The sequence below is a fragment of the Onthophagus taurus genome, chromosome 1 (assembly GCF_036711975.1).
Source record: "Onthophagus taurus isolate NC chromosome 1, IU_Otau_3.0, whole genome shotgun sequence".
Lineage (NCBI taxonomy): Eukaryota > Metazoa > Arthropoda > Insecta > Coleoptera > Scarabaeidae > Onthophagus > Onthophagus taurus.
The window spans coordinates 12,697,771-12,841,949 of NC_091966.1; the positions used below are offsets into that span (position 1 = coordinate 12,697,771).

Sequence of the window (144,179 nt, forward strand, 5' to 3'; positions counted from 1 at the left end):
GCACCCCATACCATAATGCTCGGTTGTCGGTGGATAGGGCGTTCTTGCACATACTGCTCGAGTAGACGATCACCACGGCTCCGACGAACTAAAATTCGCGCATCACCGGTGCTCAATTCGAATCTTGATTCGTCGGAAAACAAAATGTCCCTCTACTCGGCAACCTACTAATGCCTAGCGTCGACCCACTCGTGACGTATGCTGCGGTGCTCGGGTGTTACTGGAATCCGCTGTATCGCACGACGCGCTCGCAGTCCACTATCTACCAAACTACGCGAACTGTACGCCGGGCAGTCCGCGTAGTGAGTGCTCCTTCCCATGCCGGTGGCAAAACAGCTCCAAGTTGTCTTGAGGAGGACACACACGATGCTAAAGCGCTAAGCACAAGAGCGCGATCCTCGTGTGCTGGGGACGCGCAGGGCCGTCCCGGCCGCGGCTGAAGGTACCTATGTCCTACCTCAGACCATTCTCGCCATGCCCGTTGCAATGCCGATAACGATCGCTCGAGACGACGCGCAATTTCACAGAACGATACACCCTCAATGTGCATACCCACAAACATTCCTCGCTCAAACTCGCTTAAGTAACGCGATCGCCCATCCATTGCGCACAGAGTACGATAACAATGTGGTTCCTCACACCACACTAAAAACGACCGGTATTTCCATCCACTTCGGTTTCCATAGCGACGGAATGTTCCACTTGGAAGGGTGGCTCAGACAACAATGCCGCGACGGAACAACTCGAAACTCCCTGAATAAACTCGTCTACAGTAAACCTTTGTGCTCCGCAAATATTATGGACTTATCTTCACGCGTTCAGATTATACAGGGTGTGCTCGTGAATTATTTCCAACAGTGTATTTTTAGCAGTAGGTACTTCGCATAGTACAGTATAGAGAGCTGTGCATGAGCAACTACTTTACCCTACGTACAGGAAGTGCAGGGTCTTTGTGAAGCTGATTTTAGACCACGAATGCTATTTTGTAATTGATTTCTACAGCAGTGTATCATTCTGAACTTGCAATCCGTTGTGATTTTTACGCATAAAGCAAAATTTACCGTGGATGCAATTTTTAATTTTCTGCCAATCCTCACACGATTAGATAATCAAGACATCATTAAACTATTTTATGTAACATCTGGGCTGGTATTGACCAAACAGATTAATTGGGCAAAATTACAGAATCTTTTTGGAAAATTATCACCTACCTTACTACATGCGTGCCGGTGCCCCCCCAAATTTTAGCCTTATAGTTAAGAAATACTTAACTACTACTTTTTTGAATCGTTGGATTGGCAGTGGTGAGCCAGTTGCGTGGCCACCACGTTCTCCAAATTGCAATTCATAAATTTTTTTTAGGGGGCCACCTAAAAGAACTTGAGCAATCAATGGTTCGACGATGTATTACAAACATGTATTGTTGCCGAAGAAGAACATTTAGAGCACTTACTATAACATCTAACCATTGCAAAATCCTAAATAAACGATGTAAATTTTGTTCTTGTTGTTTCAATAAAAATTGTTACTTATTTATCACAATTTTGAAAATCGTGCGTAACTTTATACGGAAGCATTTCTAGACAAATGTTTATAAGAACTTTTTTACAGTTTTGTTTCATACATTACGTTGGTGAAGTTTGGCCAAGCAATTTAGATACACCCTGTATATTCCCTAATTGTGTAGTAACGCGGAAGAGTAAAATATTAGTACTACATAGTACACTATAATATCACATGGAATAAGTTCCAGCTCATTAATAACATCAATAACCGATAATTACTTGATGAAGATCTCTACACGCAACCAACTCTGTATTCCTTACCATTTGATTAAATTATGATTCATGTCTGTTCAATAGAATTATTGGACTTGAATCGATCTTATTGTTGTAATAAAATACCACATTTTTAATTACTTCTAGATTTAGTAAAGATTTAGATACAATATACTTAGATCTAGTAAAGTTGTGAATAATAAACATGTTTGGATAAACATCATGAATAAAGTGTTAAATTTAAAGTTAAAGATAGATATGGTGCATTTAAGTTAACACCATATTCAACATCGGGTACACTAAAGTGTTGTCTAGATTTATTGTTATAGCCAAGCATCTCCGCGTAACCGTCCATAAAATCGAATGGGCCAGCGCTAGCGTTAATCTATCACTTCCAGTAACCTACGATTACGTATTTCATTAATAAGCAATAACTTCGACACACGGCCAATAAATCATCTCTTCCAGATACGGGCCCGGCCTCTCGGTATGAATAATTCACACATTACGGCAACAATAATTATACAACGTTCTGCGAGCACCGCGCGATAACTAGATATTCGCGTGTTGGATATCTAAGGACGTGTCCCGTTAAAATTAGAGGCGGTCGAGGTTGAGATGAAGAACATGTTCCGACACGAAATTACCGACGCCGCCTTCTCAGATTAAATTCGGCCCCCAACGTTCATGGGTTACGCGTGAAGCCGCAGGAAAGCGGAAAACTGGGCAATAAATTAACGGGAATTTAATCATTTTCGCGGCGCGGTTTTAACCGAGCGCCCACTAAATTTTTCCCCGCTGCCACGACTTTACTGCACATGTAAGTGAAACGAGAGATTACTGAAATAAATTACTTTTAGTAATTCCTTAATAAATATTTATAGAGATATTAAATTTTATAATCTCATTTTTTTTAACGAATTGAATACAAAAATATTTACAATTTCCAAGAATCATAGAATATTTTAATTTTAATAACCCGTTGTAATATAAACAGCAGTGTCGCACTTATATTTAAAAATAAGTCTGGAAGTGGACAAAAAAGCCAAAAAAAAAATCGAAATATGCAAAAACTTTAGTTGAAACATATAAAACTAGTTAGTAAAATACAACAAATCGATCATACTTGATCAAAAGAATTTGCCCGATTATTAAATTCGGTAATTAATAGGGTGCGGTATTTAAACGATTCTGCGATTCTACCGACTGAAAGTACAGCACCCAATTACAAAAAACTAAAAGAATTATATTGGTTATGTTGATGGAATTAATAATGCTGTTAATAACAATGATAATGAAGTAGTACACGCTTAAAATTTGTATTTTGGGAAATTATTAATTAATAATTTATTTTGATTATAGTACCAATTAATTTAGCTGAATTTCACGATTCATGCACGAAAATATATGATTTTTTTCTACCATTAATGTAATTTGTTGATGTTTTTTCTTTTCTAGTATCTCTTCTTTTTTCAAATTTCTTATATCTTGCTGTATACAAAGTGTATAGACCTTGATAATATAGTAGATGATTTACGAATTATAACCACTTAAGGAATGTTAATTTTACGTTATCTTTGTGTATCTTCTCACTATTTTGGTGTTTTAGTGGAATTCGAAAGAGATTTTGAATCGTGTGAGACGTTGTTCATCGACATTGGTTAAGAAGTTCTACTTTCTTATACTTTGTAACTTATACTTTGCATGTAAAACTTTATCGGCATAAGTGTTTCTTTATTTTCCAGGCGCTGTAAGTTGAGAAAACGGTATCTTATCGATGACTCTATGCACAACAGTAAACACGCTTTAGTGATGTAAACAGAGTCCCATTGATCTATGTTTCAGGTCAAAAAGTGTGGTGAGCAACCTAAAAGCAGATGAGTTCTCATGAACAGATCGTGCTAAAGTTTTTGCAGGAATCAGCAGATCGTACTTCATTTGGGTTGACCAGATATATGATGGAACCATGTCTCAAGAAAATACTTAGACTACTGTGGAATAAATATACGTTCAGAAATGTGTATTGCCCTCTCAAAGTTAGGTATGCATTAGAATTTGATGGTAGCGACATTAGAATTCTTGTTAGTCTTTACAGTGTTAAGGTTTGTTACGATGTGCCGTTTAAAGACACATCTTAATACATTGCATTTATGATACAGCAGAAGATATTCTGTATATCCTTTTGTTGTGATCCTCGGATATCACGGTGAATTTTGATAGCATGGAGTACGATATAATTGTTGAACTAGAACTAACAGTGTTTGTGATAGTGGTTACTAGAACCAACACTAAACCTAGAACTGGAATTTTTCGGGTTAAGCCGTGCATCTTTTTAAAAGTGTTTGACGTTTCGGATGCTATGTTGCAACCTTTTTCAAAAAGAGGTTCAAAATGAGTCACTGGTTTTTATTTGTACATCAACACTCTCAATAGCAAGTAATGTTTTTGTTGCTGAATTTAGTGCTATTTTTTTTAATCAAGTAATCTATCAATTTAGTTGAGTTGGTTGTTTTACCAGTACAGAAATTTTATTTTTAGTTGATTTTATTTCAGTTATCTTGATTTTTTAATTTTAGGTGGAACTTTATTAGGTTCTTTATGGATAAATGGCATATTTTAACGGTATATGTTGTTTTGCACCTAGGACATTTCAAAAACAGATTAGATTTTTATTAGGCAATTTTGATGTCCTAACCTAAAGATATAAATAAATAATTTCTTTGCGATATTTGAGATTAACAAACAGTTGATGACACGAACATATAATTTTATAACTTTAGAAATATCAAGATCACGATTTGAACCGTAGATGATATGGATATAGAGATGACATAACAAAAGAAATATTAGAAACAATTTGTCTTATGATAGGAGTTTCCAGAAAGAGTTCCAAATCCATTTATTACTAAATAAATGCTGGAACTGAGAATTACAAGGAATTCTATAGCAATGTGAAATCAAGAACTAGTGAAAATTTTGTTTTTTTTGTTTTTTTATCAATTAGATGTAAAAATATACAGGTGTATCAGGTATGAGTAGAAAAAATTTGGGTTATAGGTTCCTTCTGAATAAAAAATTTTTATAACACAATGTCCCATTCTTTACCATTCTGAAGATATGATACGACAAAGTTAAGGGTTTGAAAGTTTAAGTACCGCTGTATAAAGAATTATACTAAGCAGGCTTTGCTTATGTATATAACTTGAGGTAACGAGGTTGTTACACTCTTCAATGTGAAAATTTACAAAAATATAGGTTTTAATAAATAAACTTGCTTATTGTATTAAAAACAGCAAAATTACAAAACTAGAAATAAAATGCAAAGCAAAGCCGGCTTAGTATAATTCATTAACCAGTAGTACTCAAACTTGAAAACCCTTAACTTTACCGTATCATATCTTAAGAAGGACAAAGAATGGGACATTGTTATAAGAATTTTTTATTCAGAAAGAGGAGACCTATAACCCCTCAAATTTTTTTTTACTCATACCTGATACACCCTGTATACTTTGTACATTTCTCAATAAAATTATTACTGGAAAACAGAGACATTTACGCGTTAACTTAGTGGTTTACATTTATTTTTTCTGATTTCGTCATTTGTGTAAATTCTATGAATATTGTTCTGCGAGAGTTTAATAAGCCTTTGCATTCTTAACTCCTTTGCAACTTGCTACAAAGTTGCAGTCAGCAAATACCACTTTTCAGTATTCTTTGTATGCATGCCTAAATGATATTCAATGCTTATAAAAATATCTATCGTATGTTATGGTATTATTGGTTTCTAGGAAACTAATTCTTCTACTAATTTGCTAGTAGAATCATCAAAATAATCCATCAGCAATGAAATGAGCATCAAAAATTCAACGAGTAACTGTGTCATTTGATAAAGGTTTAGTTTTTACAATTTCAATTATAGTTGGCAAAAGAAGTTCGCGGCTAATGCTTCTTACACATGACTGTTTTGTATGAAGAATCTTTGTTAGGGACAATTAAAGCTTTTTCACTTATAGATGAAGTATTTTATAGTAAAAGAAAGTGGTGAAATTTATTGTAATCACTGTACGTAACATGAAAACCCTTTCTATGAAGTAATTTTTCTTTAAGCAATTTTAAGTCAAAGAAAAAAGTTTAATTTCAAAGTAACGTTCAATTTAATCCCATACCCACATATAGACGATCGATGATAACCCATATGCGAGACAATTTATGTAACTTTTTCAATACACTTTGGTTTCAACTTCATACAATTGTTCAATTATCCAATGGGATGATTTAACTTTTTGCCTGTGGTGTATATCCGATAGGAATATCTGATACTGGAAACTTGAAATGACTTCACATCATTAAAGCCCTCGTCCTTCTTTTTTAGAAGTGATCAATTTACGTAATCATACAAGCAATAAATTACAATAGGTTTCTAAGTAGGACGAACCTTTATGCATTTCGAGTAAGTACGCTACTTTTGAAATAATGTATTTGGACAATTATTATTTTTCGAGTCAAATTCGCATTTTTGGCTGTACACGCTTTTTACAAATAAAAGAGAAATGTAATTAAACGGAAGCAATAAAGGCTAATTGTTAAGGTATTAACCGCTTAGAGAAAATAAACCGCAATAGTCTGAAATCCTAGACTTTAAACATTTAGATTTCAAATGATTAGGTGTTGTTACATTTTCGGACTACACGAGTTCGGGTTCCGTGTAAATCTAATGGGGCATTAACTTGCGGAACGGCAATTACTTAAGAATTAACGACAATAAAACATATTTACGGCGGCATTATAATTCCACGGTTTGAAGAGTAATAACCGTCGGGCCGCACTCATTACGGGGCGGTTCTTCTGAGCCCCGAGCAACGTTATAATTACTCGCCATCTGCCCCGGGACAATACCTACCAAGTGCTCTCATCTACTACCGCCGTTCTACTCTCTCGCATTTGTTACACAGAACAGGCAAGAGAATATTATGTCTGGCTTGTCGGATGGGGGCAGGACCGGCGTTGCAAATCGACCGCCTCCAGCTGCATTGATTATAAACTGTGCGTACATGGTATTTCTATAACTTTTTTTGTTTCTAGTATTTTTTTTATAATTTCATGTTAATCTATCTGAGTAAAATGCGAAAACCATTAATAAGAAATATTGTGGTTTATGATAAATAACTATAATAGAAGTTGAGTCACATATGTGAATTGATTGGTATCTTATGGAGGCGTGAGAAAACTTTTCATTTCGTTCTATATTTGGATAAGTGAGAGTTACCACGTTATTACCTATTTAATAAATGTAACCGCGTGCTGTGTAGGAAAAGCTTAAGATTTACAACGTGAAAGTTCTTCAGTTTTCAAAATCATGTTTATGATGCATCTTAACTTTTAAATCATACAGATTTTTTTCAGCTTCACTAACAACTTTTGTTTATGATTGATTAATAAACTCACTATCGATTTGAGTTCGATAAACTAAGTTAGTAATCCGATATCAGATATTTTCGCACGTTAATTGACGGAAATAATTGTTTCTTGCGTCAATAGATTACATCTCTCTATCGTGTATATGTGTGAGTGTGTATGTCAAGTCCAGCCGACAATACAGACCGCCGGATTTACTTTGACGGCCACTACTTTCGGTCGAACAATTTTCTGGTATTGAAGTGGTCTGATTAATAATGAAGCGTACTAAATCATAAACGAAACGAACGAACTAAAATGCTTTGGCGTAATAAAAGAACCGAGCAACACAATAAGTCGAGATAAAATCTTTAAGTACATGCTTTATAAATGTTGTTGAAGCGAACAGGGTCGCTTGTTTTAATAAAAATAAATTAATGCGCTTATACTGATTGCCTCACTATTATCGTTCTGAAAATATATTTTTATAAGTATAGTTTAATTTCTTAATATAAATAACTATGTATAAGTTAATAAATTTTGGATTTTCATATCTACTGGGTATCTACAAAAGTTTACTTCCTCAGTTATATAGTTATGATATTATCAGATCCATTAATATAGTAATATAGTAACATCACACTTCAATGAAAGAATGATGGTCGTTAGATTCGAATCCCACGAGGATCGTTAATTTTTCGATTTTCTTGTTTAAATAAATCGTTAATTGGTCTCATTACAATCATTACGCCCTTTTTTTGAGAGTCTCATTGTGTAATTATGGAACTTATCTCTTGATTACACGTAACAAGTACAAGTGGTGAGACAGCAAAATCTCACTAGCCCCACAATAAACCAAGTGGAGTGGCCCAACAAGTGTTTATTTGTATTTTTTTTTTCGACCTTTTCGGCAAGGCAGTATAGTTTTTTATTACTTCCGCATCGGAACATAGACGGGAAACATATATTACAAAATAAATGAATTATTGCGTGAAAAAGATAAATGTCTTTGAACAAGGTAATAGATTTAAACAAGATCAGATCGTGTTGCTACAAACACACTTTTAAGCGAATTGTAATCAGAAGATTTGGATTATGAAGCGCTTATGGAGATTGATGTAGAACGTTACACTAGAATGATATAAAGAAAAGATATTGTCATGTGAAAAGCTATATCTACATAGATCAAAGTACAAGTAGCTTCAAGTTATTTGGCAAAAGGGCTCATCGAACGGTAGCTGATGAACAGTTGATGGATCACTTATACAATATTGAATCACTCATACGATGCTTTGGTCGCAAACCTCGACTTATCTTAGAATATAAATTGAGTGATGATATTGGATTACATCGAGTAACATGATAGATCTTGCATAGAAGCACGAGACAAATAGTAAAGGTATCTCAATAAGGTATTTTCATTCCAGTATCTTAATATATTTTTTAGTCATTTTAGTCATATGGATATTAACTGGCATGCACGTGATATGGATGATGATATCCGATATGGACAAGGCGCGTCAATGAACATCAGCACTAAGTAAAGTGCATAGGGTATAAAATAGCCTAATGAACAACTACACATTTTTTTGATAATTCCTTTTCTATCTTGCCACTATTAGTTTCTATCCAATAATAATTTGAGAAGCACTGGTATGGTACCTGTCCATTCGCGAAAACCGCATATCAGTAAATCTTATAATGGATTTGATAAAATTAAGAAAGAGCCAAGGAGATGGTACGGTTACTAAAAACTGTATGGCGAAAATATAAGCCAATGCTTATATTTGAAATTATGGTTGAATGTGAAATGGTATGACAATAGTGTTGTAACGTCGTATTCATATTTAACAGGTGTAAATATAGTTTATTCTGCGAAAAGATTTTCTTGAAAAAAAAAAAAAATTCAGATAACTCAACCTCATACAAGTCTTAAAAATATTACGAATAAGATCACACCAAAATTGAAGTCGATTTAATAAAATTATAAATGCCGGATTATAAATGTGGTCACAAATTACATGGATGTTTATTATTAAGACCGAAAATGCCACTACCTTATCAGTCAAAATATTTAGACGGCTATTCCCAATTTTCGAATCTGTTAAAGAAAAAATTTAAATTATCAAAAATCTTTTAATTTGAGTAGAACTTTCAGAGAGATTTAGACGGCCGTCTTATGAAATGGAAAGTCTCTTGGAAATAACGGCACTTTGCTGGTATCATACTAAATGTAACGGTGCGTTACGCGACGGTGCACTAGCTTGGTCGCGGAAGTCATACTGTAGCCGACATACTTGTGCATACCACTATGAATGTCGTACAATAAAACGTATGATTATAACAATACATGATACATTATTTAATATAATATAGACGTTATATGGCCAAATAATACAGGGCAAGAAATAGAAAAATGTTATGAAGTCATTGCTAATTGTTGAGCTAAATCACATTTAATTTTACTAAATAACAGCTAAATTGTGGTTTGTAGAGCAATCAATTTGTTTCTATTATATTTGTACAAATTAGGTGCAATTTTCAGGCAAAAAACAGTTGCCATAAAGCAACTAAACAACTTATTTGTATTTTAAATGCCTTCGATGGAGTACGTCTACAAGATACGTAGATTGCAAAGATAGCTCTTTAAATTCTACCAAGTGAGCCAACAACTGAACATGACTATATCTATTGATAAAACAAAAATTATTGCAATGAATCAATTAGATGTTGGAATCAAAGTTGTGGTGAAAAACAATCCATCGAATGTCTAGCAGTTTAAAGAAACCAGATCAACAAAGCGACATCCCAATCACGATGTTTAACAGAGATCGTTTGGTCAACTCAATACTTGCGAATGGGCAGCAAGATAAGAATATATGAAACTTGCAGATGGCCCGTCATGGTATACGGAATAAAGAAGAGCATGCTAAGAGTTCCCGAAATCCAAAAGTTGCGAATTTCTCAAACATCAGCAAGACCACTCAAAAGTTGGAAAGACAACTGCAAATCCACATCACAAGACACACTTCAACTAGTCCAACTAGTCCTTCTGTTGTAGAACAGTGTAATATCAAGGAAACATTATCAAATATTAGGGCAGATCAGGTAAACCTTCCTAAGTATGGTAATACATGAACCCAGATAGTTGCTTATGAGGTTTTGGAGTGGGAACTTAACACTGTTACAAATACTTTTGACAGTCAACTAGTTGTTTGGGTTTTAGATCCAATGTATAATTTGGCAGAACAATGTGTATGGAAACATTGTTTTGCTACGATGCGACAAAATCAGCAGTTCACTATAAAAGATACCGTGATTAATTAATAACGGAAAAGTGCTTGTTGCTATTGGAATTAAAAAGTTAAAATTAAAAAGAGACTATTGAAAGGACTTGCTGTTTATTATTATAGGTTATGCAATTAGTCTAAATTATTTCAATTATATTGATGCTGCCAGGCCAAAATGGAATAAACGCTAAAATGGTCACTGTTTACTTAGTTTACTACACTGTTGAACAGGATTTTTAAATTTGCATCCAATAGTTAAAGCCCCATAACCGCAAATAAACTTCAATCGATAGAATATTGGTTTACAATTTGCGGAAATTCCTATTGGAATACGATGTGATGTAAGTTTTTTGTATTACCTGACAAATTAGGTAAATGTCGTTTATGCCGTTTTGACTTGGCAGCGTCGATATTATGCTGACAATGAGAAGGAGCAAGTCATAACACTTCAATATTATTTAGTAGAAGAAGATCATCATATCTTTTTGTACTCTGCTGCAAAAGTGGTGTAATCAATTATCAAAGGTGAGCTTTTGTTTCTTGTTACTTAACATTTACAGGTTGTACACAACATTCTTTCCAGGTTGTAAAAGATTTGGAGGTTCATCGTCGTATGATAATCTTATGATGTCAGTACTTTTCCTATCAAAAAGTAAAGCACAATTTTCTAAGACGCCACTTCAATATCCTGCATGGAGTACAGTAAACCTGTCTCCTTCACATTTTGTCGCAATGTTAATCTTTCATCGTCATTTATCTATCTTCGTAATTTAGAACGATTCTTATATATCCAAGTTCCGTCTAAAAATACAAAGTATACATTTCCCCCAGAATATTCTAATAGTAGATTAAGATAAAGACTAAATTTGAAATTATTTTATTTATATAATTAAATATTTTTTTATCAGACACTTACCTACTTATGTTATCACCCAATATGTGGATTTGTTATCAGATCCGTTAGCTTAGTGGTTAGAGCATCACACTTCTATAAAGAGTGATGGTCGTAGGGTTCGAATCCCACACGGGTCGTTCTATTTTTCTTTTTTTCTTATTCAAAAGGAGTGATTTACGTTCTAGATTACCCTTCTTATTAAACTTACAAAAAGAATAATTACTTTTTCTGTGCTCTTTTCTATGAATCACTTAATTCATAAGTAAATGACTTAGTAAATAAAAAGTTGTTCAAAGTTAATATATTTTAGTACAACTCTGTTATGTATATCGTCTCTTTTTATGCTATCTATATTAAATTTACAATGATACCTCATTAAATACCGCTCAGTATATCGGAAGGAAAAGTTAAAGACAAAACGGTCGACAACTAATTTATTTTGTATTTCCTCTCAAGGCAGGAAACGGTGACGTAAAGAAGAGGCGTTCACCGGAAGGAGGAAGAGAACTCCGGGTACTGTCCTCTGGCAAACTTTATTTTTAAAGCTATCAATCAGACTTAGCGCGGGTAATCCGCGACGGATGGGGTGGATTTAGAAGTTAAGAAAAAAAGTTCCAGTTCCGACCGATTTCACGACGTTATCGGCCATCACAGAGTTTCCACCCAAAATTCGGATCTACAGTTTCGCGAGGCCTAAACAGTGCGAACCCGGAAAAAGAGAAACGTCCGTAAGAACGGACGGCGTTTTAACAAGTTTTATCTTTCGTAAAAGAGATTTATGCCTTACAAGTGAACCGGACCGGAAGTAACTCTTTGCAACGGTCACTGGGAACGTGTTTGTTTACTTGCCAGAATTTCAGTTTTGTACGCCCAGATGGCTATCTATGGAACGTGAAGTTTTATCGTCGGGTTTACTGCCAATTTTAGTATAAAGCACGACACGAATCTCGAGGTTTATATCTAAGACAGAGCATCGTTTCAAAAATAAACAACTAAATCTTATCATAACTCATTATAAGATAATGACTAATAAAATGTTTAATCTAGATAATATATTTTAATGGAATTTTAAAATGTAAATGTATATTTTTATTAGGTTACTTGCAGATAATTTCCATTTTTATGATATAATAAATTATAGGTAACTTTGACACTGTTATAAATAAAAGTAGAATTTTGGTAGTGTATATTTCCACAATGCTGGACTATAAATCTACAATGCACCTCACGCCTCGGATCCAATTTTTATGAAAATGTTACCGCGGTTCGTTGCATAATGCATGAGGTAAATATATTTTGAAAAATTCACCGCTTTGTATTAGTTTTTCGGCAGGGAGCAAATAACTGTGGCGACCGAATTTTAAATTTGCATATGCATGAACGAAATACATAATTCCTGACCCATTCAGGGTCGTCGCCAAGTTGACAATGCGGCGTAAATCGAAAATCAATTGTACAGCTTGCCGGCGGACTGCGGAATGGGATTGGAACATGAAAGACATTATTTCGATTGCCCCGGAAAATTGCTTTTCATTCGGGCCCCAAAGGTAAAGGAAAAATAAAAGATAGGAGAAACAAAACCGAACAAGCGTCTAATCGGAAAAAAGAATGCGGACGTTATAACCGCTCGTTTAATGGGAAGCTTTTAGAAAAATTGATTTAGTGCATTATTGTAATAAAAAAACAATTTGTAGTTGTTAAAATGATGAATCTGAAATCTGAAGGGTTTCTATGAATAAAAATCCTTTTAGCACTAAAAGAAAACGCCCATTTCCATTTTCAACTACCAAGTTCCAATTATGTCACCATACAAAAAAAAAGAAGCCGTTCCAGATAAAAGCACAATTTTAAAGTTAACAAATGACCGGCGAGGGTGGACGTGAGCGTGCCAACAAGTAATCTCCAAATGGAAAGAGAAACAGCGGGCGGCGCAAAAGCGTGCGTGGATCGGAGGCGTTAAAAACCGTGGAACGTGGTGTTTTAAAAGGAACCGAGCAAAGGGAAACATTTTACACAACGAAGAGACCAGAGTACAGATTTCCAGATAACCGAATATAATTACGCCGTAAATAAAACGGTACGGCAATGTCATCGTGCTACGACCGATTTATGATTTCGCGTGCTCCTTACCCATCCTACGAACAAACCTGGTGGACTGTTGGGCTTTACGATCACAGGACAACGCTCGTTTGACGCTCTGTAAAATACCCTTTTATGTTAAACAATGATCCGGTTAACGATAGATTAGAAACAATGCAACCTCTTGTTAAACAGGTCTACACTCACTATGTGCTGTTTTTGTTATGATGTCATACAAAGTTTCTTTGTGTTTGAATAACGATTAGCGATTACTAATTTTTGAGTTATGAATGATCGTTTAGATACGGTTAAATCCGTACCAACACAAATATTATGCTTAACTTCGGATGTAATTTTAACACAATTTTGAGACCTCGAAGCAATTATCGAAACTACAAACACTATTTTTTGATTATGCTTCAAGCTGTTGCGGATGCAAATTTCAGAAATGTTGAATAGAAAACGTATTACTAAATATTATTGTAATTTTCACTCATGCTTAAGTGAATGCTGAAAGCATACATTAAAAATGTAAAAATTGTGAATCTACAGATGTTCTACGTAAATTATATTTTATTGAAATATTCTTACCTTAGGCTATGATATCGACATGCGGTTGATGAATGAGACCGGACCGAGGGAGGGGTTGATCTCTCAGGTCTATATTAATAACGCGAACAATGGATTGTGTTTGATTTTGAAAACGTGTTAATATTATTTAAAGGTTTTTGTATGTAATTTATTTGACTTTATTACATCGATGACTGTTTCTAACTGACATTTAGTAATAATAATTAAACGACACTGTGAAATTAGAAACAGTTTTAATAATATCGATGTTTTCAGGTTGAATGTTGGACTTGAAAGATTTTTCTATCAGTTTTGACAAGTTTGAGTGTTTAAAATTGAGCTGATTGGTTGGGTTGGGTCGCTGTATTTTTAAAATATAGTTCTTAATGACAGTATCCCAGACCTGATGACCATACGTCTATATAGGCTTTGGGATGGACTAATACAGAAGAAATACATTTGTGACTTTGTCCAAAAGTGTTTTCCCCAGGTTGAAAGATTGTTTTACTTGTCGACATGCCCCTCGGTTTACTGTGAAGGTGACCTGTGCAGATTTTTTACCATTTACTTTGATTCACCATCGCTTAGTTCATTCACCCAGTTTGAGAATGTGCTTTACAAGATGGTAAGCGATTTGGAGATCCTTTTGTGAGGCCAAGCTAACAGTATCGTCATCGTAGATGCCATGTAAACCTCGTATAGGTAGAAGATTGGGTTGATATTCCTGTAGGACAAAGAATAACCTCTTCTTCAAATATAATCGCAGTAGGGAATACTATTGGTTAGATAGTTACTTTCTAAATTTAGTGAATAAGCCATAATGTCACACTTTATCAAAATCCTGCGAGATATCCAAGAATGTCGCCGTGTAATAGCTTTTTCCATTGTACTGGGAAGTATTCGAGTCGAAGCATGGCATTAAAAATGTAGGTAATGGACTCGATTCTCATCATGTACTTGATTCAATATTTGCCCTGGAATAAGATCATAACCAGGTACTTTTCTAGATTTCAAATTTATAATCACACCGAGAAGATGAAATGTTTGTCATATAAGGTTGAAAGACTGAAGTTAGATACTCCGCAATTGTGCGAACCTTGTCTTCATCTTTTCTTGCCTATTGCCCATTTTGCATTCTGATCGGGTGATTCATATTACGTTGATATTTTGATTTGTTACGGGATCACCCATAAATATGTTATGTAGCAAAAAAGTTGAGGCAGACTTTCTTTAATTGATGCTTGCGCTGAGAACTTTACCTATTTGTCAGACAGGAAGCCGCTGTTCTTACCATGTTGTCTGGTCTCTTGTCTTTTCTTCTGATCAAGTTCACACCATTTTCTTGCGAATTCCGCTCTCGACGGTTTTATCTTAAAGTTGCTTTAGTGAAGTTATTGTCATTGTTTTCGATGACCCACTTGGTCAGTGAGATTATAGGTCTGCTACTTCTCGGTCTAGTTCCCCACCGAAGTCTCCTACCTTCTTCTTATTTTGACCTCTGAGTTACACTAACCAATTTTGCAAAAGTGTTCATCTCTTAGGTTCGGACAATTTAATGGGAGTCGAACCACGTACCTACTGCAAATAAATAGCTATCATCCAAAACAATCTTAGATAACGGAAGAGATACGGTAGATACGCACTGCGCTAGCAATATTAAAATTGGGTCTGGAAGACCTAATAGCGCTCCTAAAGAAAATCTTTCAGCTAAGTACTGGAAAATTGACGTGATATTTTAGTTAATCTTATATTTAAACCATGTAAGGAAGCTCACTTACTTGATCTGCTTAACTTTAGTACCAAGGTGTCCAAATCACAAATTTATGATTGTTTTATTTTTATGTATCTTGAATAGTTAGTATAACACTGATCATCGAACTTTACCTCTATGCTAACCAAGATGGAACATTTAATAAACGAACGTAAGATGTAAATCACCCTATTATAAGAATATTGTAAAGCTAACATAAGATACATTTGCATTTTACCCTTTTCTCGTTTCAATTCCTTCACATATCTGCAATTTTTTCCATCGGCAGGACACGAATATATTTTAATGTTGTTTTTCACATTTCACACATCAATTAGCAGATATATTTTCAGGAATAACCTTTAACATTAATAGGAATACGTACTGAGCCAAACGCGATTGCGTTATTGCGTCCCGATAATAATACATTTTAATAAGAATAAAATTCGTTTAAACACAAAGCCGTTTTGACTTGAGGCGATTTATTGTTCGCTTTTGAATCGCTTTGAAACGCTACATCATAATTTAGATGCATGCGCGAATGTGTGCTTTTGAATGGTATTCCTATTTCCTATGTGAGCTAACAAAGTTTTCGTGAAAATAGAGTTTTGCAGGTTAATGAATGTCCAAAGGTTAACGAATTTAATTTTTAATGACAATCTTTATGACATTTTTGAATTATTTTGGCGTGGTGCCCTTTTAGAAAAAATTAATGGCTCTGAAGTTAATAAAAATTTTACGGAAAATAACATGTTTGTACCCGGATAAAAGATATATTATTAATAATTCAAGCTTTTTTGGTTGATTTATTAGCCTGTAAAACTTTAGCTGAAAATTTAAAAACTAATGGCCAGAAGGTTCTATGCAGAAATAACCAATCTGGATGTTTTTCAGAAAGTTATTGCTCATTTCTAATAGTATCGATGATTCTTAATATTAGCATCATATATCATTGTTAATATCAGTTTCTTTACTTTTCTATAAATATATTGCACAGTATAAATCTTATTGCGCCATATTATGACCTATAGTTGCTAAGCCATACTTGTAATACTAGTCTTGTATCTCCCAAAGAGGTGACAACTTTCAAAAATACAGCAGCTGAAAATAAAATTATGTTTTTAATGAGCAGAATTATTGTGAAATGGTAACCACCAAGATAGAAATATAAACAATGCTATAAAAACTGTGTAACATGTAAGGTCGAAATGAAAGTTCGTTGTTGCATGAAAGTTCATTTTGTATTAAGCTGAAAAGATTTTCTCATATGTTTCAGAAATATAACTGCGAATTATAACTCTAATATATGTATAATATCGATTACTGAAATATGATTCATGACAATACTCTAACACGAAGATATCAGAAAAAAAGACGAACCCATTCTACAATTTAAAGTTCTACTTTAACTTAAACTGATATTAGTGTGATGATAATTTATACCTGTAAAAAATTTATAAAGATTCCATGCAAATCCATCCAAATCATATCATTCAATACGTTTTTTTCAGTTTCTACAATTTAAAAGCAACATGTATTCATATCAGTTTTAAAATATTTTGTACAATATCAATATCCACAAAAAGTATTAAACAAACATTTTAAACTAATTCTAAAAATCAATCCTGTTTAAACCCCTATTTTTTTATCTTTAAACCTTTTTCACGTTAAAACACAAACTTGAATCCTGGATCCCGCAATATTAATTAAAGCAAATCCGTTGTTTGTTGTTGGGATTTCGATGGCAAATGGGTAAAATTGAGCCGTTTTCCAGTAGAGTGGCGAACGTTGGGGCGGTGTAGAGGGGTTACTGCGGCGACTGACGGCAAACCACCCGCGTTTGTTCATCGGGCACCGAGGAGGGTGGACGGACTGTAATTAAAAGGTTAATCAGAGCTAAAACAACGCGGATTTATATTGTTTCCCATAATAAAAGTCCATTAGCGTTCTAGACACAAAACCCATTGTGAATTCACCTACAGACCAGACAATGAATGTCCGTCCTCCAAAGCGACGCGTCGCGACGGACTGCTGGTTTAAAAAAATGCCGATGCTTGAATGTGTGTGTAATGTGTACGTAGTCTGTGTTAAAAGCTCCACGGATACGTAGCGCGCTCATTAAAATTGAACGTAATATTACCGAAGCTTTTTTCGGAGTCGTTAAATCCGTCTACATTCGGGATTCATAAACGTGCGAATGGTCCATTTTCAACTTCACGGTACGTTAACTTTTACACGGAAATTGCTTAACGCACCCACATTATAAAATATTACAAGTTCCTTTATAAGATTAAAAAAAAAAAACAATGTTAATAGTAATCATAACTTATAAAAGAAAAGAATATGTTCTGTTTTAATTGAAATACCTCTATTTCAAACAATGAGAAGTAAGTTTCAAAACTTCCGATAAAACCAGTATGTTATTATAAATATTAATGTATTCGCAGAATTTGTAGGATTAGCAAACTGTACACCAGTAAGCAAAAAGTCTTCCTTTCTTTATTTACTCTGGACACAAATCTTAAACTCATTTTTAACGAAAGTATTAAAGAAATTTTTTAGTCGATAAAAAAAAGAACGTTGTGGACAAATACCAAAAGAATATATGAAAACTGTACCAATACGATTTTCTTATTTTGTGCAAAACATTTGTCAGAATATAGCTAAAGATTACTTTTCGAACAGTTAGTTAGTTCCCTTGTGGGGTATGATTTCACGAAATACGTCTTATATTTCTAAATTTATAGCGTAATCTATATCCTATTCCGGCACATGAATTGATTCTGTATTTCTAACACGTTTCGAGTTTTCCTTTGCCGAAAAATAAAGTAATTCAACTTTTTCTCAATTATAGGGCTTTTCATGTTTTATATTACTAGTCAATTCCAGCTCTCTTTTATGGGTACCAATATAAAGGTTTTCAAATATTCAGCTTAAAAGCAACTACCTTAATCTTCTTGATTATCTTGTCTGTTTTAATGAAAATACCTCTTTAGCAACCATAGTATCGATTTTATTTTTTAAGTCAATTCTAAATTTGCTTTAGCAATATGTGAATTTGCCATAAAGGGAACAAGTGGTTTATGATTATAAAACATTTCTATGAAAAATTGTTTATTTGGTTTAACTTCAAGATTCAAAAAGGTTAATGAATTTAATTAATTAATGTCGAGATCGATTTTTGAACGAATACAACATTTTCTCTTTAATTAATTCAGTCATTGTGTGCCTCAGTAAATCAAACCAGAACACCATCACTCTTTAAGATAACAGCAGATTTCTTGAAGATATTGATCACAAAGGAATACCTAACAGTAATCGTGATAAAATATTTCAAATTTCGGTTAGTATCATCGCGTACAACTTGTACTACGCAGTTTCATAGTGTAGGCTGGATCTGGTCTACTATGAGTATAGCTATAGACTTTACGATAAGAAAGTTGATAATGAATCTGTATGGTACTCCCATCAGTTGCTATTAGGCTAGAACAACATGTTGTTAAATTTAACTATTTTTCATTTATTGCTGAAGTATTTCAACATTTTTGATAATTTAATAACAAAAAATTTGTTGGTTTTTTAAATAAAGCCAATAAATTTCTTTAATTTAATAACTTATCTACTCCTCTGACCCTTTTTCTTTTCACTTTTTGTGTTTTTATCTTAACACTGCCATGTCACCATTGTGACTCTAAGGTTATGGTCAAATCCATTTTGCAGTGCAGTTATAAATTGCAATTTTCTTTTGCCTGAGGTTAGTGTAAATAAGTTCTCATGCCTCAGTAGATCACGGTAAGGTGATTCATAACTGCACTGCGAACTGGGAGGGACTGCAGCGTTAGATGAACAATGAAATCGTGATATAGATATAGTAGGAACCTCTACAGGAGCTAATGATTGCATTGCAGCCACAATCCATGTCACTTTAGATAACTGGCATCTGAAACTATCGAACTTTTTGTTTTTTTTTATCAATGTTACAAAGAATTCCATTATAGGAAACTAGATATTTACTCGAAGTGAATATAAATTATAGAATATTACATAAATTGTCTGCTCTTTTACATTGATGAGAAAAATCCTCATAATACAAGTTTAATAGATACGGAAATAATACGAAATACAGACAAAAAAATCTATTGTACCATTATTACGACTGTTTCCAAATCTAGTCAGTTTCGTAAATGTTTACAAAATTAAAACCGAATAGCACCAACTTCATCATTTAAGGATAAAATACAATAGGGAAGCAGGTTTAGAAAAGTGGAAAAAGAGATCGATTCCTGCTTAATTTCTGCTGACGCTTGATTTGGTTAGAACCTAATCTACCGTATGACACCTTCATGCCCTTGTCCGTTGGAATTCTTGCTTAATATATTAAACACGCAGCTTTAGGTAGTATGCCATCCATTGGTGATTTTGGGATTTTAATCCTACGTCTTTAGTATATCTTCTTTCCATCTGTAATAATCTTGCTATTATTGTTTGGATTGCCCAAACTCAAGTTTATTTTATTTTAATCTTAACGCTATTGTATGTATTTATCACCATTGTTTTTTTTTGTATTTTGCTGATACTGTTATAATCATTATTTTTCGTTAGAAGTCTGAGAACAATTTTCCAAAACATCTGTAGTTAGAAAATCGTCACCTATCCTTCCTGATAAACTTCATTCAAAGTTTGTAGAGTCAACCAATCACTTATTCTCAGCTTTATGAATTTCACTTATAATGATTTTCTCCATATTCTTATCCAATGATAGAAATAGAACAGAAATATTGAACGTAATATAGAATTAGATTTTGTTCATTCAGTGTTAGACAAAAGAATTTGTTTTTGACTGAATTTGGATAATGAGTTCGATAGAATCAGGAAGAGACTGTTAAAAACTAAGGAAGTTTCATGAAAACTGATTATTCGTAAATCGACTTCGCATTTTGGGGAACCGCCTTCTAGTCCTTTTTTTTGTGATGAAAGAAGCTTGAAAACTTGGATCAACGAAGACAACTAATTTTATACTTTCCGTTTTCGAATACATTTAATGGGTTGCGTTTTGTAGCTTCCCGTTTGGTGGAAACTAGAGAGACTTTTTTTACTTTGAAATTTTGAATGTTTTGTTTATTTTCTTCTATGTAAAGGAAGCTATAATGTGTTTTATTGGAAATATGCAATATACATGTCGAGTTGTACTTGTGTTATTTCTAAAAGTTCTTAAATTGAAATTACCAGCGTCACTCATATGTCAAAACTCCAAATCTTGAGTGAAGTCTCATTCCTTAAATTTTTCAATGAAATAAGTACGAAGGCTTTCATGGCCGGTGTTAATTGAACTAAAATTAGAATTAAAACTAGAACTAATACTAGAAATTTTCAGGTTTTGCCGTGCGTCCTTTAAGAAACAGTTTGACGTTTCTGAAGAAGGTTGCAACATGGCATCTGAAATGTCAAACTTTTTCTTAAAAGACACACGGCAAAACCCGAAAGTTTCTAGTGTTTGTTAAATTAATTGTCGATGTTGTTGATTTATAAGTTTTGCAATATTAACTCCTTTCTGGAAGTGTTACGCAATCTCGTCCATCTAATCATTATGACTAGTTGTTGTTTTTATGTCGATGGTAGAAAGGTCTTTTTTTTTTCTTTTTGTTATTCATTTGCATATCTCATATTGTCTACATTTATGAATACAAAAGATGCATTAAATCTTATGTTCATGTAAGTTTCAAAAACTGTTTCAAAGAACTTCAAAATTGCTAGCCAAGTCAGTATCGATTGACATCAAAAATTTATAAAATCACAGCTTAGTTGTTCATTTAAATTTCATTACTTAAAAATAATTTTTTGAATAACTTTTTTCTAAATGTTTGCAATTCACGGATATGAGTATAAATACGGTGATTATTTATATTTCTAATAACAACTCGATTGCAATTGATTATATGTTCCATTACGATTAATTAACATACCGTATTTACTTTCTAGATTTCGCGGTTTTCAATCTGATAATATCTAAAAACATGTTTAACCCATATTACTGCGTATAAACAGATAAAAAATAAAGTAAAACCGTACGTGCTTGTACCTTAATTTAACTGCAGTACATGCATTACACTTTGTTCATGAGGCAAGCTCAGAGTTTACTTAGTGGAATTGCTTTAAATTTCAAATTTAATCATGGCAAAGTGTGCAGTAGTACTAGATTTTCGCATCAGCGGTAAGTAGGTTAACTTTGCACTATCGTTTTATTAAAGAATTCATTCCTGAAATACTAGCGGAGCGCCTATATAGCGTACATTTATGAAACATAAAGTTTGCACTTAACGTACCGCACGTTGGCGTGCTGTGAAATATTTTATTTCAGGTGTATATCAGGAGAGAGGAAAAACCGGGAAAAGCCTTTTGGCTCGGATTGGAAGCATCATTTTTAGATTAGACCGCCAACTACGCTTTGATTATACACCCGCCTTCATCTATGCTAAAACATTTTCCTTGTATATAGTGATTGGTCAACGCCAGATTTGTTTTAAGATACCTTACAAAGAAGTGCGTTCGGCGAAATTTATTGACTGCATGGGCGGACAGTATATTTACATAATATCGGAATGAATGCAAAGAAACGCCTTTGTGAGTGTCTGTGCCATTCGTCATACCTGCTACAGATAAATTTCTTGATACAGTGAACGAATGATGTATTAGAGTGCCCACTCGTATAAAGACTCGTGAAGCTCAGTTTGAACCGTGTTAAAATAATTAATACAAATTGGATGCGTACCATAATTTACAATTTTACTCATTTAAATTCGATGAGAAAATATTTTAACAGGATTCATATTAAATTATTACAATCATTTTATGGGAAGACAATATAAATAACTAAATATCAATAAGACAATTTCACGTAAATTAAATTCCGTTCTAAAACTAATTACACCTTATAGGAAAGTATCTTATTCTGTAGCAATTACGTTATTTGTAACACTATATCAGACAATTTGACATTGTGTTAGCAGGTATATTTACGCCGCTGGTAAACTTAACGCGAAAGCTAGTTCAAACATGACTGTATGGTAACAGTGTCGAGGTGCCATTGTGCCCGAGAAATCTGTCCCACGGCAATCATTCCTGCTGTTGAAACTTGTATGATTTACAGGCGGCGATGCCTCCTCTTCACTATTCCAGGCCTGGAAGCGCTACGGAGACAAGTTATACGGCCCGATTATGTTGCACAGAAGGTCCAAAGCTAAATATCCCCTTTGTGACGAAGCTCACTGTAATTCGGACGAGCGTTACTAATTTTACTCCGGTGTGATGTTCAAAGAGATTATTTCGACTGATTTTAATGTCTCTCACAGTGTATATCTTATACGACTAGCATTCGTTGCATTAGTCTCGTTTGTGGATCAAGTTGAAAATGTTTCACTGTGTACAGGTTTCTAAAGTATTTTAATTTACTTTAATCTTTTACAAAATCATCATCCTGTTTTCTTGTTTCTAACGTCAAACTGTAAACTCGATTTAAACTAAAATTAATATGTGTCAGCTGGCGTCGTCATTTTGACATGCTCATCCCTGTTTCTCGCATGGCTTTATTGATAAAGGCAGGGTAAGCTCCTTTGGCGATGATCGACAGGACCAAGCGTGTTCCATTTACGGAAGGGTGTCACTTCATCGTTAGAGGGGTTGTTGTTTAGAAAGGCAAACTGTTTATTTTAAATTGCCGTTTAAGCTGGCACGTGGGGAATTAAATGATAATAGTGTTTAGGGTAGAAAAATTCGTACGCGCAGTTGTCTCCATTCTTTACTTACCTCAACGTCCCTACTAAGTTATCCCTAAGTAGTTCTTATAAGATGTCGTCGTCCCCTTTAAATGGAATAAGGACATGTCGTCGAAAATAGAATTAAATCGGGGACCGTTAAAATTACTCGCATTGTTAATTTTAAGGGTAAACCTAGTTTGCGTAACTGCTGAACTCTTAGCCTTCGTAATGTTTACTTTGGAAGTTGCAAATTAGTTGGCATTAAAGCAGTAAAGTAACGTAATGGTTGGGGGAAGTTGGCATGAGATAGAGTTCGTGAAACTAGATGTTTTTACATTAAAAGTTACAATTTATTCCACGGATTAAACAATACCCTAATCTACATTTCAATATTTACTCAAACAATCTGTTAGAAAATCAACAAGGTAGCTATTTGTTTTCTGTAAAACTCTTAACAATCCTCGCTTTCCTCGGTCTCATGTGGGTTTCGAGTGATACAAATAATCAAGGCGTATACATTTACGTCAAGTTATTCGACGTGTCCCTGTTTTAAAGAGACCAATATCGTTGGGCCGTTCAATTCTTAATCAAAGGCAGTTTGCGGTGGGTGTAAATTGCCCCGACCCTTTTCCAATTGGTTGGGACTACGTCCCATATGCAGATTGTTGTTATCTTGAATTCTCTTGTTATAGATATACGAAGTACTTTACGACATTGGTACAATCTGAATGGTGAATTGATAAAATTCGTTTTGGATACCGCTACATGTTTGTATCTCGCTTTCTCTGCATTGTATAACGTTAATATTGTGAAAGATTTACATGTACCTAATAAAATAAGATACTTTGATTAAAATTTTAAAAATATTTTATATTTTCAATTATAATCGAATAAAAAAACTAATACTTGTAAGCTTGTATTCGATTTAACATCTTACACATGAGCATTGTTACAAAGTGTGGAACATAATTCCATATTCATCTCTAATGTTATCTGCTTTAAAAACATATATTTTGTTTGTAAAAAGCATTATCACCCAACTCAACCAATCTATGAATGTAATCTGTCAATCTATAAAAAGTAAGATTTTATTGATCAACGTCGAAGCATACAGAGTGCTTTGTTGTGGCTACTTTACTTCTAATTTTCATAAAATTAAGATTTATTAACAACTTTATTTATATTTACTCAGCTGAATATCCAGTCTTATATTCTTCATACATCTCGAAGAATCGCCTTAATGCTCTCGAATCTTGAATGCGGGTAAGAACGACTCTATTAAGAATATTTCACCCCTCTACGTTACGATAGAGGATAGATCTGGGAATCAGACAGGATGGTTAGGTTCACTGAGTTCCTTTCTTTTCAATCTAATCTTGGAAAAAATAATAGAAGAGGTTAAACATCTAGACGAATACAAAATATACTTACAGCAGTGAACGACGATGATCTCTAAAGGTTCCTCCATAAATTTTGCGAAACATAAAAAAAATATAATATGAGGGTTTCCTCACACAAATCCAAAACTTCAGTGTCGTCTTCGATGATGCAAGCGGGAGATGGAAGGCAATGTCATAGAACAGGTGATGACCAGCAATTATCTGGGAGATGAAACTTCAAGCGATCGCAACTTGCAGAAGAAGGTGCAAAACCACCGACAGCAGGAACATTACCGAAGAGAACTAAGAAAAAGAAGATGTAGGTTTGTTATGAGGAGTTTTATAAACGTGCACGAAGCGCATCTTACAGCTGGTTATAACCGCTGAACTAGAATACTGAAAGAACTTAATCACAAATCTATATTTGTTATAAATAGCAAAAAATATTAATTTATTATGATATATCTAGACCATCTTACCAAATTTGTAATTCTACATCTTCTTTATATCAAACGGATTGAAGAAATAACTTATCAAGTACTTCAGGTATTCACTCTATTTGAAGCATGTTACATTCTGATAATGGGAGAGAATTTGTAAATTTTGTTATAGTAGAACTTTGTTCGATATGTAGTGATATCAAAATTGTCCATGACAAACCTTGGCATATCCAGTCAAATCATGATTACAATTTAGATGAAAACTTACATTTGCAGCAAGAGTTCCTGAGATTTATTTCATCAATGAAACACAGAGCTTGCCATGAAGACATCATACGACACAGTATTTGAATGTCCAATGAAATTGTACTAGTTCAAAACTACTCTCAAGAATTTGGAATTTGATGAAAATCTGAAGCGTCAGAAAATAACATCTCTAGTTCACAGTGTTAATATTGTTAATAACCGACAACGTTGGATATTCCATACATTCTTAACTTTATCCAGAAGAGTTAACTTCTACGTTTTCTTACGCCCGCCTTCGAAGAAAACCGTCTTGAATTATTTCAGCATCTCCATCTGTTACTACATGCCAATAGATAATAACGTTTTTTAAAGGCGAAAATGGTGTTGCAGATTGCGAATCTAATGCTGGAATCTGTAAGGATGGTATTAGCTTATTCACCAGTACACAAATTAGATATCATAGACAAAAATCAGGTCGAGTACAGTTTTAATACAACAGCAGCACAACTTACGCAGTTGTTTACTAGAAATTATTTTACTATAAGTGAAGAGAAATGTGTCACATTAGGAGATGTACCGTCAAAGAAGTTAGATTTCCAGCTGTGAGACGCTGGGCATCCGATAGACTTTGGAATTCGAAATGACACGACTTGGCTTGTACTATAATAAGTGATAATTAAATTTTAAACTTGTTATTTATATATTTAATCGTGTCTTATTGATTTTGCAAGAGTTTATTTATTACTTATATTATTTTAAACATTTACCTTGTTTAGGTTTTTGACACAAACATTGCTGCCAAATTTGATTTTCAAAGTTTCAAGTTAAATGGTCTACGTTTTGTAGTGACTTAAATAAACTTTATTAACATAAATTCAATAATTAACTTTTCTAGGAGTACAATTTATGGTAAAATTAAACAAATACAAGTATCGTCTACAAGCTATGATATGTTTGTATTTTTCTCGTAACTCCATCAACGTACCAGAAAACTGGACTTCTACCAACACAGAATGGGATATCCTAGAATTTGCCAATTTCAAATGATAAAAAATCACTACTCTATAAAATTCCGGTAACAACAGTAAATAGAATGAGAAGCTTACAACAATTTTATTAAAGATTGGATCTCCCCTTAAGAAAGATTTAAGATGTGCTTTCGCTGAATTAGTTTATCAACCCCTAAGTGGTTTAAGGGTGAATTTGTGAATATATTGCTACCATTGTTAGCAAAAATGTTAAAGAAGCAGGATTTTCTTGTTAACGTTCATTTGTGTTTATTTTTGACCTTGAATTAACATTTTGAGGATTGACTTCGTGAAAGAATTTATTATTGAGACAAAGAAAGATAGAATGACTTTAGAGAATAATTTATTATTTCAGCTTTCATACTTTGTGTAGTATGAAATAGTTATAACATGGGCAACTATTAACTCGTTTAATACATTCCCCGTCTGTAAAGTTAGGCCTTGTCCATAAAATAATTTTCCCCGATTCGCTCATCTGGAATAGTTAACTTACCAAACTTTAATATAAATATTTATTTCAAATCTGGAATAGTTTTGATAATAATATTTCAATATGATTTTGATAGCGATGGTTTAAATCATTTTAAGCGGAGAAAACGTGCCGAAAACACATGTTTGTACTGTTTTGTTATATGAGGGACTTTCAATGGAGTTTGATACTGGCCAAAAATTTTTGCCCCACTTCTTTACTTACCTCCCTAGAAAGTCTATGTAATCACCTCATACCTTCTTATAGTCATCATATCCAGCTGTTCTCGCCATATTGAGCGTAGATAGTGATTGTTATATATTATAATAAAAATAATAATACACATTTTTGGCTCTTTTCTTTTTGTAACTTACTAATAGCAGTTCACGAACGTTTCATCATTCAACATAATGATTTGTTATTAAAGTGTGGAGTTGGGTTGCTAGTTTCTCCGCAATTTTCCTGTCCCCGTAACACGCAAATGTGTCCAGTTTGACGTTCGTGGGGCAACACACCGGGGCAGACCGTGTGCCTCCCACACACCCACTGCCGCTGGTGTCATGGTGTTATTGATTGAGTCCGCGTCGGTTGAATTATATCGATCGCTCAATTACTGTCGACTTTTACGGTAACAAATTGGATTTATTAATAAACGGGGAGTATCGGGGGCTGTGGCTTATATGGCGACACAACGCTTTCTGTGTTGTGGAGAGCCTTCGTTAACATCTCAGAAGGGCGCGACAGTTGAGATTTAAGCGTCTTTGTAAACGCACGTTTGTAGGCGTATTATAGTGACTCACTCACAAATGAACGTGTTGTGGGAATTACGATTCTCTATTTATTACCAATTGATTTCTCTATTTGCAAATTTATTTGAATGTGAATATTGCAAATGTTTACGAATTAATCTTGTTATGGGTGTTTGTAATTAACGCGATAAATGAAAAAAAAAATTCTTCAGTATTTTAGGATTACAAGATTATATAAAAGATCAAAAGATTCGTCTTCGTAAATTATATATTCCGCTATCTATTTTGCACAGTTACAGTACGAGCGTGGTAATTAATTAGTGCTTCAGTCAGTCCACGAACAAAGAACCTGCAGCACCAGCAGCAAAAGCAGCAACAGCAGTAGCAACAAGGGTAGAGAAGCAACAAGACTTTCAGCGTGTGTAATTACCCGGAAGTATCAATTAAGCGAATCGAGCAATTTAAAACTAGAGTGGCGGGATTAACGGGACCGGTAAAAAGGCACCTGGTGGGGGCGTTGCACCCCCAGAGACATAAAGTAGGGCTTTATGCAGTCCAGGCTTTAATCTTCGCTTTTACGACTATAAATACATTTTATTTCCCTTGTGGGCAAAACTTAATACCGCCCGCTTTGCACAACTCCGGGACGGCTTCCGTTCCTTCCATTTGTGCCCTCTCGCTTTCTCCCTTTTCCCAATCCGCCCTTTCCCGTTTGCCACGTTTGTCCGTTCAACGTAGAAATTATAAAACCATTTTAATGTTTCACCGTTGCATTAGTTGCCGCGTCGACCACCCTAGAAAAGAATAAAAGAAGTATTCAATAAAATTCCTTTTTTGCCGCCGTCAGTACGATGTATGAACGCGCCTCCGGGCACTGTATTAGACCATGGTATGAACCACCAGTCCGTACAGCGAAATGCACTACGGAAAAGTTCCGGCGTGTTCGCAAGCTAAAGAGAAACGACGCAGCGCAGTAATTTTAATTTAACGAGATTATTTTGTAGTTACGAGTTGGCGAGCTTTGGAACCGTTTTGTTTACATTCTCTGGGCGGAGTTTGTGCGTTACCGCTCGAAGGCGTTATTAAAACTGTCCTCGTACAGTATGCAATAATCTCTTTCATCGTAGGTGCAGTACAACAAGTTTACACTCAAAGGGATTATTACTACTACACTTAACTATTCTATTATTCATTGTATGAAACAAAAATCATACCATTTTTGTTACTTCCATATATCTGATTATAGTGTTAAATAAAAAGTTGAAAATCATATAAAAGCTAAAACTACAGCACCATAACTAAATACTTTTTGAGGATAATTTGAGCTAATTTCAATGATTTAAACATTGACAAATTGCGAAAAACCCCATAGCATAAAACATGTTTGAACGTAATTCTTGTAGTAATAAAGGGATTGAAGATTTGTTGATAACATTAAATATCTATTGGTCTAATCGGTATAGAAGAAACACCCCGATGCTCTGGAAATTGTTAAACAGAATTCTTGATCTACTAAAGGATACGCTAGATTTCGCAGAAGAAATTACATGATGACATGTGTGGACAGATTTTTGTTAATTGTTCTAAATTGATTATGTTGCGAATCCAATAAGAGGTTTTGCTAGCTCCCAAAACCAGGATCACTCCCTCGATACGCCTCTTTTCTCGACAAGTTCTTGAAATTTCTACAAATGTGGTTAAAGGTCCCAATATCTGCAATATCTTCGCATCATCATCGCATTAGTATGATCACTAAAGAATCATAAAAACTACATTTTTAGATAGTTTAGAACTTCCATGCAATGTAGAAGGGATGACCACCCCTACATTTTTAAATAGCAACCCCTATCGAGCTTTACCTTATTATAAAGGTAATGGAAAAAGAAACACAACCCCATAAACCAAAACCCGTAATCTTAATTCTTTCAAGAATTATGAGGGGTTGACTACCAAATGGGAAAATGGGAATCGAAGGTGATTTCGAAAGAAGGTTGGATTTCTGTGAAATAGTACGTGAAAAATGTGATGTTGACAGAAATTTTCTTTTGAACGTTGTTTTCGTTGATGAGGAAGGCTCTTTCTCTAATAGGCACAATTGTCGTTATTGGAGTGACGAAAATGCACGTTTAATACGAGAAAGTCGTACTCAGAGACCGTAGATGTCGCAATGTATGGGCTGGTATTATGGGAGAGAATGTAGTTGGTCCATTTTTTATTAATGGGAATTTAGGACGGAGACAGATATCTGCATCTGTTAAAAAATCAAGTGGTTCCAATTGCCGTATGCCCTAATGGTATTGACAATAAGTGGTTCCAACCAGATGGTAGTCCTCCACATTTTAGTCGCGCGGTCCGAAACTTTTTAAGCCGTACGTTTCCAAACCCTTCGATTGGTAGTGGAGGTGACATTGAGTGGCCACCACGATCTCCTGATCTAACACTACTCGATTTTTTCTTTTGGGGATTTCTGAAAAGTAGAGTGTATGCAACAATACCAGAATTAATCAATGATTAGGAAAAGCGCATACTTGAAGAACCACCAATATCACTTGGGATATGCTCCTGATGGTTCAAAATTCCATCTATTTGCGTTTAGGTTATTGCGAGATCAAAGAAGGTTGACAATTTGAACATTTGTTATAAAAATCGTAATAAAAGTGCAAAAAAGTATGGAAACATTTTATTTTACCATTTGGTAATCAACCCCTCATAATTCTTGAAAAAATTAAGATATCGGGTTTTGGTTTATGGGGTTGTGTTTCTTTTTTCATTACCTTTAAAATAAGGTAAAACTCTACTAGGGTTACTATTTAAAAATGTAGGAGTGGTCATCCCCTAAAAAAACTCCACATTGCATGGAAGTTCTAAACTATCTAAGAATGTGGCTTTTATGACTCTTTAATGATTCCCAAATTTTCAAATTTTGTTCTTCACTCGTTCATAACTTATAGCTCCGTCCCGGGAGTTTTGGGAAACCCTGTATATTAATTTATACATAACAGATACTTAAAAATGCACGTTTGATTATTCAAAATGCATAATATTGCCATATATTATACAGATATTTTGGATATGAGATAAAATTTGGAAAATGTTTTTACGTTTAGTATACTTTAAAACGTGACGACGTGAATCCATCAAAATTCAAGATAAAATCATTGATTAGATGCAACTTCAAAATGAAAACTGGATGTCGTATAATCTTGATTTATACAGTTTTGGTCAACACAAAATGTGCTTTTTATGCGAACGATAGCCGTATGTCACCGGTGCGAGTCATATTTCAAACGCAGTTGTCAGTCGATAGAGTATACATACAGTAGCTGTATTTATTGTCGTTGTAACGATACAAACACGGATAAAGGCCAGAGAGTAGCGTAGAGCAGCGGGACCGATACACTTAGAAGATAGCGGTTATTTACCGAGTCAATTTCAGCGCTCGAAGCGCGATAATTTATGAGCAGCCGAAGCAATAACCGGGAAGTTTATAAAACCTCGACGATTCTCGATTGGCGGAATAGCGAATGGAGACGCGCTCTGAGATATGGGAGGGTGCGCGTTTGATGCGAAATTAGATTTGGACTTGTAGAATGGAAACGGCGGATCTCGTCCGGATATCGGAAATCCATCCGGAGGAAAAAGTAATTGGCATTGGTAAACTGTTCGGGCGATAAAATTGAAAAAGCAGATTTATGGCGCAGGTTCGACTCCGCGTGTCCGCTCGCAGGATTAATTTATTGGCAGAGGCGCAGGTTTAATTTAAAATCCTAACAGGGCCATTCATCAATTGGCCAGTGCGGCGCGACGCCGCCGCCGCTCGGGCTTCCTGATATAATGATATGCTTGATTAAATACGCGATTTTTCCCGTCCAGACAGTTGCGAACATCTTCTAGACAGCTTCTCGTTAAGACCTCCGAAGTTGTCTGCTTAGCTCAACCTTCTTAAATTATAAAAATCTCAAAAAGTTTCCTCGTTTTTAATTCGTTATGAAAGATCTTAGCTCTAATATCAAAGTCCATCAGAAGTCACCCTTTGAGACCTACAGTAAGATCTTAAGCAAAAAACCTTTCCATTCAGCAAAATGACATGACGCAGACTTTTTCCTACTCCCACCTAATCCTTTCGCAGGGTTTTTCCGACTTGGTATAACCAAGTAATCCTGAACGAAGAGATGGGGATGACCGCGAACCGACGCGTCTTGTTAACCCTACATCTCACCCTCGTCATGCGTTAACTCGGCACTCTGTTTTCGGGGTGGAGGATATGTGCCGTTATTAACCTTCTACGAACAAAAGCCGCGTAATTATACGTCCCACGAAACTGCCGAGTCGTCCTGAAAATTTATTAAGGTCGCTATCCCGGAATATTACCGGGTTGGTTAATTCCACGTTTTTGCAGATTAATACCCCACAAAAATTATCGTTGTCGTATGGGAGTTGAAATTGTGGGTATAAACTTTAAAGAGGTGCTTGGAATTCAAATTAGTAATACTAAATGAAATGAAATGTCAAAAAAATATGCAGATTTCTAAGTGAAATAAGACAGACTGAGTTTAATTTTGTAAGAAAGAAGATAGAATGAAACAATGTTAAAATTTGCATGGATAATTTCCTCAATGTGATGAATCATACTGGAATAATTAATCACGATTGGTTACGTTATCACCCTTATAAAGAATGACTGTGTATATTCATAGATGAACTTACGTAAATAGAAGTGGATTCGATTACAAAAATTAAAAATACAAAACGACACCAAATTTTTTTCATCATATGGTTACAGATAAGAAAAAACTAGAAAGTAAGAGTTGTATTCAATATAGCATCCGCAAAGAAGAGAGAAGAAATGAAAAATGAGACGTGACAAAAATTTGAATTTAGATGAGTTTTAAAGACTAGTATTAAACTTGATTAAATCATTTAAAAGTGGATTTAACCCTTTCACTAATTCTATCTATAGCTACTTCTGAGAAATTAACTGTCACTTAAAGGCATAAGTGGTAATTAACACTAAGGTCCCGTTTATCTATCATCACTTAACGTTTAAGTAAGGTTGTATTATAGCTTTATTATTTTGGGGGCTTTATAGTAACCTTCAACGCTTAATCATGTCTAAAATGAACATGTTTATAATTTCTAAATAATAAACATTTTCTTAAAGAATTTTGCGCATCAGACTTCGTGGTAAATAAAATTGTCCCAACTGGACGAATTGATGCACTGGAAGCACACAAAAATTATTTCGGCAACATAATATAATCCGCTATATTTTAATTACAAGCCGAGGTTTTGTTGGATGAAATTTTACAGGAAAGAGGTAACTAGTTGTAGCAAGAAAATGGCAGATTTCGCCTGAGATCCGATGCCAGACGAGACGAATTATTTAAATACAAAGACGCACACGACAAATGAGAAACTCTTTAAGATAGTAATGTCAACATATATCTGATATTCTGATACCACAAAAGTGGAAGTCCCATAACAATCTCGACGTTGAAAAAGGGATGCAAGAAGAAGCCAGAAAACTATAGACGCATAACCTTATTGAACACCACGCTAAAACTATCATACATCAAATCGTAGCAATTATCATCCATTAAATAACCGGAAAAATCTTAAACTAAGAAGAAGAAGAAGAACAACTTATTTTGTTGTCGAGTGAGACCAGACTGATGTGAATCCATTTAACTTTATATTGTGAAGATACACTATTAATAATATTAGTCGCTTTCTGTTATGGTTGAGGATACCACCAACAACGCACGGTGGAAAACTATTTGTTTCGCAAGAAACGGTGAGATAGTGATAATGGTCTATTCATTATTTCTAATGAATGATTTCTGATGAAAAAAGACACCTTAAAAAAAATAACTTAACCTCAATCTCCACAATAAGCTGTAAATGTACATTAACAACATTAAAAACTCATTAAGTATTATATGTTGGATTCGCTGATATTAAAAATTTTGGATGCAGCAAGCTCAAAGCGAATGCTGAATTTAGATACGTAACGAATCTTACGAAAGTATTTCTCCAACGAATTGGTATCTGTATTATGATTTTTGTTGCTGAAAATAATACATGGTAGTTCAATTATGACTTCTGTTTAATTATTAAACTAAGAAATTAGTGATATAGACTAATTTCTTGATACATCAATACTAAATAAGATTTATGATAGTTTATGTATTCTTAAAAAACTGCATCCTATGTGCTTGTTAATATCAAAAAAATTTATACTAACATCTTGAAGAACATTGGCTACACACAGCCAATTAACTATTATGACCATGGAAATAATGAAATTTCATTGCGAAGCTGTTAAATATGTCTGATGAGCTTTTGTAGATACATTATACTTTCAATTCATAGTAAGATCTTTAAGGGCCTCATATAATTTAGCAGTTCATAAAAAAATCGAATACCTTTATATTTTGTCAACCACCTCATTTCGCATAAGAGAGGTAACTTTGTTACAAATCTTCTATGTAGAACACTATGTCAAAAAATGTTAAGGATTTCCTTAATTCTTGAAGAACAATTTTAAGTTTCTCGAACTGCAAGTCTGCTAAGTCATTCATAACTAAATTCAATCTGTATGATACACAATGAATGTTTGCGTTGGTATGCTTCATTTTTATTCTTTGTTGCACAAGCGATTATCTTCCAGCCATTACGTACTCATTAAACCCAAGACCAGGAAGTTTATCAGTTGCAGTTGCAGACAGCGACGTCTATCGTCTCTCTCTTCTTTAATTGTAAGGTTTAGTCAATGTATTGAATGCCAATGGGTTATAGCTCCTTTCTGAAAATTTCTGATTGAAATTCCTTCCCACGAAGTGCAACTTCGTGAAATCCAAAAATATTATTGTTATTTGTTACATGTATGCCAGTGGAAATATCGTTTTATATCCCTTCCATTACAAACCTAAAATTTAGGGCTTATTTACTAAACAGTTCAATTTGAAAACTTTTTAACGTTCATACTGTCAGCGTCTGTCTTAAAATTGTAATTTTTGTTTGGCACAAAACAATCGGTAATAAATAACTTCAATTTGACGCCATCCAACTCCAATTTTGTCAACAGAAAAGCCCAAATCAAAGTAATTGTTTGTGACGAGAAAATTTGAGCAGTTGTAGCACTCGATGAGGAAGGAGGCTCTTTTGTAACACTATTGTGTTCTGTAACCTTGGCCACACTTCTACCTATAGTAGTTTGCTTTCCAATGTATTCGTTATCTTTGAAGATAGCGGAATATTGTGGACGCCACTAGGTAGCCTGATCTTTCCATGATCTAAAATCATGTTTTGTAATAAAGAGCGGCAAATACAGTTCAAAATTATCAAACTTCAAGTTTGATAGAACACACTTTCAGTTATCTAAATTCTTTTATCCGGTGAATATATATTGGCATCTAGCAAACAACACGACGTGTTAAGCAGCACTACACTTATGTGTGAACCTGTCGATTCTATAATCGGCAGGTTGAAAAGACGTCAAGCTATATCAATAATATTGGAAATTTTCTGCTCTTTCTATCGATGCATCTGTCCATGGGGCAGAAATGTTACAACTCTGGTTTATATTAACGTGAAATATTTACGTTTAATGCTACAGAGTTATAGATTAATGTATAGCTAATCTTCACAAGAAACCTTCAAAATTATGTGAAATAATAAAGCCACTGGAGCTACTCGCGTGGATAAAAAGTTATTGCGAAACGTAATAAAAACTAAACTATTCGATTTTACCTTTAGTTTATTAAAATTTAAAACCCGCGCGTGCTGCGGTGAACTTAAAGTAAACCTTCAGAGATAGTATTGGAAAAGTAGAATCTTTGTCCAAATCTAACCAGCTCTCTTAAATTACACACAACAGCAAGAAGCAAATGTTAGATCATCATACAGAACCTCAATCCATATGCCGTTTTAAAAGCAATAATAATAATAATATTAAAAAATAAAAAAATATATTCTAACCGTATTTACTTAGAAAAAACGTAATAATATTTAATCTCTTACAGCTAATCTTTATTACTCCTAATTTTATTTTACTGGATTGACGTTATCTTAAGTAGTATCAAGCATTATTACAGAACGGCATAATTGTTTTCAAACCCCTATTTTTCATATATACAGACAGAGAAACACCATGCTATAAATAATCCATCATTTAATGAACCACAGCTAGATTACGTCAAAATTATATAGAGAAATGACATATATTAGTAATTAAGTTTTAAATTTGTATAATATAAATCACGCATTTCTGTGTACCAAAGCCTATTATGCAAAGATGTTTCTTTGTGTTATGAAGATGTTATCCACATGTTTTGTTTTCATAAATAAGCCGTTTTTTATAACAAAACAGTAAAGATCATTGTAAAATCTAAGTTATTTAGTTTTTAATTTCAATTATTGTGGTACTGTTAATAGATCTTCACAAAGTAATTAATTTTTTCTTAATTTTTTGGTTTGTTATAATGATTAGCAAACAATTTGTGACACAAATGTTAACACTCATGTTGTGTCCATATACATAACATGATTTACCATCCCTAAACAGTAATTACTATTTCACTGCATATACTGCATATACAGCATACAACGCCTTCCTATGTAAATGCCTAATTGAATGCAAATTTAATATATTAACTAGAAACACGCATAGCCCGGAGTAATTTCCAATAACCATGCGTAATCGCTTCTAAGTACACAACACCGCCTTCATTTAGGGTATTCACATCCCTCCGATTACATGCACACACTCTCTCTATAGCTTTTATTGCCGTCCTGGGTCTATTTAATGCATAATACCAACGTTGCCAAAATGTAATTTAGAAAGGAGACGCTAATAAAGGTTAATTTATTTCCTCACTTTCTATTACTTTTATGGCCTTTATGGTATTTAAAACAATAGTTGAAACAACTTTCGCTTGGATTAAATAACATAAAAATGGATGGCTACTAATGAGGACACCGCAACATTTGTGCTACCTGACCGAACAATTGCAAAACACGTCGACTTGCAAAACAATATCTTTAAAGATCTTTTATCTCCTCGGCTTTATTACACTGCCATCTAATTACAGACGGTATTACTTACAGCCACCTGTCGGATAAAATACAATAATTGCACACGTTTTCGCAATACAGGTCGTACCACACCTTAGCAAACGTGAGGTAGTTAGTGACATGGCGAACTGAACTTAAACGTGTATTACACTTTTTTTCCGGATCTAATCGTAACGATTCGGAATTCACGTTTAAAATCGTGGGAGGCACGACATGTACCACCGACGGGGCGGTCAATTGATTGTTTATTTAGGGGTCGGAAATGGGATTTTTATTGTCCAGGATGAAACGGCACGGAAAACAATTGCGGTGCCATTGTTTTTCGACCGGTTGGCTAATAGCCATAAACGGTAAAAATAACTTTGTTTTAAACGGGAAACACCCAGTTGCAAAAATTGGGAACAGTCAACGTTTTGAATAGGGTTGTTTTTGGCCGCATATATCTTTTTTTTTTCTGTTCTGGACTAATTCCGACGCCCAATAAAAACAACAATAAAAAATCTAAATACAATTAAAACTATTTTCATTACGTTTAAATTTATTACTATTCCTATTGTAGATATATGCACAAACATTGTTTTTGGGGGAAAACTAATTTAGCCAAGATGACTCAATCAATGCTACTTGCATCCATAATGCAAAACAAAGACGTGCAGTCTCAATTCATCAGGGAATAAACGTGCCCTACTGGAGGGCTGATTGAGAACCTCGTCTTATCTGACAAATTAGTATTACACAATCCCCGTAATGAACATGCACCCTCCCGTTTTTAACGGTAATCCAGTTATTGTATCCCCTCCGTTATTCGTTTGCGGAATACTCTCCATCTGATGAAATAATGATACATACCACCTATATTAGGGGAATAAAATGAATTTAAATTCAATAAACTTATTTTATTAGGTACCCGTTGCAGTGTTATGTAGGAAATGAAATGGATTTTAGTTGAAAGGAATTTATACTACCTTTTAAAAACATAATCAAGAGAATTTAACCCAACTTAAAATAACCTTATGAAGATCAAACAATAAATGAAAAAATTTTGCATTATTATTCAAGTTAAATCATATTCAGTGCTAAATTTTTTAGTAAAATAGACTAAAATGTATTGTAATTTCAGTATAGTCCAGTGTAGTGTGTCGGAAATTCACTCCAATGAATATATTCATAATGTAATTTTCTATTCATTCGCCCATTTTGGGATTTGAATCGTCTTTTTGAATAGTTTTTTTTTGGTGGACCTAACGAGGTAGCGGATTTAAACTAATGTCCAGACTATTTCTGTTGAAATTAGTGCCGGCTCATATTGAAACCTATAAAAAATGGCAGGAATAGTGTTAACGACCACATCCGGACTAGCGCTTAATTAAAATGGGATTAAACGCAAAAGAGATAATGGGAAAGATACAAAGTATTTATTACATATACAGTCGGTTTGATAATGTTTTAATGTATGAAAAGCTTTATAAAATATAAAAAACGATTATACAATATACAATTAATAATTTAATTACATTTTTGAAAGGATGAATGCTTTATGGTATATAATCATTTATCACTCACATCGTATTATAACTCGAGGTCCACGAAAGGGGTGGTTTTGCGGTTACTCTTTGACGTGGATTTAGTTGACCAGTGGTGCACAAACTGTAACGTTTCCAGAAATTCCCGCCATTGCACGGTTTGTAAGTTTCATGTTATAGAAGGAAAAAATATCTGATGCCAAGCCACTAATATTAGAGATTAAAGGATAAAAATTGTTCAAAATTAAGTATTTACCTAGTCAAAAATAAACTAAGTAAGCTTCCGTTTCTTTCCTTTTTAAGCAATTTCGAAAAGTTGCTATATAAGGATTCGGCGTTAAGTAATCTATTTACTAAATCGATTCTACCTATTGTGTTTATTCCTCGCTTCTTGCACTTCTTTGGAATACAGTAAAGTGCCGATTATTCGTGAACCATTTAATCGATATTCAGATTAACCGTGCTTGTGATTTTTTTTGATGGAACGGATAGTGATTTTGCGAAAAGCCGGATATCCCGTATTCGGCATCCCCTTCGGCCGGATATCCGGCATACCTATCCGGTCATTATGGTTATAATTTCTGGTACATTTCTGAAGTGATACCCTACATTGCCACATTATTGCGATATTTGAATAAAAATGAAGTTAATAAGAAAGCTGATAAGATACGTCAACTTATTTGGATCCAAGATATGCCGGATATCCGTTCCACCACTAATTGTTATGTATCCTAAATAAAAAGCGGACAGACAAAAAAACACCCGAACGTTCCCCGGACGCTTTCGAAACTAGATACGGGGAAACCAGACAGATGACAACCCTATGTTTTCATATGGTATATTACTACATTAAGTTTCTTTCGTTATGCGCAAATTCGTGTTGAGTAGGTAGAGTAGTGTATCGTGTTGCCATTGCTGCAGTGTTTAGAAACATTGAATCATTTCATTACTAACTGTCGCAGCTTCTAAGCGAAACGAGTAGTTTTAACAGTGGAAGAAAAATAGAAATTATAGAAAGAAATGGTGGAAATGGTAAATATGGCGAAATGTCACTTTATTAATTAACAAATGTGGAGATGGATAAAACTTCAATGAAACAGCACTTCAAATTGGAAAAATTCTTTACAATACAACACAAGACAATAATGCTCCTTAACAGTTTTGGGAATCAATTATGTTTCGAGATGCGATACAAAACATATCATATGGTTGCGAAAACGTGGAAGTTGACAAAATTAAGGAATCTTTTAATAAAATGTTATGCTCTGAAGAATATGTAATCGAGAATGATGAAACTTCATAAATCTGGTGTCTTGTTTGTATATATTTTTGAATTTCCACTTTGAAACCAGTCAAAACAACTTGACATGATGTTCGAATAAGCGTAATTGGTTAAATATGAAGCAGCGACGAGCTCTGTATTCGGCGTGTTTATATTTTACAATACTAAAAACTGAAAAGCCACCGTATCTATATAGAAAAATAGTATTTCGATCAGACGTACACACAAAAAATGTCCGTTTTAAAGGTACACTAACTCCTCCTCTATACTCACTTGAATTTTTAAAAAATACGTTTACGTATCAGATTACAACAATTATTAACAGTCTCCCATAGACGTCAGGAGTTGTAATACGATAAGGTCAGTCAAAAATAAATTATTTGTTCATTTATTTAGTGCACAATTTGATTTACGATAACATAGCAGCCGTCGCCGTGACATCGCTGAGTTTAAACATTAGAGGGTATGCAAGGTTCTCACTACAGATGGCAGTATTATTTGCTTTTGCATAAAGTCCCTAGATTTACAAAGTACCGCGGTTCATGACGCCTGTTTTCGAGCCAAAATGGCGGTTTGACAACTTGTCACTGCATGTCACCACTTATTTACAAAAATATTGCCGTCTTGTTGCCTTTGGAGTTGAAAAAATAGCAGTAAGAAGGGCTTTCAACTCTTCAGAGTACCACGAGAAAAAAGAAAGAAATTTTGGAGTAATGTTATCAATAGAACGACATAGTTTAGGTACTTTGTAAATCTAGGGACTTTACTTTTGCATTACTTTTGCATTTTTTTTGAATTATTGTTTTATATTATTATGTTTTGGTTGTATTATTATTATTATTATTTTTTGGTATTATTTTCGTTATTATATTACGTATCTGTATTTTCGCTCTCTTTAGGTTAAGTTGAAAATCAGTATTATACTGAAGTTCTTCGCCTTTTTATATGCATAAAATGTATTTTGTATAATGTATATAGGTGTAAGTGAACGAATAAAGTCATTTATTATCATTATTATTAATATTTCATGTATTGCAGTGAAAATGTTTTAAAATAAATCAAAATAGAGGAAATGATAAATATAATAATACAAAAATACCTACTGATATTGTCTACTTGTTTTAAAATATAATTTTTGTAAAGTATGCGTCAGTAACACAACAAATCCTTCACATGAGCGGCTCAAATCCCAAAATAGCAGTCCGAGAAAGTACACGAGTCATTCTATAAAAATGGAACTTAGTGGTACTCTTAACTAAAACCGTGCAAAATCATTTTTACGTTAAATTAAAATCGACTAACTTTTTCGACATAGTGTCACAACCAAATAAAACCTAATGTTTAAATATCTACCATCGTAAAAGCAAGTAAATATAACAACGATTAGTTTATAAATGACAGCTTTGTTATGATTAAAGAACTTATGGCAGTATTAGATTCCGACGGTAGTTTTACAAGGTAATTACATTTCCTTATTCTATAGACATTTTATTGTGGAAAGATAACTTTTTCAGTATCATCTGGAGAAGATAGATTGCGATAGATAAACACTAAAACAGACCACTCAGGTGTACCTATAAATTTATTGTGTCCTTTCTTATACAATATCATAAATACGTGACCAACAACAAGACAACCTTAATGGTTTTGAATATAATTCGCAATTTTTTGATTTTGACATAAAAAATCTAATTATTTAAAAGCAACAATGAATGCTATAATTACTCCCATTAAGAACCTTCGGGGAAAAATAGTTAATAAAAGTCAGAAAGAAATGTTTTCTAATACCCCCGTTAAGTTAAAATCGGAGAACGAAGGATTTTCAAAAAGACTTTTTGATAACGTTTCTAACACCATTAGATTTGGAAGGAGGAACATATGGGAGAACATAAAGGAAATTGGTCAAACCTGCTCAGCGAAATCTTCTCCATTACAGAGAAAGCGAAAGAATATTTTTAAGATGATGGATGAGGATGCAAGAAAGAAACTACTACAAATCATCAATTTTTTCTTAAAAACGAACAACCAACTTCACACAACGTGTATGCTCTAAGTATATCTAATCTCATTTATGCATTACTTACATCTTTCCTATCATCTTTAATTTACAGGCAGTATTTATACAATGCAAAGTGATTCCTCCTTTTTCCCGATTAAGTCTACATAAAATTTTGAAAAAATGATGGATTTTCTGAAAATATGCACTGGTAGAAAAGGTATTATGACATCGAAACTATCTATATAAGTATCTACATACATAGCATTAAAAGCAAAATCACACCAATATTCGTATGGAGAAAAGGAGAAATTCTCGATTTTCTTCAAAAAGGGTCCTTAAACTTGAATTATTTACCAAAATGAAGGAATTCATGCTAAGTTAATGTATTTGGACGATACTAATATTCCTATATTCTTTCTCTCATCCTCGTTCATCATTTCAAAAATGACCTTCCTTCTCTTCATTGGAGAAGGATTCACAAAGCCTATTTGCCCCACTTCACTTATGGTTTCTCATATCTTCCATCTATCCATATGTATCCATCTATCATTTTAAAGACTATCACTGTGGAACAGGTTCTTGATTTTCTTAAGAAGTTTTGTTAAGAAGTGGAGCAGCAAATTTTTGCTGCCCCACTTTGTGTGATCATGAACTTGTGTCTAATGACGGGTGAGTTTCCTAAAATCTGGAAGCGACCACGGATAATTTCCTTTTTCAAGCGTAGTGATCGTAAAAGCATTGCTGATTATCGTCCCATCTCAGTCAGATCGTGATATCTTGGTGGAATGGTGCGATCGTAATCAGCTCAGGATTAATGTGAAGAAGTGTAATGCTATCAATTTTACACGTAGAACTACTCCTATCCCTTCATCCTACTGTATAGGTGGAATCTCTCTACTTAAGTTGACTTCTGTCGGAGATCTGGGAGTAACTTTTGATAGCAGACTATCGTTTATACCGCACATAGAAGATGTCGCTGTCTTGTGCTGCGAGGATGCTTGGCTTTGCGGTCCGTACTTCACGTTTATTCACGGATTTTGCAGTATACATATCGCTTATTCGGGCGCTTGTTCTGCCGAGACTGGAGTATGGTTCTGTTATATGGTCACCGCATTATATCTCGCATCGTCTTCTAGTGGAGAGAATTCAAAAAAGGTTTTTAAAGTACCGTTCCTCTCGCGTGGATGAAGCTTATGCTGTTTGTGGCACTGACTACCAATCTTTGTTGCAACATTACTGTTATTTTTCACTTGACATTCGAAGGGATGATCTCGATCTCGACGTTAAATTTATTATAAAGCTGGTAAGTGGTGAGTCGAATTGTAACTAATTACTCTCTTGCATCAACTTCAGTGTACCCAAGTACGCTACCCGATACAACTGTGTTTTCTATTTGAAGAAGAGTAGAACAAACGTGCAGGTTAGCGCTCCGCTACAGAGAATGTGCAAGCTTATAAACCTAAGAGACGATTACAATGTTTTTGTGTTTAATTGATTCTTGTGTTAATGTAAGTTTGTATTTCTGTATAGTACAATATTGTCTTGTAATTGGTACTTTGTTGGGCAATAAAGATATATCATTGTTATTATCTTCCGCTTTTCAACCATTGTTTCAAAAATACTTCAATTTTTACTTCACGAACTTGTATTAATGCATCTCAGTCTCTTTATAGTTGTAGTTGTAGTTAAGCTATTTAAACAATATAACATAATGTATACATAAATTTGTTAAGTTAGATATCTATCTAATCCACCTCAGTTAAATGTTCCAATAAAAAGCTTTCCAAAAATATATAATAAAGTTCCAAAAGAAAAGTATGTATGTCAAAACTTTAACATTGAGACATTTGCCCTTGTAGAGTAGAGCGAAAATCAAAAGTACCTACAAGGAAATGGTGTGTCATTTGTAACCTGGTAGATATACTCAGAATATATAAAGAGATGTGTTAAGTGTAGTGAAGGAAGTACTCAATCTAAAGTGCTTCCTGAAGAATCTAAAAATATAATTTCTTTTCCACGTATTGTTGCGTGTTGATTTATTAACATCATAACAATAACCAATAAATAGAAATTATTATAGTTTGTAGTATGTATCACGATTGAATTAAAAATCACCAACAAAATGAATGTAACATTGTAATGCATGACAAACAACTTAGTATGCAAAAACATTAAATTTAAATAAAAATTTACTTACTGTATAGTATCTTTATTTAAATGGCTTTCCAGTGATCCGTAAAAATTGTCATGATATATTGTTCTTGGGTAGATAAAACTTTTCTAGCGATCTTGACAAAACGTCGTTTGTCTTTCCGGAGTGTCTCTTATTGTCGCCGTCATTTATCAACTTACTTTCCAGGACATTTCTCCTCGATGGAGATTTCGTAGATATTATAATACGAGTTATCCGTTTCCGCGGAACGTCTCCATAGTTGGGTGTCGTCGTCGCGCGTAAACTTCCTGCATCGATCCGATCGACGACTTTGTGAACAGTCATTTGCATACAAAGCCCTGTCAATCACTCAACGTAATTCGCAACGTTCTGATCTTGCGGGGGAAAATTGATGTCTGGTTTCGTCTTTGTCCAATTTGTCTTGTCTGTTTATTCAAATTGTACGTCTCGGAAGTTGAACGCCATTTCCATTTCTCTTTTACCGTTTCTAATCATGTAATTTTATTAGTGCTGTTCAATCATAATTACTCGTGGTTATCCGTTAACGGGACGATTCGAAAAGAGCAGTAAATTCTTGGTGGTAATTTGTCCTTACGCGGATAAAGGTTCAAGTAATTCTTGCTGGCCTAAGCCGTGTGCTGGTGCACAAAAGTTCGACGAATACGGAACCCAAGATAGCGCTGAAAAACGGGCAGCAAACACTGAAACTTCTCGCCCGATAAGGCGGAGATTTATCACGAGCTTTTAGATAATTTATAGGCGTTGTGTGAAGAAAAAAATCGACGATCTTGAGCGGCGGGCTCTTAAGATGCCACCTGCTTAAGTGTGAGCTTTATCGTCGTAAAATATTGCCTGTTAGCTTTTTCGAACGTAAAATTGAAACGTTATTATCCATAAGGGTGCTACAAACATTTTGTTCAAGTAATAATTTCCTTTTTTTACATATTTTTCTTTTAACAATAAAATCTTAATAATTATTTGATATTTATTTAATTAATGAGCTGTTTAACTGCATTTTTTTTATTATGGTTAGGTAGGTGATTATCAGAAAAAACAAATGCAAATTATTTTAAAAAAACATTTACTTTAATTCTGGTTAATAAGGTTTGAAAAAGTGTATAATCCAAGAAAATCTGGGTAGCTTTGAAGAAACTTCCTCACGTGGCTCGTCGAATTTATACATAGTTCCGATTAATGATCACGCACGCAATACTCAGCCGCTCGACCGCCTCTTTTCGACCAGAACAAAGCACGTTAGAGAGTTAACTTTCATCATCTTAACTACCCGCAATTTAAAATTCTAAACTTACCATATCACCCGAGCTGGTATCGTGTCGACAATTAAGAGAAACATGGCGCGCAGACCGCGACAAACGGTTTTTTAACCCACCGACGGTAGCGCCGTCGCGAAGTTACTGACGCCCTTATGGCACGTTATGACCACATGCATGCAATAAAATATATACCTGAATGTGTGAAAAACTAACATTGATGCATTACCAGTTCCACACGTTTAAAGTGCGTAAAAAGAAAATGTCACTGATAACCTGAACAATATGTATTATATAACTTTTAACATTCTTCTCGGCTCGGTTTCCCCAACAATACAGAAAGAGATAAATCGTACAATATAAAATTTGTTTTGAAATGTATGATGATACAGATAACGTGAAATTATTACGAGTCACGCGTTATCCTCGCGTGTCTTCTCAAGAGAAAACTTTCAAGCACCATTATGATGATTGCTTGGACAAGACGGTGCGATTTACTGACGAGCATGGTAATGAAGGCCGCGAATCGCGTACAAGTCCCTGGACCGACAACCAACTGCTCATTGCTGAATTATTGTTTATTGTTCGTGGTAAAGCGATTCTGTGGCGTGCAGACCCTTTCCCTTTACGTTCATCCGGAGGACAACCTCGGTTGGTTGGTTGGTTGGTTACTTAGTAAGCGTGCGGCCAAGGGGCAGAGGCGATATTGAATAAGTGATGGGCGAACGGGAATCGATGTGCGACGCCGGACATTGGCGATTCAAATTTAATGCCTTGTCCGGACGACTGTTTATTTATGACCGAGAACTGTTTAAGTCTACCGTCTTTAGATGCAGATGTCAATGGGGTGGCTCAAATGGAGCAAACTCACCGTTCACTGATCTTTTTGTACTTACATTGTATACACGAAAGAAATAACAAAGGCTTTAACATTGTTGCTACACAATACCTTTAAGTCAATTTATTCTTAGATGTAAGATTGTTTTCTTTATGGATAAAACTATATTTGTTAGTAATTCTTTTCGTTAGAGCTCTACCCATTATAGTGAATTTTGTAACTGTGTTTTGATTAGTGTTAGATCAGGTTGGGATTCAAAGAAACCAAAATAACTTGAATCAAATCCTACCTATACAACCTACCAAAATCTAGCAATACATATAATTTTGTGGAATAGTAAAAATGATCTTAAGTGGTTACTCACTTTTTTATTTTTAATTATAATGATATTGTCTAATAAGATCTAACAATATCGTTTGTCGATAAATAGATAGAAGAGCGATTTCTAAAGGACGTAATGCAGAGAAATTATAGATACTATAAGTAAGCAACCTTTTGGTTTAATCTGTTTCCCATTCCTTTCAGACGTAACAAAACGAACACGTAGGTGACAAATTTCCTGCACTAAAATTACCAGAAACCGATTGAAACTTTGAATGTCGTATAGAACAGAACGTATAGGAGCACAAAAATGATATCAGATTTGTAAAGAACCGTCTAGTCAGTAGACGCAGAACATAGTCCTTCAACAAAGACTTTGTGCCTGATACATACGATACAAAACATGACGTGTAAACAGTGAGTGAATTAGGAATGACAACTAGTACAAAAAAGAGATTTATATGGAGATGTTCAGACCGTAGTCAGAGAAAACTAGAAAAAGTGAAAAGATTAAAATGGAAGAGCCAAATACATAGATTACTCCAAATGCCAGTTTATGTACTCGATGAAAATTAAAACAAAAAATTTAAATTCAATTTGCAGAACTGTTATTGTGAAAGCTTACTTTTTTGCTGTTGCAGCTGCAACAAAAGTTATGGTGTGATCTTTTGCAGCTTGCAACTTTAACTCCAATAATCGCTTTTATAGCAGCTATAGTCTAAATGTAATCCAAAACTTTTGGTTTTGTTAAAAAGTGGTCTCCCCTTGAGGTTGCTGAGATCACTGCGCTACCTCAGATAACACGTCTTGGATCAGTTTCAAGTCGTAACGGACTGGCTTCTTATACGAGCTTTTAAAGAATTGGTAAAAGTCTTCAACATCACATCCAGCCTTAAGCTGAGTGAACCTTATATCCCTGACAAACCAAAAAACTAATGAACTATTGGAGATTTACCAAATCACTACTCTAAGGGAAGCGCTTAAAATTTTTCAGATCATTTCAATCCGCCCGCGGTGTCTCATTATACTAAGAATCATTAGGTTTTAGGTATGATTTATGTAGAAATATATCATTTATAACATGCATACGAATATTTTGTCTAAACTATAATTACTATTCTTTTAAACCGAACAAAGTTAATGTCAAATTTGTATGCCTTAAAAATCTCATGATTCAGAATATACAACTAGAAAAGAGAACTGTCACTCAGCAAAACTGAGATTCAAATAAAATGTTTCCTATTTTTTGTTAAAAATAAGCTAAACGATAAGTTTATTTGCGTATTCGTACTCGTTTCTTTAATTAACACTAATGATCGCACCAGAGAGGAGCAAGAGGGGGATGTCAAACATGATAACTCAGCAGGCAATGATTTTAAAAAGATCTCCGAACATATCAATGCCAAACTAGAAGAAAAAGAGGTGCAACTTTCTGTCACGATATGGAATAAAGTAACGACACGTCAAAATACTTTGCCAGTAGTAAAGATATGATAGAAAGTTCAACATGCTTCTTCCACAGAAAAGGCAGTACTTAAAGTCACTGCTCCACTCAGTAGAGGTCAAAACAGCAAAAGGAAGCAAACAGAAATATAAATAAGCTGAGAACTGTTGAAAAATGCAAGATACATACAAAGGAGAACCAGATAAATACAAGTTGAGTATAACAAAGTAAGAAGAAAAGCTGGCAAACTATGTAGAAATAAGAAAAGGAAGTATGAGAATGATCTAACACCGCAGCATGCGAATTGAGAAACGAAGAGGAATGCTATACCGGTTGGACTGCAAATTAATATGCAAAAAAAAGATATTAATACAAAAAAGGAGGCAGTCGACACACACGCGTTGTAGTAGACGATAGCATCGAGCCTGTTGAGTAACTTATTTGCTTGGAGATAGAACTGAGTTTAGATAGAACGGAAAATTAAAAAAAATAGAAGAATCATCCTTACTTTGCAATATCTTACATAAATCACAAAGAGCACTAAAAATAAACGAATAATACTTGAGAGGAAAGTATGAAGAAGAATACCGGTGTAGATTTCGGACAACAAATACATAGAAGGTCAGATATAACACCACGTACAATTCATCCGACTTCAAAGGCTTCAATGGGCAGGTCATGATAGGATGATGGAAGAAGGGTGACTACCAAAGAGAATTCTCAACGTTAGAATACATGGGAAAAGACCGGTGGACAGACCCCAAAAACGCCATGAATATGAAGTGTCCGATGATGCTGGCGAATATAAAGGCTAAAGATAAAAGAGTCCAGTGTACAATTTAGGCTGAAGTGCAATAGAAAGAACGAAAGGCGAAAATCTACCAAAGAATTTCACCGATTTTGGAGATCTAAAGGACACTATTCCTGAAATTTAGAAATTTTAAGGATTTTAAGGACGTTAGTAATGAATTATAAATAAACAAATAACGTTCTTTTTATGATATTCATCATTAATTAAAATGTTATTTAAACCTATATATTTTCTTTATGAATCTATTGAATCTGCTGGGGATTACCGTAAAGCTTTAAGCAGCCATCTATGGAATAAATTGATTGAGGATCACGTAACTGGGTAATAAATTACACCTGTTGGTACAATGGCGTCACGACGCCGTACACGCCCGACGACCCGACGTATGAATATTTCAGGGGCGTCGTCGAGGTGCAAGGGTGCAATTAATTCGCTTACCTCAACTCCACCCCTCGATGCATTATAGAAACGAGAGCTCGTTGTAGTCTGTAGAAGTGACAGGAGATCGGTCGCGTTGACGTCGCCATCAATAAGCATAAGTATGTGACGCATGATATTCCATGGGGCGATTTATGGTAGAGATTACAGCGAGTACGCGCAATGAAGGGGGCCGTACGAACCAGGTGTAGGTACCCTTTTATCATAATGCACTTATGCATTATTTTTATGATATGAAATTTAATCTTTTTTCCTATTTGAATTGTGATGTAATATAATCAGATTGAAGTTTTTTAAACAAAACGCTATTTATAAGTACAAATACGATGGCAAAATGGGTTCTTCGCCAGATGTTGAAGTGGCAGCGAACAGACTGATGGCTCTATGACATATTTAAGGGTGAGCCGAAATGCTTATTTATCGCCCAAAGGCCAGCGGCAGCACCCCGTTTTAAGGTTTTTGTGATAAATTACGACACTTTGGTACGCGTCGTCGGTGTCTCATATCACATGTTCGAATTTTTCGTCGCCGTCAAGCCGCAAAAGTGTTAGTCGGCTAAGTGGGAATCTGTGTTTGGCCCATTTTACCGCCCGCGAAACGGATGTAGGAGCCTTTTTATTTCGTTTTACAGTTCACATTTAAAAACTCGCTTCGCTTCGAGAACATGTGGTGAAAATAAAAATTATAGGTTCGGAGGTTAAGATGAATTACGATGAAATAAAAAAAAATCTTTAGTTTTTAAACCGTAATATCTATAAAAATAGCATTTATATATATTATTATAAACGTAACACTCCCCCATTATTAATAATGAAAATGTCTATCGTAATTATAACTGTGGGGTTGCAAATTTCCCCCTTGTGAATTTCGTTCGGACTCATCAACTCGTTTAATTTTTCATTAATTACTGAATATAGCGACGTCATTAAGCCATCAAACAAAGTGTAGGGATTGTGGATGCATCACTATAGGCTGGCAGACTGCTTTCGAATGGGTTATTCATGAGCTCGAATATTTCGCGAAGCTTATTGATGTAATTTTCATGAGCTCCCGTACTTTTTTCGTAGTCGTATCGCAAGGCGAAAACTTCTTCCAACGTCGATTGCATTAAAGATTACAAAATTTCCTACCAACTTGTCGCTCAACTTTTGAAACTCGTATAACAGTTATGCATTTATATTTAATATTAATAGTCGCACATTAAAAAAGTTACTTCAATTATTATTTTTATTTAGTGTATTAAAAAGACCCTTACATGAACTTAACATCTCATTTAACAATAAAACTTGAACAGTCATCGTCTTCACGTATCAATAATCTGTATCGTTTCCATTATCCTTTTTCAATTCAGTGCAGAATTGAATCGATCTGAAGTCGGAACGTAAGGGAGACGATCCAACTGGTCCAAAACGCGATCTTGGTCGACGATTACGGAGTGAACCGTGTAAAGGAATTTATCGTATCGGTTATTGTCGCATAATCGTTAGATTCGATCGGTTTAACGAGCTTTCGAGCGGTCGGACGATCGGACAACTATGACAAGTCGTACGTGTGAACAATTTGTTCGGCCCCAGCCAATATCTGATATCGAAGCCGATACATAAACATGAAGCCGTTCAGGCGGAATGCCCACTACAAGACCTAAGTATGCGCCGCGGCGCTATTTATAACCGTCAAGATATACTAAAATAACTGCGCACGGCATCTGCATATTCGTTAAACGTTTAATCGGTGGGAAATGTCGAATAGATTTAAAACGCGATGATGTCCTTTTGATAATATATGTCCATACGAATGCATATGGATGAACCAAATGAATTTAAAGAACTTATCTAAAACGGTTTAATTAATGATTAGTACCTTTGTAAATGAATAAGATTCAAATAAATTATAAAGTAATTTACCTGATAAAATAGTAATGAAGCTCTTTTTAGAATAAGAAGTATTCAAATCAAAATTCCCAAAGGTATAAGTACCTTAATTTATACAAATTTACAAGGATAATTTTATGAGCAGTATATTTTAATAGAAGCAATAGAAATAAATGAACCATATTTTCATAAACGATAACAACTTTCGAAGAATTACAGCTTTCGTCGTCATAGTTATTCCTGCATTTATATTCATGAGGAAGATGTAAAAAGCGAATAACTTCGCGGAAAGCTTAACATGAAGCATAGTAATTAAGTCGACATTATTAACCATTATTGTAAAACTAGGTTCATTTTCATAAAGATTATAGGGACAGTACCAATATAAGAAGTGCTTTCTATTACATAGATTAAGGCCGTTGGCCGCACGCCAAGTGCAGTTTTCAGGCGATTCTGAGCGACGAAAAGCCCGTCGGCCCACAATGCACCGTAAAAACAATGGTCCATAAACCAGCCAATCCACGTTGATTATATGTACAATGCGTTATTATTTAGGAGGGCTCGCCGTATAGGTTGGAGAACGTAAAACAGCTCCGGCGCACCACCTTCCTTCCTTAGTACAACATCGTTACCGTTACCATATCCAGAATTGGGAGAATAATGGCGGGCCGTAAAAATAAATTTTACTATTCTACACAGCGTTACCCATGTTATATAGCCGTGTTATAGTGATGTTATGGTCTAGAGTAGACTTTAATTTGCTGATTGCTGTGTTTGAAAAAAGCTGGTTATTTTGTGATTTAGCTTCATGAGCTCAAAGAAATATACGCAATTTTATAATATATTCACTTTTAATGAATTACTTTTATAATCTCTAGTTCATATCTACTAGGTGTTATTTTATATTTTCTACTGAATGATTGGAATGCGAATTTGTGTGATTCGCGTAAAATTTTTATTACGAAGACGAAACTTATTTAAAACGTATGTTTCAATTTAACTGGTATTTTATAGAAACACAAGAGAAGAACATCTAAGCAAATCTAAACATCCAGGTTAATCGTGAATTGTCTCTAAACGTATGAAAGAATAAAAAAAATTGGAAAAGTTGCCATATGAAATAGATGTAACAGAAATACACGAAGGTACAGAGAATAAGATGCAGAAGCATTCTACATTATGAGAACGAAAATAACTAGACATATGACTAAATATGTACATTCTGTTATATTGTATTCAACCAGCTGGTTCAAACACGTATTATAGTCCCATGATCCATTTGTTTAACTTGTCTTCGAATTGCTATTATCTGGTTATCCAATGAGCAGGGTTTTTTAGAAATGTGGGTGTGGCATTTGTTTGTTGAGACCAAATATTATCTTCCAATTCCGACATCCAGGTTTATAACAGCAAAACGGTACGATTAACCCTTTCAGTTACCTTTTCAATATCCTTTCAGTTGTATTTATGGTACTATTGGACAGTGTAGTATTTGATATTCCGCATTGTCAGATTTGGGTGGTTCCAAGGGTTGGTTGGTGTTGATTTGGATTCTCTATTGCCCAATGTCTGCAATATTGACGGTTGAGGAAATTATTAAGAAACTTACTCACGTACACGTCGGCAGTGTATAATGTTGCGGCTGTGCACATCAAACTTCAAAATACTTTTCAAATTTCGCCGTACCAATTGTTCATGCAAACTTAATAACTGAAACAAGAAATTATAATATTAATTCGTTGATAAAAATAAGTCCGAAGCACTGTTGGACTCTATATTCCCAATTGTTACTTTTTCTCTAATGACTTAAATCAAATTGACCGAAGAATTGTTAAAAATCAAATGATTTGGTAGAGATGATTAAAGCCATTTTGTAGAAAACAAATTTCTTCTATAAGTTCTTCATGTTTATTCGTCTTTCCGGCCGTAAATTGCATATTCTAAACATTTCGGCTAAGCTGAATTAGTTATGATAATATTGGTATTTGATTGTGAAATTACATCTGACATCATATCGTGTCATCAAAATATTGGAAATTGAATTCACTTCATTTTTAATCTTGAACAGTCTAAGATGGCTATTTGTTTGTAATCCGACAAAATTTTTGGAGTCGTGGTGTTGATAAAAATGTTTACCAATTTTTTATCTATAATTGTCATAGTGAGGGAATTCGGTATGTACTTAACTAAAGAGACAACATCACAATATAGGATTGTCTTATTTAACACTGTAGAGTTGAATACTTCTAATTATCACAGCGAATTAAGAAGTTCTGCTCTCTCAAAAAAATTAAAGCTTAGCATAAAAAAGGAAATGAAGCTACAACAAAATTGAGCCAGTAGAAATGATACTGTAAATAAGTTAGTCTATAAGTTAGTTATATTTCTATTTGTACATTTCGAAATTAAGCATAACAATTAACATAATAAGTTAAACGTTGGGGAGTACATTTACTCCTCGTCATTATACGAAAAAAGTGACCTTCTTTATATACCAGATTTTTCTACCCTGCATGCAGATAGAATTCACATCGTATGTAAGCCTTTTTGATTTGCAAACAAACATATGCTACTTATCATTCTTCAGAGTCTGCCAAAATATTAATACTGTTGTGTTGAATTATTACCAAATCGTGAATGGTATATTGGAATACTAATGGTACAACTTTGCCTCTATAATGAGCAAGGCATCATTGTATTTTGACAAATAAATTTGTTTAATAAGTATATCAGAGTGTACCAAAGAACTACATGGCAGCATGTCATATTTGCATATAAATTTACAACGAATCATTTAGCCTTACATGATTAGACCTGAAATGTTATCTTCAAATGCCTACAAGGACCACATGCTAAATGTAATTGAAATAAAACACAACATTCAAAAATAATGTTGGGTTGTGTATCACGTCAAAAGTTGTTGTTTACAGATATTTTTTTAAGTGTATACTTACATCGTTTTATTGTCATAAAAGAAGAACATACTTAAAGTTGCAGAGTGAGAAATAAGAATGAAAAATCTGATAAGAAAACAATACTGAAATTGACATATGACTTCGAGCAAGAGATTCAAATTTGAATACAATCTTCGAAAATGAAATTAATATCAGAGGATTTGATTCTAGAATAAGGGTGGAGATGGAAAAATAAGGGATAGATGTCATACTAGATATTAGGAAAGAAGGACTTTTTGATCATATTGAATCTGGTTTTCAATGCAGCTTCATTATACGCTCTATTAATGGTACTATCGTTTGTCGAGGATAAAGAAAAGAAACCCCCGTGATGTAAATATAGGTGATGTAAGATTAAAATGAATGAGGAAAATTTAATAATATCTTTCCCAATTACAGTAATCATATCAATTTATACTACTATGATCTATAAAGAACTCTAGACAAAACACGAAGCAAGTGTAAGCACATTATGAACCATTAAGAGCCCTGACAGAGGACAGAGGAATTGGGGGCAAGTTTGAAACTACCAAGAGTGATCCAAAGCTAAAAACTGGAACAGTTAGACCGAATGGATAGGCATCGGTAAAAAATAGTAAGAAACAGGAATAAAAGCAGGATCCTACTCACCACAAACATGTCACCGAATATTTGGGAATTAGTAAAGATGACAAAATAGATCAAGAGATTCGTTATAGAATAGTGAAAGTAAGTACATTATGAAATTAATGCGGTGGTAGATGAAATTCAAGAAATTGAATAGGAAGTTGTGATGATAAGTATATCTCTTGGCATAACTGTAGAGCTTAATGATACAACTAAGTTATTAATATCCCATCATGAATCTTCTTCAGAAGTTTTAGAAGCATTAGAGAAATCGTGTGAATATTTCGACGTATGAAGTACGGATGAAGAGGAATCAAACGTAGAATCTGAAGATCTAGATATTTCTTCTGTTTTGGTATCGATGATCCATCCTTTTTATTTCCATAGAGTGTCAGCTGTTAATGAACACCCAGACACAGAAATGGTGGAAACAGCTTGTAGCGGTTTGGAAAATTTTATTAGGTAGCACATTAGAACACTTCAAAAAGCGAAAATAAAAGTATGTATCAAGTTGTTAATCGTATCGACAATAATGTCGGCCAAACACAAACACAGTTTGATGGAAATGTCGCTTAATAGCAATGGCGTTCAATGGCTGATCAATTTAAATTTTATAAGGAAAGAGGTTTTGAACAACAATTTGTTTCAAAGTGTCCCAGTTGACTTGTTGTGGAGCTTCTCTAATCGAAGTCTTTGGAATACAGCTCGTAATGTTATGATGTTTTCAAGAGTTTTCACACTTGCTTGACCCCTATAAATCTCACAAGTCCTCTCGAAATTTTTAATAAAGCTGTACTCGCTGACAAATTTTCTTTCAGCCACAATTGGTCTATTTTAATTCTGGATTTCATTTATATTTTGCTATGAATAATGAAAAATGAACTACAGTAAGAGTGTGCATTTTCAAAAAAGTTCCATCATGCTCTGCACTTAACCATCAAGGTTTATTTGATATTCACCAACAGTTCCAAAAGTTACAACCGTACAATTAAATTCGTTAACACATTATATATTTTATAGCTCTTCAAATTTCGTTTGTTAGTTTACAAACATTTTCAAAGTTTTTCTTGATCAGCTACAGTCATCATCAATTTCTTCGGATTGTTTTTTTCTATCTCCAGCCTAATACTACAACTGGGTGTCCCAAAAGTAAACGATTACAAGTTATTCAGTCGGAATAATCTATAATGTTGTCTATTATATGCTACAACTAGAAAACGTTAAACGATGTAGTGGTCAACAAATTAATTAGACATCTGCTTCAGTAATATAATGATGAGTGCAACTAATGGGCAACTTATGTCACAAAAGTCTAAACGTACAAATTTCCTTAGAAAGCAAGTTACTTATTTGCGTATCTGCTTATTCCTGTTAAACTTGTGAACAGTGAAGAATTGTACTTTAGGTAATCTGTGAGCTTTTATGTAAAATGTGTTCTTTAAAAAAACAAAAAAATGTAAGTATTAAAACAGTTGATCTAAATGTATTTTAACGTGTATATATTTTGCAAATTGAAAATTTGAAGAATCATATAAACAAATAAACCTAATCAAATATGGTCAAAAGAGATTCAAACATTACATTAATGAAATTATTTTTATTTAATATACATTAGTATATTAACAAAAAATGATTGAAAGCATAACGTAGATAGAGTGTAAAGGGAGTTTGTTATTAATTAAATCAGTGCTGTTCTGTCGAAAATGATCCATCCAACGCAAATCCAACATCAGATGATGATTAACATTGTTCGCGCAACTCGATTACGCCGGATAGGCTTGATATTAGATATTAATGTGATTCGGTAGGGACGGGAACCGCATTGTGTCGCTACTAATGTATTTTGTTACGTTGCATTAAGCCGAATTACTGCGGGACTAATTCAAAAACACACGTACGGGTTCCTATTCAGAGGGATTCGCGAGTGACACACGCGAATGCGGCTGGATTTATGACGACGGTCAATACCGCGTTTGTACCAACCAAATGCAATTATGACGTCGCCATATACGAGCGGCATCCTCCAAAATGGAAATTACTAGATGCGCGTGCGTTCGCTCGTTCGACCTCCTATTTTGATAATTGATAATTTAGTTTAATTGATATTTTGCCGTTCATAACGTTTATGGACTTGGTTACAAATTAATTAGAAGATCGGCCACATTTCCTGACAATTGTTAGCTACGCAACAACGATTTACGATCTGTTTCCTACATCAACGGTTACTTCGAAAATACAATGTATGGGTGCAGCTGTTTCATACATTTCTCGGCCATAAACACCAGATTATGTCTTCCGCAAACTATAAATGAATAATATTTATACATTTAATAGTACAGTGCAAATTTTAAAGTTAGGCTGCACTAAACGTATGTAACAACACTCCAAAGGATTCCTATCAAATTATCCAATTACGTTTAAATGGTAATTAATTTATTGCCTCCGATTGCGGTGACAGTTTGGCAGCATGCGCACGCCTTTTCGTAGACATGTAAATGGCACTTGAATTACACGAGACCCAATACGTCGAGAGGTTCACGTTCTCCGCTGAAGACCGAGATCTTGCGGCTGAAGTAGTTCACTCAGACAGAGACGAGTTTGGGACCCAAGTTTGCGGCAAAGCGACGTCGGAGTCTCTCTTGAAAGGACTCCGAGGGGCCGCCTAATAAGATTTCAAGATATCCTAATAAGCGGGGACCACCTGGGGAGGTAGGAATTCGCGAATTTATGGCCGATACAGCCACATTAACCATTCTCAGGCGCGCGGTCGAAACGCCACAAGAAGGGCCATCCGACGTAGTACGAGCAAACGCGCACAACTCGCACAGCTGCGCGCCCGTCCCTTATACATAAGTCATGAGTGTATAGAGGGGCGCATTACCATAATAGCTTGACGCCGGATCGCGCCCGACGTCTTCAACGCGTTTATCCAATTGTTACCCGAGCCGAACCGGCTACCGGATCTATTTACTAGCAACTCGGTCAATTTAATAATAATTTGGTTACTGAGTGCGGAGAACGGACCCTAAAATTGACTCTAATTAATATTAGCTACCATTATTTTCTTCTAATATCACTATAATTTTCTTAGTTAATCATTTTGATCCAAAAAAATTGTGGGTCTGAACCAATGTTAGTATTTATTTAAAAACAATTTCGTAAACACAGTAATATTTTTAGAGTAGTGTATTATGAACAGGGGACTACGAGAGAGTCAGGGTAAATATGATAGTTTCTCTCGTTTCTTCAACCAGGCACTCCGTTGCAACTCGACCATGAATACATAAGTATCTCCGCCTTCGTTCACACTTCTAGATTTCTCTTCTAGACCCTTGTAGATCATACCACCCCGAAACGGCGAAGTTCTATTTCAGCTATTTGTATTTTACTTGCTGCAATTTTTACAACTGTTAACACACAACGTTAGTAAAATTGAAATAAAATGTCAACAATGCGCAAAAGAAATTTATTTCAATTTGTTTCGATTTAATGTGCAGGTGTTAATGAATGATAAACATTACGATAATGGTTGAATTTTCCATTCCCGTTGCTACAAATGAGTACGTATTTAAGTTCAGTGTGCATCTTAATGTAAACCTCAATACAAGTATAGAAGAATTGAAGAACCTACTTTTATCGTGGAATTTAGACTTTAGTTAGATTAACACCTTAGTTTTTCGCTAGCGTCCGAAAATTAGATGGAAATACAAGGTAATGTTTGTTGCTTCAACTGTAGGATCTTTTCCAGGAACGTTTCTTTTACAGACGCCGGCAGATATTGACGGACGAAAACTCGGAATAAGATAGGCCATGGTTAGCTCTTTTCGAATGTGTAAACCGTTTGTGTTATTTCCGTCTGGTAACGGTAGCACAAGGCCGTGAAGTTTGGTAATTTTGAGGTAATCTGAATGCAGTGCGATGTTTCTTATATATCCTTTTTGGTCTCATTATCAACATATCGGCGGACGAAAACTCGGTTTAAGCTAGAAAAAAGACCAAGCTTTCCAACCGTGTGCTTATCTTTCTAGATAACGAAGATATGGGCCCGATAAATAGGTGGAAATATTAATAAAGTTAATAAAGTTCGGAAATTTTGATAACGATCAAACTTAAACAGTATGTTGATGATAAAAGAATATCAATGACGCTCTCTTCCAGTAAGAAATTTGTTTACGCAAATAGCTTTACCTACATTTCATAAGTAATACATTTTCATGAGTTTTATAACATACGTATAAAAATGAATATAACGGTTGAAGTATACCATAAATATCGCAGCCGTGAGTGTTTCAGATTAAAATGAGTCAAATAAGTCGTTACGAATCTCACTTTGACAGTAATTAAAGCATGCATTATTGGACAGCAAAAAGCACACATGTGCTTCAAGAGGTTTCATTACAACCCCAAAAATAGATGTGTGGCGTGATTTTCAAGCCGGAATAGTGATTGCACCATAATTTTTGTAGATAAAAATAACTGCCATGTTATGGTCTTAGTTTGCAGTCTTAGCCATGTAGGAAGACTATTTTTGACTAGAATTGAATGGGATGAAATTAATGATATATGATTCCAACAAGATAGTGGAAAATGGGGTTACGTTAAGTCATTGATTTATGCCAACAAACCAATCTCTCAATCATCCTGTGATTTATTTAAATACAAATTTGTGACATCTTTATTGGAAAACACAATATGTCATATAGAGCAATTAAGTAATCAAATTAATGCAAGAAATATTAAATTTAAATTAATTTTGAAAAAACAAAAATTTTTTTATTTGTTTTCAGATTGATACGGATTACAAAATGATACTATTTTAAATTGACTTAGTGTACAATCATCACATTAAAACGGTTTGAAAAGAACTTTAACGAAAAACGATTATGTTTGTGATAAATGATCATAAAGGTCCGGGGACAAATATAGCGGTGACGCGAATATAAGGCATTTAGGTCGTATGCCGATACCACCTTCAAGCGTCTCCTACTCAATTCCAACTTTTACGTCCAACCGGGGGAACTCCGGAAGCTTGAGCAACCCTGTGATGAACGCGGTAACTATTCCCAATGGGAGACAGAAAAGGACCGACAAGAGGTGACGAAATGGCCCTCTGAAAAGAAGGTTCGGCAAATTTTATCAATTCTGGTAAAAAAGGTGTGTTGACGATACTGAAAAGAAGGCCTCGGAGTGAATGGGATTATTGGTGACGAAAACGGCAAACGAAAGAAGATTATGAGATAGATACCTGAAACGTAGGGATTCTAATCTTTGAAGGATTGAAGGAAGCAATTGTATTGAAGAAGCTCAGGAACCACGTGCCTTATAAAGAACAAAATTAACCAGTTCAAACCAAAATTTCTACATACTCTTAAATCTAGAGATGCAGAAAACGGTTCATATTGTGTTTATAGACCCAAGAGAATATTTCCAGAACAGAAATTTTTTAAGAAATGTTTTATTCGGCATCAATTTGAAACTGGTCATCATATTGGGGTGATTGAAATAAGGACAGTGACTTTGGAGCGGCGAAGGAGGTGCTCGGAGTAGCGGCGGTCACTAAAAGAGAGTTCATAGTTCTACAGTGAGTACAAGGAAAGTATTGGAAAGAGAACGAAGCATATCAATGTAACGCATGAAAACAAACTTCATGGATAGCAATGCAAGAAATGTGCACTTATGGATTTATAAAACATCAAAAATGTGGTGAAGCCCGTAGGGTTCAGAACAAATTTAGAGGAAACGAAAATAATGATGTAGACTAACTCGGGCAGAGTCCTGGGTAGTGACATGGAAGATAACATAAATATGGTCTCGCAATTCGTATATCTTTGAACGGAGCTGGCGAGAGATGGCAGCCAGGCTGGAGAAATACGAAGAAGAATACTGCTGGTCAATAACGCTTACTATGTCATAGCACATATAATCAAATCTAGGGAACTACATAAGCACATAATGTTCCGGATCTATAAAACAATCTCAAAATTAAAACCAATAAGGAACGATGAAAAATATTTTTAATTTATTGTATCAGTGCTGCTGCTGTTTCGAACGTAGAACTTTCTTCGCTTAAATCAAACTTAAAAATATTTACCGTTAATTAGTTATCAACGAAGAAGTATACATTAATATCACGCCCAGTCACACGTTGACAAGTTTCTATTAACGGGGGGCCACAAGATTATCAAATATAAATTCAATAAAAAATCTTATCATTTAAAAAACCTGAATCGAAGTATTAATTTTATCTTTAAAATGTTAATGTTAATTAAGTGTATTCCTGTAACAAAATAGATAAATATTAGAAAAGAGTAGCGTGCAATTGAACAGAATCGCGACTTACAACATCGTTAAAATTCTTTAATAAAATCCTTAGAACGAGAGGCAAAGTGAAACGTTTCAAAATCAACCAAAAACAAAAATCTGTAAATTCAACATATAATTTAGGAAGCACACGACAATCAAATCCAAAGATAAAAAGAAATAAAGGGTATAAAAATACTTACTCGAAATGAGTAACAACCCTCAAGTAAGAAAACCTGAAGTGTACTGACGAGAGAAGGCTAGAGTACAGCGCATGAATGGAAATTAAGAAAATAAGTTTTGAACAAGAAAGTGAAAAGATGAAAAATAAGTATGAAAGTAACTAAATTTATTTATGAAAAATTGGGAATGAATTAATATTAAATATTATTATATAAATCCATTTTCATCGATATTATTTAAGGTAAATTGAATAAATATTACTTTCTATTTTACTGTTAATCGATGTATTAATTAAAATATTTCCTTTACATGTTTCGGCTTATTAGGCCATCATCAGTAGGTTTAACGGTAATATGGTTGGGGAGGTAACCTCAAATCTCGTCCCAATAAAATGAACATCGTTCCCTTGATGTTATTAGTAGTGTAAAGTTAAATTAAAGTTCCAATTCCTCCCCATCCATATTAACGTTAAACCTTCTGAAGACGGCCTAATAAGCCGAAACATGTAAAGGAAATATTTTAATTAATACATCGATTAACAGTAAAATAGAAAGTAATATTTATTCAATTTACCTTAATATTAAATATATGACTGGGTGTGATATTAATGCATACTTCTTCGTTGTTAACTAATTGACGGTAAATATTTTTAAGTTTGATTTAAGCGGTTATACTCTAATGTTTTCTTTTCTATAATATATTCTTAACTTTTAGTCGTGCCTGCAGAAGAACTTTCTACGTTCGAAACAGCTGTAGCAGTGATACAATAGATTAAAAATATTTTTCATCGTTCCTTATTGGTTTTAATTTTGAAATTTCATTAGCGATGAATTAGAATCGATTTTGGCTAAAACTATAAAACAATGTTCAATGCCTATAATGAAATATGGCTGTATGACCTGGACGCTAATTCAGAAACTGGCAAAGAGGACAGACTTTTTGAGAGAAAGATCCTGAAAAAAATTGTAGATGCAATATGTAAGAATAACATATAGATAACAAGATATAACTATAGACCTACTACAAGATACCAATGCTCACAGAGCACATCAAGATCCAGAGATTCCAATGTGCTAGACATGTAGTCAGAGTGAAGGGGGGAAGAATATCAAAGCAACTGCTTAACAGAAGAATGTAAAGAGCAAAATCTAGGGAACAGCCGAGAGCAAGATGGAAGGACGAAACGGATAGGGATGCCCCTGATATGGTTGGGTCCAGAAACTGGAAGAAGGAGGCCATGGACAGAGAGGTTTTGAGACAAAAACTGAGAGAGGCCATAGACCCATAACGGTCTATAGAACCATAGAAGATGAAGATCATAATTGTGGTTGTCATTTACTCCATGTTTATTTAGCAAGAGTTCTCGATGATTTTTTAATTAAATTTACTTTTTATTGATTAGAAGTCGCGGTTATACTGTGAGCAGTTTACGGTATTTAGTATCCACACATATAAAATTGTAAAAAATACAAAAGAAACAAATTTTTCAACAAAATTCGTAAACGATTCTCAAGATTCGTTCGTATTAAAAAAAATCAAGAAATAGAACACAATCTTTACAAATATACAATAAAATTTCAATTCAGCCGTTTCAACCTTGAATTGTTTAGTTATTTAATTCATAATTTCCAGTTCAATCTGTAGATACTTTTAGTAATGTTATTATTTAAATTAAATACAGTGAAATTCCCCTAACTCGAACTTCTATATCTCGAATTATCCTCTAAGTCGAATAATTTTCGTAAGCTCAACCGTTTGACTAGGTTTCAAAGGTGGTTTCACCTCACTAATTTACCAAAGAATAAAATATTCGAATCCGTTCTGTAAGTATTTTTTTTTTATTTGAGTGATTTTATGGTTCGTTGAAAATGAAATACTTATCGCTGTGCCTACATTTGATGAAGCTTATTCCTCTCTTAGAAAGCTTGAAATCTTTGTATTATCAAAAGAGAATGTTACAGAAAATATTCATAATGCTTTACATTTAATAGAAGATTTTTTCGACAAGGAGCCACTTTAAGCCAAAAGAAAATTACGGATTACTTTAAAAAACTTGATTAATTTTCTACTTACAATAGCATTAAGGTTTCTGTTTTAAATGTACGTATTAGAAAAGTACATTTCCACTATAGCTGAAATTCTACTAATTTTTCTCTGACTCGAATTCTCCATAACTCGAAGTTTTCTTCCGCTCCCTTAGTGATTCGAGTTAGGGGACTTTCACTGTAGTAGCAAGGAGTTTTCAAATGTCACATTTTGTCCGAATATTTATACAGGGTGTCCCGCAACGATTGTACAAAACTGCATCAGCGTATTCTATGATCAAAAATAAACCAAAAAAGCCTAATAAACATAGGTCCGAAAATGGACCATTTTCGAGATATTCAAAGATTTAGTTTCATAAGTTGATATTGTTAACATCATGAATTTAAATTTGTTTTTATAATAATTAAGTCGTTACTATGATTACGATAAGTTGTCTAATCAAAAAAAAATAATAATACTTCACGAAATTATTATTTTACTATTTAATTTAATAAAACTATTAAGTATGACTCCTATTAATTACTCCAAGGAAGAGATGACGGATATGGTGTATTGTTACGGACTAGCGGATGGAAATGCGTCGTTAGCAGCTCGTCATTACGCCCAAAGGTTCCCGAACAGACGATTGCCTAATAGTCACACCTTTAGCAGACTATTTCTCAGATTAAAAGAAACGGGAAGCGTAACCCACAGCCATTCCACGGAGAGACATTACACAAGGCCGGTGGAATTAGAAGAAGCAGTTTTGAGAAGAGTCGATGAAAATGCGTCAACCAGCATTAGAAGAATTTCTGCACAAGAAAACATTAACAAAACAACCGTTCACCGCTTTTTAAGGGAGCAGTTGCTTTATCCTTATCATTACAACACCGTTCAAACTCTAACAGAAAATGATGGCGAAAAAAGAGAGACTTTTTGTAGGTGGGCCATACAGGAAGAGGTAGTAAACGTCGACTTTCCGATAAACATTGTATTTACGGATGAAGCAACATTTACTCAAAGCGGAATTTTTAATATTCATAATGCGCACGTTTGGAGCGATGAAAATCCCCATGCAATACTAGAAACTCATCATCAGTGGCGATTCAGTGTTAATGTATGGGCTGGAGTTATAGGTGATCAGTTATTAGGTCCATTTTTTCTTCCAAAGAGATTGACAGCCGATGCCTACATACATTTTTTACAAAATGACCTTACAGAGGCATTTGATGAATTACCTCAACAAATTCTAGGAGATTGCTACTTTATGCACGATGGAGCACCAGCACATTATGCACGCGCTACTCGAGCATACTTAAATAACAGATTTGGCAATAAGTGGATTGGCCGATGAGGTCCTGTCCTGTGGCCACCTCGTTCACCAGATTTAAATCCGTTAGATTTTTGGTTTTGGGGACATTTAAAACAAATTGTTTATTCTGAAGACGTTCAAAATGTGCAGGATTTGAAGAATAAAATTAATAACGCATTTGACACACTAAAACAAATTCCTGGTATCTTTGAACGCATTAGAAGTTCATTTAGAAAACGTATCCGTTTGTGTTTAGAAGTAAATGGTGCGCATATTGAACATTTATTATGACATGAATCTTTTCCAATTTGTTAAATATTCGTTGTATTTATGCTGGTTGAACGATTTTCTTCGACAATCTTTGTTACTTGTTTTGTTAAATTATTAATGAAGTGTATTAATTAACTTAATATTATCTTATTATTTATTAAACTTTATCTTAACCATCGTAACCATGGTAATCATATAATTACTGCATCTAAATCGTTAGAATTAATGATGTTTACAATAGGTCAGCTTATGAAACTAAAACTTTGAATATCTCGAAATTGGTCCATTTTCGGACCTATGTTTATTAGACTTTTCTTGTCTGTTTTCGATCAGAGAATACGCTGATGCAGTATTGTACAATCGTTGCGGGACACCTGTATACGATCTAACAATAAAATATAGTATTTTTGTATGTACTATATACTTTTTTAATTATTGTTTTGTTTCCAGTTTCCTATCTATACTAATAGATCCAATTTAAAAAATTGTGTAGTTTAGCAACTTGAATGTACTGTGTGGAACGCAATTTGGAACATTTATTGAAAGAGTCGGTATGAACTACGATAAATACAAATATTTAGTTATAAATTTGATGAAATATAGTGGTCAAATAATGAAAGGTATTTATAGTACCAATGTATGATAGTTCATCTTATTAATTATTCATATTCACCGGCTTAAATCTTGATCTCTATTGAATCAATAAAACATACACTCAAGTTATGAATGTTAATAACTGTAAACGAAACTAGTTTAATCAGTTAATAATATAAGTACAAGAATTAGCAATCGTTAATCATTAATTCAAGATTTTGTTGATTACACCAACAAAATCAGTCGATTGTGCTTGCTAAAGAATGTTTTTTTTCATATTCATTAATACAATGAATTATTTATTGCTTTATAAAATCATTTATGAATCAACGAACTTTCTTTCGTTTCCCCAACAAACACACAAATTAAAAATGACCATATTCAAAATTAAAAACATTTTAATTTTCATTAAAACGTAACGTGATTTAAACTAATAGTTTGTTTAGTCATTTATGTTAATTGCAGTCATTTTCTAAATAGAATATTGTGAGTAAAACGTATCAAAAGGAAAAAACAAAGTGGACGGTTTATTTATTTTAATTCTCATAAATATATCGTTGGTACGATCAACATTTTTTTCTCGGATGTAGAGTTAGAAACACTGTGGAGTTCATTGTTTTTGTTATCGGCCTCTATAAACGACTAGTTTTGTTTTGGAACTCTAACAAGAGTAGTACTGTTGACTATTGTTTCGGATTTCAAACAATATACAATAAACAATTAGTTATCCCCGAGATAAGGCCTAGTTTATGTCTCCGTGAACGTGGATACGTTTGTATTTGTTCCAGCTTTTAACAACGATTACGTTTGCTAACTCCTTTCATTACAACAGTGCGTACAAAACCGTGGTTATCATTATCATTAAACCGTTTAGTCTTATCATTGCTAAAATTGCTAAAAAAACTTAAATTAAATAAAAATTTTAAAATCCACACTATTTTACGTAAAAAGCTTTCATTTTATTAAAAACAAAACGTCTTTGTTTGTTTTATATAAATGACTTATAGCAAATATCATAGAGACGTTTTCTTGTGATGTGAAAGTTTAAGAACCACTGCTCCAGAACACAGCTCAGTACCAGGATATCAACACCAACGGTCTCGTTCGATCTCGGATCGGTTGGTGGCGCTCACTGTATTGTTACACATATTTTTTTCGGTCGGTCCGTACTTGCGGAGCGGAACAACGCGAATTTCATCAGTTGAAACCAGACAATGGCGGTATTTGCATACAAAGCTCCATTGTGCCTGGTCTGCCTGCTGCTGCCGACGACGACGACGTCTTGCGTACCCTTCGCTTTAGTCGGACGCTTTTTGTGCCCCCGAGAGACCGGTTTCAAAGAGCCGACTACCGGAAAGAAGGTGTTAATTGCGGGAAACCGTACCGAACCGTGGGCCGGACTAGAATTTTTACATTGTGTCCTCGTTGCACAATACATATTACACAATGCTATAAAATATAAAGAACCACTTCGAAAGCCGTCGATATTTAAAATTTACTATTAATAAAAGACGATATAATTTTTGTTTATTGTTACACAAAAGAGGATATGAAGGACTTGGGTTATTAAATATAAAAGAATAAATCCTAATAGTGATTAGTACTTTATGATTGGTAGCATTCAATTTTAAAAAACTTTTTTTTCCATTTCCTCTATTTACGATCAAAACAATTTAATTTTCAATGTACCTAACAGAATTACTGTTTGAGTCTATAAAAAGTGTAGAATCGGATAAAGCTGAAAACGTATGATGACATTGTGAAAGTAGAACGATGTAAAACAGAACAAACGGCACTCCGGGGGATAATAATTATTGCCAACTATTTCAAATTCCGCTCACATCGCGAACGATAGAGCAACTACGTGCCACCGGGCCGCAAACTCACTCGATTCGGCGTCGCACTGCACAGTTTATTTACAGATTGCGCCACTTCGTAAGCTTGTACTGGAAATACTAATTTCGGAAGTTGTACAGATTGAAATTTTACGAACAATTTTAAATATAGCTACAAATATATAATAAGATTAAAAGAAAACTAATACGTCATCTTGACGAGTTGCTATTATCGTTTAGAAAATACATAGGAAGGAGTTATATGCATGTCCTTTTTCTTTGTGAGTTTAAACCAAGTCATCTTGTCATCGGTAATTGAGTGAGCGTGATATATCCGCTATGTCTTGTATTAGAAGATAGTGTGTTGGCTTTATCCATCTCCGTGGTTCTTCCTATACCTCATATGCCGCAATAATTTAAAATTGGGAATTCAACCCATCAGTAGACCTCGATAGGCTATAACACTTCTTGCGAGTCGTGAAGTTTCTTCCATTCCACGATTACAAGGTCAATTTCAGGAATGCCAGTTGCCACGAATATCGTCAGATCAGCCACCGTTCGATATGCTTAGGTGGTGTACAGAATGTCTCTTTTTGCATCCAAATGTGTTGCTTACGGTTATCTTGGATGAATTTGTGAACTCATACTTCGCAGCCATACAACAGCTTGGAGTTCGCGACGTCAATAAGTTACTTTAGCTTGAAGGTGGCCGGGCCAACTATAATTGCCATGATGTCGCAAAGCAATATGGTAATGGTTCTAATTTTGTCACTGCCAACGTGAACTATTCAGATGTTACAATGTGACATGATGCCTAGATATTTAGTGACTCTTCTACAAGTGATTTTCGTTTCCGCCACAATCTTCAATTCAAATAAGGGCTCTTCTCATAATCCTAGTGATGTTTGTTTGCGTTTCATTTAGGTCACGCGTGACAAAATGCTGCGAGATCATCTGCGTAACCTATGCACGCACTTTTCTCAGGTATTTCCTCGTTACAGAAGATGTTCGGAGATAAATGTGGATTCTTGTGCGACTTAGTACATAATTTCATTAGTTTTTGGTCTTGTACTCCTATATTAATTCATTTAGTGGCACCTAATATACATCACGTAATTCACCAGTAGCCTAGAAATTTTGGATCCTAGACGGTGACCGCAAACTACTATGCTCATCTTTATCCCTATACCGTTATTCTACTTCGTTGCGTGTTTTTATTATTATGAAAGCTGCAAATTAACTTTCTTGATCACTTTCAAAGTCAGCCTAAATTTAGGACAATTCTCGGATTATGGGAAACATTTGAACTAAATGTCCCAGTTTTCATACACAGTGAAAATGGTTTCCAGAACCACTGAATTTGTCGGATCGTTATCGTAAACGAGACAATAGTAGTAGCAATTTAACTCTGTCCGTTGCTTTTTAGCTAATGATTTGTTCTTCTGGCGGTCAGCAGAACATTAGCTTTTCGCTACTCTTCCAAGGTGATGATAACATTTTGCAGCTGCTGGGCATGCTTTGTCGTTGCTTCATATCCAGTAAATGTTTTGTTTATGCTGCTTTACCTTCGTCTGCTGTCATCATGGAGTTCATATATAGCAATTATAGAGTCATTGATACGTGACTTGTTCGTCACGTATCAATCTTTAAATCAGTCGTTGGCTAGCGTCTATATTTTTCAATCACATGTCGCTTTTTATTCTGCAAAGTATGTCAGCAGATCAGATGTACTCACCTGATTTAATAGGTACAGCAGAACTGAGTTGGTGTGATGGTTGTTGTTTCTTCTCTTCTCAAGCTTTTCCTTATTCTTTGCTTTATTCGATGTTTTCATAATACGCAGTATTTCCTGAAGCTCTTTCGTTATCTGCTGCCTTTTATTTCCAGTAACTCTTATCTATTAGCTCAGACGCTAAATATATCTTTTTAATCGATAAAAAAATGAAGAAATATTTTGTGCTTGACTTTGACACTCATCTGATTGCTGATATCTTTCATTCATTGCACATGTATCTGGTAAGGTCATACTTATTAGCAAACATTTTTAGAAGATCATAACACTTAATTAAGTTCTAAGATCTTCAATACATTTACCGGTTATCAGACGATGAAAATATTATATGGTCCACCACGCTTTGAACAAGCCTACTTGCCGGTTTCACATCATAAGATAAAATCGTGTATCGAAGTAACATACTCTTAGATATCACTGCTGTTAGAAGAAATTGTACGAAGCAATCGTAAGAAAATCATAATGGCCTACTCTAATTGCAAATGTATTTGAGTATAGTTGTAGTACTTTCATTTAACGTTCTTGCTTATGGTATTTCGATTTCGTCAGCGTATTAATTGTTCAATTATACTATTCTCGTTGAACGGGCCATTTGCGAAACCCTTCACGTTACAGCCATTCCGGTCGCGATGGACTCTTTAAGGCGTGCAAGAGTACCGCCAGTGTGCCTTAAATACATAATCGGGAGCGCGACGACGACGGCGGCGGCGGCGGCGACGACGGCAGCAGCAGCAGCATGCTACCTTATGGCGGCATAAGACATTAGCGGCGGTCAAATACCTTTTGGCGGAGCCCGTGCTCGTGCCAGCCCAGTTCCTTGGCCATTGTAAGAGCCGATTCTAAAGGCTGACCAGATCGGGATCGGTTACTCTCACAATGGAAACACTGGCTCGGTCTCTTACCGTCAACGGACAATGAGATATACCGTCACATATACAACGAACGCCGGGCTATTTACGTCTAAACCGGGTGTTTTTATTCAGAGGAACGCGCTCGCCCCGACCAACTATTCAATAGACAGAAAAAGACGCTCTATAGAGCTTTTAATGGAACGCGCCGTATTGTTTCGTCGTTCGCTATTCGAAGTTTGCGCAGGTTGTATGGGGACGGCAACGTTTAAACTGTTTCCGAAATAATTCTTCGGTGGGTTTTGTGCGGACGGCTTTATGGCCGTGCGTTAGTTGAGTCTATTTAGCGGTAAAGCTTCTTCCTTTCGACCTTAGAACGGTTTTTCCACGTAACTTTAATGGAACTGAATAACGTGTGGAAAATATACCGAGAGATCAAAAAAGCCGGTCCGCTAAAAACTACTTTCCCAAGCGCTTGATACCAATACTTACTGCCCTCGTCACAGCCTCCTCCCATCTCTACTTGTTTTTAATTTTCAACGTTCTTATTGGTCGACGAGGTGATATCGATTTTTAGTTTCAATGGTTTCGATCAGCTGAGCTCAGAGTCGTGTTCTTGGTTTTGGCGTTTGGTGTTTTCAATATTTCATTATGAATTTATTGCGGTTTTATTTAATATTATCTGTCTTTATTAAGACAAAAATTCGATTGTGATTTTTCTCTAAAGTAAATAATTATTTTATTTTAAATCGGTTTGGTATAAATTTCGTTGATTTATTTTTAGGTTAAATCATGCCGTTCACCTTAGAAGAACACAAGTTTCAAAGTTTCTTCTCCAATCTTATCTTCGAAATGTAGTAAAAGATCAAAATGGGGTATGAAAATATTCAACAAGTCTTTGTGTAGAGGAATTTAGGGAGACATGCCTGGAAAATGTAGTGAATTACCTTATGTCATGACATTAGGAAAGATGTCAAAGTGGTTTGTTACAAGAATTCATTGAATAATTACATGATGATGAATTGGAAGAAGGATTTTTTCAACATGACAATGCAACTGCATGAACAAACAAAAGATTCCTTCATGAATTTTATAATGATTGAGTAATCGGTAGAGGATGTTGGCCACCTCACTCACCCGATCTAACCCCACTAAATTTCTTTTCATTCGGTCATTTCAAAAATTCTGTCTACAAAAACCGTTTACAGACCATAAGAGAATTGGAAGATGCAATACGACACAATGTTCAACAAATAACTGCAGAGCAACTTGTACAGGTCTTCGATAATATGAAAAGACGAATCACTTTATGTTTAGAAAAGAATGGTCAACATTTTGAATTCGTTTTATAATAAATAAAACTTCTAAACCTTTATTTTTATAATAAAATAAAAGATCTTTTTTTGATTTATGAAATAAATTAATTACAAAAGAATAGTTTAAAGGGTTTTCTTTTTATTAATTAATCCTTTTTAATTATTTTCATCATAATTTAAATTTACATCATCCAATCTAACTCCAGAGAGAATTTATTTCAAATTTTGTTTAACGAGAGTAACATTTTTAATTTTGTGCGTGTCAGTTTTTAAGGTTATGTTTACTAAACTAAAAGTTTCCTCCCATTTCCCCACCACTATTAAAATAAGTGGAAGGAGGGTGTGACCGCTGTGACGAGGGCAGTAAGTATTGGCATCAAGCGCTTGGGAAAGTAGTTTTTAGCGGACCGGCTTTCTTGATCGCATTGTATTATCCTTATCCTAGCTACTTTACACCATACAACATTCCATTAAAATAAACTGTTGAAATTAAGGATAAATAACTTGATAAAACAAGGAAGTCGTTACTCTTTAGATACCAAGCCTGTTTCGTATTAATTTACTAAGAATTCCTTTTATGTTTAGTGCGATTTACTTTAGCGAAGTTGAGTTAAAACGGCACTAGAGCCTTCGGCGTCAACGTTACCAGCTAATTAAATCACTGCTTGTTTCCGAGATGTCTTATTAATAATTCCAAAGGCCATTGACGGACGGAATTGGCAAAGTTATGAACTGCCGCGCATAAAGAGGTTTCATCAAATGACTTGGTTCGGCCTCCATAAAAGGGGGAAACCCATCGCAACTTTGACGATAAAACTCAACTCTTTCGTCGTTGAAGTCAAAGAGTTTTCCCCGCGTCGGGTAAATGAAAGGGCTTCGGGTCGAGTTCGATCTGCAGGACGCTTTTGTCGTGTAATTTTTAATGGAACCGGACCGGTTCGCTGTTCAATAAACATTGAACTTTAAGTGGATAATATAGAAAGTTCTCCGAGTTCTCGTGTTTACTGCCGATGCGAACGGCAAACAAAATCCTAAAGAGAGATTCTATTATTGAGTTTCATCTTTTTAAAAGCGATCTTAAGAAAGCGAGTTTATCAATAAATTAACTTTTATTGGCTTTTTGTCTCATTCTGTAAATACTAGGTCTACTTTAAGATGATTAAAGGGATCTACACCATTCTATCTGATGGTATAGTTTCATCTTACCGATCCCTACATGTTTTGTCAGAAGTTTTAGTACCGTCTAGACTTGTTTCCCGGAGTATTGACGGACACACGCGATTAGATCAGTGTCCGCATTCCCTTACTTGGGGATTAAATCCTCCCCAGACATTGTCATCCAGATTCAACGTTCTAGGTTGTGATAAACACGACCCTTTCGAACATTTCGTTGGACGAATGGAGTACAATTCGGAGTACGTGTTCGGTCTGGGCGCGCATCAATTTTTGATAGGAATCTCACCAGGAATCTCACCCTCTTAGTATTGACGTCTTGGCATTTCCTCCATGACTTGCTTCCCTTTTATTCGATTTTTTTCTCTAGCCCTTACATATGTACAAGTATAAAAAAAATTGTTAAAAAAACAATTCGTATAAAAAAAAATTATCTTGTAACATAAACTGTTTCCTAAATCCCATTAAGTGTACATCATTCAAAACACATCGTATACAGATTAATTACAATTTGACCCTACATAAACCACTTCATATTTGAGGGTCCAACGTCTGGCCAGTTAAGTGAGTTCCGTAGTTGAGGTACAGATCGTCCAAGAGTAACACCGAGACAGACAACGCTGGCTACAGAGAGGCCTTGTTGCCCCGGGGTTGTATATCTTGCGCCTGTATAAACACAAGGGGGTTTGTTGTCCTCGCGCGACATCTGTTTTCGTTTCATAAGCGCCTAACAGATAAGGCCTTTCAACCGGTTCTCGTGACAAAATTTCGAGATTTCCACAAAAAAAAAGCGATGCGGTGCCGAAAAAAGCCCTAAGACGATGTCGAGACTACGTAAACACCGTTTATGTAATATATTAGGTATGAATGTAGGGGTTGTTTTCACAGGACTATTTTCGAAATATGGGAATCACATAACCGTTTATAATAATATTTATAGAATAAATATAATTTATAAAATTAACACTTTGTAAATAACGAAAGCATTATTTTCAGAATTTCAAGTTAACTTATTCAGACAGATTGAAAACCTTAAGCAATTACATCTTAAGTCCTGAGAATTATTCTAATAGCCGTTATAAAATCTTAGCAAGTCGAGCACGTTGTTAATCCTTTCACTAATAAATGCAACTCGACTTAAGAGTGTATTTTTTTGTTCGTTTTTTTGAGTCACACGTGGATTGTGGTGGGATCTGGGGGCCGAGGACATTATTATGAGTCGAGGTGGGTGTGCGACGTCGCATCCTATAAGGTCATCATTTAAATTCTCCCGGCAATCGGTTGAGATAACCCCCTTAAGTAGGCGGCGAGCGCCTCTTGAAACAGATAAGATACGCCCTTAAACCCTTAATTTACGCGGCCGTCGTTGCTTTAACGTACTCTGATTTTTATGGGAGAGATGGAGGCGGAAAGAAAGACCGCGATTAGCCAAGGAAAAAGTTATGTTGCAGATGCGTCATCCGACCGTCATGTGGCGAAGATATTAACGCGATTTAAATGGAGGGATTATCTGATTGGGGAATCCTTCTTTATTAGACTGTGGGTATAATAAGGTATTCTATCTTAAAAAAGAATGTTTTGATTTAATGTGGCAACGACTCGGATTTACATATTAAATGTTATTTCTCAGGCTTACGATGATATATAGTAAAAAATGAAATTAATAAATTTTATTGCTTATTATAAACATGTCATTTACGACCATGTAGTAATAAACCACAAACGATGAAATTTTTAATAGAGCAAAAACACCATGCAGCACGTACTAGTCCCGAAACGTAAACAGACTGAGTGCCACAATAGACTAAATATTTATTTTGAGTACCAAATCGCGGTAAGGCGCGTAAACCCGTAGCGCTCGTTTTAAGGCCAAATCTCGGAAAGTATAGAAATTCCCGGGCTCTTTAAATATTTATGAATAACCGTTTGTTTATTTGATGGCTGAGGTGGTCTTATTTACAATGGGCCGCGGCGTGATTCTTTTCCAAACAAACGCCACGTTTGCTCCTCGTCAATTCTCGATTAGCGGGCATTTGCCCCGTTAAAAATAATAACTGTCGAGGGTAGATGAGCTTACATTTCCGGTATATGCATTTATACAAACAATACTTAAATATCATTGACAACCGGATCACAGTTAATTTCCCGAAAGAACGTTAATTTGTAATATAATAACGTTTCAAAATTTATTATTCCTTTATTTCTACCAACCATCACACTCGCCGTTTCAAAGCTTATAAAGCTCTTGAGAAATTGTTTGAACTTCACACACTACGGTACGCTTTGTTTTATGTGCGGTGACCTTAGTAAATGGCCAAGCAAGGTAGTTTAACAGTCATATGTGTTAGTTTAAACCTACGGTACCTTAATGTTCTCTTCTCTCAAGTTTGAACAGGTGGGTTACGTCAAAGACCCCAAAAGTTTATTTCACTTCCTAAACTTAACGTTTCGTAAAGTTTAGAGTTTGTAACTAATCTATAGCAGGCAAGAACTTATTTAATTAGTATACTGTATGTCAATACCATTAATATCATCTTATAACATATTAATAAATAATTATCTTAAGTCAATCTTTTCTTTATTTATTTCTTTTTTAAGGAATTACGAAGAAAACGTTTTTAACTATTTTAAAATTGAGTTTTTCAAAATACGTAAAGTACTTAAATTAGAGTTAATTTGTAACTTGTAAGGAAGACTGCAACATTCATCCAATTCGGTTACACGCGAAATATTTAATTCAAACTAACATCGTGAATTAATGTAACCTTATCTTCATAAATTAAGGGTTAGATTTTGTCGTGCCCTCATCATAATGTAAACTAGTTAAACAACAAGCCATCTTCAGAAGTCTCATGATTTTTAATGGAACAATCAATACGTTATTTCTAATAGTTTACATAACACGGTATCTCTCCTAAATTTACATCTGCAGTAAGTTAAATTAAATATTGTTTGTTATTTTAAAATATTCTAAAAACTGTTATTGTTCTATAAAATATTATAGGCGTTGATGAAATAGATTTAGGAAGATAATAGAAGAAAGTAGGAGAAAGATAAGAAGGAGAGTAGTAATAGAAGTTAGGGACTGGCCAGAAAATGGTGACTGGAAGGACAGTATAAAGGCAAGAGAAAACCTGGAAGGCTGGAAGGACTCTAGTCTATACAAGAAACATACGAAACAGAGGTTGCAAAACAAGGAGACTGGGCAAAGTGAAAGGAGATTTGAATGATACTAATAGTAGAAAAATGAAATTTAACCCAGAAGAAGACTGTTCAAAGAGGATAGAGGTTGGAAAGAGACTGATAATAAAAAAAAGAAATTTAATACATACTGGAATCGTAGGAAAGATATTGGAAAAGGTTGCTAATAGAAGATATATATTTCGAACAAAAACTGATAAGACAAGAATGAGACACTCTCAAAAGAAGGAGTATTGGGAAGAGACTAAGGGTTCGATCGCATTTAGAAAAAAAGGAAGAAGGCTAGAAAGAGATTTGTGATAGAAGATAAACATCTATGGTAGTCTCGAAAGAGAAGTAAATTTAGAAGAAAACGACTTGACAGGGAAGAGGAGAGCTAGAAAAACACTAGCTATAGAAGGAATGAAGTAATAAATAGGTAATGAATAAATATGACTGGTAACAGAAGAAAAGACTGGACGATTACAGAAGACTGTAGAAAGGAAAGAGATCAAAATGAGACTGCAAAGGCCAGCACGGGAGTATAGAGAAGCCTAGAGAGAAACTTCTGGTAGAAGAAAGTTATTAAACAGAAATTAGAAAAACAAGACCTAGACTGATAACCAAAGAAAGATATTAAAAACTGGGTAGCAACGGAAGAAACCAGAAGAAGAGCACAAGAGTAGGAACGGGAGAAGACAAAAAAAGAAAAAAGCTGGAAAGAGACTGATGATAGAGAAAAAGATATTGAGCAGAGGTTGGAAAGGAAAGAAGAAGATTAACTACGAAGAAAGAATGGAGTGGGGTACAAATGGAAGATTGAAAATGGAAGAAAGAGATTAAACAGCGATTAAAGAAAGAAAGAGACTGGGTAGAAAGGAGAGAGGCTGAAAGAAAAGTATAAAGGTAAGAACCGTAGTGATAGAAAAAAGACATTGAAGTATATACAAAAAGCTAGGTTTTGTGTCACATTGCAGAGGTGTTAGTGAGTGAAGCCGTAAGAATACTACTGATCCATTATAAATCGCTAGTTTTGATCTTTTTTGTCTTTTGCATTTTCATCCATGACATCTATTTTCTATTCAATTATGCAGTGTAAACAACTTTGCATTTCCGTTTTAAATCCAGTTCAGGTCGAACAGAAATGTATTGTCCATCTTGTCTAATCAATAATCGCAACATATTATAACATTTATGTCTTTAAGAATTATACATGCCTCATTGTCAGTTATACTTGACGACAATAGGAATAACATGATGTCAGGAGTTCGTGTTATTCGAATATCTATCTATACTCAATGTGGATTTTAAGATATATTTTCTATGTGAATCATTTTTTGCGGTTTATTCGAAACTTGTTTTGAACTTTTAAATGTCTTATTAGAAATCTTTGCTTTAGGTAATATAATGTCACATCATTTTTTCAGGTTCTAGCAGGAACTGTTTTCTTTGTAGTAGAGCAGATCGTACTATTTACTTGAAAACTAAATTTAAGAAAGTTCTAGTAATATACTAGTAGTACTGTTTTTCAATAGATACCTACATTTTTCTAACATTGAACTAACTCTTTCGCATTACTTCATCGGGTAATGTGTTTTCTCGATATTTTCCTTCAACTATAAATTCCTTTTGGATACAAATTTATTCAGCACTTTGCTACTAAAATCTTTTCCTCTATCATATACCAATCATAATAGAATTGCACATTGATGGAATTACACCAAAACTTCTCTGCATTTGTAAATTAGTTTAGTTGCTCAAGTTCCTCTTCCAAGTTTCAAGTTGTCATACGATGTTCTAATTAAAGTTCGTTTTAAATTGTTTTAATTTAACTAAATTACACACTTTAACACGCCTTTTTTCAATGCTTCTAGGTACAAAGTCTGGATTTATATATATACAAATAATATACAATAAAGTATATTTATTATACTTAGTTAATAGTGTTTAACATGATTTTTATTGATTTATTTTTGTATTGGTTCAAGAAAAAGAAACAGTTGTGATGTAGTTTAGTGAAATAAAACGGTTGATCTGAGTGATATATTTATTTGAATTTTTTTGTATAGAAACAGTAAATCAGTGTGATCGTTTTTTTTTTTGCATTTTGGACTTGTTAGTGTGTCAAAAATGTTCGAAATATTAAAATACAATATTGAAAATTTCACGGGCATATTTACATTAAACAAAGCTTTTCAGCGATAGAAAGCTTTTCCTTTAGCTAACTTCAGGAGCAGCAAGAAAGCTTTCGTTTCTGATCCTCTGTATTGATTATAATGCAACACGACTATAACGAGTTTCACTCTTTGGCAATTTAAAGTAATTGCAACAATCGGCGTAAAAGCGTCATCTTTACAGAGATCAATATTCTTCTTTTCATACTACGGTAAGTCAAAATCTCACAATGGTGGAAATCTTAGCAACTTAACTTTAATTGCCATAAATTCATGGTTGACTTTTTGATGTATAAATCCAGCAAATTATGTCCTAAATCTTTCAAACAATGAAATAATCGATTTCTAATCATAACCCTAGGCATTTGTGTTTTGATTAGTCGAGACGACTTAGCATATCATTAGTAGTTTCAATTGATACAATTGCCTAGAGTGGTTGTTAACCTTAAATCTTGATATACCATTTTGAACATGTAATTAAGTAATAAATTTACGTAGATTTTTACAAATCTTGATCGATTTATGTAGCGGTAGTTCAAATAGTTATTTATTAAAAATGTCGATCGTTTCGTTTCAACATTACTAAGATAGACAGTAGAACCATGATAGAAAAGCGAACGGTTCGTGTTGATATATTGCGGTAACGTTTCCTTTTCCAGGTATGACGTATGGGTAGCATTTACTCGGATACGGTAGTTATTAATTGCCGGGGTACGTTATTAATTGCCCGCTTTAATGTTTAGAAAACTATTAAGCCCTGGGGCATTTTTCAAGTGCGGCCCTTTCGGTTTCTTCCTCTGCAACCTACAACCGTCGACAACCACGAAAACGGATTATTTCGTTAGTGCACGGTATCAATCTTTCGCATGAGAACACAAAGTGTGCACAGGACAGCTTCGTTCACTCTGAAACGCGACGACAACTGTGTTCGCGTGATGTTTTAAATCTCTTACGTTGTTGTTGTCTCAAAAGCTCTTTTTTGTGCTACATTGTATAACCTTAATTGCCCAGTAAACCCGAGAGGCTGTGAGCTCGTTGTTCCGGCAATTACAGTAAACGTAAGTTCGTTCGTCTTTCTTTCTTCGGACACAACGTGTGGTAAAAAAACGATAAAATGGTCTTTAAACATAAAAAAGAGATTTTCATTCTTAAACTTTTTTGTTAGTGGGTCTCGTCATTTAGAACTAACTTACAGAAAGATAATTGTTAGGTTTTATAACCATTCTTACGTAATAATTAATAGTGTCAGACCGTAATACCAGCAAGCAATGGTAAGCAATTAAAACTAACTCAATTCAATGTTTAAAGCTGCGAGTTATTTTGCAACGGTTCTAAACGGACTTAATTAAAACAATAAATTTCTAACGGCGATGATTTTTATTCGTTCGAACACCAACAAACGCAGTTGCAACACTCTTAGGTCGTAATCAACGGTTTGTACAAGGCAGCAAGGTAATAATTTAAGTTATAGTCACGATTTTTGTGTTTTTATATTAATATTAGGTTATTATACCATATTAAGTAAAATTTTGCAAACAACCTCGATTGTTCTACATTTTTTATAAATTTTAATAGCTGCACCTTAATGTGACTTTCCCACACGAAAGTAATTAGTAGCACCTCGTAACCTTAGCTCTTTATTGTAGAGACGAACGACCTCGTCGTTTAAAATATTCGTTGTTTGAGTATCGGTTTTCATTTGAGATTCCCTTCGACGTCAACGTGGTCGGGTTTAGTGGGTGGTTAAGGTTTGTACAACGTGGCGGTCACTTATTAGCCCGACGGGTAAATGATACGTACCAGCACTGGATTGTCAGTCTTTCTCCCCGTCCTACTATACACTATTCAAAATAGGGGCGGGTACACTCTTTATTTGTTTAGGACGTTTGCATGGGCAGACCCTAGTGGAGTACAAATAAACGCACCACCGATGTATGCGAGCAATGATGAAAGGGAAACCTTGTATGTTAAGCAAAGGGCTTCCCTTAGCGTTAGACGTACGTTATACAACCGCAAAACAGGCAATTAAACCGGGATCTTTGGGTTAAATACTCAACACATTGTTACATTAAATTTAATGAAATTCTTTACTGAACAGAAATAAATGCAAACAAAATTAACATTTTACAAGTACAAACTCTTGTTTGAAGTGTAAATTGGGATCTTATATTTACCGGACAGCATGATGCCAAAAGCGAAATTTCAAAAGTAATTAGCTGTTTATCTTATTGAAACATCTTCACGAAATTTACGACTCACTACAAAAACGGAATACCTCGAGCCCATTCGCGGTATTTACCATAACTCTCCCGCAAGATTAGATGGTAGATTTATAACCGACGAACGTGCACGGCAAATGTAGTGTTGACCTGGCTTACGCGGTGTTTGGCGAGAACTTAAGCAGCAATCGATTATATTGCTTTCTGTGTTTTATTGCTGACCGGGTTCTATTCAAGAGCAATAATGCATTCACAGGTTTGTACATTTATACACAAATGTACTTGTACGCATTTAAGAAATTAATTTTGTTATTACTTTGACAAACCCACCTAATGCAGGAAGATATACTATTTTTTAATACTTTCGTCGTTCTCTAATTATTATCAAAACGTAGCTGGCTCTTATTGCCAACACAACTCTCTCGACTTTGTGATATACTAATATAAAGCTACCGAGAGATCAAAAAAGCCGGTCCGCTAAAAACTACTTTCCCAAACGCTTGATACCAATACTTACTGTCCTCGTCACAGCCTCCTCCCATCTCTACTTGTTTTTAATTTTCATCGTTCTTATTGGTCGACGAGGTGATATCGATTTTTAGTTTCAATGGTTTCGATCAGCTGAGCTCAGAGTCGTGTTCTTGGTTTTGGCGTTTGGTGATTCAATATTTCATTATGAATTTATTGCGGTTTTATTTAATACATATTATCTGTCTTTATTAAGATAAAAATTAGATTGTGATTTTTCTCTAAGGTAAATAATTATTTTATTTTAAATCGGTTTGGTATAAATTTCGTTGATTTATTTTTAGGTTAAATCATGCCGTTCACCTTAGAAGAAGACAAGTTTCAAAGTTTCTTCTCCAATCTTATCTTCGAAATGGAGTAAAAGATCAAAATGGGGTATGAAAATATTCAACAAGTCTTTGTGTAGAGGAATTTAGGGAGACATGCCTGGAAAATATAGTGAATTACCTTATGTCATGACATTAGGAAAATTGTCAAAGTGGTTTGTTACAAGAATTCATTGAATAATTACATGATGATGAATTGGAAGAAGGATTTTTTCAACATGACAATGCAACTGCACGAACAAATAAAAGATTCCTTCATGAATTTTATGATGATTGAGTAATCGGTAGAGGATGTTGGCCACCTCACTCACCCGATCTAACCCCACTAAATTTCTTTTTATTCGGTAATTTCAAAAATTCTGTCTACAAAAACCGTTTACAGACCATAGAAGAATTGGAAGATGCAATACGACACAATGTTCAACAAATAACTGCAGAGCAACTTTATGTTTAGAAAAGAAAATAACTGCAGAGAATCACTTTATGTTTAGAAAAGAATGGTCAGCATTTAGAACTTCTAAACCTTTATTTTTATAATAAAATAAAAGATCTTTTTTTGATTTATGAAATAAATTAATTACAAAAGAATAGTTTCAAGAGTTTTCTTTTTATTAATTAATCCTTTTTAATTATTTCCATCATAATTTAAATTTACATCCACCAATTTAACTCCAGAGAGAATTTATTTCGAATTTTGTTTAACGAGAGTAACATTTGTAATTTTGTGCGTGCGAGTTTTTAAGGTTATGTTTACTAAACTAAAAGTTTCCACCCATTTCCCCACCACTATTAAAACAAGTGGAAGGAGGGTGTGACCGCTGTGACGAGGGCAGTAAGTATTGGCATGAAGCGCTTGGGAAAGTAGTTTTTAGCGGACCGGCTTTCTTGATCGCATTGTATCTTTACATCAGCAATTTTGTCAAACGTCGCGCGTCGTTATGTTTGATGAAACATCAAGTTTCAAGAGTCAACTGAAATAGACTTTTCAAAGTAAACTGTTCCATCGAAATAGGTGTTTGGTTTACTTCCTAAACTATACACTTCTTCTTTCTAATACGGATATTCATATTGTTAGGTTATTGCCTGTACATTGGCAACACGTCCTCTCAGGAAGGTGAGATCCAACAAAACTCGCCATCATTTTGGGTGATTTTTTTCCTACTAGGTTATTTATTTTTGTGTTTTCAACGAGTCTATCGCCCTCCATTCTTTACACAATTACTTAAAACAACGTTTGCTTGAACGGCGAAATAATTTTTTTTCTTAGCACTCAAACGAACTGAATAGGAAATATTGAATTGATTGAGTTGTATTGGGCTAACAAACTTTCGAGGGTTGCAAGAAATTTTACCTTCTGTTAGTAAATCAGAAGTAAATCAGAAGTATGAAAAATTGATGGCAAAATCTGCCTTTCTTGTGCCATTTGATAAATTATTACGTAGAACATTCAGTGCACTCTAACATTTGGAGTGCGCATTGGTAACACCAATCCCTAAAACCCCTAATTATAGTACTTCATTAGTATATATCGTTGTCATCATCTTAACAATTAAGACATCTTACCAACTTGTTTATAATTTTTAATAGCTTTATAATCGCATTATTTCGATAATAATTTTAATTCTTTTGAATTTTTTAATGCTTTAGAAACAAATTCATCCTGATACTCTATCTTTGAGATCCATTCATTTGAAGTAGAGTTACCTATCTACAGGGAAGCAGATAGTAACGGTTAACGGTAATCGATGTAGTATTGCTGTGTAATAACTTACGTTATTCTTGAATTTTACGAAAGATATATAATAAAGATCTCTTTAGGTAATTAACGTTTGTATTTACATTACTCGAATAACGTGTTCACAGTTTCGTATCGTCTTCTCCTATTACATTCATTTACACTCTACTTATACTAAACTTCATGCTAACGTTGCAACAACTAACCTTCTTATGTTTCATAACAACCTTATTAATTGACCTTCTCACTCCTAACCTACTTATATTAGTAACATTTATACCCACTTAGTCATACCTTATAGCTGTCATCATATCCGGTGTTCAGCAGAGCTCAATTCTAAGAATTTTTCCATATCATACCACTTTAGTTAAGTTTACTATTACTTTGTCATTGTATACCTTATACATAATTGCAACAACCACAACGGTCATGTTGTTTTTTAGGAAAACCGTTTTTTTTATTTGTAGAAGGTTTATTTGAGTTAGTTGTTAAGAATAAAATATTGAAAGTATCATTTAATTATTGTAGAGAGATGTAGAAGTGAACATACACAATTTTTAATGTGGCTTTAATTTGATGAGGAGGCTTGACTTTTAAGTGTTGTTCGTTATTCATTAGATGTGCCTAGGTATAGGAGTTGGTCTCTGTGCTTGTGGAGAGGCCACTTGTCCCGGAAATAAGACAAACCTCTTAGGAAATATCCTTGGTTGGCTAGGAGATAAAAGTTGCTTTTGTGGACAAACATATCGCAGTGCTTGAATCATTAGTCTATGTTGGGAATTTTGTAACATTGTATTTTGTTGGTTTCAAATATTGAACGAAATATTTGTTTGTGAATTATGTCTTTTCTACCTATTTCAGCTTTCTATGTCAGTAAATGGCAGAAGTTTCTATGTCTTCTGGCAGTTTTGTTTTCACTTGCATTCCTAAACAGTTATCTAATATTTACTACCTTGATCTTCAAATTAATGTCAGGAAGTTGTAAGTTACTGTTTTGGACATAGTTCGTAAATAGTGGACAAATTAGTGGTAATAGACTCACTTTTGGAGACAATATTTAGAACTTTGTGAATTCTCTCTGATTTATCACTTTTGTCTTCATAGAGTCTACATCGATAAAATCGAAAGCTCCAAAATTCTTGTCTACGGCTTATTTGTAGTATCCATGGAATCAGCCGGATTGCTGAATATGATACGACGTAGAAATATTTACTTCTTGTGTGTTATTGTGGTCTATCCGAGATTTCTCCCGTTCTTCCTGTTGGTCCCCTTTGGAAAGAGGCAGACGTCAGTGCATTGGGTAGTCTCATGTCGGCATACTACGACAATGCACTGAAGATGCCAGCACAGTTAATAATTTTAATACAATCCGTGAAACAGTACGCATTACCATTTACTTCTTGTGTTTATACCATAATATTTTCTTCTTCACAACTCCATTTTACCTGTATAATAAAGCTAGGGTCCGCGCGGATACTCATAATGTTGATGTTTACCTAACACATAAAATACAATTGTACAATTAGATACATAAGTCCTTAAAGAGTGTTGGACCGGTTTTCTTAATAGGTTTAAGGTTTGTTTGACTTTTGAATTTTAGTATTTCAGTTTTTTGAGGTTTCTTGAGTAATTAAAATTGATTCAAAATAAGGTTGTGCTGTACAAAGGAAGAAACAAAATTACGGTACAATTTTTTTTAGTTTTTTAGCAGTCGATCTATTTTATAAACGCCATTCTATATTTCTGTTGTATAATCTGAATATGAATAATACGTTTATAGTTTTTCTTAGCTGGTTACATGGTTTATTAAATAAACTTTATTCGTGCATTTTACATTTATATTTATATATTATATATAATATTCAAGAAGAGAATGTTATAGAATCGGTAGTTAATTATAATTGCGTATCTTCGTTCTAATTGCGTAGGGTGGAGTACTATTTTTTGTGAAGATGTGATAACACAACTACACTGATTAGTGTACTACTATTTATAATTGTAAATAACTATAGGGGAAAAACTGCGACAGCTTTCTTCATAAATTTTATAACTTCCAACATATGTCAAGACGAGACGACATATGTGTGATTATGCGACACTCCAAGCTACTAAACGTTTTTGCAACACTCCATCTTGTAAAACGTTCAGTAACGGTAAGAATGCAGAAGAGTTATATGAAGCCACCTGCAGGTGTGAAAGTAGATCTGTATTAAGGTAAGGTTCCGTAAATCTTTGTAAGTATATTGAAACCAGCTTTTGTTACAATGTTAAAATTTGAAATTGTGATTTTGAATGTACACAGAAATTTCTGATTTTTCCTCTATCTTCTTATTATAAACATTTTACTGAGGTTTGTTAGTTCACATATTCTTGTGGTAGATTTTCTTGTATAAATAAATTTCTTAAAACCTTGTCATGTACTGATTGACTATACCGTAGCCACTTTACGAAAAGAATCTCTTTGCAAAGAATATCTTCTGCAAATACAAGTTTCTCATCACAAACATTACTTTGAGATTTTGCTTAATTGGTTTATTGGGACGTGGTTTCACAAAATTTGTAATTGTCTGTGCGTATTGCAAACGTTTTTGTTAACAGTCCTAGTTTAAATACTGTTTGAAATGACGTAATTACGTAGCTCATCGTAAAAGTTCCTCGTTTGAATGTTCAGAACGAGGCCGTTTAATATGTTTTACATCATTTACTGGATCATCTCCCACTTCTTCAAGGACACATTGCAGAGTTAATTCCGTTCAAAATAAGACGTAGCATACTGTAACATTATTTTCACTTCCTCAACTGTGTTGCCATGATCGGCAAATCGTCAACATTCCTAAAAATTGTTGGCTTAATGATACCACTCTCTATTCCAACAAAACTAAATTGTATAGTACAGGATCCAAAGTATCGTCTGCTTAACTCCTTTAATATTGAATGGGGACAAGGTGAACGACTCGACAACCAGCATGTTGACCGTACCATCAATATACTAGGCCCTGATCAAACAAAAAACCTGTGTAAATGATCTAAAAATGAAATTTAAAAAACCGGTCTTAAATACCTTTCTCGAGTCTATGATCAAGGTTGTGCATAAACCAACACTGGTTTCAATGGATTGACAACTTAGCCTGGTGTATGCAAACTGTACAGGCGTAGATGATACGTCACCAACTGTTGAGAAAGACTGGGTTACACATTTAGTAACAGAACCGTATGGTTCTATCAGAAAATATCAGGCAAACTAGGCCAAATAGAAGGATGATGTTTTAGAGAAGAATGACGTGCTGATGAAACTCAGAATATCTATATATCATAATATAGACGACAGTAAGTATGTATTAACAGATAGTATTATAGTTTGTTACATGGTAACTATTGATTATCACAACGGTAATGGCCCCAGGATTAATTTGATAAAAGACAATTATTCTTATAATTTTACTTCTTTTACATAATTGTTAAAATATTTGATACAATTTTAAATGATTTTTCTTTTGTGATTAATCGTACATTAACCATTTAGTACCTTACCCATTGCAGTTAAGTTTTGATTTGACGTTCTGCCCGAATACACATCTACAGATTTACTGCCGCCTGTAAAGTACTTGCAATTCTCGCTGGCTTTAACTACTTGACACGATCGTTACGTGAACTCGCACTCAGGTAATTGTAAACTGTTCCATGTAACGTGCGTGCTGACACGTGTTAGCCGAGTGCGTACCTTAACGCTTTATGGCTCGCGATTGGTTTTAGGTGCAGCTACAATTATAAAGAGTAGTAAAGGCGGTATTGTAACATGGTCGCGACGAGATTCGTCGTCGATGCTCGTAAAACCGATCCCTTTGCTCGGTTTTATACACTCCGTACCATAACTGAATGTAAATAAACCCATTTCTATATATGTTTTGTCCGTATCGACTTACTTATACGTTATAACAATAGGATTGAACTGTAAAGGTTAAGAAATGATTTACATTATACATTGTGGTTATGAATATTTATTTAATATTGAAAATGGAATTGATAAGATTTGACTAAGTTAATTATTTTCAAGATTAAATCAAAGTTATAATTGGAATGTTTTTAGTGTGCGATATAAATCGCGAGTAGGCAGATGTTGCCGCGTTCCATAGTTGCATCAATAAAGAGTTGGTAACAAGTTTAGCGACCCCTCGGGTAAAATCCAGTACAGTTATTTGATTTAAACTGAAACGAACTGAGAACGTTTCAGAACGTGCCGGGGGCATTTTTAATCTAGACCTCGCACACTGCACCCGGAACGAAATACCACAGGACCACGATGGGAAAATCTGTCACTTTACGCCTCTTTTCTCTTAGACGCATTAGAAATACCAACCCTCTCACATTTCATTTAAAATCAACACAGACAGCTATTGTATTTTCATCTTTTCATCGCAGTCTCATCCATATAATATCACAAAAGAGCTAAACCAAATGCTTCAACTCTATATAAACAAAGCCATTTGCGGAGCTATATATAACTATTTGGGACGTTCGCGACAATTAAATCTAATGTCACGTTCGGGGAGATTTATAATTATGAAAGTGTAAGTGGGGTTGTGTCTGGGGCGGCGACTAGACGCTCTGAATTATGTCTTCTGGTATCGCCAGTCCGTGAAATGGTTACTATTCAAGTACGGGAACATAAATTTGTCGATTCCAACTGTAAATACCGTATTTTAGATGCCTCAAAGAGCTACGTTAATGGACGTTGACATGAGACTTCGGCCTACAGCGAAGAAGTAATTTTTAGACAACCATACGTTTTGTTCGGAAAATGATGTTGTCATGTATAAATCCTACCAGGTGGTAATCATTGTCAATGTCTTTTATTGTTTACTAAAAATATCTAAAATAATTTATTAATAATTTTATTTATGAACAAAAATGATAAAAATTGGTTTAAACAAAAATTGAATTAACAAGTAATTTTTAATTCTAAAAGCAATAAAGTATTGAACCTAAACGTAATCGTAGATATCGGTTTCTTCCATTAAAGTAATGGCATAAAATATGCTCTTTGTGTTTTTATTATCCGTTCAATGCCTAAAAGGGACATTTACTTGATAAATGACATTAAAGTCTTAGTACATGTGAGGCGAAATTATGACTTCTTAATAATTTGAATTATTCACGGAAATTCATTGATCTTATACTTTTTATACAACAGATTTTTTGCTTTTCCAACTCGCATCACAAACAATACAAGCAAACAAATAGGTTGTATTTAACAATAACTCTATACACACAAACGAGACTTTAATAATGTAAATCGAGACTTGAACTCCTTTATTACAGATTATGATAATATGATAAAAGGGGCGATAATTATTTGTATTGAATATTCACACAATGGTCTTTATTGTTAAGTTTCCGAATTGATGAAAGTGTGAGATCAAAGGTAATAAGGCCCAAAATTAAAAAATCAATAACCTTTGAGGACTTAAAATCCGATGAGTATACATTCGTGTTTTCCAAAATTTTTGAGAAGTGTATAGAACATACAACTTTGAATGTCTATTGTAAGAAGTTTTTGAAAAACGAAAAGCGAACTTTCGCAATGGTCCAAGATTGGTGAAACTTTCTGGCCTATGCAGACGGTCTGGCTGTGGTAATAAAAGATATGAACGAAATCATAGTAAATGACAAGGCTGAGTACTGCATACAAAGAATATGTGAAACCATGATATTGAGCCTCTAATGACGACAGAAATAAGAGTAGAACAACAAACAAGAGCTCACAGTCGGTAAAACACCCGAAAGCAAGCAGTACCATTTTTTTTAGATAATCACGATCAGCTCTCGGCGGTATCTGTGATTCTCCTCATATCTTCACATTTTCTTTGTTCATTATACATGTTTTTCTATAATTATAATAATAATGGTTTATTCATCATCAGGTGTATACAAAAACAATTACAAGTACAAGAAGAAAATACTTAAAATAAATATCTACGATGATCAAACTTATGATGAGGTTCAAAAGAGAAAAACAGAAGTTAATTACTGAAGCAATTAAAAAAGAATCAAAAGAAGTTACACAAATCGTACAAGTAAAGTTTCCTCGAAATTTCCAATAAACATGTCCGAAAGGGTTCTCCCAGAAACCATAGTTAGAAAAAAAAAAAACAAAGCATAAATGGGGTTAAGAACACTGCTGCCCAAACAAAAAAACAGCATAGCGCCTTTTGAAAATGGTTAAAGACGCGCACTCAACCAATACACACCAAGGAGGAAGTTTGTTTATTACTTTGCATATCTTCTATGAAAAACATCTTTTAAAACTTGCGGTTGGTGGATATTGGTGGATATAATCTACCCCTAAATCTAACATTGACCGAGCGCACGTCCGCACGAAGACGTACCTTTTTGACAGATACGGAGGTAGTGATCTTCTTCTCTGCATGTTTTACTATTTCAAAGTGGTCAACTTACAGTTTACGTGATCTCTGCGTTTTAAACCAAATATCAGTCTAATACAATTATTCTGTACCTTTTGAATTTTATTCTTTAATATGTATGACAAAAGCGGTGCATACAGGGCATCACCGTAGTTAAATATGGATAGAACTAAGCTTTCACATAGAATGAATTTTTGATTTACGATTCACAAAAACTCTATTGTTATAGATAATTCTTAAACTGCTATAAGCTTTCTGAATGCACTTGTTCACAATGACCAAATTTTTAACTGATTTCTGAATTGGCAAGACTTCATTGTTCACTATAATGCGTAGTTCTTTTAAGACTATCTGTTTTTGATTCTTTGGGCCAAATACAATCACATTCGATTTCGTTTGATTAAGTTTAAGTCTATGGAGATTAAGAATAACATTTGTTAAACCTCCTTATAATGACCAAAACAAAATGGGTATTGATATATCTAGCATAATATCAATAAATAAGATATCTGAATAGTTCAAGTGTCTTGCTCTTTTAGCTATTGTATTTTCAGGCAACAACTATTTATTTTTATCAGCCATAAAAAAGTGTGGTCAAGGTTGTTTTCAAGCGAGAGGTTACAATCGAGACCTGTAACAATTTTACAGGAGCAAAATATTAATTTGTTCGATAACTAATAAGCAAGCAATTTTTGGAAAAATATCGTTAATTAGATTTATTTTTTTCTAGAAAGCTATTATAAGCTTATTTAATTTAAAATTAAGAATTGATTTCATAGAAAATTAAAGCTGTTTATTTCTTGTTTAAGAAAATGTTTTTAACCTCGGTTTTAAAGTATGACTATTATAGCAGGTTAAAAAGATTAGTTCTAGAAATTGAAAATACTTATAAGGAAAATTTCTACCGACCACAATTTTACGGTGTTAACTGCACATTACGAGTTAACACATGGCGTGACTAACAACAAACTTAATGGAGAAATACGAATTTTATGTTCACGTTTTAAAGAGGTAATCGTTGCTTTATAGTTATTAATTAAAAAACATTAATTAATACTTTCCGCGCATGGTGTATAGTTTCGCGCGGTGGCAACGACTTGGAAAGAAATGTTGCCGTAAACACCTGTCCAGAAGTCATCATCCGGACTTTACCGATACTCACAATTAAGATGCTATACACATTGTTCTCCATATACGGTAGCCAATCGTTGTATCTCGGCCGCATCTCATCTTGAGCTTCGACTAGCGTACAAAGACTGATCTAAAGACAGCGTTTGTGTCGACACAAAGCCCAAACTGAAAATAATTAACCGGCGAGATATGGAAGGAGATCGCCGCCATTCTCATTATAGAAACAATGGCACGATTTTAATAAAGAAACGAATGGGGTCCGAACGCGCAGTTCAATTTATTCCGATGACCTTGCACATTAACCGTGATACGTGCTCTGTTCAGACGGTCACGTGATTGAGCTTGATAAATATGTTAGCCATTGATGTCTACCCTCAAACGGAAAGTACCTATTTGGAGATTTGTATCGTTCTTATCGTATCGTATTAGTAACACCGTTACGCACTTAAAAACATTTTATCCATTTAGAAATGTCTTAAAACTAGACCCGCTAACCTTAAATTATACAATTAGATTACTTCATGGTGATAAATCAAGATACTATCATTAAATCTTTCCGAAAAAATAAGTTGTTAGATTTTTTTTCACTTTTCAGTTACAAAGGCGAAAATAAAAAATTACGCTGGAGATCGGTCTCGACGTTAATTAGAATCAGCAGATTACTACGAGGTGTTTGAAGTCGCACGTTCGGCGAAAGGCTACTGACCACAACGAAAAGAGGAACATGTGCATCCAATTCCTGCTCGTCGGCAGGATGACAGGATGCTGAATAGCAGGAGCAGACGAATCGATCGAGTCACGAGATTACACGTCCAGGAAAACGCGTATCCCGTTTCCCATTCATTTCTGCTCTACTCGAACGCAAGTCCCCTATAAATCATTACAAGATGTGTCGAGCACGATACAACTGGGTTTAATTTGTTACATGACGCACTATTCCTGTATAAACACGCCCACAGCTTCCTCAAGCTATTTTCTCGTCCATATCTCAACTATAACTTCACTTACTCAAACATAAAAGGTAATAATTAAAACGAATCGGACAAATATACGGTGTTGGTAAAGTGTTGAAATTTGCAACCGTACATGATTCAGCCGTTTGTAATCTACCACACAAGTGGGTTCTATATAAACCACGACACGTGCAAGGGTTTCGGCGGTCTAAAAACATGGAAATTCAATTTCCTAATCTGCGACCCGTTTTGCGCTCCCCAAGTTTTAAACAAAGTAACATCGACGACGGCGCCAACAACCTACGACGTCGTATTCGAAAATTACGTCCGAGATTAGTCAATCCCTAATCCCTTCGGAGTGTGATTTTATGTAGCTCACGCACTATTGCCCCATAATAAAACGGCTGAGGGCGTTTGCCATGTGTGGCGGTTGGCCTTAAAATAACAGTCCCCATCGTGTACGAAGAGAGGTGTTATTTCCAAGTTTGCATTTCAATAGCAGTTGGCTGCAGCTTTACTTCATCACTCCTTATTCACTTGAATACAATTGAACTAGGGGGGCGATTCGTTGGAAACAAGTTCATGGAAGTGCTCATTTATTACCATTACGCGATAATCCAGAAAACATTATAATTTTGCTTTTAACATGTTGAGTAAAAGACACATTTTTTTAACCTATCATTATAGATTGAATGACCGAATAGTTCCTTGGCGCACCACAACGTTCCTGAATCATGATAATTGATTCCGAGGGCACTGTCGAGGCGTCCAGTTACCGGATTAAGTTGTAACTCGATTCTTCCTGATGCGAATGGACGTTTTCAAAACGATTCGACGCAGCCACAGACGTGTTGTGAAACCGTTCTAGACGATCCTTCGGGCGGTATAATCCGGGTCTTTGTATTATAAGGAGGCAGTTTTGTAATCGAATATATGTACGTTTCCGCGCTCTCGTGGTAACGTCGCCACACGTTGATTGAACGTTTTGTGATTGATATTGGTAAGAGAGACGCCTTAAAGTCGACAATACGGCATTGTTCGTGTAACGGTTTGGTTTTGATACTTCGAGTGGGTAGAGAAGAGAGACTGTGTTTGGAAATGTAACAATTTTGTATAGATGAACTCGTTATTGAATTCAAAACGTTATGGAACTATCATGAATAATTTAAGAGATTTGTGAATCTTGGTTTGAAAATAAGTAGTTCAATTTTTCACATAGTCGAATGATGTAAGATGTAGACCAAACCTCATTAAGAAAACGAAATGATACGATCAACAACAGGACACAGTAGTACTCAAGTTCTCAAATTCCAATTTCAAGCTATTGTGCTGGTCGGTATAATTTTTCAAAACATGAAACACTTCATCCTATAAGGTACATATGAAGTGGAATGGCGGTAACCCTACCGAATTCCCATTCAAAATTAACTCGCTATTAATTTGTGTCAAGTAACTGAAAAGGAACACTTGTTAGACCTCGTATTTCACCCGTTAACTAACTAGTTGACGGTCGGAACGTTTTGTGTTCTCCTTTCGTTGTCGGACTCTCAAACGGAATCGTTATTTAGTTAGTTACTTTCGTGTCCGGTCCCGGCTTGCGGTCATAGTTGTTGGTTGACGCTTTATAAATTATTACCGGAGCAGCTGTTTACGAAATGACGCTTTCTATTTTGGCCCCTGCGTTGTTCGTATTATTTTGGGGTTTATTGTTTTCTATGTTATACTCTTTCACACTATCAGCCTCGCTATTAACTTAGTGTCATTAACATTGTTTTTTAATAGTGAACACCTGTACGTTATTTATATAGCTAATAATACTAAATCGACAATAAAATAGAATTTGATGCAAAGTCACGTTTAGAATTTAATAATTACCGCTGTGTTATGTTGACATTATTTAAGTTGTGGTACTTTATATCTTGTAATAACAATACTTATAAAGGTTCAAACAAGCTTAGTAACGTTTCTATTTTGAGATCTTTTGTACAGTCATCTCAAAAATTCATGTTTATATCTTCGCTGAAGTCAATTATCAAAAGAACGTATCAGACGACATTGTCAACCGACAGTATATGTATTGTGCCTTCAAAAAGGGATAAAATCCTGGGAATTGTGAGCCCTAATTCCACTCTTCCTGTACTTGGAACGAACTTGTATCATTTATCCGACGCAAGGGCTATTACTGAAATGAAACTTATATTGAATTGTAAACTTTACCGTGTTCAAAGCGAACTAGCAAGAAAACAAAACGGAAAGCGGCGTATAGCTGTAGGGCTTTAGGGTCCGGTGCGGCCGGATTGCGCGCGCCATCTACGCCGCTGGTCGAAAGTTCGTAGCGGGTACTTCAATTTTCTAAGTAACAAATGTCGCAGTGCAAACAACTTTTGAGGACGACTTTTATCTGCATTTATTGTGCAATACGGACCCAATTCTATTTCGCTGTATGGGTTGTTTACTTTTCAAGAGAACGCTTTTCGCGGAAAAGGTTTTGTGTATTTTTGTAATCTGATTTTGTGTGTCTAAAATTCAGTGTAATGGTGTGATGGACATATTTTTATAATACATATTTTGTTAAATAACTTATGATTCATTTTTTACATTTGAAAAACTGCAGGTAAATTTTCAGAGTTAGAATTATCAATTCGAGGCTTATAAAATCGGTAAAAAATTGACAATGTATACTCTAGTAATTATAAACTAACTAGTAATTATAAACCCAATTACTATTCGCTAATTGCCACGCATGGTGTAGAGTGGGAGATTCGTTCATCGAGTTCAGTATTATCTTCCACGTTTGGATGAGCTCCATAACAGAGGGGATCTGATAAGAATGGCATTATTCTTATGGCAATAAATTTCTATAAGGTAAACTGTCGATGAAAAGTTGATAATACATCAGTGAAGCTGTGCTTTAAAATTTTGCAATTAGTCATCGATTACAGATTATAAGCTGCCCACTGGTGAAATATCTTTTATAAGTTTTCCTTGAATATAAAGTCCACCTATTAAGTAAATTAGATATAAATCAGAAAATTCTTTTGATCAGTCCTTAAGCTTCGCACGTGTTATAAATAAAAATATCATATTCAATTAAAATTGTCAGAAAACTTATTATAGGAATACATTAAGAAGGCAAATCTGTTCGAAACATAACCAAATGTGTAAAAGGATGGTATTCCCTGTTTCTGTATCGAAAACGCTATCAAAAGATTCTTCCACTGCTCACTAATAAAGAAAGAATTGTTACAAACAAAATTTTAACAAAATTAAATAATATTGCAACAAAAATTGCGATTGAAGTTAAATGTGAATATGGAAAAGAATATTAACGCGACAAACTCAACGAACATCAGCTTTTACCACCCTTTTGGTTCGGGTTGAAACAAGGATACTCATCAAGCCATCAACTCCAGAGATTACCCGACTTAATGGAGAATGGTTTTGAAAATAAAACAGAACGGCTCTGCTGCTCGAAATCACGCAGACTTTTAATAGAACATGGTTAGATAGACTACAATACAAATATTTCAGAATACCTCAAGTTAGTCCTTTTATCATTCCTGACCTTCTTTACCAAAATTCGCGATCACATTTCCTGGAAATCACCAATTAGAGCAAGTATATTGAGTAATTAATATTTACATGACATCGCTCAAGTTATAAACAATGATATATTTATGTTAGCTGACGACACAGTTTTATTTTTAAAAGATTACTAATGGCGGTCATAAAACAATTGTAAACAAATGCAGATAAGATTAATATATGGTTAAACCTATGGAACTTAAAAGCAAATGAACAAACATGTGGAGCAAAAATATTTACTAAAAATAAAAACCCTCTACAACCGGTAAAATATTTGCCAACTAATTGGATGGAAAAATGAATATGAAGCGCTAAAGTATCTTGGAGCACTAAATCAAGGCTATGGAAGGCTAGCAGAACTATATAGTCTCATAAATAAATTCGCGCTTAAAGTTGAGTGTACTATACTGATACACACCTCACTAATTAGTCCAATGAAACGCATATGAAATTTGAAGTAGCACTACAAAATCTAATCATAAATGTGGTACGTAAGAAATAAACAGCTCCAGAGAACTAGAGAATGTCAATACAATTGAAGAATACATGGTATCTAGAACGAAAAAATTCTATGAAAAACTAAACGTAAATTCCACCGGTCCACCAAGCAACGTAATAAAGCCATCATACAGAGTGATAAATTCCCGAGAATGCAGCTTAGCATTGGTGCCAAAGCTGTCAAAAGGAGAATTAGTACTAAAACTGTTCAGAAAGCTTCTTCAAGCGATATCTGGAGATTATTAGAAAAACATACTCTGCCCTCGTTGATATGGGATCAATATACAACTTTATAATGTGTGAAATTACGGCCGACTCTTGGCGATAATCGACTATGGCAAATATTTGTTATCACGCTGACATTTTTGCATTTAAGTATCGAACACGCGGAAAAGTTTTTTTTATTGTTCTATGACCGAGTAACTTCATCATACTTAAACAGGCTTGGTTTATTCAAGACGACATTTATACTAGGTGATCAAAGAAGTTATGTCCATTTTAGGAAGAGATTTAAAAGTACCATGTTCGACGATAGTGAAACATTCGACATCAACATCCCATAAAGCATGTCCATTCGGATATCTCCGCTAAGGCAAGTACCATTGTGCACCTGCATGACACCAGATTCTGTAGTAATAATTAAATAAACAGGTAGAATATCTTCACCAAGTTTTCGAAATCCTGTAGCGTCACAACCTACAATTGTTTCTCGAGAACATAATGTATAGTTCTATATACTTCATGCATCGATGATAGAAGGCATAGGTATGTACCTTCATGCCAAAGACGAGAGTGTTTAAGTCGAAAACTCATGTCGCAGAATTTACCAAAATTTGGCTCAGCATCGCTGTTACCACTGTTGAATTTGTAATGTATTTTGATAACATATCGTCGGCTTAGTAAAAAAACCACGTAACTCCGTTTCGGAAAATTTTACAGGAGACAGAAAAAACTGGATTTTTTTTAATTTGACAGTCGTATTAAGTGCTTTTTATTTTAAGCATTTGAGTGGAAACTTGTATTTCAATATACGCGCAGTTTTCGGAATTGGTAGATTTAATAATTTGTTGCATAATTACATCAAAATCTTATTTTTGGTAAAAATTGGAGTTACGTGGTTTTCTTACTAAGCCGACGATATATAACATGTATGAATGATGATGTAACTGCAAAACTTGCTTTACATACAACTCAAACAGCTGATCGGTAGTGTAGTTACTGATTCTCAATCCTGAAAAGAAGAGATTTCTATTGAAATATATGCCTTACTAAGACTATTATCGAAAATTGATAACTAATAATAGTGAATACCTTTCTTTTGCACAATCTTCTTCGTCTTCACCTTTTTTTAAATTTATTTAGTTTCATGTTCATTTAACTCCCATACTTCATGGCAAGTTTTTTTGTCAACGAGTTTATAAAATTATAACTTAAGCATTGCCCCTTCAATAACAGTTTTCAAATCAGCTTTATGAGTGCGTCTAAAAACTAACCTAATCTGCATTCTTTCTTTCTACTGTGTATTAGAAAGGGGCACTAAATTTCACTATAGATATTAAAGTAATAAAAATCCGCCAAAAGCTATTCAAACCGCAACAATAACATGTGATGCAACAACACGCAATGTTACTCTTGTAGCACCATCTCTCGCATTACGAAGTCAAAATTCAAATTTGTATCGTTGCTTCCAACAGTACTGTTTTCACACAACAATAATATGATAAAATATGTTCTCTTGAATTAGTTTAGAGGAAAACATCACCAAATTTAAATGTTAAAATCTTTGTATATTTATTAATGATTAAGTTGATTTAGCTCAACTTAAACTTCAATACAGTTCAGTGTACGTGGAATTATGATGAAACGACAAGATTATGTTAAAAATTAAAGCGATAACAAAATACACCGTCTGTTTAATTGATTTTATGAAGTGATATGAGAGTCATTAAAAATTCAAATATAATTATTAAACTACATCTACTCGTGATGTAGTAGATTTAGAGGTACAAAAAAATAGAAATATAAAAGTGATAGAAAAAAATTTTTATGATGTAATCTACTTGTTGAGATGGCATACAAAACAATTGTTAAGAAAATTAAGCTCACGTAGTGTGATTGATTTCCTCGGCTAGCATAGCTACTTCGTTAACAAGCCCAACAATGGTCGACAAAGAAAGAGGTCGTTACCGAAGAAAACGAATCGTGTAATCGTTAAATTAGTACGAAGAAACAAACAACTTGGTAAAAAACCTTTTACCAGCTGAACAAAACTCGATTTAGCTCAACGGGATCGATTTATTTACATCAAAACGCCAACTCGCGGCACAGATGTCGAACTTAAAAAGCGGTAAATCAAATGTACCCGTCGAAAGTTCGGGTAATTCGTTTGAATAAAACAATGACAGGTCATAAATAATAGAAATAGAAACAGAGCCGGCTCCATTAATACCCGTGGCGATCGTGAAGTCGTCCTCCCGTCCGAGAAAGCTTGGAACTCTTGAAAGCTCAAACGTCGTCTTATGAGATGATGCTCAACGCATGTGGTCCTAAAAAAGGTGTAGGTAATCGTTCCCCATGGGCCATAATTATCTTTAAACGCTATAAAAACACCTCCGAAATTATATGGTAATTAAGTTCCATTCCGTTGGGCATAGATAATGGTAGACGTCGACGAGCGGAATGGACATTGATTGTAGAGGAGGAGGAAACATGTGAGAAAAAGGTGCAACGGCAACCGACGACGCCCGAGTATGGCACCTACGTATACCAAGCATGGGCACATTTGCATACGGGACATGATAAATTAGTATAAACCGTCACTTTTACATTCATCATCTTGATTCATATCACCGAGTGCATTATGGCTGTCTGGTTGGGTACCGAAGCTTCGAGGTCGAGGTAGCTCGCAAATAACGTACGTGCTGACGTGCCATTAAGACGAACAAGAGATGAAAAATTGATCTTTAAAGGATGGACTTCGCGGTGGTTTTGTTTCCCTCGTTCTTCATGGTGAGAACGGGATCAAGTCTACGAAAGACACATTTTTAACCACGGATAACAGCGGTATTACCATAATACGCCTGGTTCTTACCTTAAGAAATATGGTGACAACTCAAGAGAACTTCAACCTTACCATTTGTATTATAGTATGTCACAGGCGATTACACGCTTATTGTAAAGATCTACCTTTACAATATTTGCTTTACGTTTTTGGATATTCATAACAACATCTGTGTCGAACCGTGAACGTAACATTTGCATTATGCCGTAACCGTTTGTGTTCTCCAAACAACACTTTCAACACGCTTTAATATCGAACGTATTATTGCAAAATGAAAGCTCCTTCGCGGCATATGCATGTATATGGGAACCAGAAAATATTTATATAAAGAACTCGTTTCCTTCCAGAGCTCACCACTCACATTAATGCGTAATATTTAGGGTTGCACAAGAACGGCAACCAATACACTCCCAAAAGCCGATTGTTTCACCGTAACCATATTAGCAGCACAATATGGCATTCGAATTCGCCCGACTCGATACCGTTGTACGCGTACAGGAGATATATGGCCATATGACCGACCATTATTCAACATGTCAACTTATATGGTCAATAGGAAATTGGAATCGATGAGAAGTTTTATGCCGACAAAAGCAGTCGACATATTATTACGCACTTTGGTTACTTTATAACTGGCAATAATGTCAATTTAACTAGTTTCAATAAATCAATTTAAAATATCATGAACTTTTTCAGTAATTGAATATTAATTAATAAATAATTAATAATAATTATCATAGATTTTGACTTAGTATACCTGGTGTATGCACTTGCAATCAACTTAGGTTACGCTTGTTTTAGAGAAAGTGTTTTGAGTATTGTAATAAAATTTTGAAAAGAAGCAGCAAGACATAAACTACATAAAAATATTGTCAGGCAGTATACGAGCGGGCAATCTGCGAAATTAAATTCAGGTCTTGGCGCGAATACCGACACGTGCGCAAATTTTCCATCTCGGCGAATACCGCCCTGGGGAAAATCCTCCTTTACAACCCTTTGTTAGTCGGCACGGACCCGCGCACTGAATTTAGATTAATACGCCGAACACCTGACAGAAAATCCATATGCGAACGTGTGTATTCGCGGTACATAAAATTTGGGTCAGTGTGAACATCCAAGCGAAATCGGACGTGTCGCAAAGTTGTGTCACCACCAGTTCTTGGAATTAAATTCATGAATAAACATTACGACACGGTAATTTGTTGGAAATCGTAACGCGGCTTCGCTTTATTTGCTGCGAAACATTATGCGACATGACGGGTGAATATAAATTATAAGATTTCCATGAAAATAGAATAAACAGGACATACATATTAAAATCGAATACTATAATATTTAATAATACTATAATATTTTTTAATTTGAATTCAGGAATATATTGAAAAGTCCTTATATATCGTGTTAGGTTTACTTTAACAAATTACCAGATTCCTTCACCTTAGGTTAGTTGTGTTGTTAACTACAGAACCACTCGGTCAGAAGTCAAGATAAATGAAAGCCATTCATCAATGTAATGAGCTACATTACGCGATAATTATTTTGTAGGCAATTACTGGCACAAGCCGCAAATGAACTCGTTTGTATTACCATAACCAACTTGAGATTAACTATATATTTTTAACTCCTTAATCTTTCAATCTTTCAATACACGCGCGCAGACTATCAGTCTGTAGATTCTAGAAACTTTCTAGTTCTAGATCTAGTGTTAGTTCTAGATTTAATTGTTATTCAGCACATATTTTTATTGAATTAAAAAGAGAAGTAACACTAGACCTAGAACTACAAACAATCGGGTTTAGCCCTTTTAAGAGACGCAAAGTTAAACTCTAATGTTTCTAGTTTTAGGTCTAGTGTTAGTTTTGGTGGTAGTGTTAGTACTAGTATTAATTGTTATTCAGCGGTAGATTGTTGAATATATTTATTGAAGTAAAACTAGAACTAACACTCAATCTAGAACTAGAAACATTTAGGTTTAGCCGTCTTAACCCTTTGTGTCCCAAGAAGTCAAAAATTTTGAAATTTTGTGACAGAATTAAAACGCCACTTAATAAAGGCCTTTGGGATCAATTTTAGCAAAATATAACAATCCCCCCCATTCCAGAAGGGTAATGGTACTTGAGAGTACCGTCAGGTATTAAAATATATTTAGTGATGTTGCAGTATACAATAATTTTTATTGTTAATATAAAAATAATACATTTTTTATTACGGTAGAAAATAAGTAACACTTGCTTTAGCTACATAACATTATGATATTCAGAAAAACAGTTGTTTTTTTCATTACAACATAAATAAACATTGCACGCAGTACATTTTGAATGTGGTCTGGACTGAATAACTTTGGCAGAGCAATTTTCACACCTTCCTCTTTCTTTTCCAAAAGTAATCCAGTGCGAACCACTTTTCTCAAGTCTTATGTCGGTTGTCGATAACAGAATACGATACTTTCGTGGAGTAATAAATTTGTATATTTATTTATCAGACCTGCAGCTGCACAACGACGAAAATCTAATAGCGTCATCCTTTCCTCTTCACATTCAGAATATATGACAAAAGAATTGACGAAGCATATACCTGTAAAACCAAAGAAAAGCCTGTGTCACCACTTCTTGAAACGGATACACTTGTCGAAGTTGATCGGCATGATCTACCGAACCCATGTTTTTATTGTAATCATCAACGACTGAAGGACAGCACACATAAATTTTCGTTCCATTATTTTGCTTTCTTTTTACAGTGGTCTCTTCTGTTCCATGAAAATTAGTGCAAAATTTCATGCAGTTGCAAATGGAAGGACAGCATTTGTAATAACTTATATCGAAATTTGAGATCCGATAATCATAATTTCCTCTTTCATTCGTTTATCATCTACCAAATTTTTTGGTGCACCTTTTTTGTGAGACCTTATTATTCCACAAGCTAAGGTTTTCTCAATTTTCCTCAGTTTTTCCAAAAGACAGATACTTGTAAAAAACTTATCGAATCAATTATTCTACTTCTATTCCACTCATCTTCAGTAAGTTGAAAGACAATTCTTTCACCTAATCCATAAACTTGAAATTTCAGGAGATTTTTCATAATATACATCAAATTTCTTTATGTACCTTTTCTTATCTGCTAATCACCAGAGCTTATAACCTCTTTTTATGGGCTTCATGAGATTGAATTGTTTCATACTTGATCTCCATTTGAAGATTATCAGGGATTCATCCACAGCCAACTGCTTAGTGTCATGATAATAACTGGAAAACTGACGGTTAAATGTTTCAAAATACGGACGGATCTTATAGTTTATCCGTATTCGTTATTCTAGGAATGATGCATATATGAAAAAATCTCCTGAAACCTGTTACGGGTCATTGTTCGTACGACAAGTGGTACACCCAAGTTTTCAGCATTACTTCAGAAGAGTTTATAGCTTGGCAAACTGTGATAACTCATTAAGAAATTTATTTGAAGGAAAGACAGCAACTCTTTTTCTTTCAAGTTTAACGTTTTATTGCTTTGGGTGGCGTACAACTTCGAAAGGTAATATCTTTCACACAGTTACCCATCAGTGTTAGAAAATATACTGTAGGGTTATTGCAAGTTGCAAAAGTATCACGAATTATTCACTCTGCATAATCGTATCCTGGAATTTCAGTCTGTTTTCCCGTTTTTTCTATCAATTTCTGCCTTGTTTCTCTTCTTGGGCCCTTTGCCACGTATTTCTACCACTTCAATGTCACTTTCCTCATTTTGATTAGTTAGTTGTTCTACTTCTTCATCTTCCAGCATAAGTATCTCACTAGCACTAGTAATAACGTCATCTTCTATGCTGTTTGTTCAGAATTATCCAATGGGAAATTTTTTAATTCAACACAAACTTTTTCAGTCTCAACCAAAAGTTCTTCATCAGTCAAAGCTTTGTTCAAGTACCAAAACATATCTATATTTGCTTGGCTCATTTTTACATCAATCCCAATATTGTACCTGTTATTATCCTGACGGTACTTTTACGTACCAAATACAAAATGTATCTTTTTTCGGGATAAAAATAAGAAATGTTTGAAAATTGTAATTGCAATACGTAAACAATACAAGAAGCTGCTTAAAATCACACCTAATAACCATTTATCAAAGAGATATCTTTTTGAATAGCAAAATTCAGCAACTGCTGAAACTGCTGCGTGTAACTGTTTAAGCGAGTATACTGGAAGATTAAATCTTGATCATGACTTTTTAAACAAATTTTTTCTGAAACCTATAAGGGAATACTTAAATTATAATGTCAGAACGTTGAGAAGAAATTGGACATGATTGGTAACCTTAGAATAAAAAAAATAAAAGAATTTCATAAAACATCATCATCAACGAAAAGATTTACGATTGGCATTATAGTGCAAGAAGCTCCGAGGTCTGCGATTTCCATAATCATAATAATAAGTTATAAGTCATTTTTGTGCCTTGCAGTAGTCACTCGTCGCCGGGTTCGAACCGAACCGGTTAGGTTCTGTGTTCGGAGCGTGAGTACTCCTTGCCCTAAAGAAATAATTTATATTCAAATCGCCCTAACGAGCGAACCCATTTTAATAATTCGTTAAAAAATCGTATTGTACAAAATGGGATGGCCGCGAGTGCTTAACTGTAATAGCAGTCAGGTTCGGTATCCTGTAATTATTAAGTAACCACCGGAGGGAGAGCAATAGAAAAGACCAGCAAAAGTGTAAGAGAGAGCGACGAAAAAGGCAATGCTCGCGTTTACCATTAATTAAAACGTACGATGCTGAAGTTAGGTAGCCGCCTCACTAACATGATTTATACTCGGATCGTTTATAACGCGTGTGATTCATTTTTAATGGCCCCATCATGTGCAATTTGTATGTTAAGATGGGACGCTTTGAAACACTTTAGGTCATCTAGTATAATATAACCTTTAATGGGAGAACATTTACTTAAAATATGGCCGGGTTTTTTTTTAATGTAAGAAATTTAGTTAAAAAAATTTCCTCATTTCTATATAAAATGAAAAGCATACAACCTACTAATTATTTCTCTTGTGTATGCGTCAAATGTTGTGTACGTATAGGTACATTATCAATTACGGTGTGAGTGTAATGAGCGGTGAATATTAATTTGGCACGCATCGCTGTATGAAGTGCTCGATCGGTTCTCCGTGTATGTATATAATTACAGGTCGGGAGGCGCCGAGTTCGCACGCGAAAAGCCAATAATACTCCGGGCGGGCGATTTGTGAACACCGAGAGAGTGTTCTGCCCACCACAGAACGCAAAGGCTTTGCCACCTTCTGAGTTGCTTCGGACACGTGAAACCGTCGCGATTTACCTGCGGATAGTGGGTTACGCGACTGCGAATAAACCGTGCCACGCCCCTGTAAGGGACTTGCCGATAACATCGTCAAGAAATTAATGGTTAGCCGTTAGGGTAGAATTTTTCTGGAAATTCCTACGCGAACATGGTCAGCTATGAGATCGATAAAAGTTTCTTGTAACAAATGATCGAATTTTATCTACCCAGAAAACGTGTGAAGTCAAGAATACAATAGAAATTCAACCTTATTCTGTAACTAAATCGAAATGTGTGATCGAAATCGAAATTTATGATATCGACAACACAAGAATTTCGATTATCGACTACGAATGTCGATTTACATCGTTACACGCCAATCTGATGTATGATTATCTTCGCACGAATATCTTTTTAGATGCTAATTACTAGTTTTAATTCTATACTTTCAAAATTGGCGTTTTCATCAACAAAATCATTCATAAATTAGAAACTAAAAGCGATGGGAAGAAACGTTTCGTTATTTTGTGTTAAGAGGCTACTTTACCATACAGCTCAGCAAATTACAAAAAACATACATTATTTATGAAAATATTTGGATGAAATTTTGTACATAGCTTCTTCTAACAATTCTACATAACGCATGGTGAAAATTTTTAAAGTTTTCCAAAAAAAGGGGTTTTTTTCCTCAATATTATAGAATTTGGTCGTTCTTTTTTAGCTTGCATGATAGTATACTTGAAAATAGTAACATTTTTCAAATAAATTTTTTCAAAATTTTTAGTTATAAAGGAATAGTTTGTAATTTGCTAAAATTGCAATAAGGTAGCGTAAAAATGAATATTTTCCGTCAAGATTCCCACGAAGTATTACCACCGCGTTAGTCCCGCCTCCTGCCGACTGAGCGGCGCTGACATCGACTCTCTTCATCGAAGCTCCTTGTTTTATCTATTACTTTTTAATGTGGTAGAGAAAATAATCATTTCCAAAAGTACGTTTTGAACTTTATTTTCCGTGATTTTCTACTAATAATTGTGTAATTTAACAAAATTTTTGAATTTATAGTCAATAGTTGTTATTTTATTGTGTACTATAGTGTTAGTTTAATTTAGTTTGTGTAAAGTTTTTATAAACAATGGGTAAGTATGTTCATCTAAAAAACTACCCCTTAGCATTTGAAGATGTTCTCGAAAAAGGAGTAATAGACGGTAATAATTTACGATATAAATTTTTATAAAATCTAAAATTTCATATTTTATAGTCCGAGATTTAATTGAAAAATGTATTCATTCCGAAAGGTAAGTTAAATTTTATTAATTTTATTGTATAAACTGTGGCACACATAAAAAGGACTTATTTAAAAAGAATAAACCATCACAGTAAAAATTAAAACGATACATTATTTGAAGCGATACCATAAGATAAATAATACAAATGATGCAGAACCAAATACTGATGGTGGAGAATAATCCATTCAACTGCAACAAAACTCACATTAAATTTATTAATGAGTCAAAAGAAGGGCTTAGCAGCTCATTTCTTTTATGTTTTATGTGCGGGATAAAAAAGAAGCTTTACACTGAAGAAAGCAAAGAGTCTATTGAGATAAACTCTGCTGTTGTTTCTGTTATCTGTCGGTACCGGATATACACAGGCTGAAGAATTATTGTTATGTGTGGATATACCATTTATGTTAACAAAACCATTCCAAAAATATCGAGAAACCGTAAGTGACATGGCATAGCAGTCTATGAAGAACGCAGGTAAAGAAGAATTAATTTAGTTACAGCTTCAGAAGAAGTAAATAAAAACTGAATAAAGACTGTAAACGCTAAACGCTCGAACGTCAATTACGATGCATCATCCGGAGTGGTACTGCTATAAAATAATTGTATACATAAAAAAAAATACTCGTGTATACGGGGTAATTCAGGTAGGTAGCGAAAGCCGATCAGGGTAATGATAGCAATTCGGTTATAATTTATGAGTGACATTTCACACGAAGAATATAAAAGAAAGAAGAATTTATTAGAAACTTGCAAGATGGATGCATTAACAGAAATAAAATACAAATTCTTACCAGAAGCTAAAGTACCAATCAGATATGGATCCAAGAAAGGTATCTGTGCCTAACTGCATCGAGATTTGGTGATGTATGTAGGATGAGAAATGACACGTCTTGCTTAAATAAAGTTAAATCAATCTTGTACTCGAAATTTGCTAGAAATAATAGCACTAACATGGCTAAGACTATGAATGGCTTGCATTAAAAAAATTTGAAAGTAAATATAACTTGCCAGCAAACTTTTGAGCTCTATTCATCCGTAGGATGTACGGATTCTTAGTTGCAAGTCCAAATGAAACAATAAAAAACGAAAATGCCATCGTCGAGGTGAAGTGTCCAGCGAATTTCAAGAGCTTACATCTATTCAACGATGGCAAATTAAAATTTCCTAAAGATTTTTCTAGTCAGGGCTGTTTTATTTATTACACTATTAGCCATATTTTGTATACTTGAATCATTATTTAATATTATTATTAATTAGGTATTACATATTATTTCATTTACTTATACAAGGTGATACAGACCATGCAGTCCATTTTTTTAAACAGAAATATTAAAAAAGTTCGAATGAAAAGTAATAATATTCATAAAGGAACCACATTTATTCAGCTATTTTTTCTTTAATTTTTGTAACTACCTGTGTTTTCAAATAAAATTACTTACACGGTTACTCTGAGACACCTGTATATCAAACGAACGCATAATAATACAACAAAGATATAATTTATAAATGTTGTACCGAACTTTTCACATTCCCTGTATTGCAAATATATCTATTTTAATATAAAATGGAGTTATAAATGTTATTTTCGTTTCAAAATGATATAAATGTTTTATGCCTCGCAAAATTATTTATTGCATTTGAAATTGATTTTTGCCTTACATTCAATTGAATTATAAACCCATAATCTTAGATGTTCTCAACTTCTTTCTCTAATTTCTCTATTAAAAAATTAATATTCTATTCATATCGAAAAAAAGCATTAAAAAACTGATATTTGCGTAATGTAAATTGTTGTGAACCAAAATACTTAAAAAAACAAACGTAGTAAAAAGGTGGGCTACGACTACGATTATTAATAAAAAATCAAAATAATAACTAAAATAATAAATAAATTGGAAAGTCAATAAAAAGATTGATTGTAATTCATAATTAAGAAAAATTGTTAATAAACAATAATATTTAGAAGAAGTCGTTTAATTTCTTCATTAACAACATCGACGAGAAAAAGAATCGTAATAAAATAAACACGATGTTTTTTTATCTATAAAGGGTCGGGCCTAGTAGAAAATAAACTCCGCCTCGTTGCTTCCGAACGTCCGTCGTCTGCGCCCCTCAGAAACTGACCGACCTGGTAAAGTGGGCTCTTAAGAGTTCGGAAGCAACGAGGCGGAGTTTGTTTTCTACTAGGCCCGACCCTTTATAGATAAAAAAAACATCGTGTTTATTTTATTACGATTCTTTTTCTCGTCGATGTTGTTAATGAAGAAATTAAACGACTTCTAAATATTATTGTTTATTAACAATTTTTCTTAATTACGAATCACAATCAATCTTTTTATTGACTTTCCAATTTATTTATTATTTTGATTTTTTATTAATAATCGTAGTCGTAGCCCACTTTTTTACTACGTTCGTTTTTTTTAAATATTTTGGTTCACAACAATTTACATTACGCAAATATCAGTTTTTAATGCTTTTTTCGATATGAATAGAATATTAATTTTTTAATAGAGAAATTAGCGAAAGACGTTGAGAACATCTAAGATTGTGGGTTTATAATTCAATTCAATGTAAGGCAAACATCAATTTCAAATGCAATAAATAATTTTGCGAGTCATAAAACATTTATATCATTTTAAAACGAAAATAACATTGATAACTTCATTTTATATTAAAATAGATATATTTGCAATACAGGGAATGTGAAAAGTTCGGTACAACATTTATAAATTATATCTTTGTTGTATTATTATGCGTTCGTTTGATATACAGGTGTCTCAGAATAATCGTGTAAGTAATTTTATTTGAAAACACAGGTAGTTACAAAAATTAAAGAAAAAATTTAATAGCTGAATAAATGTGGTTTCTTGGCTGTGCAAAGCATATCCATTTTATGAATATTATTACTTTTCATTCTAACTTTTTGAATATTTCCGTTTAAAAAAATGGACTGCAGTAAATGAAATAATATGTAATACCTAATTAATAATAATATTAAATAATGATTCAAGTATACAAAATATGGCTAATAGTGTAATAAATAAAACAGCCCTGAATAGAAAAATCTTTAGGAAATTTTAATTTGCCATCGTTGAATAGATGTAAGCTCTTGAAATTCGCTGGACACTTCACCTCGACGATGGCATTTTCGTTTTTTATTGTTTCATTTGGACTTGCAACTAAGAATCCATATATCTTACGAATGAATAGAGCTCATTTACTTTCAAATTTTTTTACTGCAAGCCATTCATAGTCTTGGCCATGTTTAGTGTTATTGTTTCTAGCAAATTTCGAGTATAAGATTGATTTAACTTTATTTAAGCAAGACGTGTCATTGCTCATCTTACATACATCACCAAATCTCGATGCAGTTAGGCACAGATACCTTTCTTGGATCCATTTCTGATTGATACTTTGTAATTTGTATTTTATTTCTGTTAATGCATCCATCTTGCAAGTTTCCAATAAATTCTTCTTTCTTTTATATTCTTCATATGAAATATCACTCATAACTTGAGTCATAAGTTATAACCGAATTGCTATCATTATCAATAGCAACATAACCCTGATCGGCTTTCGCTACCTACCTGAATTACCCTGTATACACAAGTATTTTATTTTATTGTATACAATTATTTTATAGCAGTACCACTCCGGATGATGCATCGTAATTGACGTTGTTCGAGCGTTTAGCGTTTACATCAGGCATCTGCAATTAAGGTTATCATAGGAATTCAGTCATTATTTATTTCTCCTGAAGCTGTAACTAAATTAAATTCTTCTTCACCTGTGTTCTTCATAGACTGCCATGCTTAATCCATGATTTTGTCACTTATGGTTTCTTGATATTTTTGGAGTGTTTTTGTTAACATAAATGGTATATCCACACATAACAATAATTCTTCAGTCTGTGTATAGCCGGTACCGACAGATAACAGAAACAATAGCAGAGTTTATCTCATAGACTCTTTGCTTTCTTCAGTGTAAAGCTTCTTTTTTATCCCGCACATAAAACATAAAAGAAATGAGCTGCTAAGCCCTTCTTTTGACTCATTAATAAATTTAATGCGAGTTTTGTTGCAGTTGAATGGATTATTCTCCACCATCAGTATTTGGTTTTGCATCATTTGTATTATTTATCTTATGGTATTGCTTCAAATAATGTATCGTTTTAATTTTTACTGTGATGGTTTATTCTTTTTAAATAAGTACTTTTTATGTGTGCCACAGTTTATACAATAAAATTTAACTTACCTTTCGGAATGAATACATTTTTCAATTGAATCTCGGACTATAAAATTTGAAATTTTACATTTTATAAAAATTTATATCGTAAATTATTACCGTCTATTACTCCTTTTTCGAAAAATCTTCAAATGCTAAGGGGTAGTTTTTTAGATGAACATACTTACCCATCGTTTATAAAAACTTTACAGAAACTAAATTAAACTAACACTAGTACACAATAAAATAACAATTATTGACTATAAACTCAAAAATTTATTTAAATTACACAATCATTAGTAGAAAATCACGGAAAATAAAGTTCAAAACGTACTTTTGGAAACGATTATTTTCTCTACCACATGAAAAAAGTAATGTGATGAAGAGAGTCGTCGATGTCAGCGCCGCTCAGTCGGCAGGAGGCGGGACTAACGCGGTGGTAATACTTCGTGGGAATCTTGACGGAAAATATTCATTTTTACGCTACCTTTTTGCAATTTTAGCAAATTGCAAACTATTCCCTTATAACTAAAAATACTGAAAAAATGTATTTGAAAAATATTACTATTTTCAAGTATACTATCATGCAAGCTAAAAAAGAACGACCAAATTCTATAATATTGAGGAAAAACCCCCCTTTTTTTGGAAAACTTTAAAAATTTTCACCATGCGTTATGTAGAATTGCTAGAAGAAGCTATGTACAAAATTTCATCCAAATATTTTCATAAATAATGTATGTTTTTTGTAATTTGCCGAGCTGTATGGTAAAGTAGCCTCTTAAGTTTTTAATACAAGTCTAGGGTTGTCATAAAAATTTGTCTCTATAGTTAGCAGTTCATTATCTTGATAGTGTCTTTTATTTCTCCTACTCCTTTTTTTAGTGCTTCTTTATAGATTTCTTTACATTGTCGCGTTCGTTGTACCATATATTTTGAATAATCATATTTATTCACTATGTTGTCCCTGTATTCTTTGTTGAACCATGGTTTTGTTTCCTTTTTTGCACCGCCTCCGACGTCTTTGGCAGTACTGATTGTAACTGTTTTAATTTGTTCCATTCTCCATCAATGGTGCTGTTCGAGGTTGATTCCACCAGTTTATCATTTCTAATATTCATCTTTCTCGAACTTCTGTATTATACAGGCTACTTATGCTGAGTTTTTCTTGTTTCATAGTACTGTGTATTTATGGTGTCAATTCTGTACCAAAATCTTGCTTGTAACAAGAGAAGGTCTAATCCACAGCATGTTCCTCTTCTGATCCTCACATCCCGAACCCTCGTAGCAGTTCTTCTATCTATTAATATCTGACCTGTTTGTTTATTTGTAGTTCCATATGGTGATATCCATAACGTTATAAATTCTTAACTTTATGTATGTTCTGATATGAACCATACTCTTGCTTGTAACAAAAGCTATTATGAACTCACTGTTTTCACTGGTTCTGTCATGGAGACTTTGTCTTGCTATTTTCAATGATTATTTTGGTGTCATGTTTAGGTGAAGAGTCATATACTAATTCTCGTTGTTGATAGAATGTTTCTTATATTTCTAGATCTTTCTCTTGCGTTGGACAATATACATTAATTATTGTTAGATTGAATTAGTGCTGCTAGGTACCAGACTACTGGGTGGTCAATCAGAGTAGATGTGTTCAAACCTCTACGATTTCACCTTTGCGAAAATTATGATGTTTAAAATTGCTTTTGAGAATTTTTAACTTTTGAAGCTTTCCTGAAATTGTCTGTTTATCTTGCTATAATTATTGGGTGTCTATTAGTTGGAAAATATGTTGTTCTGTTATTTCACCAGATAAATTAGTTACAAAGATATCAGCAATACTATCTCGAATCTTATGCCTTAGTGTCAGTGTTTCATATAGTTCAAGGTTCAATAAATGAATGCCAATTTAAAGATTTTTGCCGATGTTCTGTGCTTATTAAAGCTATTTATTACATTGGAATTAACGATTGTCATAAATCATGAAGTATGTGCCAACGTGTTATTTTTGGACCGTAATTTATGTTTGTACATATTTAATCAAATGAATCAATGCCAAATGACTGAGGATACTTTGCAAATGTATTATATTTATCAATGTAAGCCAAAAAATCCTCTTTGCAGATTTGAGAATGTTATTTTTGATTTTGGAATTTACTATTTGACTCCATACATTAGCACTGGCATGGAGGACTATTTGGCTTGTAAGTCATTATTAAAAAAACAGGAAAATAGGCAGTTGGATCATGTCCTTGTTTTGTCATAAGATATCCTTTTAGATTGCAGAGGTAGTTGTATCATCTTAATTTTGAAATTCTTCCGAACTGATGGAGAATTCTGCTGCAAAGTTGTGTTTGACATCTATATCTTCATGTTCACTCGCAGCATAGGTATACCAATATTGAAAAGACCTTGTGCATACATTTTACATGAGACCAAGATGCGAAAAAAATTCCTATTTGCTTTTTTCTCAAAGTATTTTACTTTTCACTAAAAAAACTTTAGATTATATTTTATAACATTGCATATTGTTTATAGCTATTGTCATTACCACATCAATATACTAATGCGTTTTTTCTATCCCCCGTAATATTTTATCACTTATGGATTAAGAAATAGAGGCTTCACTAGTTATACCAAACCCCATTCTTATCGTCCAAGGTAAGCTGCTCGTCATAAATAACAATATGCAAAAGACTTTACCTTTACCAAATGATAAAAAATGTTAGCAGAAGTAGGCATAGGGTAATTCACCACATCTAACTCTCTGGTACCAGTCACATAGTAGTGAACAGACAAGCTGATTCCTTATTTCCTATTTGGAAAAGTGCTATTGCCATAATAGTCACAATTTTAACTGTTTTAATAATATTAGCATATAGAATCACACATAGCACTGCATTATCTTATGACTTCTAACCTAGTTTCACTAAATCCCTTGTTTTTGTATTTACTATATTCATAGTAGCAAAAGCAAACTCCCCTGGAAAACACTCTCACACTTTTAGTTTACCAATTCTTACCCATTGAAAATTTCAATGATGACTTTTGATTTATTAATATTATTTCTAATGATTTATAAATATTATTGACTTTGACTATAACATTACACGAACCTGCATCGTCTAAACTTTTCCCTGTTACAGCTTTTAATTTAAAACCTTTAAATTGTTTTCGGTTTGTGCTCACCTTTACAATTTATAATCCCATACGTATACTAGTTCACTGGCTTCTCTTCTCTTGAATCATCTTAACTTTTTTCAAGATACTTCACGGTCGTCTTTTTACATTTTTGCGATGTATGCTGCTTCTTTTTTTAATTCATGTGCTGGATATGTTGTGAAAAGATTCACATCTCCAATATTCCTTATTGGACCTCCCAGACTGATGACGCGTCATGACTTCCACAACCCTTGGTTTTATAGTATATACTTGATTTGACTAATATTCACATCTGACCCGTAAAACTTTGACTTGAGAATCAGCCAGATTCATATTCTACTATTTTAGTTGTTAGTCACTAAATTGATTCTTTCCTTAAAATCGCATTTAGTGCTTCTTTAAAAAGATTACAAATATCATTCAGCGTTTATAACTCAATAATGTAATCATATTTGATCACATCTTCCTGATTTCTTGTATTAAATGTAATCTGTTAACTATGATACTTTTTATAGGTAATATAAACATGACATAGAGTCATTAATTTTGAAAAAGCACACAGAGTAATTTTTAAATCCCTTTGTAAACAACTCATTTGGTATTAACCTTTGTCGGTTAAAATACTGCAATAACCTTTTCCAGTTCCAATTAAAATTCACTCATTAAACCTCGGAATCCAATCTAATTGCAGATTTTCAAACATGAGTCGACTGGTTTTATGACTTTTAAAGCTGTTGATTATTTTTTGACAATTTGCTTCTTTAATTTGAGTAGTTTTCAGTTGTAACCTCATTTTCACATCTTAACGCAATGATAAATTGTGTTAAACCATCAATTGAAATTCAGATATTAAGTTGTCTATTAAACGCGTCCAGTTAAAATTTAAATACTTTAATTTTAAATAAAAATGACAGTTCTTCTGATCATTTAAAAACAGACCTATCAAACAATGCTTTTCGAGAAAATTAAATCAGACTTAATACAAAAAACATAAGTGATCCCACAATATATTGTATTTTATAAATGGTGTTGTTAAATAGTACGTATTGCGAAAATTATCACGTTAAGTTTGCAGTTAAGACCGTATCAATTAATAATGCGCGCAGTAAGTACTGAAAGACAGGTCATTACTGTGGTTAATGTGGCAAGGATACCAGCTCGTCATCTATCATTGTACGTCTGGGGAATCCTTCTTACGTCAAACACTATAAATTATTGTAAGATGGATACATGCCGGATCACTTAAAGTGATTGATTGGTATAATATCTGAGTAAAGGTCAGAAAAATCATTACTAGATTCTTAAACTATTAAAAATCTTATCTATATTTTCAATTAATTTTTTAGTCTATCATTTTTAATTTATACCAGTTTTTTGGGTGATCTTAATAAATTACTTCGGACATCTTACAACGGCACACCTCCAAGTTTTTAGGTATACAATCGTAAACTAGGGAACAATAGAGACGTTTCTATGCTAAGCTAGAACATAGTTTACTCTCGCCTAAACCTTAGACACACATAATTATTACCTAGGTTTGTCTCTAACCCTAATCCACACTCAAACCTCGGAGGAGTATCGATTTAACCTATTAGCATACAAATGGTCGAAGTGGGTGGGATTAATTCCCTTAATGGTCGAGCAAGGTGAACTGAGACAGCTTTATTGGGGAAACGTATTTATTTAAGGTATCTACGTCACACATCTCGAACAAACCATATAACATGTGAAAACCGATACCTTTTCGTATACGACCCGAATAAATTGCGATCAAAGATATTTACAGATAACATTGTTTTACGACAAGCCAATTAATAAAGGAATTTACATTCCCCTTTTGCGAGTGCCAATAAAGTGGACAAAACGAACTAAAAAAAAATTTAATATCGCGCTTAGGGTGGACGCTCAAATTCCAGTGTCATAATAATAAGGGGATAAAGATATATCCTATTATCAGCACAAAGAAAGAATGAATATTAAAATTTTAATATAAAAATAGCTCTCTACAAACTATACATACTAAAAAAATGCAAATCCGTTGTATCTGTTTTTAAAATTCAGTAGATTTAAGCGTTGGATCATTAGTAGGTCAGAATTTGACTCACAAATAACGTCAATTAAAAATGTCCCCTTAACTGGAATTAAGAATTCCATTCAGGACTTCGATGAACCACTGCAGCAAGTACGCTTTCGGCACAAAGTACCCCCTTTGCAGTTAAATAGACCATTGGCCCCGCGTTCGAAAACTCGATTATCCGGCGAAGTGGCCGAAAACAAAACGAAAAAGTCGCAAATTCATCAATTAAACCTTCATTATGCATTCAACAAGGGGCAAGTTTTCGTTAAAAGAATAAAAGGACCCCCGACATCGGAACGTTAAAAGTCATGGAAACTTTTGCGCTGCCTCGATTCATTAATGTATAATTGAAAGAAGTTGGTTCCGACTCCGTTTTGTTCGACCTTTCACACTTTACTGAATCGATTGACTGAAAAAGCTATAGAAAAATCCTCTACAAAATCTATTTTTATAGGAAAAAGTTTCTGAAAATATCTATTTATACATAATAATGAAATAAATTATTTTTCATTTATGATTTATTAAAATTTGTATTTTGATATTTACAATTTATTTATAATCGTGAAAATAATGGAATTTAATATTTATATGTTTGAATTTATTTATTTACACAACTTTTTGAGTATACAATTTTTCAAAGATTTGGTTAATTTCGTCTTTTATCTTATGGCTGGCTGCTATAATCCGGTTCTGCAACTTTGTTCTTTGGGTATCGGTCGCGCATCGCCAACAACAGACGCGGAGTTTAATAAGCTCGTGTCCACCTGAAGGCAAAATGCTGAACTCTCGCCTCGGTCCGGTTGTTATCTGCCCTCTTCCGGAACCCTTATCGGGCTTGGCCCCATTCAGCGCAATATTGCGATTGGTCCGCTATGCGATTGTGTAATTGAATCGGTGACGGATGCAGAACTCGGTGGTAATTAGATGCGGATGGAACGGGATCGACGTAAAAATCGATCGGAACTGTTATCGATTATAAGTTAGAACGGACAATGGAGTAAACCGGAGCAGTCTGGATTAACGGAGATGGAGAGCAGGGGCGGCCCCAGATTGGAACTATCTGATCTCTGGATGGTACCGTGAAGAATTTCCAATGGCCCGAAGCATCATATAATGATTATATAAAAAATAAAAATAATTTCGAATGGTGCGCAACAAAGTAATTTAACTCAATTTTATTATGTATACAAATTAAAATAAAAAATGGGTAAACTTTAAATTTTCCTGATTGACATTAATTCAGAGAGCGTTTAACATATGGATGTGACGTGTATTTCAATTTATACTCTGTTCGCGTTATTGGGTTTCTGTCTAACATTGTAGGGTGGGTTATCCAGTCGATCCGGCTCGGTATCAATTATCTTTGTTTTCCACTATGCGTGTCGTGTCCGTTCAATGGATTGCATGCAATTGAATTTGTAGGTTATTTTGCTCGACGTTACCCCGATTCGATTGATTCAATTAGTTAGCTTAAAGAGATTCCACTCTCTTTAGCACTACGCCGCTATTAATCGAACAAATCAATTGAAAACGGAATTGCTTTAATTCATTTGTAAAAGAGAACATTTTCGAAAATAATTGCTTTTAAAATTAGTTTTAACAAGTTTGTGTTTGTCAAAAAATATCAATACAGATGGTAGATTTGTGTATTCCGCAGAAGTGGAAATAAACAGATCCATGTGTTCTTCGAAGGTTGCCACGTTAACATTGACGGTTTATAAATGCCCTGGCAGACGAGCTACAACTTGCCGCCGCCGCCGTAATATCTTTATGGACACACATACAAGGACGGGACCGGGAACGAGGCGGTGAAATGCTTCAAAATGTTTATTGAGGCGTGGGCGAGCAAAGTCTGCATTTACCGTCTTCGACCTCTCGAAGCTATTTGTCATCGGCTGTATGCGTCAGCCAAATCGGATAGTGCACTTGCAACAACGACGGTCTCTCTCGCTCAGGATGGGAACAAAATGGGTAGTGACCGCGTTTGTGATTTATCGGTTTGCGATGGTTCGTTGAGAAACAGAGTTTCACTCGTGGAAGTGTTATTTTTACAACGCCTCTTTCGATTCCGAGTCACGACGGACACATAAATAGCCCGAGAGTGTTCGCAAGTAATGCTGAAAGTACTGTTAACGTCAATGCGCGAAAGTTTAAAAATAGTTGAAACTTCATCTAGGAAGTGTATTAAGTTTCATTAAAAAATCCCTTGATGGGAATCTTCACATCTCTCCCTCTTAAATGACAAATTCCATTTCCCATAATCGATAGACAACGGGTCAATAAACTGTTAGGATATTAAAGTTAAAAGCTATATCCTACAAGAAATTCTCATCATAAAGTTGAAATGTTCAATCAGATAATTTCAACATTACAAAAAAAAATGTACAAGTTTTCACATTAGTTGAACTTATAGTCATTAAATTTTATTAAGTGGTTGAACTTTAACAAGATATTCTTTTTTGACTTCCTTATGTAAAAAAACATCTCTTATGTAAGGTGTATTATAAAGAACGCAAAATATATGAATTAGATAAACTTAAATTTTTAATAAGAATTCATTTTTGTATAAGATCAATTTGGTACTTCTGCCATTAATTGATTTTGCTTATAAATTGGGGCTTTCGGAACAAGTCTCTACATATACATCAAATAATACAGAGAAAGTAATATCTACGCTAGTTGCAAATGTGTACAAAAGTGAAACAAATTTAATAACAAAAGGGAAATGTCGTTGTTGTCAACGACATTTTCCAAACATTACAAACTCTGGACGATGAAAACGTTTGCATGAAGAAATTACTACTAAATAATACGGTGTTATTGCTGATTTTATTATCAAGTAATTCTTCTTATATACAAATCAAGTATAAAGTAATTTGTACAGTAATATTAACAAAATTAACACCGACTATTTATTATAAAACTTTCCCTGTAGACAGCACCAGATCACTTCAATGACGATCGCTACCAGAATGAATCAAGCCATGTAATGAAGACTGCAGTGAAGAAGATTTTACACTGCAGGTGTTCTCATCATAGTCGTTTCCTGGTAGACAAAGTACTGGTTTTTTGTTTGCGCAAGCATTTTCTCTCTATAATACGAAGGACAAGTGGCAATCTTTCTGATATTTCATAAGCTTTCTTCTTTTCTTATTACTATTCGTGTTGGCACAATAATTGAAATATGTGCAAGGAATATTCAGTAATATTATTACTGTTATAATTAGAAAGATGAAGATATGGTCTTCACATTTAGTTTTCAATGAGGGCAATTCGATAGATGTATCTAATACTGGTCTTTCTTCGATGACGGTTGTACCGATGATCTCAGTAAGGTAAGCTAGGTTTTTTTTATAGGTATTCTTAAATCAACAACACTGACGTTCTGTTGTGACTTATATTGTCTTTGTATTGTTTTGAAGACATAATTTTGGGTTGGGTTTATGCCTTATAACAACTACATCATGGAGATTTCTTCAGAGAAGTCCCTTCGAATTTATTGCTTTTACATCAAATCCATTTTCCAAGCAATTTTTTAGGAACGCTACTGGTTTGCGAATTGACTTATTATTGTTATTATTATATTACTGACTACAGAGATCTAACCGCTTGTGTTTGAGTGCGGCATAACAAACACAAAATCAGATTCCAGCTTAAAGATAATTTGGGAATTTTATACTTCCGCACGTGTTCTTGTTGAATTGTAATCTGTTTGGGATAGCACTGTTTCGTCGTGCATGTGTTTAGGTTGCTTTTAAATATGGCAGATATCAAAACGTATTCAGGAATGAGCATACGTAACCAAACCTTTAGCGACAAATTGGTTTCTATTACCGTGCATGAACTCGTCCACTGGTTGTAGTTGAAAGTATCGCCTCAGTTCTTGTGCGATTGCCAGAGTGGTCATTGTGTCATGCTGATCTCAATCTCATCAGTATTTTCACCAAAACTTCATGCCATTTCTGTGAAGTACCATTTAACGCTAGTGAGACATCTCTATTCGCATTGGCAGCTGAGTGATAAGCGATTCTCCAGAAATCTTCAATCTAAGAAATAGCGGAGTTCCTTGAAAATTTGTAATTAAAATTGCTTCCGCTAGTACGAGGTGATTTGCAACGGTATTCCGATACATGAAAAATTACCAGGTATGAGGGTTTTCACATTTGTGAAAGCTCATCGGATTTTCACTGAAATTACTTCGTACCAACGTGAACATCTATCGACGCATGTTAAATAGTGTTTGTATCCTTTTGAAATATAATATATCATGTAAACACTTTCATTGGATAGGGGAAATCTTAGACACTTTAACTTTATTTATCGAAGGAAGTATTTAGTGGGACATCGTACTCCACCACGTGTCCAAGAGCTAGCCTCATATACTTCAGGTGCCCCTTTTTTGAGAACCAAGCGGCAAATGTGTGTCAAATGTCGAAATCTATCAGCAAGCGGTAGTCGATTCCGTGCTTTGGGTTAGCATGTTGCAGAAATGGAAAGGGTTGGAAATAATATGTGCCGCACTATTGCTCAATGCTTGTGTTCTACTGAAGTCAACACATACTTATACCTCGTGTGGTCAGTAATGATTTATTGCAAAAAAAAATGCGATTGATAATAATGAACAGCAGGAATGAATCTGGGTTTCAAAATGGTGGATAGACCTCGGTTGGCACTAGTAGACGCAATAATAATGATATTTATTGTTACCCGAGCTTTTTTGATGTTCTGCGTTTTCATCAGCCTTCGTCTACGACAGTTTATATATTTATCCCAAGAGTAAAGTCAGTTGGTACACAATTTCATATCTAAATATACGGTCAAAACAAGTTATCGTAAATCACTTAAAATAAACAATACTGACCAATGACATATTTAAATTGAGCAGAATCTAGAAAGACTTATACAACGTACAATTTTTTTTTATAAGTTTTATAACAAAAAAATTCAAATCGGAATATTTCATCTGCACGAGAAAAATTTTACCGAAACAACTTTGATGTCTGTTCAATCCATTCTATCAGAAATTTAAGATTTAATGAAGTACTTCAAGTAAGTTCATTTATTCTTCGTTATATCACTTATAATTAGTAATTATGCCGAAGGACATTTACATGAAAATTGAAATCGGAATATTTCATCTGCACGAGAAAAATTTTACCGAAACAACTTTGATGTCTGTTCAATCCATTCTATCAGAAATTTAAGATTTAATGAAGTACTTCAAGTAAGTTCATTTATTCTTCGTTATATCACTTATAATTAGTAATTATGCTGAAGGACATTTACATGAACTGAGAAAGGATTTTCTTGTAAGACCTGAAATGTTTTGCTTCACAATGATAAATGTTTTTCAATACCGGGATCCCGGACAATTTTTGTCCGATATTAAAAACCGGTATTGATGGCAAAATACCGGTATTTCAGTATTATTTTTATTTAGTGCCCTCGATGGCCGGGGGCGGCGGATGTCTTCCAAAACGGCCGTGCTAGTTTGAAGTTGTGCTGGAAAATGACGTGGAGAATTCTTGTTTGTTATCTATCTTCTGTCCGTTCTACGTTTACATTTTCATGTGCCATTTTTTGACGTTTCATTAAAAAAATGCTAGCCGAAGGCGACCGGTCGAAAACGGCCGTGTTTGTTTAAAGCTGTGCTGGAAAACGATGTTGACCAAACAGAAATTTGTTATCTATCTTATGTCCGTACTAACCTCATTTTCAAGTGACATTTTTTGATGAGTGTGAATACCATCTACAAGAAGTATCATTTTGCACTCGGGCAGAATGTTGAAGATAACGAAGACTCAACCTTTGATGATGACAACTTAATGTTCGTGTTCAATAAATTTGTCATACCTAGCCAACAATAAAATACTCTCTGCATACAACTATTTTTGGAGTTTTTATTCCATAATGGTGTTTTAGGTCAGTAGTTATCAAGTATAACAGTAGTATGATAAGTCTGAAAAACTACCAAGAGCCATTATGTTAAAGTTTCTTTCTTGAATCTGCACCTGTCCAGAAAATTCCATGGAATCTCCATGGCTCCAGGAATTCGAAAGAATTCCACAGAGCTTCAGATGATGAAGTGTAATTTCATTTTGGACCAAGTGAAAGACAACAAAACAATAATGGTATCCAGACCTTTAAGTGTATTGGCACTTTGTACAGATTCCTAATATTCTTTCCATTTTTTGATTATTTTCTCAGATGTCTGTATCGTATGCTTTGTTGACAATCTTAAAATATAGTAGGAATTAACCTGTTGTTAGTAGAGGTGACGCCGCAGAGGGGAAAAAGATCTTACAATTAGATATATCTAGTGATTGTAATTTCAAAATTTTTAAAAATTTTGAATACCGAATACCGGTATTGAGATTTTGGTCCGGTATTGCAAGCCCAACATACAATACACATTAATGAAAATTGTGGCAATATGACGTTGTTGCTATACAATTAGATATTCACAGTAATCGTGGAACATTTATCCCGATCTAAACGTTTCAGAAATATTAACAAATTTTATCAGTATTGAATACAAAACCGTAATTTCATTCAAATAGAAATAATTTTATGTGAAAATCATAGTCATGACTAACTTAATATACCATGAAAACGGTGCTTTCCTACTTCATGGCGTATTAGGTGACACTTTGAAACTAGAACGATGCGTAAATTATTCTTTACACAAGAGTGAAAGGATCGATTATCACCGCCACAAGAAGTCGTTGAATGAAACTCTGTGAGATCTATAAGCTCACATCATTGAGATTAGGTGAATTCTTTCAATAAGCGAAAGTTGGGCGGCCGTTCGTTAACAAGTGAACTCTCCCATTCATATGATCCATATATTGTTAGAATCAGTTAATAACATTTAGAAGCAAAAACATTTTTATTTCTCTTAATTTATCAGTTTCAGTTAACTTCATTTCGAAGGATAACACAAATGCATTGTTACAAAATATAGTTTCAGGTTATGTATCCTACATCTTCATTAAAGCATTGAAGAGAGAATTTTATTATCATTTAAAACGCCATAAAAGTTTTCATAGAGAACATACCAAAACAATAACCGTACCAAGCATGTAGTTTCTCGAGCATAGCTCATAGGGAAATCCGCGTTATGGCCGCACTTACAACTCGGCCCCGAGAAGAGGCTTTCCGGTCTTAATGTCTCGCATTTATCGGGTCATCACCCGCAGCACTAACGACGCCGCAGCAGGAGTCTCAGGCCTCCGCAGGAACCGCTCCTGCTGACATTTGCCTCGCTCAAAGGTGGAACTCATGAGCCGTGGCGAAGAAGTGCCGGCGTCGTCGAGTCGGTGGCTGGTATTAGCCCGGTAATGTTTCGTATTAAGACGCCTATTTGTGTCTCTGGGTTACGCCCCGAATACGACCCCTTATATGCTACGTTTCCACAATATTAGCAATAACCAGTGATATTTGGGGTATCGAGGATGTTACGAATTCCACAGTATCTCTTGGGCGACGTTATGGCATGACATTCTCACTGTTATACTTAAGATAGAGAAAATGATACTATCGAGGAAGATATTTTGAATCAATGTGTTTATCAGTTTTCAAAGTATTTTTTACTGTTGTTATGATCGACCTATTTACGTGTCTGGGTTAAGCAAATACTACCCTCATTACATCGCTAAGAGCTTTGAACCGTTAATAATAATACCGACGGTTATCACGGAAAAGAAAAAAAGAAATGGGTCGCCTTTAATTAACTGGATGCCTATCGCCGAGTGCGAGACCGATTAAAAGGTCCTTTTGCCAAGGACAAATTACCCCTGCCTGGGAAAGAAGAAAAAAAATCTGCGGGCGCGTTGAAAGGGTAGTACGCAAAGGATGACGAAGCCTAGTTAAAGTAGAATAAGATGGAGAAATTTTAATTAACGAGCAGAGCAATTAAAATTTTAATGATGATTAAACAATAACACTAAGGGGTTTTAGTTACTCTTTTAAGTATTTTTCTTTTTGTGTAGGTACAAATTAGAGGGACATATGACTTTTTGGTTTTTTAACTAAATAACTGTATTTAGTTTGTATTTTAACTTTACTACTCATAATAAAAGCTTACCTGTAGTGTTGTAATAAAACAGAAAGATGAAACCTTTCAAAATTTCGCCCCTATCTTCATCACTAATGACTGCGCACAATTGAACGATATCACGATATCCTGCTTATCCGGGGGCGATTTGGCTCCGTCGGGTCTTAATACTAATTCCGGACGACTATTTTACCGTATCATCGTTCCCGCCCCGTCCGTAAAATATGATCCCCCTAAAGTATGCGGATTAATGGAGGCAAAGAGGCAATTAGAACTATTGTTCGCCGGTTAAGCGGCACGGAGCTTATTTATAGCTCAATTAAAAAATAAGTTCCTCCTGCCGTGAGCAACGTTAGGTGGTCTTAGAGACGACGATGGCCAAGTTCCTTTGCGCAAATTGAATGGTTCCGTCAAATGGACCAAGATTCGTTGTAATGAATTGCAGAATTATTAAATTTTAATCGCGTTTTACGGCATCCACCCGCTCGAAAGTCGAGTCGAGATTAAATTGAAGTTTAATGAAATCTGTTTGTTTTAATGAAATATTTAATAGACGGAAAACAGAAAATTATGAGATAATTAAACAGATTTTATTAATTAATGATATCAAATAAATCCATTTAAATGAAATATTATTAATAAAAAATGTTTTATTATACATACTGGAAAAGCATTCATTGAAATTCATTTAACAGTGATAAACTTTAGGTTAACAAAACGGTTTTACATTTTCAAAAATATGATATAAATTTAGTGCAATTGATCCTCAGTCACCATTTTCGCGCTGATAATGTGACTGATAAAGTATAGGTAATACGTTTCTTGGAATAACAGTTTCATTTCCGATTATACATTAAAATGCATCGTGATTAGTTTTTTTTGATTGGTTAGGTTGTTACGAATACGTGTAGTTGGATTCGATTGTCTGGCGAAAGTAGAAAACCACATGTCTATTGAAGTGCGTCGCTAAATACCGACAAAATTCATTATGTACAAGCAAAAATCTCACCCAATTTGGACCAACTGTAGTGGATAGAAAATAAGAACGTAAAAATCTACCGGATGGTTCAAATAAATAGACTGGCAAAGGAATCTTCTGTTATGAGCATGCCATAGCTCAGAGCAAAAGATTGCAGCAGAATTAGTGGTTATAAAACATTTTGCTTGCTATATCGTTAGTTCCAAATTCAGAGGTAATACTTGATAGTGTTAAATAGCACAAAAATCTGCTCTGGACTGGTTATGGACTGTTAACATATAAGTTGACGGCAACACATGATTGTGTAACATTCCAATGGATGACTTGATGGAAAACAAGCACTCCGATATGGCTCAAAACTAATAGCAAGTGAAATGTTGGTGTGGATGGCATTTGAAAGTCTAATTGGTTTTTGCAATCTAGTTAAATATAATCATCTTGCCACGATAATTTTCTAAAGCATTTCGGATGAAATCACGATCTTTTTGGAATATTTCTTAGTGGCAATAAAGATTGTTTTCTCGACACGCTTTTGAAGTAATTAAACATTAAAGTAATTATTCTCGAAAATTTTCTTATGTAAACAATATTAATATTGACTGTATTAGATTCAGAAAAAAATCATTAAAAATCACAAAATTGCCATTTGAAAAAAATACCGATGACGTCATAACTCGCTTAAAAATGGCGGAAGAAATTTAAAATTTACACCAAACAATTGCAAAACATTTATATCTTCAAGGTGATTCATTAGCTCTATGACAAACTTTGGCAGATGAAAGGTGATGCGATTCTAAGGAAAAAATGTTATATGAATATGGGTCCGATTCATTTTGGTTAAAGAGTTACAAGCCTTTGAAAATTTTACACAGTTTAATAGGCAAATGAAAATGTAACATAAAAAATAAGTTTAAAAATTACAAAAATTGTTCGAAATGTCCGCCTTCAGCTTGAATGCACGCTTCACATCGACGAAGTAAAGATTTGCAACAATCGCAGCAATAATTATGAAACACAAATACAGAGTTGGCTGTGACAACAAAACTGAGTTCTTTATGTCAAACATTTCAATTTACTCTATTCTGTGTGTTTCAAAGTTTATAATTGTCAGAATTTTGATCGAAAACGAAAATGCATGTATTTACGACTGAAGAATATGCAGATATTATTTTTGTATACGGGCTTTGTAACGGAAACGCTCGGCAAGCAGCAAGAGAATACCTTCGTAGGTTTCCAAATAGACATCAACCTGCCCATACAGTGTTTAGTGCATCATTTCGCAGACTGAGAGAAACAGGTAACCCCGCTCCACTACATTCCGTTCGTCCCCATGATGTGAATGTACAAAATGAAGAACGTGTTATTGATTTAGTACTTGACGACCCTTCAATTAGTACTCGGCGTATAGCGAGCATGTTACAAATATCCCAAAGTTTTGTATAGCGTGTATTGAATGGAGAAATGTTACATCCGTTTCATCGCCAAAATGTTCAAGCATTACATCCTGAAGATACTGAGCAACGCTTAGCATTTTGCCACTGGATTATTCAGCAACATGCTCAAAATAATAACTTCATTTCCCAAGTTCTGTGGTCTGATGAAGCGTGTTTCACTAGGGACGGCATAAATAATTATCATAACGAACATGTGTGGTCCTTGCAAAATCCACATGCAATGAGACCAGGAAGATTTCAGCAACGGTTTAGTGTAAACGTTTGGGGTGGCACTTTTAACAATTCTTTGCTACCTGTATGGGTGATAAATGAACGCTTAAATGCATGAACGTCTTTTCGATTTTATCGACGACGTACCACTTAACATCGTTCAAAATATGTGGTATCAGCACGATGGTGCACCACCACATCGAGGAAGAGAAGTCATCGCTTGGTTACATGAACATTTTCCAAACAAATGGATTGGCAATGGAGGTCCAGTAGTCTGGCCACCACGATCCCCAGATCTAAATCCGCTGGATTATTATTTCTGGGGACACATGAAGCAGCTTGTGTACCATGTAGAAATTACTACCCGTCAGCAATTACTGGACAGAATTCAAGATGCAGCTAATAGCATACGGAATGATCCAAATATCATACGTCGTGTGATAGAATCTTTACTTCGTCGATGTGAGGCGTGCATTCAAGCTGAAGGCGGATATTTCGAACAATTTTTGTAATTTTTAAACTTATTTTTTATGTTACATTAAATGTATTTTCAAAGGCTTGTAACTCTTTAACCAACATGAATCGGACCCATATTCATATAACATTTTTTCTTTAGAATCGCATCACCTTTCATCTGCCAAAGTTTGTCATAGAGCTAATGAATCACCCTGTTTAAACCCGTTTCATGAATTTTTCCATAAACCGTTTATAATGATTTTATTGCCTATATCCGTTACTTTACGGACGCACTGTATAAAAATTGTTTTCTCGACTCGTTCCTGGTCTATTGTGAGCACTATCAAAAGTTTTAATTATGTACTAATCAACTACGAAGGCTTTCACGGCCGGTGTGAATTAAACTAAAATTAGAACTAAAACTAGAACTAACACTAGAACTAATCTTCAGAAACTGGTTTCTGAAGAAGGTTGCAACATGGCATCCGAAACGTCAAACCTTTTCTTAAAAGATGCACGGCAAAACCCGAAAGTTTCTAGTGTTAGTTCTAGTTTTAGTTCTAATTTTAGTTTAATACTAATCAACTAGTCACCACAACGTTAAATACTTTATCAGGTTGGAACTTTATCGGCGAGCACGTGACAGACGATACATGAAGTGTACTTGAATTGCGTTGTTAACAGTAGGAATGCCGTTGAATTCACCAGGTCGACCCAGATATGTAAACATTCCCTGCTTGCATGTTTATTGAGAAAAATGAATGACATATGATTATGTTGAGTGCAAGGTCCGTAAAGCGCTCCTATACTAGGTTGGCCAGAGATAGCAAAACGCGTTTTGAAGGGAAAGGAGGGGGGTGACGTCACGAGTTACGAAGCAGCGCGAAGCAGTGTGAGCTAGAGACTGAAACAAAGTAAATTATCTCAAATATACTGCTTTTCCTAATTAAACACTCTGATTATGAATGTTATGAATTTTTCTTTTTATATTGTTTAATTACATAATTTATATACTTCAATAAAATACTTTTCTCTTAAAACGTCTGAGTCTGTAACACGTGACGTCACGATTAGGGCATATCAGGGGTGTTTACTTTACACGTTGAAATCCTTCGTCTAGCCAGCCTTGTACAATATGCTTTACAGACCTTGGTTGAGCGATACTATTTGTAACTAAAACATGGCATCAATCAATGGCACTAGGAAAGCCGTTAAAATCATTGTTGCAGTCTCCCTCTGCAGGTAGGAAGTTATTACACTAGGAGTTAAGTTGTCTTCTAACAAATTATCATAAGCTATTTCCAAATTTTTGTCTATATAGATGTTAATTGTAATTTTTCAAATCTTGCTCGAATCAAACTGAATTTTCGTTTGCAAGTATTTTTGAACTTATCCTTGTAAATAAATGTTTAGTTTCTTGTAACATACATTTACACTATTTTTAGATAACTTAAAAGTGGGCTCATTGTAGCCCGAAAAATTTATAATTTTTTAATGAAGACAATTTAGAAGTAACAACTTTCTTACCCCAAGTAACTTGTAAGTAATTTATTGACGAAATAAGTCCCGTAATTCACGTATTAAACATAAATTTAGATAGATTTTAGAGGTGCAATACTCCATGGACAATAAACATTGTTATACTTAAATTAATCCCGTGTTAATTAGGATTAGTGACGATTGAGCAGCTTGGTGATATGACATACAATACGACCGTTGAAATATACGGCTAATTTACGATGTACTATATTCCACGTTGAACACGCGATACTTGTGGCACTAAACCCAGAAGCTAAAAAATAACTGCACCAAATCCATTAAATTTGCAATACAACCAATCAACTAAAACACTTTTTTCGCTTTTCTAAACAAATCATAACATAGGTTGGGTAAGTAATGTAGATTATTCCTAACACGCACAACGTTTCGTTTTTTTAACCAGAACAAATAAAAATACCAACCGATAAACAAGTCGTAATTGAGTGTTTCACTTTATAATAAATGGTTTGTATAGTATAATTGGTAAGAAACGGTCTTCTACTATACAAGTCGTACGTGCGCGTTGGCCATCCACACCTCCATTTCGCTTTTAGCGCGCCCCTTTCATTTTCTTTAGTGCCCAGATATCTAATTACGGGTTTGTGGAAGGCCCAGCGTGATGTATCGTCGCTATACGGCCCCACTATATGGACGTTAATTACGATGACTCACGACGAACGATGGCGGCGCGATCAGGCTAATCTTTGTTCTATTTGTGTTCCGCCGTATTTGCTCTGTATGGATATTGAAAGAACGACGACGAGGAGGAGAACTCAGCGTGGTACGTTTCGATATTAAATCTTCCGCTAAGAACCAATGACGTCGACGTCGTAATATCAAAACAAAATGGCTTTGTTTGTTCTGTGCTTGTGTCAATATCGCAATCTTGGCGCAATTGGGTAATGTTTACCATTGGAAGGATCTTAATTAAGTTAGAAAACCGTCTATATCGTTGGAGACAAATATTTTCAGTATTTGTATTTCTTGCTTGTTTTGGTTGAGTTATTTATTTTAGATAGCTTATTTACGCGTTTGCAGAGAAAGTTTCTTACATACAAAAGAAAAAGATTTAAATAATTTAATAGAATAAATCAAAGGGATTCTTTCACTTCCCAATCAGCGGTAAATCGTGGCAGTAATTAAAGACAACGCGTAGAAAGGCCAGAAATAGTACTTCCCCCGCGTTTAGCATAAACCAGATTTGATATGTTTACAGCATCACAACTTGTTGTGGCGGGTCTTTGTTGTATTACTTCCTTAGGCGAGACCGCATTTATCCGCGCCTTTCATACCAAGTTATCTATCCCACTTTATTATCGACAGTACATCGAACAGACGGATCATCAATATGGGTGAATAATATATCATTTCGTGTGCGAACGGGAGACAGATAGTCCGTCATAAATTCGGCGTAGTCAATCATCTAGACGAACTTGTGTAGTAAATTGCAGAGTAACTTCCGGTCAAAAATGTGTGATAAAAAACTATACAGCGTGTCCCGTATCTTCCGCATCAGAGCATTATACGGTTGTAGGATACATTATTCTGAAGCGATCTTTCTAATAAAATTTTTTCGAAATGTTTATAATAACCGCACGGGAACTGTTTAAAGGAACTGTTTTTCGTCCAATCAGCAGATCGCAAATCAGACACAGGTAATCGGTGCCACCCTCGGCCGGTCCGCTACGCCGATGATAATTCGTTTCCCACGTGTACTCACCAATAAATTCGTCATGGAAAGAGAAATAAACTTTTTCGATGAATCAAAGTTGTCCGTTATTGGTCGTCGTTAAACAGTTCCCGTGCGGTTATTATAAACATTTCGAAAAAATTTTATTAGAAAGATCGCTTCAGAATAATGTATTCTACAACCGTATAATGCTCTGATGCGGAAGATACGGGACACGCTGTATAGGTTTTAAAAACAAGAATTTAATCTATTATTTAAATGAAGCCTTAACAAAAATGCCGCTTTGTTTTCTGTCTAAATTCCGTAGATGGTTCTGTTCCTGTATTGCAATAATTCCATAGTGAGATTCCGAGGCGAAAGATTTAACACCTATCATTTGCATTTGGGAATATATACGACCGTCTGGTATGTGTGGCCGCTATATCGTTCTGCCCCCGCTGCCGCCGCCCGTATTTGCCAATGCAGTTGGCGGGGCGGCCTCTGTGGCGCCGAAGAACTAAAAACGCGGTCTGGCTGGCTTTCCTTTCTTGATTTAATCGGCGACGCACGCGAACGCGCTAAAGGTGTGGGTGTATTATATACGTATCATTCGTTAACTTATAGACAGGTAGCTGTCCGCCTATTTTTAGCCGCCCGCTTGAAGAATGTACTTTGCCAATCGAGCCCAATAAAATGAATCTCTCTTCGACTCCATTACCTTAACCGTGATAAATCTCTACGGTGTATTGAGGTAATTGGAAGAAAAGGAAAATCCCGTGGAGTAACGAGAGATGTGATAAATCGCAATATACATCGGGTATTTCCTGTAATTTATACAGATGCAAGCGTATAGCGGTGTACTTTCTTGATAATCTATTGGCTATTATTTATTGATAATTTAACAGAAACCAGATTAGTTGAATTGCTTTATTATCTATCCTCGATCATGTCTTAAGTTTAAAATCTTCTATCTTCATACACCGTGGTTACTTAATTTAATACTTCCTAAGCTTGATGTAGTTACAATTTGGAGTTTATTTTATGTGTGGTTAAAACAATTTAAAATATGATTGTGCTGCTCCTTACACGTATAAGGAAACTAACACCAACATTATATCTATACAGTGTAATATAAAGTATAGATTATAGGTTTCTCAATATCCGCGAACCATGAAGTCTGATAGACTCTCGTTAGTTCTTGAAAATGGACTCGTCAATAAATGCAATCAATAAAGTAATTGGCCGATTGCTTCTTCTGAGGCCAATCTTCTGAACGCGATCGAGTGTCGTGAAATATACGCCATTAAAAGAACCGACGGAAAGCAGATACGACGAGTCCTTCGTCGTTATCATCTTGGGGCATATTTGCTAGAACGAGAACTTCAATTACCTATCAGGGCATTCTTATCTAGAGTCTGTGCATTAGGCCCTCTGCGGGCGTCTCGTGCGTTGTCCTCGTACGTTTCTTCGCCGATCGGTCGTCGATACGGGAAGAACTGTTAAGGCGTTTAAACCCGTGTTCGGAGGCAGATGTGTCGACCGTTCGGACCGCGGTAGTAGTGCCTTTTATATCTGTAGTTTCCAGCAGGAGGTCCACGTAGGTAGCTTTACCCTGACGACCGCACCTTCACGCCAACTCCTCGGTACGGATACGGTACCGCACGAGGAGGAATTTATCGTTCGGCTTTGCCTCCGCCATCCGCGCCCGTTCTACAGACCTCCTCTTCACCACGAACAGCGTAATAGATTGCATGTGATATTTTTGCCCCGGAGCACTCTAACAAGAAGGATCTCCACGTACGCTTACATTGCGGGAACTATCTCCTTCTCTTCGTTGTGCGTTGCACGACGCCCTATAAATATAAGGTTCATTATACCAAGACATCTGGTCGGTTGCAATCTCAGTTTACCGCTGACAAGAAAATTACCTAATATCGGGGCTCCGATATTGATACGCCTTATTGCATGACGGGCACTCTCATGCAAAGTATATTAATAGAATAGCTTAAGTTAAATCCTTTAATTTTCTTTACTATATCAAATTTATATACAGATGTTGCGAAGAAATATTAAATTAATATTTTTGGTCACATCTGTTTCATCTACGCCTTCCGTAACAGAAATACTAGTCAGAATTTACGTAATACCACCGATAGCTACAATCTCAAACTATTAATTAGAAATTAATAAAAAGAATTTCCTTTTGAATTTTCCTCTAAAATTTGTCGAAGGTTTCTTTATAATGTCATGCAAAAAGTCCCAACAATGGATCCAATGGAAATTATAACAAGAAAAACTAAGAACTATTAAATAAAATTCAAAACTTGTTAACCTGATAAATTCAAAACACCACACGCAATCTTGCCGTAAGAAGGTTTTCAAAGCAAATATAATCTTTTCCGACTGGACAGAACCCCCCTCTCCCCGTAGGGCTTATTTCTGTTTGAGACATAACTTTGAAAAACTGATAATGGTATCCGATAAACGGAAATCGGATACTTTTTTCATTTAACTCGCGATAAAAAGAAAACCGCGGATCCGAATATTTACTTATTTATACAACAAATAACAACAACTATGTTTTATGCGATATATGTTGCCATATAAAATCCTACTACTCTTACGTTAAATTCTAGTTATAAATCGTAATTTTTCAAATCTCTGGCGATGGTGAAATCTATATGTTTAGATGTTTCAAAGATCGTGTAAATGTGTTCGTCACAATACTGCAGAAACCGATACAAATTACTTTGAAAATTTCACACTCATGATTGACTGAAATTCGACATACTGAAACCATGCAAAGGTATCGTTAATAGACGCCATAAAGAGGATGTGGACACTGTTGCAATGCTCATATTCTGGGTCTGACCAGGTATAAACACTTGTAACCATAACAAAAGTTATAATCTATACCTCGCCATTACTATTACATATGGGGATGTGATTAGTCAATTGACTGCCAGTATTTGACCATAGTCAATTATTCAGTCATCAATAATGTACTGTAGTAAGCAGTTTATATTGAATTCTTCTCCAAATAGATTCGGACAATTCCGAATAGATGATGCTAAAGTTGTAGACAACAACATACGTGTCAGAATCCGAAAGAATAGATAGGGACAATAATTAAATATAGAAAAAGAAGTAGCCAATTGATGTTTATTAAGTTACAAAAGTTGTGATTACCTTGGCTGCTGCTGGAGAAAATTCGATGCCTTCAACGTGTTTTGAAGTATTTTATCTGTTAGAAGTTGTTTATATTGCTAATATTGTGAAATTGATTGGCAGATTGTAGTTTGGTCATTAAATTATTAAGATTCGCAAATGTTAAAAATTTCGAGTGGGTAAAACAAGTTCAAGTCGTATGCTGCTGTATTATATTCTCCGAACCGGGTTGCTACTAAAGATATAATAGAATCTAAATATTGTACGTAGGAATGCGTATTCCTCCGGAGACTTGGTATTTGCATTTGGTTTTGACCAACATTTTTATCGCAAAACAATCACGCCATTTCAATTATTATCCCTGTTACAGTAGCTAAAGGGTTCTATCCGGGTGCCACAAGCAAATATAATTTGCCAGCCATCTCGTTTCGTGCAAGAGTGATAAATTTGCTACTGATTTTTCACGTGAAACATTTTCTTGAAGAATTTTGAATTTCCTACATAAATTATTAATAATTAAACCCCATGCACGTTTTTAAATTTTTTAAAACTAAAACTATATAATCGTGCCAATCCACAAAAAAGATAATATAGCTATATGCTAAAATTACAGGGCGGTTTGTAATTTAATTGTAAACTTTACACGAAAATCCTAGAAAAATGATTAAGAGCCCAGGTAGAAAACAGATTTGAAGACAATAATAGACAGACACAAATCAAAAGTATAGGAGTAGCAGGGATGAAATATTAGCGAAATATAGTAAACCAAAACAGAGTATCACAGAAGAACTAAGCTTAAGTATTCTCCTGAAGTATTCTGCTGAAATGGTATGACCTGGTTTGAATGGATGAGGAAGATATACCAATGAATATGTTCAATATGAAACCAGAAGGAAAAGAAGAAGGCGGAGTAGATCAACAATACAGATGGAAAGAAATAATGGAGGAACTGTCACCGCAGTACGAAGAATAGCTAGAGATAAGAAGACCTACAGTAAATGGGGGCAAGAGAAAGAAAAATATTTGTTTCAACGAGTAACTTTCAGTAGCTGGTACAATAAGAGACGAGACAGAAAGATGTTCTCTTTTTTGTTTCTTTAAAAGAAAATTCGACAATTTGCATTTTTGCCATTATATAATTTAGATTTTTATGAATAGTCTTAGTAGTGAGTAAAAAGTAGTAGTAAAAATCATATGAGTAGTCTTATTCTCTTACAGCGGTTATTTGCCATTATTTGTTTTGATAAACAACCCAACCCAAACACTGAAGCTGGCAATCTATCTTTGGAGAAGTGATCGTTGGAATGATGAATGTCTTATTACTGCAATAATATTATATATACTCATATGATTTTTAGTATGGTTCTACGTAATTGTTTAACGCAATATAATAATAAGATTTATAATAAGTTTGTATTTGGTGGAAGAGTTAGCGTTATAACACATTTCTAAGCTACTTGCTGGAACCGATATGTTTTGTGTTTATCAAGGATTGATAGAATCGCTGTATCTTTTAAAGAACTTCCTTGAACAAAAAATATTTAAGATTATTTACCAAAACTATATCATTAGACCTTCCAAATGAATAGATCTCTGTCAATAGATCCATTTGGAGCCCGTGGGTATTACATGATTACTAAGAGCATTGACTACATTCATCGTAATGATAGTTATATTGGAAGAAACTTGATAACTAGTCCTGATAGTTAATTACATATTGTAAATTATTAAAGTAAAAAGACACTTTTCCGATTAAGAATTAACATTTTCCTCAGGATGGTAACGATGGCTATAACATATACTATTAAAAAAGGTGTAAATATGAACATGGGAATGTACAATATTGAACCTTTAGACGTGTTGCGAAAAAAACCTCTAGAGGTACAATACCAATATGCAAAATAACTATATTGCTACGGTTCCTTTTAGAGTTAACTTAAATATGTGATTTTAAGTTAGAACGTAGAAACCAACTCAACGTTTCACTCGTAATAACGGTCTATAAGCAGCTATAAATCCTCATGAATTGCTGTTAATTAACCACAATTGGGAAAAATTACGTTTTCACCACTAAGAATGTAAACACATCTGACAGAAACAACACGCACTTCTCAACTATAAAACTGTAGACTATAACCAAAAGAAACGAAAATACTCGTAAGCGTTTAGAGTTGGCTTATTTACCATATCAAAGAATATGCAGGTCGAAAAGCTTGACAACACCATTCCTATAAGTTCTGATTTTTGGAAAAGTTTATTTTGAAAAATACAATTATTTACGGTAATGAAATCTAAAGACGATGGGATACAAATTTGACACAATATTCATTGTGTAGATTATATGTGTTTTATTTTATCAATGTTTCATGATTAATATTTTAAAAGCTTTTAATAGAGTTGTTCTTGGTGGACCTATAACTAGATTCTAAAAACCTATAGGATTTATTAAACCTATCTACATGTCTTAATTAGATTACATTAGGTAAAGAATTATGTATGTCAGAGAATTCATGTGAATGTAAAATTGTGAATTAAAGTGTATGAGACAATTGTTGTTGTTATAAATAAGCTTATGTACGTCATGTACATCTGTAGAGTCTCTTTCCGAAACTATATAAGCTTCTAACCAGTTTAAACTAGCTCTCATCCTCTTAAACTTTTTATGCACATTATTTCTATGAAGCTGATAGGTTATATACCACATCACTCTTTGCCAACAATTTATTAAAACGTTTGCAAATATTAACATAACAGGTGTTAATAGTTAGTACTTTAAAGATTATTCACTTTTTCATAGTACATCCATGTTACAAACCAATCGTAATATTTTTAGGTGTCAAACCTATTATTTTTATGTGTAAATTTTTTATAAATTTACACTAGTTAATTTCAGCACCTGGAGTTCATATTTTAGATTATTTAGCGTAGTAGTGGTAATAGACCCTACAATAAAAGGCGTGAGAACAACTATTTGTTGGAACCTCAATCCCAGCTACTATACTCAATCCACCACATCAAAGATCTCGCAACATGTCATAATGATCAAAGAAAATAACATTAAATTTATACAGAGTAGCCGCCGGTAGTAAAACAAGATTTTATTAACCCTCTAAAAAAACTGCTAAACGACGCCTACTGCACGCAACCATCTGTCTTGGTCCCGTATACGTTGGTGAAAACAAAACAAATCACTATGGTCCAAGAGTTTAAATTAAGTATTAAAGTTACTCGGGATGACTTGATTGGCAACTTTAATGGCCGCGTGGTGAAAATGCCAGAGCGAAATTTGAGGAAATTGCCGGGTTCGGCCTTATAATTAACTTGCCGCATCAATTTCCGAAAAGTTGCAGAGACGCGACGGTCGATAGAACGTGTACAATTAAGGTGAAAGGGTTGATCGAAAGATATAAATCAATCAATTTTAATAGAAACCGATAACCTGGATCACGTTTGGGCGTTGGTTTGATGGGTTACGGTAGTGGTACAATTTATTAATTATTTTAATCAAGAAATGTGATACATCCCAGATTAAAACCCAAAAAAAATCTAAAACGAGCAAGATATGAATCTAATCCATTCAAAATTAATGCTATTTTGAAACCGTGAAATGAACACACCTTGCTTAATTTAAAAACATCATTATAGGTATTAATGGTTGAATGTAAAATGATGTCCAGTTTTTAAATTACAACAAATTTACATAATCATTCTTGTATAAAAAATATTTAAATTTTCTTGATTGAAATAAATTTCGTTTCATATTTGCATTTACAGCCAACGAATATTCGTATGGTGCCGTGATTTTGCACCCCACGTGGCCTGAGTTGCTTACTTCCCAATAGAGCTTTGCATTCATAAGCTTATCTGCTGCGGCCGCAGCACTAATCCTCACCGAAAGCGCATCCCTGCAAATCCAAAATCAATATTTCTCATATATGACATAGGCGCGCCGTGGGACTTTCCTGTTTATTTAAATCGGGGAAAAATTAACATCACTCCTGGCTCGCGAAGATAAATACATCTCGGCCGCACTCGACAATGGCGCCTCCAAAACTTTTCAATATGCGCGCTCCAAATAAGAGTGCTTCGCAATCTTTTGTGTACCCACAGTGAATGGAAGCGAAAATTGGAATCTAAAGCTTCGGGATACTAGTCTTTGTAAAGAGCGGCCTTTGCGTAAGAGGAACTTTAACGACCATGGACATATTTTTAATCTTTGTTTTAAATTTTCTTTTTATATTTTTATGCAAACGATGCAGAGCAATCATTTCTCTTGCTTTAATCTTCGATCTTTCAAAAATTTATACTACAAAGTTTTATTTTTAAAAATTTTTCATATATCAAGAGGAATTCTATTTACGACTCTGCAGCAATTTTTATTTTAATATTAACTTTTATTTATATAACTTTATTGATTTTATTTTTATGATTTTTTGTTTATTAACTAATTCTGTTCGTGACATTTTATAAAAACTTTCAATATTGCCTTCAAAGTTTGCAATATAGAATTTAATCTTTTACTCCACGCTCCACAAGTTTAAAACGTGTCGCCACTACTAACTCGGTTTCTCTAATAATTTCTTACAAGCGGGGCAACCATCTGTTGCTATCCTGCTCCCTACTGACACTTTTCTTATGTGAAAACTTCTTTTCTAAGACCTCTATCTCCCTTTAATATAGACTCTTGAAATAATATTATTATATTTTTACTTTCTCACTTTCACATTTAATTCATACACCTAACACTGCTATATTTAACTGTAAACATAATCATTAATTCTTATCTGCTTTTAAGATAAGTGAACTTCTAATTATTTTCATTTTAGAATTATGAGACAATCTGTTGATATATTTTATAACCTTTCGCGTTATTTATTTATACAATAAAATCAGGGTATATTACAGTAACGTCAAATCAGACCGAATAAGAAACGAGGAGATGTGGAGACGTTCAAAGTAAACCCAACTCAGGCAAGAAATCCGTAAGGAGATGGAACTGGATTGGGCATGCGCTTCGAAGGAACCTGAAAATATTGCGAGGACAGCATTGTACTGGAACCCACAAGACACAAGAGGGAGAGGCAGGCCCAGAATAACGTGGCGGAGATCCATTATAACAGAGAAAAAGACAACAAGGTCGATCATGGCTGGAAGTGAAACAGATAGCTCAAAACCAAACACGATGTCATACATTTATCGTGATCTTATGCCAAACTTGATGAATCTACAGGTTCTCTCGACGACTGTAGACCAAGTAATGACGACAGTGATTCAGATATGTTCCCAGTTACACTTGACTTATCCTATTTTATGGCAGTTATCAACCGATTCAAAAAGAATTGCTCATTTCAATGAACTTCAATGGAAGCAGTGTCAAGATATATACGTGGAATGTTGTCTGGCAATGATCTGTCAATTGCTCACTGTTAAACTAATGTTAAGTAAGAGAGAAACTATACTTAATACTGCACGAATTGGAAATCCCACCAAAACTAATATGGCTAATAAAATCGATTATGGAAGATACAGAGGCGATCGTACGAGCACAAAACACTCTTACTGAGAAGATGGGTTGGCTCCGACCATCTTCAATTTGGAACTGGAATATGTTAAGAAGGATGAACATTGACAGAAATAACATTATTTCAACTAAATCTGAGACTGGCTGGATAGCCGCATAAAATGTGAAAAGATAAAATAGCAGAAGACGCACGAAACATCTTAATTACAATACATAGGTGCCTTCAAGGGTAAACCCTTGAAGTTTTGCAAATTCTATGGAAAAAAAGAAGACCTGCGAACTCCATCTCTTCTTGGAGACCTTCTCTTCTTGAACACATTTTTGCTTAAATCAAAACTAGAACTAATACTAGACCTAGAACTAGAAACTTTCATGAATCTTTTAAAAACGTATTTGACGTTTCGAATACCACTTCGAAATTGTTTCTGAAGAAGGTTGCATTGCATTCAATTTTCAGCTTAACCCGAAAGTTACTAATTCTAGATCTAGTGTTAGTTCTAGTGATAGTGCTTGTGTTAGTTGTAGTTTTAGTTAAATTAATACCGACCGTGAAAGCCTTTGTACTAACATTTTTGGTTGTTCAGGAAATAATGTCATATCTCTTTCTGTTAGGTATATCATCTTCTGCGCATCTTTTTCCCTTAATCCTTTTTTCAAAATATTGTTTATCTTCTCATTCACTTGTATAAAACTATTCATCACTGTTCTATTTTCTTATTACCGCTTTGTTACGGTAGTACATTATCCAATTCCTCACTTTTCTTTATGGATTTCATAACCATTCTCGCAGATCTGTTTATTACTCTCTTCCCATTTATTATATCTATAATTACCCTCTTTCCCTTAGGAATCGAAGATAACCTAAGAATACCTCCTTTTACATCATTATGTCTTTGAATGTTTTGTTTATAACCAGGAAAAGATGTGCCATTGAGAAATCGCCTGTTGTTATACCCTTTGTTTATTCTAAATGTTTAATTGGGTATCATTAGGTGAAAAGTGCTGTTGCTGCTAAGTCCTACAAATAACTGTGTTTCTTAAACTAAGCAATAACTCAGAAGTTACTTAAGTTGACAGCTCGTGTTGTTGATCAGCTGCTTTCAATAACCTCTCCGTATGCTTGTTGGCGAAGTAAATAGCTCTGTATCCCTTGTTTTACAAGAATTACAATTGTCGAGTGACAATCCGAAATAAGATGAAATCATTTTTTGGTTGAAGTTAAACAGATAATTTGCTACCAATGAAAAAAAGTTTAACGACAACCATCATATCATAGATAAGTTTTCGCTTTGGATTGGTTAACATTTTATGAAGAATTTTAGAACTCGTTACTAAAATATCGTTAATAATTTAGCAATCCTCTTTTCTGCGCACAATCTTCAGTATCATTTACAAAAAGATATCCTCATTTTGTCTTGAAAACGTTGCATTCGATGTTTGCAGATTAATTTTTTCACGTATCCTCAAAAAGATGTGATCCACAACACCTCATTGCCAATTTCAAACGTATGAAACGTTTGAGTAACATTTGAACAACATTCATGAAAATCCTTTAGTTTTTGAGTTTTTGCTACATTTTCTGAAATCTTATCATGACACTTTGTTGGTTAGCATGTCGTTATTTCACGTTAAAGATAAACGAAAATAACAAGTTCCGTTTCTTTTTCTTACAAGAAAATCCACCTCTACAACCGGTCGTCTTTTAATTTTCCATCAAACGGATATAGGGGGTAGCCCAAAAGGTACACGTAAATATGGACCTGACCGCGACTGTCTTTGATCTTGTAGAGCTTTGGCAGTAGGGTGCATGCATGATCCTGCTGCCTTTGACAGGGAATTTATTAAAACGAGCTTAATAAAAAGTGTGCGCTAGGGAGGTTTCGAGGTTCTCAACATTAATTTAATTTTCAAGAAGATATTTTTGTAAAAAATGTGATTAAAAAAAACATTGCGAGGAATAAAATTATTTGCAAACCGAATTCTTTATTAAAAGAAATTGTTACGTCGTGAATTAATGTCGATTCCATTTCTTTGGGGCGACTACAAAGTTGCGCTATTTAATGTTGCTTCGCGCGTCCATTAATCCATTCGCGCTGTTGCGAACGCCGAATTAATAAACCCGGCAGCCGCGCGCCAACATTTTTCCCTTTCATATTTAAAACAGACCGAGGCGACCGGCTCGCAACAGTAAATATTTAATAAGCGTAAGGTTTTGTACGCGCTCGCAGCGACTTTTTACGGCGTGCGACGCTAATTTATACCGTCCCCCTTCAAAGTAATTGCCTCCCGGCTTCGTATGCGCTCAACGAAAAAAATATTTAAAATACTTTTTCATTCGACTTTAGACAGTGGCGCACCTACAGTTCCAGAAGAATGTTTCATTAAAGTATTTTTTATTGTACGTTTCATCCACAATTATTAAAAATGAAAATGTTATTAATTAATTCAGATCTACATGAAAAATCCAATTTGTCTAAATGGTTTAAAAACATTTTTAATCTACTTGATGAAAGAGGCTGTCTCGCTTTAAATTAATTGAATAACATTTTATGGTGATTATTTCTTTTTGATACGGTTTTCTTTTTTATGTCGTTCACTTATTGTACGCCACTGTGTTGAGTAACGAACCGTTATTGTGCCCATAAGGTGGCGCGTATAGGGACGGCTCCGTAGTAATTTACGATGGAGGTTCCCGTACGTGAAATTCCAGCTCGGAATAAATCACCAGAGCGGGTTCCAGAAGGAGAAGAAAGGAGGCCATAGCACAGGACGCTGGAGCTTTTTTCGCGTAATTAATGCGCCGAACCTCGCGAATACCCGTTTCCCCATATTTCATAAATAAATTAGCCTCGGATGGGAATGGACGGGCAATTTCTTTTGCGGTAATGACGAGCCGATCGCGTAGAAGCGCTTTCAATCGTTGACGTCCGCTTTTTACATGCTAATGTGACCCCGGGCCACTTCTTTCATTCACTCGATTCGATTCAAAAACATTTCAAAAATAAATAAGAACTCATTTAGGAAGTTTTATTTTTTCATTAAAATGGGTTAATTTGACTCCTTTCATAACGGGTTTTTATTTGTATCTCATCTTTACTTCTTTTATACTACCTTTCTATACAAAAACTTAAAAGCTCAACAATATCACAACAGATTTAGAGAATTTTATTATTAATATAAGTACCATTTTAGTTTGTATTCATAGTTTAATCGAAATGATCTAAATTGAATGCTTTGCGAATGGTTAACCTTCAAAGCCGGAGTGATTAAGTCGATTATTATTAACGCTGGTCTTTCATTTTTTCCGCTCCACTTCTTCCCATTCACGAATTAATCACGTCCATATACAGCACAATACCGAAGATCGGGCGCGCTATCAAAGCCCGATCTGTCCGTCGAGACAGATTCGCTTGGAGCAAAGAAATCTAGAGAAAAGCGTAGGAGAGAAAAGACACGAGAAAAATCCGTGTAAGCGGCACCCATTCAACTGGATACGCGCTTCTTCGGACAATGGCTGATGGCTATCATCGTGTTGGTCATTAAGGGCCCGTTTTACACCTTGTAATAAGCCTGTTAAAAATTAATTCAGCTACTGAGCTCGCGTAACGACCGGAAACCTCACAATTGGTTATTATGAACCAGGAAGGTTATAAAAGTTTGTATTAAATGTTAGAGTTGTGTAGGCGATGATTAACTAAAATAATTATACGAAGTTAAAAAGCGCAATTAACTTGCTTCTTAATTTAAAATATTATTGAATAAACAATAAAAAGTAATGACTTAACATTATTGTGTAATACTTGTTGTAATAATGTTCACCTTAAGGATTTATTTTTTGTTTATAAAAAAATATTAAATTTTTACTTCATTGAACACCAACTCATTGTGTAGGAATGATTCACTTGTAAAATCTATTGTTTTAGATCAGTTCTTTTAAAAGTTTTTAATAAATGGAGCATAACGAAAACTACGCAAATATATAATCTAGATTCTTTAATTAATAAGAAAGAAAAGATTGTTCGATTTTTATACTAGATAATCTTGAAGTTCTTATAAATTATATTGTGGAAATCTTATTAGCCAAGGTTTCTTAACATTGATATTTAACATTAACATTAATGTTTTAACATATTGAAGATTTTTTCTATAGATACATTTTACGTACACTTTAACCACGCAACCCATATCACAATTACCTGATTATTCTTCCTTATGTATTTATTGTTGCTTAAAACAATAAAATTTATTTTTAGTTTTGTATTGTTTTGCCTACAAGCTATCTCCCGATTGCGCAGGTAGATTGCCGTAGTAAACAAGAAGTCGGTGGTGCCCGGAGCCATTCAGCTGTTCAGTCATGTGCCTAAAATTACACAAAATATATAACTCCTCGCCAGGTGTCAGACTCGTAGTTTTCGCTTATGGCCCAAATTCCTTACCACTAGTAGTTTGAATCGTGGTTTTCGCCTATGGCACAAATTCATACCACAAGTTTCACTAGTGATTTACTAGTGTCTTTACAGCTGTAGTTTCGCTGGATGTAGCAAGGGCCTTTGATACTGTCTAGATTGAAGGATTAAAATACAAGCTCAATCAAACGGGGATAAGCAACTATTTACTTGCCATTCTGTTCTCCTTGCTGGAGGAGAGAACTTTCTCCGTCACCATCAATGAATACTGCTCCAGTGCTCGAAGAATACTTGCAGGCGTCCCACATGGTAGTAGTTTATCCCCTGCTCTGTTCAACATCTTTATGTATAATATCCTGACCGACGTAAACTTCGAAATAACCATGTTTGCGGATGACATGTTAATAATGGGACAAAACGACATCCTTATTGATGCTATTGAGACAATTCGGTGGACAAAATTCAGAAATGGTTATCAAAATGGCCCATTCTGCTCAATGCCAGACCAAGATTTTTTCGCTAAGACTTTATCGAAATGCTCCTTACATTATTATAAACGACCAAGAAATACAGTGGAAAGCAAAAGATGAAGCCATTAAATACCTCGGAGTTCTCCTTGATCACCGCCTCACTTGGAAACTCCACATAAACTCAAAGGTCAACCTAGGATGCCAGGCTTTGCCAATTGTATCCTCTGATCAGCAGAAAATCACCACTGCGAACTGAGTGCACTCTACTTTTTTACAAAACCCTCATCAAGCCACTAGTAACTTGCACCTGCCCAGTTTGGAGCAATTCATTAACTTCAAACATGAGAAAAATTCAAGCACTACAAAATAAACTTCTGCGGTTCTTAGTGAACGCGCCATGGTTTTTAAGAAACGAGGAGCTCCATGAAGACTTAAATGTCCCAACTAACAGCGAATTTATTAAAAAACTAACTAAAAAGTTAACAAGAAGTCAGTGGCGCCCGGAGCCGTTCAGCTGTTCAGCCATGTGCCCAAATTTACACAAAATGTATAACTCCTCGCCACGCGTCAGACTCGTAGTTTTCACTTATGGCGCAAATTCCTTACCACTAGTAGTCTGAAGGGTGGTTTTCGCCTATGGCACAAATTCGTTACCACAAGTCTCACTAGTGGTTGTAGACCTAAGGGTTAAATAGTTTGAAGAAGCAAATAGGTAATCTGTACTAACTTCACTTCATATAGATGCTGCTTTTCACAGAAATAATATAGAGAACGCTTCGCAGAAGAGCTACATACCATTCATTGACCGTAGTTAAAACAGTGCCGTTGAAGCCACCTCCTTTGCCAGGATTATTTACTGCACTGATATAACAGATAAGTAACAACTAGATCTAACTGCATAATATAAAAATTATTAAAGTTGACGGATTAGACATTTCACCTATTTTGACTATGAATGACACTCATAGTGTCATTATAGTGTCATCATAGTCGTTAGTAAGTAGTGTTATGTTACGCTTATGATCAGCAGGCAAACCGATATTTTAGTAGCAATATTTTAGAGCACTTGGATTTAGTGCTCACGTTGCCTCAGTTGTACTTCGACATCATAAGTTAGAATTCTATTTCAAACCTTTGTCTAAGATTGCACTAAGCTATTTCACCTCGTAGACTGTAAACAAGTAGGTAGTATTTATGTCATGAATAAGGTCGCTAACTGTTAAATTCAAAAAAAAAGGGGAGAATAACTTTCGTTGTAACCTGTACGATTCTATTAGTAAGTATATTTGGTCCTTTGATGTAAACATGTTAATGCAGATACAGATAAATTAAGTCCATCTTCTGTAACGTAACGATCGCATAATCTTGCGACTGTCGATCAAAAATGAATAAACCGGAAGGTCTTTGAATCTTATTGGTACTGTTTCTCACTTTTTATATAAAAGTCGATATAATTTTCTTCCAACTAAACATGTATTGTATGTAATGTATTGTGAAACCTATAACCCTAAACACCATTGAAGAAGACACCTGATGTGATGGTGTTGTCTAGCATTGATTAGAATAATGTGGGCTGATTAGGGGATTGGCGTTAAAGCCTCAGAAAATCTTATCTTATAACCACTAAGCATTGTGTCGACATTCCGAAAACAGTTTTATTAATGACCTGAAAAATGATAAGAAATTGTAATGTTGTTAACTGTTAAGAATATATATGAAGAAAGTTTAGTATGTTTTGCAAATTATTTCCAATATTTTTGTTGAAGTTTAGCTATCAGTGCTTTTGAGTTAATGACCCAAATAAAATTACTAAAAATGTAACAGTAACGTAACATGGAAATAATATACGGGCTTGTCAAAGACAACACCAGCAACTTTTACGAGGTTATTCGCCAACGATTATGAACAACCGTATGAAAGCTCTAAAAATGTGTCCATACCACATTCTCTAGCTCTGTTGTCGCGTGATTTTCCGCAATGAGCTGCTGGTGAACGTTTTTGTTCTAAATTGATGAAGCGATAGCTCGAAGATTAAAACATCAAGTCTGTTATTCCAACATTTGGATGAAAAGTTGATTTTCAATTAGATGCAACTCTTAAATTATTGCACGATTGTGATTCATCAACAGTTATTGATATCGAATTCAGGTGGCGATGGGATCTTTCAAGCACCGACTTGAGTTTGCTCTAATTCTTGTGCTTGTCATTCCAGAATTCGAAACAACTCGTAATAAATTTTGTGGATATCTTCTGGATCGACAAATATTACTCCGAAATCCGGAACTATTCAATTAGATATTATTTTTAAATAAACTTGGGTTTACTC

At 34.5% G+C, this 144,179-nt stretch overlaps 3 long non-coding RNA genes across 3 annotated transcripts; 1 reads left to right on the forward strand and 2 right to left on the reverse strand.

Annotated features, from left to right (window-relative positions):
• Positions 1–24,424: 24,424 nt before the first annotated feature.
• Positions 24,425–89,914, reverse strand: LOC111413818 (uncharacterized). Its single transcript, XR_002706213.2, has 3 exons — positions 89,822–89,914; positions 24,942–25,192; positions 24,425–24,885 (listed from the first exon to the last, which is right to left on the reverse strand). It is a non-coding gene; the product is annotated as an uncharacterized lncRNA (long non-coding RNA).
• Positions 70,012–71,023, forward strand: LOC139429754 (uncharacterized). Its single transcript, XR_011640331.1, has 2 exons — positions 70,012–70,312; positions 70,371–71,023. It is a non-coding gene; the product is annotated as an uncharacterized lncRNA (long non-coding RNA).
• A 14,544-nt stretch (positions 89,915–104,458) lies between the features above and the next one.
• Positions 104,459–106,608, reverse strand: LOC139430313 (uncharacterized). Its single transcript, XR_011640781.1, has 2 exons — positions 105,254–106,608; positions 104,459–104,651 (listed from the first exon to the last, which is right to left on the reverse strand). It is a non-coding gene; the product is annotated as an uncharacterized lncRNA (long non-coding RNA).
• Between the last annotated feature and the right edge of the window lie 37,571 nt (positions 106,609–144,179).